The sequence below is a fragment of the Pinus tabuliformis genome, chromosome J (assembly GCF_031772625.1).
Source record: "Pinus tabuliformis cultivar Carrire ecotype Pingquan chromosome J, CPIR1, whole genome shotgun sequence".
In the NCBI taxonomy this organism is placed as follows: Eukaryota; Viridiplantae; Streptophyta; class Pinopsida; order Pinales; family Pinaceae; genus Pinus; species Pinus tabuliformis.
In genome coordinates this window covers 1,037,062,453-1,037,206,631 of record NC_142295.1, presented here as the reverse complement: position 1 = coordinate 1,037,206,631, position 144,179 = coordinate 1,037,062,453, and the positions used below count along the sequence as shown (strand labels likewise).

Sequence of the window (144,179 nt, the reverse complement as noted above, 5' to 3'; positions counted from 1 at the left end):
TTGAGGATATACTTAGAAGCAAAGGTCTCTACAAAATAGCCTCAAGCCAAGAAAAGAAACCGAAGGATGAAGATAAGGCTGCTAAATGGGAAAATAGGCAAGATCAAGCACGTGGATTGATAGGGATGTCTATTTATCCAGATCTAAGATTCCATATTGCAGAACTTGATACTCCTGATGAAGGAATGAAACAAATCAATAAAGTTTTTGGGATTAAAAATGAACTTAGAGCCCATCAACTTGAAAATGAGTTGCTTACATTGGACCCTAATAATTTTTCTTGCATTGAAGATTTCTTGTCCAAGTTCAAGACCCTTAGATATCTCTTGGAAGGTGTTAAGGTTAAGAAAGAATATAGTAACCTTATCTATTCCATTCTTACCAAGTTGGGACCAGCCTACTCTATGTTTGTTTCCACCTTCCATTCTACAAGAGAAGCCTTCATTTCTCAAGGAACAGACTACAAGTCCCCTTCCTTTGACTCTTTTTGTGATTCTTTAATAAGAGAACAGGAAAAACTCTTACACCTTGGTCTTTTTAATCTTGGAAACTCTTCCAAGAAAGCGTTAGCTGCCCAGCAGCAACCAAATTCAAAGAATCCTAAGAAGTCATATCCTAAAAAGAATGGTCCTAAACCAAACAAGGGTCCTAAGCAATCTCAGCCTCAAAATGAAAAATCATTTCAACAAAATGACAAGACAAATAAAAACAAATGGAAGAAGACTGATAGACATTGCAACTTTTGTAATCGAGATGGCCACTTAGAATCCAAATGCTTTAAGAAGATGGAAGCCTTGGAAGCAGCGATGAAGAAAAATAACATCCATTTGGAGCAATCTTCAACTTCAACTTCATCTTCAGGAATGGCGCTTTTTGCATGTGGTTGTCAAGCATCTCGGTTTGGCTATGCACTAAATGTATCTTCTTCTTCTCATTCTCATGAGTGGCTCATTGATTCTGGAGCTTCTTATCACATGGCCAAAAACAAAGCCATGTTTTCTTCTTTAAATGATTGTAACACCAAAAATATATATGTTGGTGATGATAGATCTCTTAGTGTTGTAGGGACTGGAACTGTTCATCTAGACAATGGTCAGTTTAATGATGTATTATGTGTTCCAACCTTATCCTGCAACCTTCTATCTGTATATCAGATAACTCATTCAAGTGAAGGTAAAATCGTTGAATTTTCACCTCATGATGTTGTAATCAAGGACCTAAGAGATCCTAAACAGATTTTAGCTACTGGAATTGCTGATGATTCTACAAGGTTGTATAAGTTTCACAACTTTGGGTCATCAAATATTCCCTCAGTATTTGTTGCTCATAACGATGAAGTGAGCAAACTTTGGCATGACCGATTTGGTCACTTAAACTATCTCTCCCTTCAGCGTCTATGTAAAGAAAATATGGTGACAGGTCTTCCTATGGTATCTTGCAGAGATGGTGTTTGTTTCGGATGTGTACTCGGAAAACATCATCGGGACAGTTTTGAAAAACGTGCCTCTTGGCACGTCTCAGCCCCTTTACAGCTTGTGCATAGTGATTTATGTGGTCAACTTCCAGTTGTTTCATTCTCTCGCTGCAAGTATTTCTTAACTTTCATTGATGATCTCTCCAGACGCACTTGGGTATACTTCTTAAAACTCAAGAGTGAAGTATTTAACACATTTTTGGCCTTCAAGGCCTTTGTTGAAAAACAATCTGGACATCAAATTCTTAAGCTAAGATCTGATAATGGCGGAGAATATGTTAAAAACACATTCATCAACTTTTGCACTGAGAATGGAATTCAAATGCAACATATTGTTCCATATACTCCACAACAAAATGGTGTAGCTGAAAGGAAGAATCGCACCTTAAAGGAAATGGCTAATTGTATGCTACAATCTAAAGGACTTAGTCTTAGTTTTTGGGCAAAAGCAATTAACTATGCAAATTACATAATAAATCGCACTCCTACTAAGGCTTTAAAGAATATCACTCCAGAAGAAGCATGGAGCTCAATCAAACCAGATGTAAGTCACTTTCGTGTTTTTGGAAGTGAAGCTTGGGCCCATATTCCAGATGAAAAGCATAAAGCTTTAGAACGTAAGAGTGAAAAATGTACTTTTGTTGGATATTCTGAAGATGTCAAAGGCTATAGACTTATTCCATTTAAGTCAAAAAATGTTATCATTAGAAGAGATGTAAAATTTGATGAAAATATATCGGCCTGCGAGCCTAGTCCGGCGGATGTGCCACCTCTCCCTATCTCTTCTACTTTTGAAAACATTTCTTCTTCAGATGATGAAAGTGAGGATGACAATCCTCCCCCACCATCTCAGGATCCTCCTTCAGCTCCTCACCTTCCAAAATGGGTTCGTGCTACTCGAGATGCAGTAGGTGATCTTGCCGGTGATCCTACAGATCAGCAACGCACACGTTCTCAATTTGACAGAGCCTCTTCTTTACTGGCTCAAGCTCCTGTAAATTATGATCCTGACACCTTTGCAGAAGCTTTAGGCCATCCAGATTTGGAAGTAGCTATGAATGAAGAATATCATTCATTATTGGCAAATGATACATGGGATCTTGTTCCTCTACCAAAGGGACGAAAACTTGTTAGATGCAAATGGGTTTACAGAACCAAGTATGGACCAGATGGGAAAGTTGATAAACATAAAGCTCGTCTTGTTGCTAAAGTTTTTTCATAGGTTGAAGGCATTGACTACACTAAAACCTTCTCCCCTGTTGCCAAAATGAACTCTAGCTGCCTTGTTCTTTCCCTTGCCGCCTCGTTCAAATGGGAATTCCATCAGATGGATGTTAAATCTGCCTTCTTGCATGGGGACTTGCATGAAGAAATCTATATGGAACAACCTATTAGCTTTATACAAACAGACTCCAGCCTTGTATGTCGGCTTAAGAAATCCCTTTATGGTCTCAAGCAAGCTCCTCGAGCTTGGTATGCCAAAATGGATAACTTTCTTTTAGAATCTGGCTTCTCTAGGTGTCATTCTGATAATACTGTCTACACCAAGAAAGTGGGCAAGTCTCTTATCATTCTTGTTCTTTATGTTTATGATCTTATCCTGACTGGTAGTGATCCCAACCTTATCAACCATGTGAATTCTAGCCTTAAAAGGAAGTTTGAAATGACATACTTAGGACACTTACATTATTTTCTCAGTCTTCAAGTCTTGCAATCCAAGGAAGGTATTTCCCTTTCTCAGTCCAAGTATGCCTGTGATATTCTACACCACTTTCACATGGAAGACTGTAAGCCAGCCCCTTCTCCCTTTCAGTCTAGAGTCAAACTTTCAGTCACTTGTACTTCTCCTGAAGTTGATGCTACATTATACCGTCAACTTGTAGGAAAACTTTTGTATCTAACCCATACTCATCCTGACCTTTCCTTTGTTGTTGGCCTTGTTGCTCGGTTTATGCAAAACCCACATGAAAGTAATTGGAAAGCAACTAAAAGAATACTTCGTTATGTTCGAGGTACAGTTCAGTTTGGGATTCATTACAGTGCCGAAGCATCTCCTCTATTGGTTGGTTTCACTGATTCCGATTGGGCTGGTGATCCTAATGATCGGAAGTCTACTGCAGGTTATGTGTTCACTCTTGGTTCAGGACCTATTACATGGGCTTGCAAGAAACAAGGTGCCATTTCTCTTTCTTCAGCAGAAGCAGAATATCGTGGTGCCGTAGAAGCTAGTAGGGAAGCCTTGTGGCTTCATCAGATCCTGTCAGAGTTTGGCTTTCAACAGCAGCATCCGACTACACTTTGGTGTGATAATCAAAGTGCCATTCAGCTATGCAAAGATCCAGTCCAACATCAGCGCAGCAAACACATTGAACTGCACATGCACTTCATCAGAAAGCTCATCCATGACCATTTTCTTGAAGTGCAATATTGTTCAACAGATGATCAAGTTGCAGACATCTTTACAAAGGCTCTCACAGAGGCGAAGTTCACTAAACTTCGATTTATGGTTGGAGTTCAGGAAGTTGTCACTAAGGGGGGATAGGCTCTAGTGCCTCCTTCCTTCTCCTATTGTGTCATATTTGTAAATCCTTCAATCCTATCCCAAGTTGTTCTTAAGGGGGGATGTTAGGATATTCCGACACATAGGAAATAGTTAAGTACAACTTGGTCTAGTATAGAGTTAGGTATAGAGTTAGGTAAAGTGTGTTTCTTTACCTTGTACATTTTGTAACTTACAATCCGACAATCACGATATGTAGTGATCTGACGGTTCATTCTCTCCTCGGTATTACCGACACTTGATCCGTGGCTTAACACCTGATTGGTCCATGATTTCTATTTAAAGCGCATGGAGGGTCATTTGTAGGGTAATCCGTCTATGAGAGAAGCTTATGTAAATTTTCATTCTTTTATTAATAAATTGTCTGAAGTGGCCGCGTTGGCTCAGGCCGTGGACTGTTTCCCTCTTTGAGGGTTTTAACCACGTCAAAAATACTGGTGTATTGATCTGCGATCTGGTTGTGAGCGGTGTCCTTTGGTGTTCTGTCTGAGGAACTTACCCTATAAATTCCTACAATACCATTTGCGGCCACTTAGGTAGATTCACTCACGTCCAGCCCAAAGATGATAGGGCTAACAAATTCATTAAGCATATTCAACACTTCGCTAGCAGGTCCATGATATATTGGACAAATCCAATGCTAAGTACAAACAATGCCATGATCAATATCGGGTGTTGCACAAGTTCCAGGTGGGCGACAAAGTTTGGCTAAATTTGCATAAGGAGCACCTCTCTAGACCCCACCACAAACTTCACCCACTCCAATATGGGCCATACACCATCACCAACGATGTAGGGAACAACGCCTTCAAGCTCAACATTCCACCTTTCCTTGGTCTACACCCAATGTTCAATGTAGACCGTCTTCAGCCATACTTTCTGCCATTGTTAGACACATCCAACATTGTAGAACAACTCACACCAACAGAGCTAAATCCAGACTGCATGGAACAGGCCACAACTCACACAGATCAAGAACACTCACCAGCAAAAGATCCAGGTTGTCAAAGCTGGCCAACTCATGCACCAAGGAAAGTGGCTCACAAGGGACCAAGTTCAGCAGAAGTTTCCCCATCTCGTGGAGGCACTCAATGCAATGGTGACCATTGATTACTAGGGGGGGACTTATCTAGGTGGATATTTTTGTCCACTCGCCTATTCCACTTGGACCCCCACCACTATCTCTTTCAGTTTTCTAGTTTCCTTAATTGTAGCACAGTTTACTATTTTTGGAAGTTTTTCAGGTCCTGAACTTCTGGAACCGTTTTGAGGCCCTAAATGACATTTTTTGGGAAAACCATTAAAAAATGATTCATTCATTAATATTTTCATTTTAGTTTTGTATTTTTCATATAGATCTTTATAACAAGGTATTGTGCACGTCAAACGGAGAATGTATGCCAAATTTACGACCCTAGAAAGTTGATGTACCAATTTACCCACACGGGGCCCATAGTTTTGGCGCTTCATCTCCTAGGGTTAGGTTTTTGGATGTTTATGTTTTTCCATTTTTTTTAAATAATAAATAGGCCTTCGAGCCTCATTGTAAGATAGTTCAGAGGCATCTAGCCGCCACATATCTCCTCAGAGGTAAGCTACCATTGTCCGAGCTAGTTTTATTTCCTTTATGTTTGTAAGCATATTTCAGTATTTGATATTACTGCATCTCTGTATTTATGGTTATATATCTAATTTGTTGTGTTCCTGTTTGATTTCGGATCAATTTGGGAGGGTAATTTCAAATTAAATTGAAATTAGAAATATTTTTTTTTCTTTTAATATTTGCTTGTCCAATTAATATTTGTTACATCTTTAATAATATTTTCTATTGGGGAAATAGGGATTGTTATTTGGGGCTTATGGGTTCTATGGGAAATTCATCTCATAACTGCCCAATTTTCAACAACCTGTTTTGTTTGTTTATCAATACAAAGCAATGAAGATATCCTTCCAAAAAATTGATCACTATCTCAGTTTTCCCATCAGATTGAGAATGATAAGATGAGCTATGAGTTAATTGAGTACCAAGGAAATAAGATAATTATGTCCAAAAAGTTATGGTGAAAATGGGATTTTTGTCACTTAAAATAATCTTTGGGTTTCCATGTATCTTTTAAGTTGTTTCCACAAATGCAGTAGCGATGGTATTGGCTTTAAAAGGATGAGATGGTGCAAAAAAATGTGCATACTTGATAATTCCACCAACTACCACCGTGATGACACTCTTTCCTTTAGACTTGGATAAAATTGTGACAAAATCCATTGCGACCTCCTCCCAACGCTGACTTGGAATAGCTTATGGTTGTAAAAGACGTGGGGTCTTAATTGTCTCATATTTATTTTCTGACAAACCAAACATTTTGCCACAAACTTTTGAATATCATATTTAAGGCCATCCCAAAAAAAATTCGTTCTTGACCATATGGTAAGTTTTTAAAAAATCATGAGTTCCCTCCTATAGGAGAGGTGAACCTAATGTTTGAGTTGGGAGTTCTTACATATGTATAAGTGATATTTGTACCATAGTGAATCATTTTTCCAGATAAATGTATCATATGCACTATGATCCTGCTGCAAATTTTGAATGGGTGTCCACACCTCTTCATCATTATTCCATTAATCCATAGCTTCAGTTACGGATAATATAAATGTAGGTTTTAGCCCCGTACAGAAACTACTTGCATACGAATTCTAAAACACAGAAAATAAACAATGCGAGAGCATAACACATAAAACACATATACACAGATATTTCCCCTAGATCCCAAAACCGGGACTTCCAGCTTGATTTTTCATTTATTTTCCTTTCAATGTTATAATACATATTTATACATGCCGAAGCATCCAATACCATGGACCGAAAACCATCGCGTCCAAAAACATGTGTGAAAATCATGCACAAAACCATAGGTGGGTCCGCCCAGCCTAACTTAGGTTCCAAAACCAAAATTGGGTACACCTAAAACCCCCTGTGACCCCCCCTCCACCACACAATCAGCGCAACGAAGGGGGGCTTTGCCCCCCCCCCCTCTAACTCCCCCATTAACTACGTGATCTAGTCGTGGAAAGAATATAACACAACCCAACATTCTCCCACTTGTTGTTTTCTTTCCACAGGGGGCCACAAAAGAGCTTAGTCATTTTTCCAGCCCTGAAATGCCCATTGTCTCTCTACACCAAGAGAACTTCTCAGAGCTCACAGATTTTTTCAATGCATCTGCAGTATTCTTCAAAGTGTCCACCTTTACTAGCAACACCTTTTTGTCTTCTATCATATCCCTCACAAAGTGATACTGAACATCAATGTACTTCGTCTTTGAATGATATGTGGGGTTCTTTTCCAAGAAAATTGCACTTTGGTTGTCACAGTCTATCCTTATAGCTCCCTGTACTAACCCCATACTTGAACAAAATCTCTGCAACCAAACTGCTTCGTTGCTTGCATGAGTGGTTGCCATGTATTCTACCTCTGTAGTTGATAGTGCCACTACAGATTGTTTCTTACTCATCCAACTGACTGCACCTCCAAATAGGTTAAACACATACCCACTTTTAGATCTTCTCTGATCTAGATCTCCAGCCCAGTCTACATCAACAAAACCATGAATATCCAACATTCTGTCCAATCCTGATCTTCCTTGGTAGCACAAACCATAATCACTAGTGCCATGCAAATACCTAAAAACCCTCTTCACTGTTGTCCAGTGCTCCTTCCCTGGTTTTGACATAAACTTGCTCAATACTCCCACTGTATGTGCAATGTCTGGTCTAGTACAGACCATTTCATACATCAGGCTACCGAATGCACTTGCATATGGAACACAGGACATGTCCTCTTCCTCTTCTTGTGTCTTGGGATAGTGTTCAGCAGATAACCTCACACCTACAGGAATAGAAACCTTCACCGGTTTACTATCTTGCATATTAAACCTCTGCAGTATTGTCTCGACATACTTCCTCTGGTTTAACCAGAGCTTCCTCTTTGCCCGATCTCTTTTAATTTCCATGCCCAAAATATAGTTTGCAGCACCAAGATCTTTCATGTCGAATTTGGAGGACAATTGGGTCTTGGATAATTTCTTTGTCATTTCCAACCAGCAACATATCATCCATATACAAGACCAGATAAATAACATGGTGATCAATTAATTTAAAATACACACAGTGATCTGCTTTGCTTCTGGTGAAGCCAAGTCCCCGTATAAATGTATCAAATTTCTAATACCACATCCTCGGTGACTGTTTTAACCCATACAGAGACTTCTTTAACTTGCATACCAGTTCTTTCTTACCCTTCACCGCAAAACCTTCAGGTTGCTTCATGTATATTTTCTCTTCCAAATCCCTGTGAAGAAAAGCTACCTTCACATCCATCTATTCTACCTCAAAATCAAAATTAGCAGCAACAGATAAAAGTAATCTAATAGAAGTTACCTTGGCAACAAGAGAAAAAATATCACCAAGATCAATTCCCAGCACCTGGGAATAACCTTTTGCTACCAACCGAGCTTTGTATTTCTCCACCTTTCCTTCTGCATTTGTCTTCTTCTTGAACACCCATTTGCTGCCAATGGGTTTCCTTCCAACCGACAACTCCACCAGATCCCAAGCCTCATTTTTGTGTAAAGATGCCATCTCATCAACCATGGCCTCTTTCCAGAGTTTGCTATCCTCTGAATCTACTGCTTCCTTCACAGTTCTGGGATCATCGTCAGTAATAGATAAAGAAAAATTTGAATAGAAATCGGATGGACTATACCTTTCTAGTTTCCTTCTTTCTCGAATTGATCTTCTCACACCCGGAGTTTGTGGCTCTTCATCTTCTAATTCCTCCTCTACTTTAGAGTCTGATTCTTCCTCCTTAAGCTCAAACTCTATCTTCTCAGGTTCCTTTGGTTGGACTTCATGTTTAATAACATCTTTTACCTCTCTGAACACCACATCTCGGCTATACACAACCTTCCGTATGACTGGGTTCCAAAGCTTATAACCCTTTAAACCATCCTTATACCCAATAAAGATGCACTTTTCAGATTTACTATCCAACTTGGTTCATTTCTCCTTTGGAACATGTACATATGCATCACATCCAAATACCCTCAAATGTGAAAGAGAGGGTTTCTTACCAGTCCATACCTCTTGTGGAGGCTTATCCCCCAACGCTGATGAACGTGACCCGTTGACCAAGTAACATGCAGTATCCACCGCCTCTGCCCAGAATTCTTGTCCTAACCCGGCACCACTGAGCATGCTTCTTGCCCTTTCCATCAACGTCTTATTCATTCTTTCTGCAACTCCATTTTGATGAGGTGTATATGGAGTAGTATTCTATCATGCTATACCACACTTCTTACAGAATTCTTCAAATTCCTTGCTGCAAAACTCTCCACCATTATCTGTCCTCGGCACCTTTACTTCTTCTCTGTATGATTTTCCACGAGAGCCTTAAATTCTTTAAACCTGTCAAAGGCTTCAGATTTCTTCTTAAGGAAATATATCCATGTATTCCTTGAGAAGTCATCTATAAATGATACATATTACACAGACTTACCCAATGATGGAACCTTCATAGGTCCAAGCACATCACTGTGCACAAGTTCTAATATCTGTTTCGCCCTCTTACTACCAGAGGGGAAACTCACCCGATTTCTCTTCCCATATACACAATTTTCACATAAATCAAAATCCAGAGAGATATTACTCATACCTTCTACCATACCTTTACCATGAAGTATTCGAAGGCCCTTCTCTCCAATATGTACAAGCCTTTGATGCCACAACATGGTCTTCTCTCCAGAGACCACTAGATTTTTTGCTCCACTTTCAGGAACCACAGAACTGTTGCACCCATCAATAACAATGCTACCTTGCAGCATGTACAGAGTTCCAATTCGAACCCCCCGCATCAATACCAGTGCTTCCCGAACCATTTTGCAGGTATCCTTCTTGAACATTGTTTTTACACCTGCATCATCCAGCTTGCTTACAGAAATCAGATTTCTAGCCAATGTAGGAATATGCAGAACACCCGGAAGTGTTCTAACCCTTCCACCTTGCAACTTCAACATTACTTTTCTGTGACCAATGATTCTAGCCTTCCTATCATCCCCTAAGAAGACATCACCACCATCGTATTTCTCATACTCGCAGAACCACTCTCTATGGGGAGTGAAGTGAAAGGATGCACCTGAGTCAACCAACCATGCCTCATGATCTACATGTGTACTTGAAGAATCCAAGTACACATCCCCACCTTCATCTGAGGTGGTTTTCGCCTCTGCAGAAGGAGCATCATCGGATCCCTTTCCTTTATCAGGAGCTTTAGATTTATAGTCCCTTTTGTAGTGCTCTTCCTTTCCGCATTTCCAACACACCACCTTTACAGGTTTTCCTGGAGATTTAGATCTCCCTATAGATTTAGATCTCCCACTCGATGACTTATTTTTATTTCTGTTCTGGGACCGTCCTTGTACAGACAAGGCATCACCATTCTGGCTCTCCATATTTTTCCATCTCATCTCCTCCGTCAGCAAGGATGAGACTATTTCATCAAACTGCAAGGCGGTTGCATTGCTACCTATTGCAATAACCAGAATATCCCACGAATCTGGTAGACAACACAACAAACTAATGCACTTATCTTCATCTGAAATTTTAATATCAACAGATGCTAACTGACTTACCACAGTATTAAATGCGTTCAAATTCTCTGTCACCGAGTCTCCATCTTTCATCCTCAGGTTATATAGATTTTTCTGCAGGAACAGTTTATTCACCAGAGACTTAGATTGGTATAAAGTCCCTAACTTGTCCCACAAAGCCTTCGTCATAGCTTCCCCTGATACATTCAACAATATTGAATCTAAGACACACAATCGTATTGTGCTCTTTGCCTTCCGATCCAACTTCTTCCATTCTTCATTAGACACTCCCGTTGGTTTAGTACCCGGATCTACCGCGATCCACTGATCTTTATCCACCAACAGATCCTCCATCTTGAGTTTCCACAACTCAAAACTCTGACCATTAAATTTCTCGATCTCTATCTTTCCACTGCTCGCCATCTTCTTTCACCACCAGAATCGATCTCGCAGATCTCCCACTGAACAAGGTCTACCACAAGCCCGAGCGAAACCCCTCAACAACTAAGGCGTCCCCTTGAAGCCAAAACTGCTCTGATACCAAATGTAGGTTTTAACCCGTACATAAATTACTTTCATACGAATTCTAAAACACAGAAAATAAACAATGCGAGAGTATAACACATAAAACACATATACACAGAGATTTCCCTTGGATCCCAAAACCGGGACTACCAGCTTGATTTTTCATTTATTTTCCTTTCAATGTTATAATACATATTTATACATGCTGAAGCATCCAATACCATGGACTGAAAACCATCACGTCCAATACCATGGACCGAAAACCATCGCGTCCAAAAACATGTGCGAAAATCATGCACAAAACCATAGGTGGGTCAGCCCAACCTAACATAGGGTCCAAAACCAACTACACAATTGGCGCAACAAAGGGGGGATCCGCCCCCCCCCCTCTAACCCCCCGGTTAACTACGTGGGCTAGTCATGGAAAGAATATAACGCAACCCAACAATAAATGACATTGAGAAATGCTTCCACATACTCATCCCTTCTTGAGAGTGCATCTACAACAACATTTTTCTTGCCTTTTTTTTAAATTATTTCAAATTCATAACCCAACATCTTTGTGACCCATTTTTTTTTCTCTTATAAAGATAATCTATATTCCAAGAAGTATTTAAGACTATCATGATTTGTTTTTACCTTGAAGTGTCTTTCCATTAGGTAAGGGTGTCATTGCTTCGAGGCATGTAGTATTACCAACATTTCCCTCTCATAAATAGGTTTGTGTAAATACTTTCACTTGATTGGATGACTTTCAAAAGTAATGGTCTTCCTTCTCGCATTAAAACAACACCAGCGCCACTTCCTGAGGCATCACATTCCACAATAAAGTTTTTTGTAAAGTATGGTGTAGCTAAGATTGGATCTTGGAACATTGCCTCTTTAATATGTTCAAAGGCATTAGTTTCTTGCACAGTCCAAAAAATGCATCTTTCTTCAGTAATGTTGTTAGTGGTGCTACTATTTTCCCATCATTATTAACAAACTTGCAATAATACCCTATCAACTGGAGAAATCCTCGAAGATGCCTTAAGGTTGTGGGGATTTTCCATTCCTTTATAGATTTAATTTTTTTAGAGACTACTTGAACACCCTCATGATATAAAATATGAACCAAATATTCACTTTCAATACCCAAAAGAAACATTTAGAGGGATTTTCATACAACAATTTCTCCTCCAATAGTTTGAGCACCCGATAAACATGTTGAACATGATCTTTCCAGGACTTGTTGTAGATTAGTATATAATCAAAAAATACTAACACAAATTTTTCTAAGGAAGGGTTTGAAAGTGAAATTCATCAAACCTTGAAATGTGGAAGATGCATTATTAATGCCAAAAGGCATGACCAAAAAATCATAATGACCTTCACAAGTTCTGAATGTTGTTTTCAGAATGTCTTTTGTCTTCATTCTAATTTTATGGTATCCTAAACAAATATATAGCTTGGTTCATAACCAAAAATCCATAATGACCTTCATGAGTTCTAAATATTGTTTTCATAATGTCTTTTGTCTTCATTCTAATTTGATGGTATCCTAAACAAAGATCTAGATTGGTGAAGTAAATTGCTCCATGTAGTTCACCCAACAATTCATCAATGACAGGAATATGAGAGTTATCTTTAATAGTGATTTTATTTAGCTCTCTATAATCCAAACACATATGCCATGATCCATCCTTCTTGTGCACCAATACTACTGGAGAAGAGAAAGAACTTTGGCTAGGTTGAATTATACCCGCCTCTAGCATTTCTGCAACCATATGTTCAATTTCACTCTTTTGGGCATAGGGATATCTATAAGGTCTAATGTTTGGAGGAACACTTCCGTAATCAAGTGAATAGCATGATCATGATTGCAAATAGGTGGGATACCTTTGGGAGTCTCAAATACCTTGGAATGATTGTCAAGGACTCTTTGGAGATATGGAGAAATGGATGACTTAGATGTTTGAACATCTAGTGAGCATAATTGTGCAATTACCCCTCATTTTTCCTTCTTCAAAAGATTTTCATGATATTAGAGCTAATTATCTTCATATATTTCCCTGCGATACCCCTTAATTTAATTTCCTTTCCTTCCAAGAAAAAATTTAAGAAAAGTTCTTGAAAATTAAAAGTTATCATCCCTAAATATTGTAACCATTGGACTCCTAAGACAACATCAGCACCACCAACAGGAATGGAAATCATTGGACTATTAAATCCATATTCCCCCATGGTTATATTGATTTTATGGCACTTCCATGAACAATTTATAGTTCCTCCATTTGCAATTATCATCACTTGAAACTTTGTTGTTGGATATAGAAAGCAATTCAAATCCTAGGTTATCTTACAATGAATAAAATTATGGGTACTACCTGGATCAATCAACATTATTACCTTTTTTTTCTTAATATATCCTTCTATCTTGAGAGTTTGAGGAGTGATAATTCCCACCAATGCATTACAGGATATGCTTGGATTCATTTCTTATTTTCAACCCCTGGGGTTGGTTCTTGGTGTATATCTTCTTCTTTTGATGTTTATTGTTCATAAACTAATTTATTCATAGCACACTTATGAACTTAAGTGTATTTTCTATCACAATTGTAACAAATCCATTTTTCTATGTTTTCCTCCAGTTGTTGTGGTGTCAACCTTATAGGTTATGTGAGTCTAGGAGTGATAACACTTCCATATTTATAGTTGTAATTGGTATACCTCCTTGTTGTTGTTGGAAACCTTTGTGAACTACTGAGATGGGGGGTGGGTGAATCACTAGTGTGATATATATATGATTTTTACCAATTTTAACTTCAATTACTGAATCACACATATGTTAGTAGCAACTCATTAAACATGTGCATCATATTAGCATAATTGAAAACCATAAGCAACAATATAAACAATAAGAAATGCACACAATCACATCAATCACACATGAGACACAATATTTCTGGTGGAAACCCTTCCAGGATAAGAAAAAAAAACCCTTCTTGTTGTTATTGCTTTGCTCTGAGTTTCTATTATGTCAAGCAATTTTTCTTTTACATAGCTTGTTGACTCCCATCAACATGGAGACTCGAAATCATATACAAAATTCCAACACTAATCGACTAGGATAATCAATACTACTTATCATCTCGGAACACTATGTTCTCTACAGATCTACTGACTACCATTCGCTGAAGGCCACCATAATCAACAATCCTCGCCCAACTCCAATTAGAATATCCAACTACCATTGGATGAGAAATTGTTCCTTTCACTGAAGCTTCGACATCACTACTCCTTTTTCATGAAGTCACTGGTCCTCTACCACTATGCAGACCTCCTTTCATCTATTTTCAAACTGGATCCAAGACACTCTATTCAAAAATAATTCATCTCTGCATACATGCACTCAGCAACAAGACCTCATCATCAAATAATAATGAAAACTCCACACAACATATACTCTCAAAATAGCAAAATTGTGGCCACAATAAATATAAATACAATCAGATCCTCACAACAATATAATGTTGCATAATACAAATAACATCATAAAAAAAAAAAAAAACACCCTTTGTTATTTTTGTTGCTTTGCTCTGAGTTTCTATTATGTCAAGCAATTTTTCTTTTACATAGCTTGCTGACTCCCATCAACATGGAGACTCGACATCATATACAAAATTCCAACACTAATCAGCTAGGAGAATTGATACTACTTATCACCTTAAAAGACTATGTTCTCTATGGATCCACTGACTACCATCCACTGAAGGCCACCATAATCAACAATCCTCGCCCAACTCCAATTAGAATATCCAACCACCATTGAATGAGAAATTGTTCCTTTTGCTGAAGCTTCGACATCACTACTCCTTTCTCATGAAGTCCCTTCTCCTCTACCACTATGCGAACCTCCTTTCATCTATTTTCAAACTGGATCCAAGGCATTCTATTCAACAAGAATTCATCTATGCATACATGCGCTCAGCAACAAGACCTCATCATAAAATAATAATAAAAACTCCACACAACATATGATCTCAAAATCGAAAAATTGTGGCCACAATAAATCTAAATACAATCATATCCTCACAACAATATAATGTTGCATAATACAAATAACATCATAATACACTATGGCTATGTGTCAAATGAATAAACAACTCCTGCATAAAAAAAGTCTGAGAGTCACCAACATAAACACAACCCAGCAGCATACAAAACTCTCCAAATCAATTTATACTCCAACAACTTCAACTCTGATCTATTCTACAACGTGCTTCAGAAAATATGCGTACACAACCCTCACACAACTTGCACACAATCCTCCAATCTCTCACTCACTCCAAACTCCAACAGAATCAACCATACTATCATTGAGCTTCCTCCAATATATAGATGAAATGAGATGTTAAACTCAATAATTACAAAGAACTACTAATATCCACAATATCTGTTCATATGCTTTATTTGATCTATATTTAGCTCATTGGCTTGATCAATCCACTAACTCCACTTGCCTTTTGATATTTTCAATGTTAATCACTTTCTGTAAATTCCCTTACCTTTGCATAAAAAATTATAAACAAAACAAACCGTAAAAACTATTAATTAACCTAAGCAGCGCAAGGAATACAGGGAAAATCGCTCCCATATTCTATACGATGCTCCTGTGAGGGAAACTTGTGTAGGTATGTTGTTCCTATGAAAGAAAATAGCATATACCTAGAAAACTTCAAGTTTTCCACACTTCTTAACTCCAATCTTCCTTAAATTGATCCTCTTCTTCTCTAAGAACCTCTAGAAGCCTCCAGACCTCTGACATAGATTTTGAAACATCTTCAAGTGGATTAAACATATCTCCCAAGCATCATTTTATAGATTGACCTAGAAGGCCAACAAACAAGGTTGGAAAGTGTGCCAACAAGTCCTCCACTCTCCGTCATCATCACCATTAGCTGCAACATGTCTAAACAGACCTGCAACACCTTTGAAGCACCATCATCAAGCCAACACATCTCTCCAACAAGTCATCTTCATAAGCATGGACATGAAGAACTAATGAAGACTTAATTGAAAACTCAACTAGTGTTCCATCAACCATCACCTATAGATCTGATCATCATCCACCAATTCCATCATCTGATACCAACATCAAGTGTGTCATCATCAATAGAATCAACATCAAATCCAAACATATACGGACACACCAAGTTCTCCATCAATCTACCTCATCATGAGGTTGACGTAAATTCATGACCTCATAAGGTTGACATCAATGCCAACACACAATGATCCCAATGCCAACAACTAGCTGCAACCATACTACAATGAATGGCATCTACACATAAGCTATACCACAAGTGGTTTACATCAATGCAAACATGAGCTAGATGTCATCATGAACTCATGCCAACATCAGCTAGATGGATCCATTACACACCATCACGCCAACAGTCTCCCCATGGATGCCAACAGTGGCCATAATTTTTCTTTCAACTTTTCTTTCTACCCTAAATGCATTCTCCAATGACTTAGGTTCCCAAAGGCAAACCTCATGTTAGATTTTATCTTTTAATGTTCCTATGAAGACATAAGTCATATGCTCCTCTAGATTATCATTTACATTGATATTCAATATTTGAAAGTCCTCAATATACTCCCTAACTAAACTCTTTTGTTTCAGAATTATCAATTGGCTAAAGAAGGTATTGCTCTTTATATCCTCATAATGTGACATCAACTTCTCCATAAAAATTTTCCAAGTGACAAATGATTTACGAGAAAAAATCCATCAATACCACATGTCAAACTGATTGGGTTCTAAATATAAATATGTAATCCATACCTTTTATGTGTGTTGCGCATCGTGTAGATCATAGAACTGCTCCATCTGTAGTATCCATGTTACTAGAACCTTTCCATCAAACTTCGTTATATCGATATTTGGAATATGGTTGGTCTTCAACCCAAAGTTAGAGTCTCTAGAATCATAATTCGCATTACTTTTGTTCTCATCATGAGTTTAATGGAATACCTTGTCACCATTAGGAAGCCTTTCCTATAACAACTTTGTCAAACCTTCCGTCAAGCCTTCCATGTTTGATTTTAAACCTTCCATGTCCCCTTTTATGTATACTTTTAAACCTTCCATGTCCCCTTTTATGCCATTCATTATCGCTTTCAGTTCATATTTGGTTGCTCTTTGTTGAACTTGGTCTCGTAATTTTGATATCTCGTGTTGCATTTCTTCTTCTTCGTGTGTCATAGTAGAGCTTTCTGGGGGATTAATGGGTGTAGAAAATATTTTTTTGGGAGAAATTTTAGAACTAATTAATGATATACATGCTTCATTGTTCCCTTTATATCACTTCAAACTAATTTCTCAAACAAAATTATGCAAATTTAAAAATACACACCTTTTAAGAGTATGATTTTGAGCTTGTCAATCTGGTTTTCCTTGAAATTGTTGGATCTCTATGATTTCATCCTCCCAAGCTATGACATTTTGTCTTTAGGTATCTATATGTGTCTTCTTTCCAATGCCATAAGTCAGACCAAGATTGGATTGTTCAAGATAAGGTTATGCCAAATATCCCACAATTGCTTGATTATGGACTGGTTTAGTAGAGCAAACTTGTATGGGATGCCATGTGCCATTGTTTCAACCTTTAGCCCTAAAACTATTACCAGAAAAAAAACTAGATTCTATGCAATTTCAGTCACCTTTTATGAAATTCAAATCTGATGCTTGAAGAGAGAGTTATGATGATTTTCCCCAGGACACTTGTTTGAGACTTAATTCTAGAGCATACAGAAACCCTAACTTCCTTAAACCATATATATGGAAATATAGAAAACCAAGGTCTGAAATTGTAACTAGATATTCATCAATATTTTTCCTCTATATGTTTGCAATTTCACTATATGAAGCTTCACAAAAAAATTATAGCTAAAATTCCACAATAACTCATTTGAAGTATCAAAACCCTAGTATCAAGAGCTTTGGTACAAAATGTTAAGTATCCAGATAAAAAAATAGCATAGAAACATAAAAAAGATAGTTCAACGGCTATATATTAGGCCACTTCGAGGGGGGAACCTCCATTTACATCACATAAATGAAAAATTATTGAATGATTTAAATGAAAAGTCCTCCTTGGTATATATAAGAGTCAAAAGGGTCAAAATATAAGTAGGGCCTACATAACAATAATGTAAGGACTCAACAATAAAAATAGTGGGCTTCTATGGGGCACAACAATAACAATATGGGAGCTACACTACTATTATAGAGACCTAACAACTAGGGTATTTCGGGCCTTTTTCAATTCAAATGACATCGACTTTGATCTCCCTCATGGTTACCATTAATACCCAAAATTATTTTCCATTAAACAACTAGAATGGCATCAACAGAGGGGGTCACCCCTCCTGATGCAATGTAGTGATGGGAGACTCTACTTTAAATGGTAGTCATGGACCTTCTTATACCCTGCTTCATCAGATTTTGATGGCAAGAAAAGAAATCACCAAGAGAACGACCAAATCTTAGGGTAAACTTGGCAAAGTCGAGCTAGAAACTGCTACCTCTCAAAGGAAACCCAGAACCCACACTATGAATTCCACATAGAGAAGGTTCCAGACATCATTGAGTACATGAAATACCACACTCTTATGTGTAAATTCGTGGGAGCATATCCAACTGAGAAATATTTGACATGTTGGATCTGAAACAAATGGAAACCAAAGGGTCATGTTGAGCTCCAATTTGGAGCCAAGGGTTTATTCATTATCTTCTTTGCCAATTTGGAGGATACAACATGGGTCTTTGAAAATAGCCTCTACTTCTTTAATAATGCTATGATTTTTATCAAATTCTAGACATTGAGTTGTAACCCTGATAATGATAATTTCCAAACAACACTAGTGTGGGTTTGATTATACTCACTCCCCATCGAGTACTAGAAAGAATACATCCTGGAATACCTCGGAAACATGATTGGCTCCTTCATAAAAATTTCAGAGGTAACAAAAACCAGAAGGTGCAATGATTATGCCCATATATGTGTACATGAATATAACTCAGTTGCTTCCAAAATCTATCGAAATTTCCTTCCAGGATGAAGAAGTCATTCAACCACTCGATTATGGGCATGTGTCATTTAGATGTCAGAGGTGTCACGAGTATGGGAACCTTTTCAAAGAATCCCCCCTAAAACAACCAATAATGCAACCTCCACAAGATCCAACCATTGAATGGGAGGGTTTTCAATGACCTCTTTCCAAAATAAAGACTCAGAGAGCTCCACTGGCAGCAAACTGAGTAAACCCTCAATCTAAAAATCACTACAGTGCCATAAAAACCCTATATCCAATGGGTGATGATCTAGAAAATGTCTTAGAATCCATGGATTCCCATCTAACCACTCAATTGGACACCTCTGTAAGAAAAAGGAAATACCTAAAAATAAAAAAGAAACCCCCTAGAGGAAAATGTTGAAATGAAGGATCACCAACAAAACACAGAGCTAAGAAAATCAAAGGAGAAATATTCTCCAACAATAGACAACCCAGAGGAGATAGATAATAATGAAATAATCCTTTCAAGGATCCTGAAAGAATGGAAAACTAGGGATCTCACTACAGTTCGTGAGGCACAATTAAATCTCTTTCAACACTCATATAATAAACTCAAAGATACCATTAAATCTCCAAGATCTAGTCAACAAGATCGACCCAACAAACAATATTCTCATTCCTCTAAAGAACCATTGTCGAATTTCAAGGAAGAAAAATGGCGAGGCTAGAAAACCAAGAAAGAGTTGATCTAATGAGTAGGCAAATTCATGGTCAATTCACGTAAATTCCGTATGAACTCAAAGGTCTTCCCTACATCCTATTGCTTCCCCCAATGAAGATTTGTCTTGGAACATACAAGGCCTTAATTGAAAAGGAAAATAAAGTCTCCTCAAAGATTGAATTAAAAAAGAGTGACCCAATAGAATTATCCTGCAAGAAACAAAATTATTTTATGAAAGGTTGGATGAAATAGCTTCAAAATGTTGGAGATATCCAACAATGGAAGCAGTGTAGATCCATTTCCCTTGAAACCATAGGTTTCGCAGGGGGTTTAGTGGTTCTATGGAACCCAAAAGAAATGGAGTTCTCGGACCAGTTTGATTCTAATCACATTTAGGACAGTTGCTTTAGACCTCTGAGATCGAAAGAATCCAGACGCTTATTTTTTGTTTATGGGCCCAACCCCCCAGTGAAGAAAACCCAATTTATAAATTCTTTCTCACAACTCAGCAAGTTCTTTTAGGGAGAAAAGTGCATTTTTGGAGTTGATTTTAACAAGATCAAATCACTTTAAGAAAATAAAGGAGGTATGCACTAGCTGGAAACAAACTATAATCACTCCCAAAACACCATTAACTCCATGCACATGGTGGACATCCAAACCATCAACGATACCTTCATTCGGGTTCGGATCACTAGCCCATTAGTTTGGAACTGGATCTCAAACCAGGTCCCAACAACAAACCCTTTCTCTTTGAAGGTTTATGGTTGCATGAACCTTCCTTTGTTAAAAGAGCTAAATACTTATGGTAGAACCTTAATCTCCCATGCTCTTTTCCAATTCTCCCATTTCAACAAAAGCTCAAATTCCTTAAAACTCAAATAAAAAAGTGGAATAAGGAAGAATTTGGAGATATCCTTCAAGTTAAAAATCTGTTGGAAACGAAAATGGAAAGATTACAGCAATACATCATCCTATAAGGATGCACATAAGCATTGGCACAATAAGAGGGAACCATCCTGATTCAACTCAAAGAAATGAGAAAACTATAAGAGTTTCTCTGGAAATAAAAATCCAAAATTAATTGGCTAAAGGAGGGGAAGAAAAACACACCAGCTTTTTTCACAAATCAATGCTCCAACATCACTACCATAACAAAATCTTCTCCCTATTGGACCAAGATGGTATAATTTTCCTCAGCGGGCCATTATCCTGGGAAGGGAGCCCTTATAAGTTCTAAATTCATTTGAATGAAGAACTTAATTGAATGGTAGAAATATTGTGTGCATGTGACTATGAGATTAGTGTTTGATTTTTCTATCATTAGTATAACTGTTAAAATCCTAGTCATGTTTTTATTCAATAGATCTACATAATGATTTTTTTTACAACAAGAAATATGCTAGGTAATAAATTTCCAAAACTGCTAGAGTTAGAAATTAACATTTTACACTTAAATTGGATCTGATCATAGTGTATTAGTTGGATAAAGATTTAGTTGTCCAAGAAAAGTTGTATGGCTTCAGGAAGCCCCTTTTATAGGTCAAACTCGACACATATCCTAGCACATGTGAACATGTCCTCACAGGGTTCAAATTGATCAATATATTTTCCTAGGGAATTTATGATATTTCTTAGGTTGTCTTCATTCCAACAATGGAGGGGAAGATGGGGTATCTTTACAAAACTAGAACCACTAATGGGATATTGTTTTTAGGGTTTAAATATATGTTCCAATGATCCAGATACAACCCCTCGGGCTCCCAATAAATAAGCATTCACTCCTAAAGATTAAATCCCTGTCCTCTTTTTCTTCGAAGAGGAAGGTGTAAAAATCTTTACCGCAAAAGGATAGGGAAATCTTACCCAAGCTACCAATGTGTGGGGAGAGGTACAAATTCTTATGAAATTATAATTAATCCTCATCCATCTAACCTCAATTCCATGGATCGAGATTGCAGCACATGCACTAGACACTTGTGAATCTCTTCCAACCTTTTAATAAAACGATATTGTTGTGTCTTTTTGGATTTGGCGATTGATGAAACTGGTGTTGCAAATGCAACAATGTCAGGGAATGGGGGGGGGGGAGGCAAGCCTCGTACTGGAAACTGAGCCATTTAATGAGCTAGGGTTTAGGTAGCAACTACAACGCAACATAGCAGTGGGCCTAGTAAATTATTTCTAAGGAAAATGGGTGACTTTATATTTGATTAAGAATTAATAAATCAATTTTATTTAGAGTTATTAGTTAATTATTTATTAGTTTAATTGATGTGAGAAGATTTATGATTTTAATGGTAAAGTGGCATCTTCATGCAAATTTTTTGAGATTACTCAAACAACAATAATGAGAAAACTATTCAATTTTATTTACATTGTCCACTTTTTGTTTCTTTATTTCTTGCATATTATGAATTCTAAGAAAATTCAAGATGGTTTTGAGCTTGCATCCATGCCCCAAAAGATAAACAATTTTTTCACTAACAATACTACATAGCTTTGATTAAATTATCCATTAAAATAAGTCCAAGACACCTAATATATATGTCTTGAAAATGCTTTTACCACATAAATACTTTTCTCTCGATTTTTGTATAAAAACACTCTTAATATTTTACCACCAATTCATATCGTAGATTAAGTTCATACCCTACATTAAGTTGATATGCTATATGATTTTATGTACTCCTTTGAATAAAGTTCATTTTTTCTTAATTTAAGGATATCCCACAAGTTCAAGTCTTATCTCTAATGAAGGTTTATTTGTACCACATTAAATTTTAATTTCACATTTTTTAAAAACCACAAAGGCACGGACATTTTTTTTTATGTATTACACCAAATATACTCTTTCAATCCCATTGACCTACTTGGGTGATCATTTCTTGGTCATGAATAAAATTACCTTATGTTGTCTCCAAAATATTAGATTTATGAGAAAAAGATATCCTTCCATAATTAATATCATTTATTAATTAAATAACATGGCGTTATTGAAAGTTTTGTAGGTTTTATTAAACTTAGAAGATTGGATTCTAGGTTTGACCAACATAAATGTATCCAATGATTTAGAGAAGTGAGAAAATTGTTGGTGACAAATGCTTGTTGAGCTCCCAAATGTCCCTTGCATGGTTTGTGGGGATTTAGTAATTGTTGAAAGCTTGCAAGATAAAGGAGGAGTGCCTCTTGTCAAAGTCTAGTGTGAAGAAGGAAGATTCTATTGCTCTTAAGGATGACATGAAGTTGCATGACCCAAATAAATTTCAATGACATGACTCCTTTGAGCTATGGTTACCTGGAACAATATCCACAAGATAAATGAAATAATCCACAAATATTGGATAAAGACATGCTCTCCAAAGTGGGATGCCTTTTATTTTGATTTCTCTTGTGGAATGTTTATGCAGGTTAATGGAACATCCACACTTTTTTACCACTAGTTGATTTGGTTTATCATTTCATGGGGTGAATAGAAGATGTGCATGTAGAAGACCACACATATTATGAATGTCTCTCATTTAAAAATTTGGGATGTCTTTCTTATATAGGGACAATATGTAATTTCTGGTTGAGGCCTCATGGGGAGGATGGATGGATTTTTTTTGAGATGAAGCCAAATTAAGGGATGGTGGTCACCAAATTGTAGCCATATAATTCAATCAAAACTAAGTTATTAATAAGAATCTAAAAAATTACCTTAAGCATTAAAATCCAATCCCTTTGACAAGGAAAAGTAGGTTCATGCTAACAAGTTGTGTCACCTTTGTGTGTGATGAAATTTGTTGACCTATGTAGATTAGCTTCATTGTCTTAAGACATTAGATGCACCCATAAATGTTTTTTTCAAATCCCTAGCCATCAAAGAAGCAAGGGAGTACTTGTCATCCCTCAAATTTACAATAGCTCATATCATCGATAAGGAATCAATTGAGAATGAGTTTTTTTCCCACTACTCCACGGTTTTATAATCCAAATCACTTAAAAGGAGAGAAAGGTGGGTATGCATAATTGACTTGATGTGATTCTATTTACAAATAGCATAAAGCAACATGATCAAGCTTTATCCTTGGATGAGGAGATAATTTCCATAAACAATCTTGGACGATAAATCACATGGCCTTGATGGTTTCCCATGAAATTTCGCTAAGGCCACATGGGAATTTGTTGGCTCATACCTTTTGCGAGTCTACAAGGAGACCTTTGAGAAGACAATAACTTACTATTGACATCAATCAAGGTTCATCAAATTCATTCCCAAGGGAAGTGATTAGAGATTATAAGCAATTTAAGGTCAAGCACATTGCTTAATAATTCTTACAAGGATCTAGCCTAAGCTCTAGCTCGATTTTCAAATCATATTTTTCCAAAGGTTGTAAAAGAGGAGCATATGGGATTCATTCAAAGAAATTAGGTCATATAGGTGATGATTGGTGTTATGTGCTTCATTTCACTAGTCCGCGAACATCACCTAATGAAATAAGTGCCAAGTGGACTATACAAGTTCATGATAAATTGATCATTTTGGTTAATTTTGACTGGACATGGATCATGCATAATGACTTACACTATGTATATAATCCCAAAAATTATATTTATAAAAGATTCAAGAAAGCTCTATATGAATAGTTCAAAATACATAATACTTGCTAAGGTTTTGTAAATTGTCTAGCCAACTAAGTGGACTTAACTATGGGAAAAATACATGATTAAGCATGCTTGAGCTAGAGTAGCCTTGGGATGGTTGACTTTCCTAGGAAGTTCTAACCACCAAGTGCAAGTTCCAGAGGTGATGATTGTTTCTCTATAATTCTTTTTTCTATTTTTAATCTAACTTATTCACCCATGTGAGCATCGCTTGATGCGATGAGTGCTAAGTGGACTATTAAATTTATGAGAAATTGATATTTTTTATTAATTATCATAGGAAATGGGCCATGCATTAATGATTTATACTATGCAAATATCCCCAAAAATGGTATTTGAATTTTATTGTTGTCTAGGAGGGCATGGAGTGGGCTTCAACATTGGGCCTAAATGCTTTAGTCCTCAAGATTGATTTTGAAAAGTCTTATATTGTATTAAGAAACCCTTTATTCTAAAATTGCCAAAGGAATTAGGATTCAACTCCTTTTCGTCAATGAAAATGTAACTTTGATTATAGAAGCCTATACCTATCTTATTGTCAATAGGTGTATGTTTGAGGAGGTGGACCTATTTTTTTTCCACTCAACAAGGTTGTTCACTTGCAACAACATTATATGTGGTTCTAGAAGTGTTAGGCTATCTGTTGTGCTATAAAATGGATTTGGGTTTGATTAAGGAACAACCTTTAACTAAGATTGATATTGTTCTATTGGTGAATGAAATTTTTTTTGATTATTCCTTTTAAACCATTCTAGACCAACCCTACTAGGAAAATATGATGGAGTGTCTTGATACTTTCTACCCCGCCTTTTTATCTAGCATTGAATGACATAAAACCTTGTATTATAGGTAAAGTCAATGTCCATTCCTATATTAGCTAGAATCATATAACTAGGTCTACATTCAATGGTGACAATATTTAAATTCTTGGGCATCCCCTTTGCATATTAAGCTAGCTAAATAATTATGGGAAGGTTTAATACAAAATATGGAGAAGAATATTGACAAGTGGATAATAAGGCCCCTATCTAGAGGAATCAAGTTTTAGCTCTACACTAAGACCTTGATAACAATTTATGTCTACTCTTCTTCATGTTGGGTTCCTTTGAATATGGTGTACTATTGCTTAGAGAAAGTGCTCAAACTTTATTTGTGTTAATAATGAAAATGGTAAAGGTCCAAGGATTATACGCATTTAATTGTGACTATGTTGCACTACATAAGAGTTGTGTGTCCTAGGTACAATCAAAATAAGAATTAAGGCTCAAGATTCGTGTGCCAAATGGGTTGTGAGGATCATCCATTGCAAGACTCTGGAAAGTGATTCTCAATCATGGAACATATCAAGTCATCCCACATGGTAAGAAGGAAGCTTGGCAAGGCATTTCTTTCTCAATATTGGATGTTTACCCCTATTGAGGTTGAGGTTGGCATGTTCGTTTTGTAGAGTATCAAGAAATCATGGGATACCATTAAGCCATTCTTACCCTAATGGGACCTCTCCCTTAAAATTATCTTGTCTTTCAATGATCATTATTTGTGGTGGTCCACTTTTTCACTACATAAGGGAAAGTACTTTGTTGAAAAAATATAGTTTTCACCTCTAAAACTACTTAGTAAATAAATTTTATTTGAAAAGGACTTGATTGATTCTCAGACAAGAGAATGACTACCATTGTTGGATATTAAAATCAAGTTAAACTCAACGATTATTAACAAATGTGTCTTGGGAAGAGGGCAGAAAATAATTGCATGGGACCTTAGGCTTAAATTGAAAATTAAAGGCACACAACCCATTAAACAAAATAGAACTAGGGTGTGCTACAAACTTCACTAAATAGAATACATCCCTTGGTTACATCAGTGATGATATCATTTTAGTCAAATATGCATTTACATTAGTAGAGTGAACAAGGAGAAAAGAATGGCTACCAAAGTTGATATGGAAAATTCCTTTGACAAAGTGAGACATTCTTTCCTACTCAGTGTTATGCATAAGTTTGGCTTCATTTTGAATTCATAAAATGGGTAGAAACTTTTGTTTGTTCACCCTAAATGACACCACTTCTAAATAGAAAACCAATCTCCTTTCATATTAGTAGAGAGCTAAGGCTAGGTTGTCACCTTTCCCCTTTACATATTGATGGTTAAACTGAGTATAAAATTTGAAAATGAAAGATCACTTGGCAACATTCCTAGTGTCACAATTGTTAAGGGGATCAATAGTATCAACCATGCCTAGTTTTTTAATGATACAATTATAACCAAGAGAACCTTCTTTATTATTGTAAATAGGTTCAAATTGGTTTTGGATGCCTTCATTTATGCTTCTAGTGGCATGGTAAATATCATAAGACTCAAATTCTATGGTGGAATGTAAGCCTACAGTTGCTCCAACGTGTTTCTTGTATAATGTGTTTCCCCGTCGAGGAGCAATGGAATTATTTCAAATATCTAGGCATGCCATTAATGTTGGAAATAATACTGAGAGGGGGGGGTGAATCAGTATTATTAATTTCTTTTCAATAAACCATCCAAATTTATGATTTAAAGTATTCTTCTGATATTGATAATTAACTTGTATATCAGAACCATATAATAATGAATCAAGAACAGTAAAAACAGATAGTCACACAAAGGAACACCAGATATAAGGTGGAAACCCAATGTGGGTGAAAACCACCTGCTGCAATATGTCTCTATCTTCTTTCAAATAGAATTTCTTTTACAATGAGTTTGTACTGGTGCAGTCTTTTACCAGTACGCAGGCTGCAACCTGCAGAGAGCTACAACCCTCTCTCGTTTTCCAGTCTCTCCTGGAAGGGAGCTACAACCCCCTACTTCGTTCAAGGACCATGTTTCATTAATTTTCAGACTGGATCCAAGAAGATCCAATGGTCATCAAGTATAAACAATTCTTCAGAGTTACCCCAGCATCAGATCAATACATATTTTCTTTATACAGCAGAACACCCAAGCGCCAACCCAAGCACTAGATCAAATATAAATAAATATTTGATCTGGCCACCCAATAAAATAGAGGATCTACATATAACAGAGCACCCGGAGGCTAGACACCAAACAAACCCAATATGCGCACCCAGAATCTGAACTGCAATACATCCGAAGCAATGTGATTTCTCTCGAAGAAATGTCTGAACTTTAAGCCTGCGATCTCTGTTATGCGCGCATTCTCCTTAATTCAGGTTCAGTAATTGCTCATTTAATGGTCACAATAATGCCGATCAATTTAATCAATTCTCCCTTGAGATATTTCATTCATGATCGATGCTTTGCCGCAGGATCCCCTTTTCTTTATATATATTCACGCTTTTGATAATACCAAGAATCGAAACCAGAGGATCCGAAAACCTAGGGCGCAACTGTTTTGACCGATCTCTTAAGAAAGGAGCTTAAGCAGGAAAACGATGAAAATGGTCCAAACCACAAAAGGCGGACTTTTAACTTAATGCATCCAAACTAATAATATATCGGGTCCAATCCTTATTGCTATCGACGCCTGCCCATCTCATGGTTTATTCCTGACGTCCGATTCGATGGATCGGATGCGACATGCCCCATTAACCAGCCTTTATTTATATATCGGGTCTGCTCCTCATCGCTAACAATACATGCCCGACGTCCGATCCGATGGATCGGATGCGATATGCCCCATTAACCAGACTTTATTTATATATCGGGTTCGCTCCTTTCATTGCTATCGGCGATTTGAAGTGGGAGGCTATTATAAGATGGGCGAACACCGCGGATGCGATTTAATATGAAATGCTTTTAATTCCTTCATCGGGTCCGACCCCTCTTATCGCAATCGGAGGATTGGGGTGGGCGACCCTTTATGTATTCCGATATACTGCGGACGCGATATTTTTATAAACCATGTTTTGATGCCTTCATCGGGTCCGCTCCCAATCGGAGGTTTCACCAAAGTCACATAGCCGGACCCCCGATGCGCATATACGCCGAACTGCGGATGCGATATTATTATAAGCCATGTTTGATGCCACCATCGGGTCCGCTCACAATCGGAGGTTTCAACGAAGTCCAACGCGCATATATGCAGAACTGCGGATGCGATATTATTATAAGCCAGAGTTAATGCCACCATCGGGTCCATTGCGATATGCTTCCGGGTCACACAGCCGAAACACCATTGCACCGATATGCCGAAACATATATATATATATATATATATATATATATATATATATATATATATATATATATATATATATAATTGATATGCGATATGCCGAAACTTCGATGCCGCAATTATATTATTCATGTAACCGCCGAAAGGGGATATAATGCATATATATGGGTTTTACGCACCCAACCAACTCCCGATAATATAAATGCATGCATATGTGGCCTGATCACTCCCGATAATGATTTAGCATGCATATATATGAGAAAGAGCCTCTATTGCTCTGATAAGCTCCCAATGGCTCAATGGCTCCGATAAACATATGTAAATGGCCCCTCTTCTCTCCTCTTGGCTCTTCTTGTCCCCATCAAGATGTATATAAGAGAAATGTCCGTCTGTGAGAGGGTTGCCATCAAGTTCAACACATGTCCATAATGCCATAATGCCAACAATTAACATTAAGCAATCCTTCATTTCATTCATGGAAAAGAATTCTTGAAAAAACTGAAGGAAAAACTTCATCATTCGGGTACACAGTGGTTAAACCTTGCAAGTCAAATTGTTCTCATAAAATCAATCCTCTCTACCCTACCAAGCTACAAGTGCTTTGCATTGCTTGCTCAATTAGGAGTTACAAGCTATGTCATTAAAATGGAAGGGTGTGGATTGGGAAATAAAAAATATCATGTTGTCAATCAGAATGTGATCACGGCACCAATAGATAGAGGTGGACTAGGTTTCAAAGATCTATCCCTGCTCAATCTAGCTTTGGTAGGAAACTAGTTTGGTGCCTAATTACTAGTAAATCAAAATGGTGGAAGTTGGAACTATATATATACACACACACAATATACATAAGAAAAATAAAGTGTTGAATAGGAAATTGATATCCAAAGAGGATCAACCATTTGGAGGCTACTAAAAGTTGCAAATCCTTTGATACACTCTAATCTAAACAAGATCCCATGCAATATCAAAGAAATACGATTATGTAAAAATGGTATAATGGGACTACCAACATTGGAGATTTTTCCAAACCTTATCCCCCTTAACACATGTATGGAAGATAGAGGCATCATGATGCAGGAGCATCCCACTTCCAAGTCAAAATTCAATTTGACTAGAATAGGGGTTTTTTCATTAATACCAAGGGAGTTGGTTCCTTAATGGTGAGGAGTTGTTTAATTTAATGTATTTTCCTAAGTTTCTAGAATAATTGTACATAGAGTGAGGATTGATGCAATCATATCTACTCTTTAGGAGAGGTCTCGAGATTATTTGGGAGAGTTAGAGAAATTTAAGAGTTAGTTAGATCCCTTGAGAATGTGGTGGATCTAAGAAAGCTAGAGATAGGATTTTGTTGAAGATATTGTGGACCTGAACCTAAATTAGTTCAAAATCATATTTTGTACAAATGTAACCCATTCATGTAAATAGTGGCCATATATATAAGGGTGTGATAGAGAGGCTTGAGAGGAAATGAAGGCCAATTAGGGCCACAAGGTCGAGAAGGGATCCATTGTAGTAATTAGGTCAGAGAGGGCCTATTGTAAATAATTTTTGTTCATTTAATGAATAAAAGAAAGGAAACACTCTATTTGAGTGTCCTAAGTGGATTTGTATGCATTTCTTATTGTTAATGAAAAAGGGTTATGTTATTTGTTTGTTTCTCGGTAAGTGATCACAGTCCCGTTAAGACCAAGCTCAAGAGGGGTTCATATATATATAATCGTTGCAATATTAGAGTAGCGCAGTGAAAGAGAAGCATGAGGAAGGCCACAACATTCAAAAATAAATAAAAAAGGCCACATTGAAATACATAGAGGAAAGTGAAACTGAAATAAAGCTAAGATTGGAGAGTCATAGAGGTTGCAAAAATTCGTTAGAGAGGCATATCTAAAAGATGCAGTGGCAGAGTTGAAGTCAAAGCTAGAATAGAAGAAGGTGACAGACACAAAGGAGTTATGTTGGGAGGAAGGATAATATCAACATAGAGGTTGTAGAATTTACCAGAGGAAAGGTACAATGGAAGCATGAAGAGGATCCAGATCATGCCTTGACTTGTATAAATTCTCGTAACTAGAGGGAGACCAATTGAGTTTGCGTAAGTGAGAGGTTTGCAGGAGAAATAGAAGAGTGTCGAGCACATATACATAGTTGAAGCCAAAGTATATATGCGGAGTTGAGCATAGAGGAGCACAACACCTGGGTATTTTTAAAAGTCCCAATGAAAGTCCATCACTTGATAGCATCTAGAGATAGAACTTGAATTTTTCCAGAGAAAAAGTAATTACTTGACAGCACTGATTTGGAGGCTTTATCCCAAAAGGACATGAGGAGTGCTTAACGGGAATAAGTGGAGTGACTGGGACCTATATGATGTGCAAGCCCAACCAATCAAAAGGAGGCCAGTATTGTGTGCAGTAAGTGAGACTGCGATAGTAGTATTGACTCTGCCCAAAATGCAATGTGAATGCACTTCTATAAAGAAGCGGGATCAACAATTAACAGGAGCAGGGGTTTCCAACTAACTAAAAATCTCGGAATCTGTTTCCAGGAGGATTCAACTGTGTGCATGGTTGGATGGGTCAGGATAATTCATCCCAGAAGATAAAAGAATTGTGTATTAACAAAAAGGCACTAGGTTGATGTTTGAAGGCTAGCCAATACAGAGAGAGTCAAGCTGATGTGTACAAGGCGACAAGAACAAAGGAATAGGACCAGGTTTTGTGGCGTGGTCGTGTTGTGTGAAGCAGAAGGAAGTTAATGGTGTCGGGAGCTTAGATAAAGTATGGGTTTCACTAATGTTTATGCATGTAGCAGAGACATGACAACAAGGTAAGCCCCTATTCCCTTCCGCTTATTGATAACGTCGATGTTGTGGTGGTTCTAGCTTCGAAAATAAGGGAAAGGACAACAAGGTAAGCCCCTATTCCCTTCCGCTTATTGATAACGTCGATGTTGTGGTGGTTCTAGCTTCGAAAATAAGGGAAAGGTTTGAGCCTATGTTGAGAAGATTTTTTAGATATGAGATGAAATCTGGACCTCAGTGCATGATATGGGAAAGGGGTTTGTATGTGTAATCCTTTCATCTCCTCCCACTGTTTATTTAAATCCTCCCACTATGATTTGTTTATAAAAATGGATTTATATCCCATAAGATAGTCTGTGAATTGGGTTGAATGAAGTGCATTTTGGGAAACAATTTGGGCATTGTGGGTTTTGAAATCGGGTTTTTAAGAAAGCTTGAAATGGGCTTGCATCATTTGGTATCAAATCTAGAAATCTATTTATCTTGACAACTCTTAGTGGAAAATATAGGAAGCTTTGAAGAAAACAAGTATGCAAAAACACAGGTATGAGTGTGATTTTAATTTTTGAAGTCAAGGATAGTTGATGACAGAAATAACATTGATGTTCTTTAAGATAAGAGTAAATTTAGTTTTTTCTCATAAGATGTTTGGAAGGACAATTTTTTTTTTTTGCATAAAGTTGATTTTATGGGAATATTGCAGACAAATATTGAAGGGAAGCTTTTGAAAGAGATTAGAATATATTGTGTTGTTATTTAAGAGGAAAGTATATGAACATGGTTACAACAAGAATTTGAAGAAGAAGATTCTAGAGGAGGAATTTGCATAACAACAGAAGTAAAGTGGCAGACATAAAGGAGGAAATCAACAGTCATCACAATAAGTGAAAGCAAGCAAAGATTTTAGAAAGAGAATTGTGACAGAACCCAACAACATAATGAAATTGTTGAAGCAAGTACAATAAGAAGAAGAGAGAAGTGAGCAGAGGAAATTGCAATAGCCTAACATCTTGAAAGCTGAGAAGCAAATGTGCTCTGGAGAGGAAAGAAAGAGGTTCTATTGTAGAGAAACAGAGGAGGACAACTTCCAACAAGCAGAAGTTGGGTAGAAGTTTCCAAATGGTAATTTCACGATGAGTGTGGGTAGAATTTCCTGGAGGGAGAGAGAAAGAGGATACCAAGAAGGAGAACTTGGTACTGTAGTAAGTAGCATACTTGTTACAAGAGGAATAAGGCTTTTTGCAACTCACAGGTGAAGAAAGAAAGTTCACAACAAGAAGAAGCAGAAAGGAAAAATGACTAATAATGGTCATATCATGGATTCAGGAAAGAGTCACAGTCAAAGAGGAGGGAGTACCAAGATATCGAACATCAAAAGGATGAGTGATGAAGAATTCGAGAGAGAGATGGTTGAGTTGAAATTAGAGCTTAATTTTTTGAAACAAATGTTACAAGAAAACCAGAGATATGGTTGGATGATGAGGAAAAATAAAGTGAGATAGCCTTTATTACAAAAAGAGTTGAGGCAAAGAATGTATGTTAAAGTGAGAGAATAACTCTGAGTAGCTAAGTATAATTTGGTTGTTTATGAAAAAGGCTTATACATTGTTGAAGAAGAAGCCAAAGATGTGGAGAAAAGGTTTATTAACAGTTTGATGGACTATTGGATTAGTTCACACCAGCATGAGGATGTGCTAGCAAAGGCATCAAATGATGCTAAGGGGCCTTACGCTTTTGAGACTAATGATTTGTGAATGCAGGTAATAAACAACATTCAAATGACATGTTTTTACAGGTTCATGAAGAAATGAAGTTGCTAGAGGAGAAGGTTGAAATCAAGAAATTTCTGCATAAGTATGTGTTTGCAGATGTCAAATATGGACAATTTATGGAAGCTTCCGTGGACAATGATGGTGGTATAGAAATTATTCAGGAAGCTAAAGCTATGGGAGATGGAGTAAGGAAGAATAGGCCTATGATAAAGAGGGAAAAATTGAAAACTAGCATGGAAAATGTTGGTGATTTTGCAGCAGAACTTAGATTTCTAGAAGATTGGTTGACAATCCCAAACCTATTAATGAAGAAAGTGAAAACATGACAAGTTCTAATAGTTTGAATGAGTATAAAATGAAGGTGCAACAGTGACTAATGAGGAATATTTGCAGCAAAGGTTAGCAAGAAAGAAGTAGAGAATTGCAAAATATGTATCAGCCAGAGGATCAATTGGACATAGAGATTGAAGAAATGAGGAAGTTGAGGATAGAAGTTTCTCGGAAGAGGCATATTGTGAAAAGGAGGAAGGTTAATAACATATTATATCTGACTAAACGAGTTTACATCAGCAAGGAAAGAGGAGAAATGCAGCATAAAGTCTAGAAACCTGGAAGAATAAAGGAACCAACAACAGAGAAGCAACATGAAAGGGTAATAGATCAACTACAAAGTAAATCTTTTTACCCATGAGGACTTTATCAGCATATGAAAGCACATGGTCGGGAGACCGTGATTTTTTTTCACCTTGGGAGTCTGATGCAGGAGCATACCAGTTCTAATTCAAAATTCATTTTGACTAGAATAGGGTATTTTCATTTACCAAGGGAGTTGGTTCCCTAATGGTGAGGAATTGTTTAATTTAATGTATTTTCCTAAGTTTTTAGAATAATTGTACATAGAGTGAGGATTTATGTAATCATATCTACTCTTTAGGAGATATATCGAGAGTATTTGGGAGAGTTAGAGAGATTTAAGGGTTAGTTAGATCCCTTGAGAATTTAGTGGATCTAGGAAAGATAGAGATAGGATTTTGTTGAGGAGATTGTGGATCTGAACCTAAATTAGTTCAAAATCCCATTTTGTATAAATGTAACCAATTTCATGTAAATAGTGACCAAATAGAGAAAGGTGTGATAGAGATCCTTGAGAGGAATTGAAGGCCAATTAGGACCACAAGGCCAAGAAGGGCTCCATTATAGTAATCAGGTCAGAGAGGGCCTATTTTAAATATGTTTTGTTCATTTAATTAATAGAATAAAGGAAAAAATTTGTTCGAGTGTCATGAGTGGATTTGCATGCATTTCTTATTGTTAAGGAAAAAGAGTTTTGTTATCTGTTAGTTTCTTGTCCAATGACAGCAGTCCCGTTAAAACCAAGCTCAAGAGGGGTTTCAATATATGTGTGTGTGTGTGTGTGTGTGTGTGTGTGTGTGTGTGTGTGTTGAAGTATCGAAGCAGTGTAGCGAAAGAGAAGTGTGAGGAAGGACACGACATTCAACAGAGAAAAAAGGGCACATTGAAATACACAGAGGAAAGCAAGATGAAATAAAGCTAATATTAGAGAGTCGCAGAGGTTTCAAACAGCAGTTAGAGTGGCATATCTAAAATATGTAGTGGCAGAGTTGAAGTGAAAGCTGGAATAGAAGAAGGTGACAAACACAAAGGATTTCTATTGGGAGGAAGGATGAGATCAACATAGAGGCTGCAGAATTTACTAGAGGAAAGGAACTGTGGAACCATGAAGAGGATCCATATCATGCCCAGACTTGTATAAATTCTCATAACCATAGGCAGAGCAATTGAGTTTGCGTAAGTGAGAGGTTTGCAGGAGCGATAGAAGAGTGTCGAGCACATATACATAGTTGAAGCCAAAGTACAAAGGTGGAGTTGAGCACAGAGGAGCACAACACTTAGGTTATTTTTAAAGTTCTAATGGAAGTTCATCACTTGATAACATCAAGAGACGGAACTTGAATTATGTCAAAGAAAAAGTAGTCGCTTGACAGTGCCAAGCTAGAGGTTTTATCCCAAAAGGACAAGAGGAGCACTTAACGGGAATAAGCGGGTTGAATGGGACCATGATGATGTGAGATCCAAACCAATCAAAAGGAGGTCGGGATTGCGTAGAGTAAGTGGGACCGTGAGAGTAGTAATGACTATGTCCAGAAGGCAATGTGGGTGCGCTTTTAGAAAGAAGCGAGATTGATAATTAATAGGAGTCAAGGTCGACAACTAACGGAAAATCCTGGAATCTGTTTCCCAGAGGATTCAACTGCGTGCATGGTTGGATGGGTCGAGATGACTTAAGTGTTGGATGACATGTCCCAGTGAATGAAATAATTTTGTATTAACAGAAAGGCACTAGGATGATGTGTGAAGGCTAGCCAAAACAGAGGGAGTTGAGATGATGTGTACAAGCCAACAAGAATAAAGGAATGGGACCAAGTCTTGTGGTATGGCCGTGTTGTGTGACGCAGAAGTAAGTTAAAAGCGTTGAGAGCTTAGATAAAGTATAGGGCATGCGTTAATGTTTATACCAGTAGCAGAGACATGACAATAAGGTGAGTCTTTGTTCCCATCCACTTATTGATAACATCGACATTGTCATGAAATCAGCTCACAAAAAGATAGAAAAGATAGATCAACGCATTAGAATTCAGCCTCTTCGAGGGGGCAACCTCCTTTACATTACACAAATGAATTATTCTTTGATGATTCAAATGACAAAACCTCCTTTCTATATATAGGAGTCTAAGGAGTCACAATATAACCCAGCCGACCTAACAATAATAATATAAAGGCACAAAAATAACAATAGAGGGATTATATGGGGCACAGTAATAAAAATATGGGGACAATAGGGGCACAACAATATTAATAAGAGATACAACTACAATAGTAATGGGGTAATCACTAGTATTATAGGGACCTAACATGCCCCTATCCTTCAAAAAAGTGTTGTCCTCAACGCTTGAGTAGTTCTAGATGCTTTTGTATAAAATTCTCATCCTCCCATGTGGAATCTTCAGCGGATAAGTTCTTCCACTTGATGAGATACTCCGAAATTGATCGATTTCGTAGTTGTCGAGTTCTTGTTTCTGTGACTGCTTCCGGTTCCAATATAATTTTTCCTTCCTCGTCAAGTTCTGGCAATATTGTTTGAACTGGGAGCTTGTCGCCTATAACCTTCTTTAAACATGAAACATGGAAAACTGGGTGCACTCGAGAAGCTGCAGGAAGCTCCAATTTGTATGCCATAGTACCAATCTTTTGCAACACCTTGTACATACCATAATACTTTGGTGATAATTTATTATCCTTCTTAGCTTGCTTGAGGGACATTTGTTTATATGGTTGTAGTCGTAGGAATACCCAATCACCTACATCAAAACTTCTTTCGCTGCGATGTTGATCTGCCTGTTGTTTCATTCTATTCTGCACCAACACGAGGTTATCCTTTAAGAGTTGGAGGACTTGTTGTTGATGCTCGATGTGATGTTCCACTGCTTGAACCTTAGAATTTTCTCTTAAATATGATGTGATGGATGGTGGCTGATATCCATAAAGTGCCATAAATGGGGTCATTTTTGTTGCTATATGGAAGGAAGTGTTATACCACCATTCAGCCAGAGGCAACCATTTGACCCATTGTGTCTGTTTATCAAATACAAAGCAACGAAGATATCCTTCCAAACATTTGTTTACTATCTCAGTTTTCCCATCAGATTGAGGATGATAAGATGAGCTATGAGCTAACTGAGTACCAAGACAAGAAAATAATTCTGTCCAAAAATTTCCAGTGAAAATGGGATCTCTGTCACTTACAATAATCTTTGGGTTTCCATGTAGCTTTTGAATTGTTTCCATAAATGCAGTAGAAATTGTACTGGCTTTAAATGGATGTGATAATGCACAAAAGTGTGCATACTTGGTAAGTCTGTCAACTACCACCATGATGACACTCTTTCCCTCAGACTTGGGTAAACCTATGATAAAATCCATTGAAACCTCCTCCCAACGTTGGCTTGGAATGGATAAAGGTTGTAATAGACCCAGGGTCTTAATTGTTTCAACTTTATTTTGTTGGCAAACCAAACATTCCGCCACAAATTTTTGAATATCCGATTTAAGGCCATCCCAAAAAAATTCCTTCTTAACCCTGTGGTAAGTTTTTAAAAATCCTGAGTGCCCTCCTAAGGGAGAAGTGTGCAATTCCATAAGAATCTTTTGTTTGAGTTGGGAATTCTTACAGAGGTATAAGCGATCTTTGTACCATAACGAATCATTTTTCTAGCTAAATGTATCAGATGTACTGGAATCTTGTTGTAACTTTCGAATAAGTGCCCACACTTCTTCATCATTCTTCCATTCCTCCCTTGCTTCATTTATCCAATTTGGTTGGATAATAGAAATGGCGCACAACAATGCTTCCACATCCTCATCCTTTCTTGAGAGTGCATCTGCCACCACATTTTGCTTCCCTTTTTTGTAGATGATTTCAAAGTCATAACCCAACATCTTTGTGACCCAATTTTGTTGCTCTTCAGAGGATAATCTTTGTTCTAAAAAGTATTTAAGGCTATCATGATCCGTTTTTACCTTGAAGTGTCTTCCCATTAAGTAGGGTCACCATTTCTTAAGTGCATGTAGTATTGCCAACATTTCCTTCTCATAAATAGCTTTGTGTAAAAACTTTCCCTTGATTGGATGACTTTCAAAAGCAATTGGTCTTTCATCTTGCATTAAAACAACACCAATTCCATTTCCTGAAGCATCACATTCCACAATAAAGGTTTTTGTGAATTTCGATGTAGCTAAGACCGGTGCTTGGCACATTGCCTCTTTAAGATGTTCGAAGGCCTTTGTTTCTTCTGGAGTCCATGAAAATGCATCTTTCTTCAATAATGTTGTTAGAGGTGCTGCTATTCTCCCATAATTCTTAACAAACTTGTGATAATACCCTATCAACCAGAGAAATCCTCGCAAATGCTTTATGGATGTGGGGATTTTCCATTCCTTAATGGCTTTAATTTTGCTATGGTATACCTTAACTCCTTCATGAGATACAATATGACCTAGATATTCCACCTCTTGTACTCCAAATAAACATTTGGATCTTTTTGCATATAATTGTTTCTTCTCCAACAGTTGTAGCACCCTGTCAACATGTTCAACATGATCCTTCCAAGACTTGCTGTAGATTAGTATATCATCAAAAAATACTGACACAAATTTTCTAAGGAAGGGTTTGAAAATGGAATTCATCAAACCTTGAAATGTAGAAGGTGCATTGGTAAGGCCAAAAGGCATGACCAAAAATTCATAATGACCCTCATGAGTTCTAAATGTTGTTTTCGAAATGTCTTCAGTCTTCATTTTGATTTGATGATATCCTGAATGAAGATCCAACTTGGTGAAGTAAATTGATCCATGCAATTCATCCAATAATTCATGAATGACAGGAAAGGGAAACTTATCTTTAATAGTGAGCTTGTTGAGCTCCCTATAATCCGAACACATGTGCCATGATCCATCCTTCTTGTGCCCCAATACTACTGGAGGAGAGAAAGAACTTTGACTAGGTTGAATTATACCCGCCTCTAGCAGTTCTGCAACCATACGTTCAATTTCACTCTTTTGGGCATAGGGATATCTGTACGGCCTGATGTTTGGAGGAACACTTCTTGGAATCAGGTGAATAGCATGATCATGATCACGAATGTAGGAATTTACAGGGTAAGTTCCTCAGAAAGAACACCAAAAGGACACCGCTCACAACCAGATCACAGATCAATACACCAGTATTTTTGACGTGGTTAAAACCCTCAAAGAGGGAAACAGTCCACGACCTACGCCAACGTGGCTAGTACAGGCAATTTATTAATTAAAGAATGAAAATTTACATAAGCTTCTCTCATGCACGGATTACCCGAACAATGACCCTCCATGCGCTTTAAATAGAACTCATGGACCAATCGGGTGTCAAGCCACGGATCAAGTGTCGGTAATACCGAGGAGAGAGTGAACCGTCGGATCACTACATATCATGACCGTCAGATTGTAAGTTATAAAATGTACAATGGTAAAGAAACACACTTTACCTAACTCTATACTAGACCAAGTTGAACTTAACTATTTCCTATGTGTCGGAATATCCTAACATCCCCCCTTAAGAACAACTTGGGATAGAATTGAAGGATTTACAAATATGACAAAATAGGAGAAGGAAGGAGGCACTAGAGCCTATCCCCACTTAGTGACAACTTCCTGAACTCCAAGCATATATCGAAGTTTAGTGAACTTCGCCTCTGTGAGAGCCTTTGTGAAGATGTCTGCAACCTGATCATCTGTTGAACAATATTGCACTTCAAGAACATGGTCATGAATGAGCTTTCTGATGAAGTGCATGTGTAGTTCAATGTGTTTGCTGCACTGATGCTGGACTGGATCTTTGCATAGCTGAATGGCACTTTGATTATCACACCAAAGTGTGGTTGGATGTTGCTGCTCAAAGCCAAACTCTGATAGGATCTGACGAAGCCACAAGGCTTCCTTACTAGCTTCCACGGCACCACGATACTCTGCTTCTGCTGACGAAAGAGAAATGGCAGCCTGTTTCTTACAAGCCCATGTAATAGGTCCTGAACCAAGAGTGAAGACATAACCGGCAGTAGACTTCCGATCATCAGGGTCACCAGCCCAATCAGAATCAATGAAACAGACTAATAGAGGAGCTGCTTTGGCACTGTAATGAATCCCAAACTGGACTGTACCTCGAACATAACGAAGTATTCTTTTAGCTGCTTTCCAATGACTTTCACGGGGGTTTTGCGTAAAACGAGCAACAAGGCCAACAGCAAAGGAAAGGTCAGGACGAGTATGGGTTAAATACAAGAGTTTTCCTACAAGTTGACAGTATAAGGTACCATCAACTTCAGGAGAAGTACAAGAGACTGAAAGTTTGACTCCAGACTGAAAGGGAGAAGGGGCTGGCTTACAGTCTTCCATGTGAAAATGACGAAGAATATCACAAGCATACTTGGACTGGGAAAGGGAAATACCCTCCTTGGATTGCAAGACTTGAAGACCGAGAAAATAGTGTAAGTGTCCTAAGTCTGTCATTTCAAATTTCTTTTTAAGGTTGGACTTCACATGGTTTATAAGGTTGGGATCACTACCAGTAAGAATAAGATCATCAACATAAAGAACAAGGATGATAAGAGAGTTGCCCACTTTCTTGGTGTAGACAGTATTGTCAGAATAACACCTAGAAAAGCCAGATTCTAAAAGAAAGCTATCCATTTTGGCATACCAAGCCCGAGGAGCTTGCTTGAGACCATAAAGAGATTTCTTAAGTCGACATACAAGGCTGGAGTCTGTTTGGATGAAGCCAATGGGTTGTTCCATATAGATTTCTTCATGCAAGTCCCCATGCAAGAAGGCAGATTTAACATCCATCTGATGGACTTCCCATTTTAAAGAGGCAGCAAGGGAAAGAAAAAGGCGGATAGAGTTCATTTTGGCAACAGGGGAGAAGGTTTCAGTGTAGTCAATGCCTTCAACCTGTGAAAAGCCCTTAGCAACAAGACGAGCTTTATGTTTATCAACTTTCCCATCTGGTCCATACTTGGTTCTGTAAACCCATTTACATCTAACAAGTTTGCGTCCCTTTGGTAGAGGAACAAGATCCCATGTATCATTTGCGACAATGAATGATATTCTTCATTCATAGCTGCTTCCCAATGTGGATGGCCTGAAGCTTCTGCAAAAGTGTCAGGATCATGATTTACTGGAGCTTGAGCCAGTAAAGAAGAGGCTCTTTCAAACTGAGAACGTGTACGTCGCTGATCTGTAGGATCACCGGCAAGATCACCTGCTGCATCCCGAGTAGCACGAACCCATCTTGGAAGTTGAGGATCCTGAGAAGGTGGGGGAGGATTTTCATCCTCACTTTCATCATCTGAAGAAGAAATGTTTTCAAAAGTAGAAGAGATAGGAAGAGGTGGCACATCCGCCGGACTAGGCTCGCAGGCCGATTTATTTTCATCAAATTTTACATCTCTTCTAATGATAACATTTTTGGACTTAAATGGAATAAGTCTATAACCTTTTACATCTTCAGAATATCCAACAAAAGTACATTTCTCACTCTTAGGTTCTAAAGCTTTATGCTTTTCATCTGGAATATGGGCCCATGCTTCACTTCCAAAAACACGAAAGTGACTTACATCTGGTTTAATGGAACTCCAAGCTTCTTCTGGAGTGATATTCTTTAGAACCTTAGTAGGAGTGCGATTGATTATATAATTTGCACAATTAATTGCTTCGGCCCAAAAACTAAGACTGAGTCCTTTAGATTGCAGCATACAATTAGCCATTTCCTTTAAGGTGCGATTTTTCCTTTCAGCTACACCATTTTGTTGTGGAGTGTATGGAACAGTATGTTGCATTTGAATTCCATTTTCGGTGCAAAAGTTGATGAATGTGTTTTTAACATATTCTCCACCATTATCAGTTCTTAGCTTAAGAATTTGATGTCCAGATTGTTTTTCAACAAAGGCTTTGAAGGCCAAAAAAGTGTTAAATACTTCGCTCTTGAGTTTTAAGAAGTATACCCAAGTGCGTCTGGAGAAATCATCAATGAAAGTTAAGAAATACTTGCAGCCAGAGAATGAAGCAACAGGAAGTGGACCACATAAATCACTGTGCACAAGCTGTAAAGGGGCTGAGGCGTGCCAAGAGGCACGTTTTTCAAAACTGTCCCGATGATGTTTTCCGAGTACACATCCGGAACAAACACCATCTCTGCAAGATACCATAGGAAGACCTGTCACCATATTTTCTTTACATAGATGCTGAAGGGAGCGATAGTTTAAGTGACCAAATCGCTCATGCCAAAGTTTGCTCACTTCATCATTATGAGCAACAAATACTGAGGGAAGATTTGATGACCCAAAGTTGTGAAACTTATACAACCTTGTGGAATCATCAGCAATACCAGTAGCTAGAATCTGTTTAGGATCTCTTAGATCCTTGATTACAACATCATGAGGTGAAAATTCAACAATTTTACCTTCACCTGAATGAGTTATCTGATATACAGATAGAAGGTTGCAGGATAAGGTTGGAACACATAATACATCATTAAACTGACCATTGTCTAGATGAACAGTTCCAGTCCCTACAACATTAAGAGATCTATCATCACCAACATATATATTTTTGGTGTTACAATCATTTAAAGAAGAAAACATGGCTTGGTTTTTGGCCATGTGATAAGAGGCTCCAGAATCAATGAGCTACTCATGAGAATGAGAAGAAGAAGATACATTTAATGCATAACCAGACTGAGATGATTGACAGCGACATGCAGAAAGTGCCATTCCTGAAGATGAAGTTGAAGTTGAAGTTGAAGAATGCTCCACATGGATGTTATGTTTCTTCATTGCGGCTTCCAAGGCTTCCATCTTCTTAAAGCATTTAGATTCTAAGTGGCCATCTCGATTACAAAAGTTACAATGTCTATCAGTCTTCTTCCATTTGTTTTTATTGGTCTTATCATTTTGCTGAAATGATCTTTCATTTTGAGGCTGAGTTTGCTTAGGACCCTTGTTTGGTTTAGGACCATTCTTTTTAGGATATGACTTCTTAGGATTCTTTGAATTTGGTTGCTGTTGGGCGGCTAACGCTTTCTTGGAAGAGTTTCCAAGATTAAGAAGACCAAGGTGTAAGATTTTTTCTTGTTCTTTTATTAAAGAATCACAAAAAGAGTCAAAGGAAGGGGCCTTGTAGTCTTTTCCTTGACAAATGAAAGCTTCCCTTGTAGAATGGAAGGTGGAAACAAATACAGAGTAGGCTGGTCCCAACTTAGTAAGGATGGAATAAATAAGGTTACTATCTTCTTTCTTAACCTTAACACCTTCCAAGAGATATCTAAGGGTCTTGAATTTGGACAAGAAATCTTCAATGCAAGAAAAATTATTAGGATCCAATGTAAGCAACTCATTTTCAAGTTGATGGGCTCTAATTTCATTTTTAATCCCAAAAACTTTAGTGATTTGTTCCAATGCTTCATGAGGAGTTTCAAGTTCTGCAATATGGAATCTAAGATCAGGAGAAATAGACATCCCTATCAAACCACGTGCTTGATCTTGTCTATTTTCCCATTTTGCAGCCTTGTCTTCATCTTTTGGTTTCTTCTCTTGGCCTGTGGCTATTCTGTAGAGACCTTTACTTCTAAGTAAATCTTCCATGTAGGATATCCATTGGAAGTAGTTAGTGCTGTCAAGAATGACTTGGCATGGACTTTCCATTTTTTTTTAAAACTGAAGTTGAAGATGCTGAAAGTAAGTGTTCCAATGGATAGATCTCGAAAAATTAGGCTGTTTAAAAAAAAACGGCTCTGAAAAAAGCTTCCGGATGAAGAAGTTATGGCTTTTTGAAAAAAAATTGTTGAAGTTGTCGGCAAAGTGCGCGAATGTGCGGGAATGAAATAATCCGCCCCCACAAAATGGAGACTTGAACCCAAGACCTCTACTCTCTTAAAATAGCTTTAAACCAATTGATCTATACAAAAAATTTGAGAGAGAGAGAGAGGGGGGGGGGGGCCTTAGTTTGCGTGCTTGCCTTGAGAAAGCTCTTTTTCCCTACAAAACACAAAACACAAAACCCAACACGGACATGCAAAGAAAACGAACCTTATGGCTCGAAGTTAGCTTTAGCCAAAAAATTAGATATTTTCAAAAATGAACCTTGCGGCTCAAAGTTAGCTTTAGCTGAAAAACTAAATATTTTTCTCAATGTTTCTGATTTTCCGAGATCACACTAAGGTGCAGGGAAAAGAGCATACGCATGAGAAAAATCCTTCCTTTCTGTTTCTGATTTGCCCAGATCGCACAGAGTCGCAGGGCAAAGAGCATACGCAGAAATGAAAAGTATAGATCCGGTTAAAAAAAAAGCTAAATAAACCGAAACCGAAATAAGCAGAGAGAAAATAACAGTAAACTGCAAATAAAGACTGTATACCTCCAGATCTTAAAAATGACGCAGCTAGGGCTACCGGAAACCTTTTCGCGTGAAACGAAAGGGGTTCCTCACTGGAACAGATGCTCCGAACACAACAGAGCAGTCCTCTCGGCCCGAAAGCAGTCAGAAACAGCAGATCTAGGAAACAGCAGTCGGATGCAGTTCTACCGGCTTCAGATTTGGATCACCAACGGACGCGGCCCTCAAATAGCTCTGATACCATGTAGGAATTTACAGGGTAAGTTCCTCAGAAAGAACACCAAAAGGACACCGCTCACAACCAGATCACAGATCAATACACCAGTATTTTTGACGTGGTTAAAACCCTCAAAGAGGGAAACAGTCCACGGCCTGCACCAATGTGGCTACTACAGGTAATTTATTAATTAAAGAATGAAAATTTACATAAGCTTCTCTCATGCACGGATTACCCGAACAATGACCCTCCATGCGCTTTAAATAGAACTCATGGACCAATCGGGTGTCAAGCCACGGATCAAGTGTCGGTAATACCGAGGAGAGAGTGAACCGTCGGATCACTACATATCGTGACCGTCGGATTGTAAGTTACAAAATGTACAACGGTAAAGAAACACACTTTACCTAACTCTATACTAGACCAAGTTGAACTTAACTATTTCCTATGTGTCGGAATATCCTAACAACAAATATGTGGGAGACCTTTGGGAGTCTCAAATACCTTGGAATCAGTGTCCAAGACTTTTTGGAGATATGGAGAAATAGATGATTTCGATGTGGAAACATCTAGCGAACATAATTGTGCCATTACACCTCTTTGTTCCTTTTTTAGAAGCTTTGTCATACCGTTAGAGCTGATTATCTTTCTCAGTTTCCCTGCAATACCCCTTACTTCAACTTCATTTCCTTCCGCAGAAAATTTCATAAAAAGTTCTTGAAAATTAAAAGCTATTGTACCCAAGGATTGTAGCCATTGGACTCCTAGTACAACATCAACACCTCCCATTGGAATGGAAAGCATTGGGCTAGTCAATACATATTCTCCCATGGATAGCTTGATATTATGGCACTTTCTAGAGCAATTTATCTTTCCTCCATTTGCAATCATCACTTGACACTCCGGTGTTGGATATAGGAAGCAATTCAATTCTTTTGCTATCTTACAATGAACAAAATTGTGGGTGCTTCCTGAATCAATCAACACTATTACCTTTTTCTTCTTGATTTGTCCTTCTATCTTGATGGTTTGAGGAGTGGTAATTCCAACCAATGCATTACAAGATATGGTCGGATTCATTTCTTCTTTATCTAGGCTTTATTCCTGGAGTATATCCTCTTCTTTTGACTTTTCTTGCTCCTTTCCTTCTTCCTCTTCACAATCTATGTAGAATAATTTTTTCTCAGCACACTTATGACCTTTAGTATATTTGTTATCACAATTGTAACAAAGCCCTTTTGCTCTTTTTTCTTCCAATTGTTGTGGTGTCAACCTTATAAGTTGTGGAAGGCTGGGGGCAATAACACTTCCATCTTTATAGTTGTGAGTGGTATGCTTCCTAGTTGCCATAATTTTGCTTTCCATTTTTCTTGCTAACCTGAATGTCTTCTCTGATGAATCAGGTTCCCAAAGGTGAACATCATGTTGGATATTATCCTTTAAAGTCTCTATGAACACATCAATCCTATGCTCCTCTGGAATATTTTTTTACCCTTATGTTCAATTTTTGGAACTCCTCAATGTGCTCCATTATTGAACCCTTTTGTTTGAGACTTATCAATTGGCTAAAAAAAGTGTTGATTTTTGTATCATCATAATGTGCTGTCAATTCTTCCGTAAAAATTGCCCAAGTGATAATTTGTTTACGAGAGCAAAGCCATTGATACCATACAAATTGTTTTGGTTCCAAATATAAAGTTGCAATGCGTACCTTTTGTGTGTTTTGCACATTATTGAGATCGAAAAATTGCTCCATCTGTAATATCCATGTTCCAGGATCCTTGCCATCAAACTTCCTAATATCGATTTTTGGAATGTGGTAGGTCTTCGATCCAACATTAGAGTCTATGAAATCATGATTAACATTTCTTTTGTTCTCATCATGAGTTTCCTTTACTACCCTTTCACCATTAGTAAGTATTTCTTGTAGAAAAATTGTCAAATTTGTCTTCAAATCTGCCATGCATGTCTTCAAATCTATCTTCAAATCGTCCATATTAGCTTCCACGTCATTCATCTTATCTTCTACATATATCCATCTTAGATTCTGTTATTTTTTGTGCGAGTGACATTTGTTGCACTTGGTCTCGTAATTTTGATATATCATGTTGCATTTCTTCCTCTTCTTCATAAGTCATGCTAGAGCTTTCAGGTTGCTTACTAGGTGTTTGCATTTTCTTTCCTTGGGGCATCAGTTACCGATAATAATGCTCTACTATGCCCTTTGAATTCCTTCAAAATAATTTTTCAAACCAAGCTTAAGAAAAAATTTAAAAAAATCTACACACCTTTTTTCACTTTGTAGGAGCTCGATATTGCCTCTGATGTATCTCTGTAATTTCGGATCATCCAGTTCTGAAATTGCGACCTGTAGTAGCCCTCTGTGTCCTCTTTCCAATGCCACCAGTCTGATCGAATTTAGATTCTCCAAGACAGATTTATGCACAATCTCCCAAGATGACCTGATTATAGAACTTTTTAGAAGAGCAAACTTGTAGGAAGTGCCACGTGTCACTGTTTCGACCTTAGGATCTGAAAAATATACACAGGAAACTACAGTTCGTCCTCTTTCTGTAACTTCTTACGAAATTTCAATCTGATGCTCAAAACAAAAGTTATGACTATTTTCCCCAGGTCACCTGTTTGGAATGTAATTCAGGAGTCTGCAAAAATGCCAACTTCCTCATATCATATCTCCGCAAATATAGTGCGAAAAGCTCTGAAATTTGGACCTGCGATTCAAAACGATTTCGGCCCAAATGGGTTTTTTTTAGCATCTCAAACATCGCAAAAAATATATATATATATATATATATATATATATATATATACCGCAAATGCATATATATAGTTATACCGCAAATGCCACGATGACCTGTTTGGAGCAGCGAAACCCTAGAATTCAAAGCTCTGATACCAATTGTTATGAAACCAGCTCACAAAAATATAGAAAAGATAGATCAACGCCTTAGAATTCAGCCTTTTCGAGGGAGAAACCTCCTTTACATTACACAAATGAATAATTCTTTGATGATTCAAATGACAAAATCTCATTTCTATATATAGGAGTCTAAGGAGTCACAACCAGCCGACCTAACAATAATAATAATATAAAGGCACAAAAATAACAATAGAGGGATTCTATGGGGCACATTAATAACAATATGGGGACAATAAGGGCACAACAATATTAATAAGGGATACAACTACAATAGTAATGAAGTAATCACTAGTATTATAGGGACCTAACAGACGTTGTGGTGGTTCTGGCTTGGAAAATAAGGGAAAGGTCTAAGCCTGTGTTGAGAAGAATTCTTGGATCTAAGATGATCTTCGAACCTCAATGCATGATTTGGGAACGGGGTTTGTATGTGTAACATTTTCGGCTCCTCCCACTGTGATTTGTTTATAAAAATGGATTTATATCCCGTAAGACAGTCTATTAATTGGGTTGAATGAAGTGCCTTTTGGGAAAAGATTTGGGCACTATGGATTTTGAAATCAGATTATTAAGAAGCCCTGAATTGGGCCTGCATCACATCAATACGTTATTTAACTTCTCAGCTTGGAATGAGACCTTGAGCAATTGGCTTGGGTGGAATTCCGCTGCCATCCCTCCCCTTTTGTGTCCTCTACTTCCTTCACTCACTGCGCATCTAAAGATGTGCACCCCTCAACTTCAGGGATTTTGATCGATGAGGTTGGGAGTCCTCTATTTTATAGTCAAGGAAGGATTTTTCACCAAGTATTCTATTTACCCTTTCCATAATGAATAACATTTTGGACCAAAGTGTGGTTTCCAAATGGGCTTGCAAAAATCGACATTTTTTGCTAGTTGGTAGTGCTTGGAAAAATCTTAATATATCACAAACTCATCAAAAGAGGGGTTCACAACCCAAACTGGTGTGCAATGTGCAAATCAATAGCTAAAACAGGTAAACAATTTTTCTTAGAATCCTCCTTTGCAGGAAGATATGAAATATTACTTTTGCAGGTTTAACACATACTTTATTTCCGTACATGTCGTACTAGATTGTATAGCGGTCCCCTTAAAGGGAAAAACCTATTTAGGTAGTTGTGCACAACATTACTAAATTCATAATAAGGAAATCTAGTTAGATAGAAACAGGATGATTTTAAATCAGGTCAAAGAAACACCAAGCATTGATAAGAAAGCTAGAAGTATATTAATGGAAGTGATGTGCTCTAAAATTTTGGCTATGAAAAGCACACAACTTTTGGAGAGCACAAAAAATGAATGGGAAAAGCAATCGAGGCAATGGCAATGGTAACAAAAGCTAAGAAAACCAAAAACCGCCTTCACTGGAAAATCAAGCTTGGGGGAGAAAAACTTGAAGCATGGGAAAAAAACCAAACCATACATCATTTCCTTTAATGGAGATTTGAAAGCTAACACAAGGGTGGCTTGAGCAAGAAGGGCACTCCTCGACCTTGAAGGAAATCAAGAAATAACTTATGCATGGGACCTTGAAGTCACCGCCACTAACAAAAGCAAATGCATATGCACTATTGCAGGGACTCTCCATTGTTATAAATCTAGGTATCGAGTTGGTGGTACTTGGAGATTCAAGGCTTCATCGTCAAATCCTTAGCATCACATAATCAAGTGAAAGAGTACATGATTGCCTCAATTCTCACCCGCATCACAAAGATCACTAAAAACCTAATAAAAACTCTTATCATCATATATTAAGGGTAAAATATATAGTAGCAAATGGCATAGCAAATAAGGATCCAAGCTACCTCTTGAAACTATAAAAAGAGGGGGGATTTTAGCCTAGCCATTATTCACTAAAATTTCTTCTTCGTCAACATTGTGATCTTAATGTGTTTAGACCCTGAGGATGGTTTGCCTCCCTTTGGACCATCTACAAGTTCTACAACCTCAAGATCATCTTCAAATAAAGCAATAGACAAGAAGTGATCCAGACAACTGAGAAAAGGCACAAATCCTAAATGATTTATTTTTTGCTCATGTTTTTTAAGTGATCTACATTTTGAATATATTCTATTAAATATACACTTTCTGATGATACCAATTATGTAGAAGCTAAAAGATTAGGAGACCAATTATTAGACATATAATGTTTCTTATAGGATTTTTTACAATAACACTACAATTTTGTCTATTTATAATATATTCACTAGTTCTGAATTAAATAAATTAAAAAATATATATATATATATTTAACAAAAAAAATATATATATAAATATTGAAGCTTCCTAGTAATGGTTGCAGAACACTATCGAATAGGGGAAATAAAGAGATCACATGAATCTAAAATCGAAGCTTGATAGGGAGCAATGCCTAGAAATTCGAAAATTCACAAATCTGACATACTAGTGGTTATCATGGATTCCTCCAAGTAGATGGATGGATGTCCATAATAAAAATGGAAAGCAATAGGTTTGAAGACATTGCTACTAAATGGTAGTTAACCACATTCAAGGCATGTTACAATACATGAAGAATATAATTTTGTTTCTTATTAAATAAAATTATCTTCGAATAATGCAATAGACAAGAAGTGAGCCAGAGAACAAGAAAAGGCACAAATCCCAAATGACTTATTTTTTTCTCATGTTTTTTAAGTGATCTACATTTTGAATATATTCTATTAAATATACACTTTCTAATGATACCAATTATGTAGAAGCTAAAAGATCAGGGGACCACTTATTAGACATAATGTTGCTTATAGGATTTTTTACAATAACACTACAATTTTCTCTATTTATAATATATTCTCTAGTTCCGACTTAAATAAATTAAAATATATATATTTAACAAACAAACAAAAATGAGCCTTCCTAGTAATGGTTGCAGAACACTATCAAATAGGGGAAATAAAGAGATCACATGAATCTAGAATCAAAGCTTGATAAGGAGCAATCCCTGGAAATTCGAAAATTCACAAATCTGACATACGAGTGGTTATCATGGATTCCTCCAAGTAGATGGATGGATGTCCATACTAAAAAGGGAAAGCAATAGGTTTGAAGACATTGCTACTAGATGGTAGTTAACCACATTCAAGGCATGTTACAACACATGAGGAATATAATTTCGTTTCTTATTAAATAAAATTATGAGTATTGTTCCATGGAGTTACCTAAAAAAACAAATAAAACAAAACAAACAAGTTTTGTCATAAAAATACAAAACTTACTCTAAGGAAATAGAATAAATCTAATAAAGTGATCGTCACTGAAACTCCCAACACTACTAAGGAGTACTCATTGATTGAAAATTTAGAAATTCATACATTTGACTTGTAAGTGGTTATCCTGTGACTCCAATGAAATCAAAAAAATAAAAAATAAAAACCTAGTTTGCAAATTTTGCTACTTTATATTGACCACATTACAGTTATAATAATGAGATCTTAATAGCCCCAAGGGTTAGCTCAATCAGTCAAGTCGGGGCCTCGCCAGATGGGAGGTCACAGGGTCAATTCCTGAAAGCTCTTAGAGTCAGGCTAAGTAAATATGGCCGAGGGGTGTTGATCCCCTTTGGGTGGGGTCCACCCTAGATATTATTCAAGTGGACGTAGCAACGACCCAGTGACCTTGGGTATCCGTGAAAAAAAATATATATGAGATCTTAATGAAGGGCACAAAGTATATCACAAAGCATTTAAAGAAAGTAATTTGCTTTTGATTAAAAAAAGGAAATCAATAATTAACAAAAGACAAATAACAAATCAAATAAATCTTTTTTAATAAAAAAAACGCAATCATTACCCTAGACAAAGAGAAGTGGTCTTTAATTGAAAATTCATAAATTTATAAATCTGATTTGAGTGGTTACTCCAAGGAAATGTATCACAATTAAAAAGAAAAAAGTGAAAAACAAAAAACTTCAACTGACTTTGCAATCTAATGGTATTAAACACATTGTAAAATATGATATTGGAATCTTGAAAGACACACTACATGCTACAAAACATATAATGGATGCAATTTTGTTTTTGATTGAATAAAATTATGATTTTCATTTTCTTGACATTTAAAAATCCTTTAAAAAACACGAAATCATCATGAAAAAGTAGTTGCCATTATTTTCAAATAAAATAAAATCCACAAACTCATCATGAAAAAGTAGTTGTCATTATTTTCAAATAAACTAAAATCCACACCTTTTGATGGCTCAAACTTGATTGTAACTATGAAAAATAATTTAGCAATTCTAAATTTCATTAAACTATAAAGTCATTCATGAAACACTTATTTCAAAGTTATTCATTAATGTAATGAAATTTTGTGCATTCTTTATATGTGAAAATAAGATAATTTGACAGGTAAATCAAGTATTGATGTGAATTACATTATAATATACAGGCTGAGTAGACATCGTATCGAAATTATATAAATGGCTCAGGTAGACATCAGGCTCATATTGGAATTATATAAATGGCTCAAGCTTAGTCTTAGCGATGACAAATAATTTATAAAATCATGTTATTAAATTAGAAAATGATCTATTAAACATTGATTCTGAAGTAATTTACTCAATGTAATAAAATTCAGTATATGTAAAATAAGATAATTTAGTGGATGTATTAAGTAATGATGTGACTTATATTCTAATATGCATGCTATATTAAGTAGGCATCAAAATTATATTTTTTATTACAAGTAAAAATCTGAGAGATTGTATTTTATTATGCCAATAGGCACGTCTATTTTGGAAAAGGGCTTTTAGAATCTTAATTTAATTATCAATAATTATTAGGTGGATGGTAGGGATTTAACCTTCTTAATAAAATATTTTTAATATACACAAATCAAAGCTGAAATTTATTTCCAAAATAGTTGAATTTTTTGCTCTTTTAATTAAATTCAGTAATTGAAAGTCACATAAAATGATTTATGGTTTTTAATCATGTGGTATTGATAAGTCATGTTATTGTAACAAAGCATATTTAAAATCCCCATAATAAAATTAAGGAGAATTTCTATATTAATGAATCTTGTTCCACACTTTTTTGAAATATATACATTAAACTTTTTTTGAAATATATACATTAAACTTATATATGAATACTATGAATACTTTTATCAATAATAATAATAATTATTATTATTATTATTATTTTAAATAAAATTATAATTTAATTATTTCTCATGAATTTTTTTAATTTTTGCAATTTAAGTAAATGTTTTTATCATTATTAGAGATGCCAATAAATAATAATAAAAAGAAGAATACGCCTCTCAAATTGCATTAAAAGAGATTCCCAAAATCCAACGTGACACACTTGTCCTGCGAACATTTTTCTCCGGAAACTTGGTGCTAGTCCGAAGTGACTGATGAAAAAAAAGATACCTCCATAGGCTAGACCAAGTATTGGTCCAAAGTTACCATGAAAAATCTGATACCTGCAAGTCACATCTCGGACAAAGATAGCCTTATTGTAAAGCAGATCTTGTATTGGGTTCCGTACCTCCAATCAAATAAATAATGAGGTGTATAAGCTGATAAAACATTAGCATAAATCTGCTCTTCACACAAAAACTGAATAACCTCAAAACAATAGAGATACTAAAAATACACAAAAAAGACAGTCTTAAATATAGGTGGAGGCCTAAACAATAAGATTCAAGAATCCTATAAACAAAACTTTAAGAAGGTAGAACGAACAACAATGCAAAGTCATTGCTCAGATATTTGGGATTTTCCCAAACGAATTAATGTACTCGGCAATGTTTGACAAATGTTTCTTGGAAATGTTTAACAATACTAAACGTTTTCTTTATTCTCGTACCAATTTAAGAACAACACTGGGAAATCATGCAAGAAATGGTCCTCGTTCATACATGGCTGTGTTTTTGTCACTTTACAATCAACAAATGCGAATGCAGGGTCTTCCTTTCAGACTTTCAGAAATAATCTATGCAATTTGTGTCCCCAGTTTTACATCACTGGCTAGGAACAGACATTAGTTTCACTGAAATGATCAATTCATAAAACACAAGACCAAAGGATAAATCGTCACTCTTGTGAAGTATCGATCTACTTCAGCGCTCAATTTGGCTAAGCTTTGGCTTCAACCAAAGTGAAACATATTCTACCGCAAAGGAATAGGATGCCAATTTGAATTTAAAGCTGAACAATATAGATGGTAAAAGGAAATAACTACAGACGAATCCACATGATTGATAAGGTCAATCAATTCCACCATTGTTAAAGAAGGGTTCCAAGCCTTAAAAACATTAGAAAACCTGGTCAATTCTACAAGAACTCGTAAAGATCATACAACACTAAAGATCATACAAGAAAAATTGTACGAAATCTGGCGTACTTAACTGAATGAAAAAGGGGCACAGAAGTAAAGTTTGAAATCTTGAAATGCCTCGTAATGGTATAACAAATACTACAGAACGTAAAGGTCAAAAATCAAGAATTCCCATAAATGAATTTAAAAGTTTCTACAGAATCAAGTGCAATGCAATTCTCCATTATCTTCCTTGCCTTTGAAAACCCATATGATGCTTAGATAAAAGCTTCAGAAAGACGAATCTGTTTTTGCTTCAACATCTACAGATTCGTTGTTTGTGTTTTATATGGAAAAATGTTTGCCATCGGAATATATGCTGAAATGACAAAGTAACTACCCCTTTTGCATTTTCCGAGCAAATTAATGTAGAAGATGTCACATGTATTTATCAGGCAGTGTATTCAATAAGCTAGTATTCTGCAACAGTGAGATTTTCATGTTTGATTGCTTCAAATTTTATTAAAAACAAAAACAAAATCAGACACTCCTTTACCAACTAATTATGCTTGTCCATTACGAGAATAGCTCACTGAATTAGAATAATGATGCTACTGCCAAAAAAATAGATTAATAGTTGGGCTGCACTGACATGTAACATATACTCAAGCTTCCCTATAACCTTTGACAAAAAATGGTTGCGATTTTGATTCTGGAGAATGTATCCAAGCCTTTCAATTCTACAAATTACTGCAAACTGCAGATGCTCATCTACTCGCACTGCTAGAAATACACCTAAGCAGTGACAGCTTTTGCTACAACAGGCTCCTTCAATCCTTCTACACAAATGATTTTCAGTCTGGTAAGCTCCTGCATCATATACAATTCAGTCTGTTAAATTTCCAAATGAAAATGATAAATGTCTAAAAATGATCCTCCACCATAGTAGGCGTAAAAACTTGAAAACACATGAAACTCGTCATAAACCATTTGAATTGTGTATAACAAAATAATTCATTCAATTGATGCAAAACCTGGCGATGGTAGTTAGTCCGGCGATAATTCTTTCTGCGCTTCTTTTTAAAAATAATTGTTTCGGCACCCAATGCCTGAAAGCATATCCAACGAAACCAATTTAAAATGTTGGATAATATAACCAATCAAATCACCTCTGGACATGAACATGAACATTGAAGGCATTGACCAAGGGAAAAACACAAATCAAATCTCCTTTGAACTAGCACATATGCAATACAAGCAATGACCAGTCATTTCCAATCCTTACTTGCTCTTCAACCTCTGCATGGACAACAGCATCAGGCACTATCGGTCTACCAATAACAGTTGTAGATTTTGTTCCAAGCATCAAAACCTTGTGTAGGAATATCTGCCAATCAACAACATAAATGAGGGGAAAAAAAATCATACAGCTAATTTAACAACTACAAAAATAATGAAGATATAATATCATCTAAATAATGCAAATGAAGCAGAGTAGAAAATCCTCACCATAAGCTAGTACAGAAAATGCTAACTACATAAAAACGGCATTGGAGCAGCAAATAAATCCCACACAGCAACACCGCTAATATATGTCTGAAATGATATACTTGAAGAATATTTTTCTCTATTACCTGTTACATAAAACATTTCCCATTTGCCCAGAGGTCGAGTAACAAAAAAATCCTTTGAAACATACTGATTAAGCCTCCCATTCTTTATGAGATCTGAACTTCGTTGATTCTAGGAAAGTGTATCTCTAACTCCAAGAAAATACTGTTTTTCCTCACTTGGATTAACATTTTGTAACATTTCATAATAATTAACGATACTTGAACTTATCCATGGGAAGACACCAAAGTCCTAACCTATCCTACCTACATGGATGATAATATATCTGACCACAAAGGTATCATTCTCTTACACATCACTCCTTGAAAAGTACTTGAAAAGTACTTCACTCTTTCCAAGAGATAATAATGGGTAAATGTGAATTCATTGCAGCCTAATTCCACAAGACATGATTAGGATTTTCATCTTACAACAGGGATCAACCACCCTATGCCTTGACGATTGGCATGCTCAGCTGTAATTAGCGAAAGTAATATTGCTAAAAACTTGTGTGAATTTTCCCTGCAACTTACAAGTATATTAGAGAGGCACAATACATTCATGAGTCAACAACCTTGTATCAATAGCACCATATATTTGGGGACATATCCAATTTCCATTAGGTTTAGTGCACAAATCTAGTCACTCATTTTTATCTCTGTTACACCAGAACAACTCCCGAGAGGCAGGAAAACCATTCCGATGGTTCCCAGGAGTTTTGGAACTGTATGGGAACGTTACTTTTTCAGCAGGAGCTGCAATGGGAGCTGGGGAAAGTTCCGAGAGCTTTGAAGACTGATTTTTTTGGAGTTCCGGCATTCCCCAGGGTTGGGGAATACAAAGCCGGTGAAGAAATATGCTGAACTGCCCACAAAACATGAGCCTGTGTTGAAACCTTTGCAGGATGAAAGGCCAAAGACATCCTTAACACCGATATCCTTAATTGAGAAACTGGCGCAATCTCTTGATGGGTTAAGGAAGCGTGTGGCACCTTGACGTAAGGGCAATATCTGGAATGTCATGCTGATGAGTATTTCTTTTGTTGTTTATGTATATATATCACAGAAGATTGCGTGTGCATATTGTATGTGGCAGCCAATGCTTAAACATTAGAGTTGTTTTTTCTCTTAAGAATAACTAAAGAAACATGTCAGAAGACTGATAATGAACTTGACATTTTATAAATATAAAAGAGAGAGACTTGGGGAGAGAGACACCCAGAGAATATATTTATATATAAGAGAGATTATATATTTATTATTTATATATTTAAATTGATTTTAATATTTGAATATTTGATTCAATATTAATTTTGATCATTATATAAATTATATAATTAAAAACTATTTTTTATTTTTTTAATATATAATATTACCGCTCCGATTAGCCGTTTCCTGTAAAATCTGCAGAAACCTCTAGCTGTTCTGGATACCCGTACCCAAGTTCCCAACATTCCCACATTCCATAAACTCATGCAACATAGATTTTTATCTATTAATCGGATGATTAATTTTTCACGAATTACCAGGGCCCTTTAGGTTTAGTGCACAAAGCTAGTCACTCAATTGGGCTCTATCAAATTCTTGGATCCCAAAACATAAAAGAGTGTATTCATTATAAAATTGAGAAGGCAAGCAGTAGAATAAAGCCTTGGAGCCTTTGAGTTTGACAGTATAGTTGAATAATCCTTGGCAATTCAGTAACTACAATGCTTCAAGCACTCGTGTTTCACCATCAGGTTTGCATTCTACTATGTTGCAATATTACTTGTCGAAGAATTTTACAGGACTTTCAAGTGTTTCACTTTTGCTTTCCAGAAGGATAATCCAGTATATTTTTCATGCAAGTTGAATGCAGCATAAACATCAAACTAATGGCACAGCATCTTGCATGGATTTATTGAATTTATCTTAGTCTTGATTGCAAGCATTCTCATCAAACTGTATTCAAAGCAATACAGATGTATGAACTGAATATCAACCATACCAATTTGGTATGAACGCAATTTCTTTTTTACATTTGACTTGAAGTAAACTATAAGAACCGTACATTCTCTACACAGATAGGCATAAGTAGAGGAATAAATGAAAAAGCTAGTTTGAAAAAAAATCATTGAAGGGTAAAGGAACTCAAGTACTCCCATTCCTAGGGATGAGTGACACAAACATTCACCTATATCCACCTGCCTATTGGTTGAATGAAGGAAAAGCATTAAAAATATGGGCACCAGGTTAGGCTCTGATATTCTTCTACTTTGAACAGAAAATGGTTCTCCTAGCCGCTGAAAACTTGTGAAAACTGCCTTTATCTTGGTAAAAATCCACCATTTACAGTCGTTTCTTCTCAATCTTCATTCACCTTTTAAATCTAACGTTGAAGAAAATTCCATCACTGTTTACGAAATATATTTTATTGGTTGCATGCCAAAGAAGCCTTTGTGTGTTGTTTTGTATGTTTGTTTTGCATATCTACAGGGAAAGCAGTGCATGCAAGTCCAGGGACACCTCCATGAGGTTGGAAAGCACCAACCTGAATGGAGAAACGAATTTGCATGAGACGCTATGGGGCAGATTCTTCTATGTTACACTGAAATTCCCACCGCAGGTCCATCAAATTACTCACTTTTATGGAGAGTGGATTTCTGTGCTAACAACGTTGAAAGGCTCTACCTTGCCTTGTGTTTATACTTTAGTACAGAATTTACTTTTAAGAATTATCCTAGTCTAAATCATGCATGAGAAACAATTTTAGACTCAACTGTTAAATATAAGACTCATTTTTTTTACTAAAGTGAACTACAAAACAAAATTACCTTTCCAAAAACAGAAATACTTTTCAAAAATATCTCGAACTACTTCTCACATGTTCACACTAAACATGTGCGGAAGTTCCTGCCCAAGCTATAATTCTCAACAAGAAATACACAAAACATTCCCCGTAGAAATCCTTTACCAGAAAAGCCAACAACAAAGATATATTTACTATCACCTTAGACAATCTGGTGGCTGTCGACACATGCTAAGTGGGGAACTTTACAATGAAGTATGCCAAGCCTTTAAATAGGCTTCCTAACAAGTGGATACCATGGGCCTATAAATCACCAGTGGTAAAAAATCACTACCCACTCTTGACCAAGTCATCCATGCTAAGTGGGGAACTTTACAATGGAGTATGCCAAGCCTTTAAATAGGCTTCCTAACAAGTGGTTCCCATGGGCATAAACCACCAATGGTAAAAAATCACTACCCACCCTTGACAAAGTCATCCATGTCAAGATTAACCTAACATCCTATTGATGTTTGTTGCTCGAGCAGGTACTTTTGCACAGGCCTAAGTGTATAGGCATGCAAGAAGTCGCCCAAGATCTCCTTAGACACTTGCACTAGTGTGAGCAAGTTGCTTTTGTAACTTAGTCTAAGTATTGATTTAGGAAAGCACATAGTTATTATGTTGGCTAATTGAGCTAAAGTAAACTTAGGAAAACAAATATAATTATTTTAGTGATTATGATTTAATCTCAACCCTTGATCTCAAGTGAGACAAGATTGTTGGAAATAGTAAATACACAGTGACACTGAGGGGGGGGGAGGTGAACCATTATCACCTAAGTCACAAGACATGTCCCTCAAGGTCTCGTGTCCCATATTTCATGTGTCGGACACAAAACGTGCCCTAAAACGTGTCGAAAACGTTTTTCTTCGATTCCTCCAATCAAGACACGTGTTTTGGATGCGGCAAAAACGTGCCCTAACATTTTTTGTTCTTAGACACGTGTCCCATGAAAAGTGACATTTAAAACCTGCAACATGGTTTATTTTTGGGTTTTTTTTGTCATTGTTCGCCACCAAAGTCGAGTTTGCTCGCTGTCAAAATCAAATTTGCTGGGCAGTGTGAGGAATTCCATCAGATTCGAGCACAATGCTCACAACTTCACATTGACCTGGACCTGGAGATGTAGGAGACAAGTGTTCGCGTGCTTTGCTGAGAGTTGGAGAACTTAAATTTCTTGTAAGTTGTGTTATAGCCTACAAAACTTAACTTAATTATACACCAGTGACCACGTATAGATCATGTGTTGAAATAAAAAGCCCAGCTCCCCGTCATGTGCTCATTGCTCACTACACCTTCGAGGTCTAAAGGGAGGGAAAGCTTGATTAACGCTCAGGTCAACAATGAAGTTTGAACACATAAATTTATAGTTCATAAACTACGTTATGTGAAGTTTGAACACATAAATTTATAGTTCATAAACCACCTTATGTGAAGTTTGAACACATATAAATTTAAAGTTCATAAACTACCTTATGTGAAGTTTGAACATGATCAAACTTGTAGTTAATAACAAAAGTTATAACATGGAACATTGAACTGTGAACATCATTGATGTAGTAAATTAATAAACTAACTAGTAAATTACTAAATAGTAAATAGTGTATACCAAATACTAAATAGATATCATCATGATTCATATCTATATGGATTAAGCACTATATTTCAGTATTTTTTTAATATATATATATATATATATATATATATAATGTGTCCCTCATGTCCTGTTTCCGGGGTCGTTGTGTCTCGTGTTGAATACTCGTATTTAAGTGTCCTTCGTGTCTCGTGTCTTCTGTGTCTCGTGTCCTCATGTCATGTGACTTAGATTATCACATAGGTTTAAATTCTTTTCACTTTATTAATCTTAAAACTAAAATCGCATCACATAATCAATCATCAACACAATGCATGAACACAGAGATTAAGGTGGAAATCCAAACTTGAAGAAAAAATACTTGAATGATTTTCTAACAGTCTTCAATTTATTACAACCATTCGTGAAAACACCAATCTTCTATAAGCACCAACTTACAAAATTGTAGGCTCCAGCCTGATAAGAAGATGAGGACACCTATCCTTAGAAAGCACCAACTTACAGCTATTCACTATTCAAGAGTCAATATTTAGTCTTAGTCTCTGTTCAGAAGAAGGTCTACCCTCCTGGCAGCTTGTACCAAACACTTCTCTAGAGCTAGCACTAAGCCTCTATCTAGGACTCGAAACTCCAACAAAACTTATCTTTAAACAAAACTCGACCTCGGTCATAAACAGAACTTGGCCTCAACCTCCTCAACAGAAACAAGGTCAACTGTAACTCGGCCTACGGCTAGCCCTCAAAAACAGACTGAAAAACCTTCCCCAAAAAAATATGCCAAAGACCTTCCTATAGCTCAGGTAGGGCATCAAATATGTCACAAAAAAAACTTCTCCAACTCAGTTTCACTTCACTTCTTAATGGTTCATGAGGTATGAACCTTAGACCTGCTCCTTTTGTTGCCCTAAAACATAAACAAAATGATGATTGAGCGATGGCTAAACTCTCCTCCTCTACGCCTATTTATAGTGCTTTGGATGCTAAGTTAGGGCTGACTCGAGCAACGCGAGATATTTAAATATATATAAATGAATACAATCAAAAAATCATTTCTCCTCAACTGTGAGGAGCTAGAAACCGTGCCAACCATCGTCGAAAAGGTATTGAAATATGTTATTTGACTATGTAACTTTCTCTTTCATTTGGATAGCCTTTGACATCAATAACAACCATTTTCAACAATCTTCCCCTTTGTTATTGATGGCAATACTTTGATATTTGCTTCATCTAACAGTTGCTCCCCTTGTTTGCATTCTCTCCATACTTCTTGTCAGTTGCACCCCCTATGTGCATTCTTTCTATAGTTCTTGTGAGTTACTCCCCTGTCTGCATTCTCTCCATACTTCTTGTGAGCTACTCCCCCTATCTACATTCTCTCCCCCTTTGACATCAATAGCAAAGGCTGCCTCCCTGAGTTTGTGCTTTTTTTACTGGGATAAAGAAGAGATCACTCCTAACTCACGCCTAAGATATTCAAAGGTTTCTCTATGCAGAGGCTTGGTGAAGATGTCAACAATCTATTCTTTGGTGCCAATATATTCCATCTTGACATTCTACTCGACGACTTGTTCTCTGAGGAAATGATACTTGATTGGAATGTGCTTTGTTTTTGAGTGCATGACAAGATTTCTTGAGATATTAACTACACTAGTGTTGTCACAAAAAATGACAATTGGTTGTCATATTCCACTTTGATGTCCTGCAAAGTTTGTTTCATCCAGAGAACTTGGGTACAACAATCTATTGTTGTTATGTATTCAGCTTCAATTGTAGAAAGAGAAATTGATGATTGCTTTCTACTTGACCAAGACACAAGACAATCTCCTAGGAAAAATGTACTTTCGTTTGTGTTTTTGTTGTCATCAATGCTACCTACCCAATAAACATTTGAGTACATTGCCAATATGAAATTTGTACTCTTAGGATACCAAAGACCAAAATCGAGTGTGCCCTTTAAGTATCGAAATATCCTCTTTACTGCTTGCATATGTGATTCCTTTGGTGCTAATTGAAATCTTGCAACCATTCCTACTACTTGCATAATATCTAGTCTTGAAGTTGGCCAAGTATAGTAAACTCCCAATCATAAATTTGTAAAGAGTTGAATTGACTTTAAGAGATTCATCATCCTTACTTAACTTGCATCTGGTAATCATAGGGGTACTAACTGGTGCACATTCTTCCATTCCAAACCACTTGAGCATCTCCTTGAGGTATTTGGTTTGGGAAATGAATATTCCTTCGTCGGTTTGAGAAACTTGTAGTCCAAGGAAGAAGGATAATTCTCCAATCATTGACATTTCAAATTCCTTTGACATTTCTTGAGCAAATTCATGACTCATATCATCGTTATTGCTTCCAAAAAATGAGATCATCCACATATACAAGTGTAATTAATAAGTTGTCCTTTTCCATCTTAATGTAGAGATTGTTGTCAACAACCCCTCTTTTGAAACCTTTTGTTGAATATAGTGGTCCAGCCTAGCATACCAAGCTCTTGGAGCTTGTTTTAACCCATAAAAAGCTTTCTTCAATTTGCACACAATCTTTATTTTCGAACAAGTCAAAGCCTTTTGGTTGTTCGATGTATACTTCTTTTAAATCTCCATTTAAAAAGGTTGATTTAACATTAGTTTGATAAGCCTTTAGAACAAAAATGCAAAAACATTCTTATCGCTTCTAAATTGGCAACTGGAGCAAAGATTTCTTCAAAATCAATTCCTTCAATTTATGCATAGTCCTTACATACAAGTCATGCCTTATTTCTAATCATTTGTTCATCTTCATTCATTTTGTTTTTGAATTCCCACTTAGTTTGTGTAATGTTCCCAGGAAATTAATTGTCGATGTCGATGGGCAAGTTTTGGGGCAACTGGGCAAAAAAACCCAAAACTAGGGTTTTGAGTAAGGTTTACTCAATCATTTAGGGGGGTGAAAATCCGCTAGAAAATCTATAAATAGAGGATTAAATTCATTTTGAGAGCATCATTGTGGATCATTTTATCTTTGCTTTTCTTGAGTCTCGGGCTCTGAGGGTTTTAAGACCTCTTTTCTTTTGTCAATTTCAGTGGTGAAAGATTCCACCCTAGTTGACACCTCTTCTATTTCTCTCTCGTTTGGCACAACAGGGATATCTTGAAGGAGGAGCGAAAATTTTGGTAGTTTTCTTGTCTCTGAATAGAAGGATTCTAGCTGGGCGGCGAAACCATTCCTGCCTATATTTTAATTTTTGGGCTATCTAGATAAGGCGGCAAATATTTTTAGAAGGGCAACGGGGCTGATTTTTGGTCTAAAGTAATGAATTCAGCGAAGGGTAAATCTCTGTGGAATGACAAGTTATTCTGCGAAGGGTAAATCTCTATGGAACGACAAGTTTGTGATATAGTTTGAGCAGCAGGATCTGGTGATGGTTGATCTTTTGTTTGACAGCAAGACTCTGTAGCAAATACTTTTGTTTGAAGACGCCCATCTAAGTCAACGAACGTAAGTAATTGATCTTGAATGCACAAATCTGGAACGCACACCTGTAAACGAGTCAAAATTGAGATCCAGTGATCAAGTGGCTTGTCAGACCAAACAAATCTGATGCATATTTGCACACAAGGAAGCATGATTGCGAACAAAGTCTGTTGAGGCCAACGAGGAATTGACGTCAGCCATCTATGGCGGAATTGTTTAGGACACGTTTTTGAAGGTGTTCAAACAGCTGCACCATCTTGAATTTAACCTCGACGCCATCATGGCATCAGTCCCACTGAAGCCACAGTATCTAGTCCTGCTTGTCAACACAGGCTCGTGTTCGAGTAGAACACCGTCACAGTCTCCTGATCACATAACCAGAGCTTAAGCAAGGGATTGTTGTAAGAAATAGTGGACATGCATTAGCTAGCCTATATTCAGTTCAAATATTCTGTTGAATTTTGTCTCTGTTCTATTATTGCTGATCATAGCCGTATCTATGAGCTGAATATTACATTCTCTAGGTCAAACATTGCATGAACTTCTTTGACCAAACTATTAGGTTTGACTCAGTATTGATGAATGGTTGACTATTTTTCTCGGCCAATATTTATGGTACTGTTGGATATTGTCCATGATATTTACCTTAAAATTGGGTTTGTTGTGTAACTGTCGAAAAGAAAAAAAATATTGATACTGTGAATGTTACGTCATAAGATCATCATATAATTTGGAAAGAAATAAATGGCAGTGTTGAATTTAATTATTAGTTGAAAGAAAAAGTGCATTGCCACTGCAAACCCTAAGGCAGAAATCACCTTAGTGCATCACAGTGGTATCAAAGCAGAAGTCCTGCCAGCCTGGATGGTATGTGAAAATGATACTACCGCAAGCAAATTTTGGGAAAAGTATACAGAGTTTTGGGAACAACAAGCAGAGTCTTGGAAGAGGCTAGAAGAGGAGCAAGCAGAAAAGATCCAAAGATTAGAAGAATTCAACAAAAATGCCATAGCTGAAGCAAAGGCAAAGGCATGGTCATGGCTATATAAGAAGCAGACAAGTGGCCATAAGGACCAGGATGTCATAATATGATTGACAAAGGTTCCTGTAGCCCATACAAGGATTTTGATATTTGCAATAAAATGGTTCAGATGTCTCTACCCACATAAGATGTCAACTCTTTCAAAGATTGTGAAAGTTTGTTTGAAGCTTCAACAAAGGATAATTACTTCGAAACAAATCCTGAGCTTGGAAGGAAATTTGTAAAGCATACCAAGCTAGTGATCCAAGTGTCAGAAAAACCAGTAAAAGCAGCAGAACTAGAACAACAAAATGCAGAAGCCTTGGATGCAATCCTGGTTGAAAAGATCCATGTGCCAGAAAGAGAGCAGATAACTCCCATAGGAGGAACATGTACAAAGATGCATGAACCAAAGTCAGGATTGTCCAAGAAACAGTACATGGAAACTAATGTACATCCAGTAGATGGTATTGACACTGAATATGATCAAGAGAACAGAGATATAAATATATATTCAACTGAGAATAAGATACCCGAAACGAAGAGAAAATTTGATATTCTCAATAACAACAGCTTGGATAGAATACAAAAGTCCAACTTTACTTCTACAGCATCTGGTAGAGACCTCAGTACTATTTCCCTGAAGTATGTAACTGAGATTGAACAACAGATTCCTGCAGTAAGGGACACCTCCGATGTTGTTGAGACAGTAAAAATAGTGAGGAAGGGCTAGATAAGATTTTTGTCAAGCATATATCAACGCTTGGGAAGAAAGAAAATGGCAGCATCAGCATTAGACAGGGATTGTTGTAAGGGACACCTCCGATGATTGCTTCCTACTTGACCAAGACACAAGCCAATCTCCTAGGAAAAATGTACTTTCGTTTGTGTTTTTGTTGTCATCAATGCTACCTACCCAATAAACATTTGAGTACATTGCCAATATGAAATTTGTACTCTTGGGATACCAAAGACCAAAATCGAATGTGCCCTTTAAGTATCGAAATATCCTCTTTACTGCTTGCATATGTGATTTCTTTGGTCCTAATTGAAATCTTGTAACAATTCCTACTACTTGCATAATATCTAGTCGTGAAGTTGGCCAAGTATAGTAAACTCCCAACCATAAATTTGTAAAGAGTTGAATTGACTTTAAGAAATTCATCGTCCTAACTTAACTTTCATCTGCTAATCATAGGGGTACTAACTGGTACAGATTCTTCCATTCCAAACCACTTGACCATCTCCTTGAGGTATTTGGTTTGGGAAATGAACACTCCTTCGTCGGTTTGAGAAACTTGTAGTCCAAGGAAGAAGGATAGTTCTCCAATCATTGACATTTCAAAAGCAAATTCATGACTCATATCATCGTTATTGCTTCCAAAAAAAGAGATCATCCACATATACAAGTGTAATTAATAAGTTGTCCTTTTCCATCTTAATGTAGAGTTTGTTGTAAACAACCAATCTTTTGAAATCTTTTGTTGAATATAGTGGTCCAGCCTAGCATACCAAGCTCTTGGAGCTTGTTTTAACCCATAAAAAGCTTTATTCAATTTGCACACAATCTTTATTTTCGAACAAGTCAAAGCCTTTTGGTTGTTCGATGTATACTTCTTTTAAATCTCCATTTAAAAAGGTCGATTTAACATTAGTTTGATAAGCCTTTAGAACAAAAATGCAAAAACATTCTTATCGCTTCTAAATTGGCAACTGGAGCAAAGATTTCTTCAAAATCAATTCCTTCAATTTATGCATAGTCCTTACATACAAGTCATGCCTTATTTCTAATCATTTGTTCATCTTCATTCATTTTGTTTTTGAATTCCCACTTAGTTTGTGTAATGTTCCCAGGAAATTAATTGTCGATGTCGATGGGCAAGTTTTGGGGCAACTGGGCAAAAAAACCCAAAACTAGGGTTTTGAGTAAGGTTTACTCAATCATTTAGGGGGGTGAAAATCCGCTAGAAAATCTATAAATAGAGGATTAAATTCATTTTGAGAGCATCATTGTGGATCATTTTATCTTTGCTTTTCTTGAGTCTCGGGCTCTGAGGGTTTTAAGACCTCTTTTCTTTTGTCAATTTCAGTGGTGAAAGATTCCACCCTAGTTGACACCTCTTCTATTTCTCTCTCGTTTGGCACAACAGGGATATCTTGAAGGAGGAGCGAAAATTTTGGTAGTTTTTTTGTCTCTGAATAGAAGGATTCTAGCTGGGCAGCGAAACCATTCCTGCCTATATTTTAATTTTTGGGCTATCTAGATAAGGCGGCAAATATTTTTAGAAGGGCAACGGGGCTGATTTTTGGTCTAAAGTAATGAATTCAGCGAAGGGTAAATCTCTGTGGAATGACAAGTTATTCTGCGAAGGGTAAATCTCTATGGAACGACAAGTTTGTGATATAGTTTGAGCAGCAGGATCTGGTGATGGTTGATCTTTTGTTTGACAGCGAGACTCTGTAGCAAATACTTTTGTTTGAAGACGCCCATCTAAGTCAACGAACATAAGTAATTGATCTTGAATGCACAAATCTGGAACGCACACCTGTAAACGAGTCAAAATTGAGATCCAGTTATCAAGTGGCTTGTCAGACCAAACAAATCTGATGCATATTTGCACACAAGGAAGCATGATTGCGAACAAAGTCTGTTGAGGCCAACGAGGAATTGACGTCAGCCATCTATGGCGGAATTGTTTAGGACACGTTTTTGAAGGTGTTCAAACAGCCGCACCATCTTGAATTTAACCTCGACGCCATCATGGCATCAGTCCCACTGAAGCCACAGTATCTAGTCCTGCTTGTCAACACAGGCTCGTGTTCGAGTAGAACACCGTCACAGTCTCCTGATCACATAACCAGAGCTTAAGCAAGGGATTGTTGTAAGAAATAGTGGACATGCATTAGCTAGCCTATATTCAGTTCAAATATTCTGTTGAATTTTGTCTCTGTTCTATTATTGCTGATCATAGCCGTATCTATGAGCTGAATATTACATTCTCTAGGTCAAACATTGCATGAACTTCTTTGACCAAACTATTAGGTTTGACTCAGTATTGATGAATGGTTGACTATTTTTCTCGGCCAATATTTATGGTACTGTTGGATATTGTCCATGATATTTACCTTAAAATTGGGTTTGTTGTGTAACTGTCGAAAAGAAAAAAAATATTGATACTGTGAATGTTACGTCATAAGATCATCATATAATTTGGAAAGAAATAAATGGCAGTGTTGAATTTAATTATTAGTTGAAAGAAAAAGTGCATTGCCACTGCAAACCCTAAGGCAGAAATCACCTTAGTGCATCACAGTGGTATCAAAGCAGAAGTCCTGCCAGCCTGGATGGTATGTGAAAATGATACTACCGCAAGCAAATTTTGGGAAAAGAATACAGAGTTTTGGGAACAACAAGCAGAGTCTTGGAAGAGGCTAGAAGAGGAGCAAGCAGAAAAGATCCAAAGATTAGAAGAATTCAACAAAAATGCCATAGCTGAAGCAAAGGCAAAGGCATGGTCATGGCTATATAAGAAGCAGACAAGTGGCCATAAGGACCAGGGATGTCATAATATGATTGACAAAGGTTCCTGTAGCCCATACAAGGATTTTGATATTTGCAATAAAATGGTTCAGATGTCTCTACCCACATGAGATGTCAACTCTTTCAAAGATTGTGAAAGTTTGTTTGAAGCTTCAACAAAGGATAATTACTTTGAAACAAATCCTGAGCTTGGAAGGAAATTTGTAAAGCATACCAAGCTAGTGATCCAAGTGTCAGAAAAACCAGTAAAAGCAGCAGAACTAGAACAACAAAATGCAGAAGCCTTGGATGCAATCCTGGTTGAAAAGATCCATGTGCCAGAAAGAGAGCAGATAACTCCCATAGGAGGAACATGTACAAAGATGCATGAACCAAAGTCAGGATTGTCCAAGAAACAGTACATGGAAACTAATGTACATCCAGTAGATGGTATTGACACTGAATATGATCAAGAGAACAGAGATATAAATATATATTCAACTGAGAATAAGATACCCGAAACGAAGAGAAAATTTGATATTCTCAATAACAACAGCTTGGATAGAATACAAAAGTCCAACTTTACTTCTACAGCATCTGGTAGAGACCTCAGTACTATTTCCCTGAAGTATGTAACTGAGATTGAACAACAGATTCCTGCAGTAAGGGACACCTCCGATGTTGTTGAGACAGTAAAAATAGTGAGGAAGGGCTAGATAAGATTTTTGTCAAGCATATATCAACGCTTGGGAAGAAAGAAAATGGCAGCATCAGCATTAGACAGGGAACATCAACTGCATGACACAGTTGAAGAGAATTCGGATAGGGTATTGGTCAATCATATATCAAAGTTGGAGAAGGAGAAACTGGCAGCATTAGCATCAGAAAAGGAATCATTGCAGGGAGTGCAAAGAAGTCTGAAACACCATGACGTTACCGGGAGAGTTTAGAAAATGTCCTGGTGAAACACATCTCTAAACTGGAAAAGGCAAAATTAGAAACAAAGCAAGAAGAATCTGAGAGGGAACAAAAAGGCCAGCGTAAGTGCCATGGGAAGAATGACGATAGCTTAGATAAGATTTCAATGAAGCATGTCTCTAAATTAGAGAAGGTGTAAAATATAACAGCAGCACAAGAGGCATTTCAAAGGATTCAACGAAATCAACACCAAAGTGATGAGGGTAGTATTGAGAGTTTAGATAAGATTTTGACCAATCATCTCTCTCAGCTTGGAGAGGAGAAACAGAGGGCATCATCAAAGGGTTCTGAAATTCTGCAGTAGGAGACAACAACAAGTAAAACCCTATAAAAAGGATCTATTTTTGCAGGTTTCTGACTTTTTATCATCAGAGTTTTGACTTGGATCAGGTGATCCTGCTGTCAGTACAAATGGAAGGGTGGTCCTTCACAAAGAAGATAGTTTTATCCATGATGATTTGAAGCTTCTCAGAACTGTGGAATATGACAGAAGAATCATACCGGTAGCAACTATAATTGAGCAAGTTGAGAGGGAAGGAGTAGATCCTGATGACCTAACAAGTGATTTTCTGAGTGATGCAATAATGGTGATTTCATTTGCAATGTCCATTCATTCCCAAAGTACTGATAATGCTCATTTTGAAATTCTAAATGCAAAATACAGTGCTATTATCCTGGAGGTAGAGAATGCCATTCTACACATGGGTACTATGATTGATCCTTTGAGCTCCTCTGGTCAAAAGCTTGCTCCACTTCTTCAGAGAGAGTTTAAACCTAGCCTGCACATTGTTATGAACACCATGAGCTCTCTTGCCAACCTTCCACTGAAGAACTTCTACAGGTTTTATCCATACCATTATGCTCCCTTTGCCTCTGATCTTGTGGGTCTCAGTCAGTTAAAGATTACATTTATTCTTCAGACTCGTTCAAACCATTCAATCAGTTAATGGGAGTTCTTCCAGCTGCAAGTGCAAATGCACTTCCTAAGCATTACAGGCCATTAATGACTCATCCAAATTCACCTATCATTGACTTATATCCCACTGATTTTGAAATTGATATGAATAGCAAGCGTTATGCCTGGCAGGATGTTGCTAAATTACCATTCATTGATGAATCTCGTCTTCTTGCAGAAATTAGCAAGGTTGAAGGCACATTAACGGAAGAAGAAAAATTGACAAGTAGTGAAAGGTTTGACTTGCATTTTGTGTTTGCAAGTCTCCGCTTAGCATCAGATATACTTTCTCTTTATAAGCGGTATGCACATCTTACAGTAAATGAGAGAGCTAAAGTCAAAGAAAATATCAGTCTTGATTCCAGTGGAGGATTAAATGGTTACTTCTGTCTCTGTGATGGGGATGCTTGCCTACCTATTTTCACTTCACCTATTAAGGAGATGGAAAACATAGTAAACAATCAAGTTCTGTCTATAAATAGCAAGCGCCTTGGCTAGGCATAAACACATTCCAAAGCCCTCGGATGGGGTCATCATGCCAAAGAAGACTGTATGTGCACAAGTTGTAAGGACACAAGCTCTATGGCTTGAAGATACTGGTCAAAGGCACCAGAATCAAGATAGGCCACCCGTTCGCAGAGCTATCTCAGGTCCTCAGCTTGGAGCAGCAGCTCATCGTCTTGTTGTCAATAGTCTGCAGTTAAAAAGCAGTAGTTTGGGACGAGCTAACCATATAGTGCAACAACCAGTGCAGGGGATGTCTTCTTCTTTCCTAAGTAGTAAAAATCAGAATATGAGCCCAAAACCAAGGCCAGCTGGCCCTCAAGATTATGAAAAAGGTTTTCGTTTGTCTGGGGGGCAGGTTTCTAATGATGGAATGCATAAATCACAACAAAATGCAAAGTCTGCCGCTTTAGTGGACAATGATGTTAATACCCAGTCAACTCCAAATCGGAAAGCCAAAAATAAAAGGGGACATAGAAAGGAAAACAGAGGGAAGCAGCAGCGAACTTGCCATTGCTTGAGGACAAGCAATGTCACGAAGGTAGGACTGTAATGTTTCCAGGAAATTAACTGCCGATGGGACTTATTAGCCTATCCATTCCCATAGGCTATAGTCCTCCATAAAGGAGAAAAAACCCAAAATACTCATTGTTGGGCAAGTTTTGGGGCAGCTGGGCGAAAAAACCCAAAACTGGGGTTTTGAGTAAAGTTTACTCAATCATTTAAGAAGATGAAACCCCTCTAGAAAGAGGATTAAATTCGTTTTGAGAGCATCATTGTGGATCATTTTATCTTTGTTTTTCTTGAGTCTGAGGCTCTAAGGGTTTTAAGACCCCTTGTTAATTTTAGTTAGCAATGGTATGTTCTATTCTTAGCACAATTTACTTCAATGTTCCTTAGCAGCCCAATAACAATTTCCAATTTCGAATAGCAATCACAATAATCACACTGACAGTAAAAGAAGATAGAACATGAAACAAAATGCAAAAGACAAGCCAAGAAAAACAGGACACCAGATTTGGTGGATGCCAGGGAAAAACCCCAATGTGGGGAAAACCCTTTGATCAATTCTTCTTATAATTATATCAAAATGTTCAACAGAGAGAGAGTACACTAGTTAAAATTGACTTGCCAAATTCAGGTCAAAACAGCCCTGTCAAAATCTGTGATTTTCTGCAACAGTCAACAGCCCTAACCAGAAAGTCAACGTTGGTCAAAGCAGCAATAGAATGACTTCAAAACAGCTTGGTCTTCCCCAGTCAATCTTGGCATGCAATTTGGTATGTGGTCAAAGTGCTTAGAAAACCTCGGTTTCTGTGCCAAAAGTTGCAGCCTATTGAGACAAAAAAATATCCCCAAATGATCGAAGTCAAATGATGCCCAAAAGATGTTGGTCAACATTGGTCAAACTACAGTCAACTCTGTAATTTCGGCCCTGTAATTCAGCTTCTGAAATCTGTCGTTCTTGATCCACACGTGTGAGAGAGAAGAATACCCAATGTAGTACGAACCAATGAGAGGAGAGAGATTGTGTGAGTGATGAAGATACCAAATGAGGTGGAGGGACACTTGTATTTATACAAGTCGATGAGGGTGAAGAGTCATGTCTATTGGGCTTCATGAGCCTACATGATGATGTGGCCGACCTGAACAAATTGTACATGAGTGGGCATAAATTCAAAATCATACTTCTGCTTGTCCAAATGAGATGATCTTTATATCAATCTTGGTCCTCTCGAAAAGAGGAATCTAATGCAATCATCATCTCCATCAAAAGAGTTGTCCCAAGGTGGAATTTGGCCCTAGTTGCCAATTTTAACGCCCCTTTTCTCTTGTCAATTTCGGTGGTGAATGATTCCACCTTAGTTGACACCTCTTCTATTTCTTTCTCTGTTTGGCACAGGGATATCTTGAAGGAAGAGCGAAAAGTTTGGTAGTCTTTTTGTCTCTGAATAGAATGGTTTTGCCTGCGCAGCGAAATCATCCTTGCCTCTAATTTATTTTTTGGGCTATCTAGATAAGGCGACAAATATTTTTGGAAGGGCAACGATGCGGCCTTTTGTTCTGAAGTAACGAATTCTGCAAAGGGTAAATCTCTGTGGAATGACGAGTTATTCTGTGAAGGGTAAATCTTTATGGAATGACGAGTTTGTGATATAGTTTGAGCAGCAAGATCTGGCAGTGTTCCACGGGGACTCGGCCCCCCTAGGGGTCTAGTTTCCTAGCTCCCCCGCACTCCAGGGACTTGGGGACGAGAAGGGGTCATTTCCCCACGCTCCCAAAAAATAGGGTACGCAAGGGGACGTGCCAGGGGGTCGTTTCCTTGTGCTGAGGGGTCGTTTCCGAAAAGGGGGTCGTGGGGGGTCGAGGGGGGTCATGGGGGGTCAAGGGGCCCGATTTTTTTAAATAAACTTTTGTTTATAATTAAAATTTAACATTAGTTTTAATACTTTAGGGTTTCAATTCATTTTTTTATAAATTTAATTCATTATTCGCCCTGGCCCCTCACTCCATTCGCAAGACGTTCCTAGTTCCTCTGCAGCAGAGAGGAATTGGTCCACATATAGCTTCATCCACTCTATCAAGAGGAACAAGCTTACCTCTAAAAGAGCGGAGAAGTTAGTCGCTGTGCACAATGCCCTACGTCTTGAGCATAGGAAGACACCTAAGTATTTGAAGGGACAAGCAACACGATGGGATGTTGATCTAGAGGATGATGCATATGGAGAGACTTGATGAGAGACAGATAGGGTTGGTTGGTGTGCCATTTAGCATGTTTGAGAATGCTAGTGATTCAGATTCAGATGGTGATATGGTTGATCCTGATTTATTCATGCAGCAACTGGATGCAGAGACTAGCGGGGCATTACCTTGAGGCTTGAGCAAAATTATGCTCGTTTATCTTTTGATATGTTGATGTTCTTATGTTATTCTGACTATAAAATTTTGACTCTTGATGTATCAGACTTGACTTTAGTCTTCTATAATTCTATAAACTTTTGACTCTTGATGTATGATGTATCAGACTTCACTTTTATAATTTTATGTCAATATTCATTGTTCAGTGTTCAATGTTCATAGTAGGAAGTCGAACATCAATATGGTTTAAACTTTAATCATAATGTATGATGTATGATTATAAATTAGAATTTTAAATTTATATGATATTAGATAATGATATTCATATCAATGATCATGCTTTGCAGCTTTTCAATCCAAACCCAATTGTCATAATGGACTCAATTTATAAATTATATTTTATATTTATAAGTTTTCACGACCCTGACATCCCCCCACGTTTCCTAAAAATTGGTGGGGAGCTTTTGCATAGGCCGCTCCCGCGTATCCTCGCTCCCTCACCCCCTCGTCCCGAAACCTTGGTGGAACATTGATATCTGGTGATGGTTGATCTTTGTTTGGTAGCGAAACTCTGTAGCAAATACTTTTGTTTAAAAACACCCATCTAAGTCAACGAGCATAAGGAATTGATCTTGAATGCACAAATCTGGAACGCACACGTGTAAGCCAAGTCAAAATTGAGAACCAGTGATCAAGTGGCTTGTCAAACCAAACAAATCCGATGCATATTTGCACACAAGGAAGCACGATTACAAACAAAGTCTATTGAGGCCAGCGAAGAATTGACATCAGCGATTGATGGCAAACTTGTTTAAGGCACGTTTCTGAAGGTGAGACCTCTTTTCCAAGGTGTTTAAACTACTGCACCATCTTGAGTTTAACCCTAAAGTCATCAAGGCACCAGTCCCACTGAAACCATGGTATCTAGTCCTATTTGTCGACACAGGCTCGTGTTCGAGTAGAGCACCGTCACAGTCCCCTGATCACGTAACTAGAGCTTAAGCAAGGGATTATCGTAAGAAATAGTGGACATGCATTAGCTAGCCTATATACAGTTCAAATATTCTGTCGAATTTTGTCCCTGTTCTATTATTGTTGATCATAGTCGTATCTATGAGCTGAATATTACATTCTCTGGGTCAAACATTGCATGAACTTCTTTGACCGAACTATTGGATTTGACTCAGTATTGATGAATGGTTGACTATTTTTCTCTGCCAATATTTATGGTATTGCTGGATGTTGTCCATGATATTTACCTTAAAATTGGTTTGTTGTATAATTGTTGAAAAAAAAAAAATTATACTATGAATGTTACATCATAAGGTTATCACATCATTTGGAAAGAAATAAATGGTAGTGTTTAATTTAATTACTAATTGAAATAAAAAGTGCATTTCCACTAGGAACCCTAAGGCAAAATCACCTTAGTATATCACAGTTCGAATCATGCTTTTATCTTTCGATCGTGGTACCAGTTACCAGGTTCTATTTTTCTCCATTTCATTCAATTCTTCTTCTTAGCATTCACCCAAAGCTGGTCCTTATTGGCTTGTGCAATATCCTTTGGCTCTACTTTGGATAGCAAGGCAAAATTGACTTTTCCTGGTGTATTGATCATTCTTCTCCAAGTTTGTATACTTGCATCAACATCTCCAATAATTTGGTTCTCTAGGTGATGTTTTTGCACAAATTTAAAAGTTGTCTTGGATGGAGATTGTTCTTCTTTTTCTTGTTCTTCCTTTGTAGTAATCTCTTCTTGGTCCATGTAGATGGTATCTTCTGAATTCTCATTTGTTTATTATTCTTTCTCTACCCATGCTTCATCTATTCTCACATCAATACATTCCACAACTTTGCATAGCCTTTTATTGTAGCATTTGTAAGCTTTACTTATTGTTGAGTATCCAAGGAAGACTCCCTCATCTACTCTATAATCAAATTTGCCCAATTTATCATCATTTACTTCACGTAGCACTTGCTTCCAAAAATTCTGAAATATTAAACTGAATTTGGCCTACTTTTCCATAGCTCATATGGTGTCTTGTCATTGTTAACTCAAAGTGATGCTTTGTTCATGATGTAAATGGTTGCACCAACCGCTTCTTTCCAAAACTTATCTGGTAATTTGGCTTCTAGCAACGATGTTCTTGTTGTTTCTTGAACCAATATGTTCTTTCTTTTTATGACTCCATTCCGTTGTGGAGTTCTTACAACTGAAAGTTGTCCCTTGATTCTATATTTCTCACATATTTCATTAAACTCATTTGCTAAGTCACTTGACATGAGTACATGGGCCATGAAGGACACATGGATTCGAGTGTCGAACACAGACATGTTGACCCCCCGGAACAGGACACGTTATATATTATTTTATATCTATATATATATATATTAAAGATTAGATATTTCTAATACAAATTTTCATTCATGATACAAATTCATTGATTCAAACATAGATCTTCATCTAGATGTAAGTTTTACAAAGTAACATTATGCATACAAATACAATTGTGACATAAATGATAAATCATAATACATATTCAATTCATCAATGATCCAATAGGAGAAAGACAAGATATTGTAGTTTTCTCAAAATCAAAAATGTGTTACATAGGTAGTACAATGCCAATGGAAAATAGAAATAGAAAATACAAAACAACTACAAGTATACAAGCCTCAAGGCAGTAGGTAGCTCATGAGTCATCAATCCTCATCATCAAAATCAGCATCATTGTACTCATCATCATGGTCACCACTGCTCTCCTCTGCTACATCCTCCTCCTCTGTATCCAAAGTCATCTTTGCATCCACTGGTGTGGAGGATGACCCCTCTACAGTATCACCATCATCAAATGTGACAGGCTCTAGCACTGGCTCATTGAGATCCAAGTTGGCCAATGCCAACTCAACATTGTTGTCCAGACCCATATCATCATGAAAGACATCCCACATCTTTGTCTTTCCCTTCAACCACTCATCCCTCTACCTGTAAATAAGACAAAAGTTGGTGTGCACATACACCATTGTCTTTGCACTGAACTACTCAAGCCTGCTCTTCTTGACACTATACAAATTCCCATATGTGCTCCAAGTTCTCTCACAACAAGAGGATGAAGTCACCTAAGAGAGGAGCCTCATGGCTAAATGTTGTAAAGGAGGCATTGTTGCCCCATGAGTTGCCCACCAAGAATAGGGCTACTTAGCCCCCCTGTCTCTAATCACATCATATCCTGCAAATCGACTAGTGCCAGTGGAAAACTCTGCAAAGGCATCCTCCACCTCATCAAGGGATGCTCTATCCTGAAAAATCCACCTAAATGCATCTTTCCTCCCCTATGATATTTCACCATCCATGTGAGGGAATCTGCGGGGAGGTCCACCCATTCAGCCACTCATGGTTGTAGTATTTTGGGTTCAAAGAGTGAGCCAAACAATGTAAAGGAGTGCAATTCTTGTCCCATTTCCTGACAAGAATATCCTTTATGGTGGTGAAGAAGGCCTCTGATGATGTCTTATACTCAGGGCACTCACTCTGTAAAATAATGCTCCTCACAGACTCAATCATGGAATCCCATCCCTCATATACCTCTCCTAGGATGGGTTGGTCTGTTTCTGCAAATCGAAACAAAGAAATGATAGAGTCCATGATCTTAATAAGTAGATCTACCCTCTCCCACCATGCATCATCTAACATTGTGTCCTTCACTCTTTTTGAGGTTGCTTGATCTGTCTTTCTCCAAAAAGACCAAAACTCTAAAACAACCATGGCCCCAAGAGCAGTCTTGATCTCCCTCAACCTCTTCAACATGATGAATGAAGAGGCAAACCATGTATCCACAATCTTCAACAATGATAGATTGGTGTACTCCTTGTAGATAGTAAGGGCATTTGTATGATAATGTAAAAAGTTGTGGATATGCCATGCATCCTCAATAATGCTTCCAATCCAAAGCACATCAGAAGCAATAGATTTAAGTGCTAAGTTCAATGAATGGACAATGCAAGGTGTCCAAAACACTTGTGGATATTTAGCTTCCACAATCATGCCAACAGCCTTGCAAACATGTGCATTATCTGTAATGATTTGCACACAAGAAACAACACCTACATCTTCAATAAATTTAATAAACAATTCACCCATATAGTGTGCATCCTTGTATTGTCCAAGTGCATCCACTGATTTCAAAAAAATTGGACCATTCAAGGAAGACACCATGAAGTTGATGAGTGGGTGTCGTGCGGAATCTGTCCATCCATCAAAAACAATGCTAACCCAGATGTTGGCCATGCTGAATTAATAGGCTCAAGCATTTTGCCCACCTCCTTTTTTGCCTTCGTCAAGAATGTGGTGCTAAGCTTCTCTGTCCCAGGAGGTACATACCCTAATGGAGCCCCTTGAGTTAGAGCTCAGCACATCTCGATAAATTGAGGTGAGTGTGCAACATTAAAGGATATGAAGTTCTAATAGAAAAAAAGGCAATGGTGAGATCAAGCTCTTCCCATTTCTCTTTCTGAAAAATTTTGTCCATTAGACCAAGTACAATTGCCTTTCTTTTTGCAGTTTGTTCCCCACCAAAACTCTCAAATGGGAATTTGCTGCTACTTTTCCTCAAGAATGGAAGGGGGTCATCATTTTTGTTTTTTTAGATTTTGCAACCACATTTGCCATACCAACATTGGCCTCTTTTTCCATTTCTTTCCTCTTTGCTAAAGACACCTTTGTACAAGATGCAATTCCCCAGCTTGTTAAAGCCAACAAATGAGCTTTCACACGGAAATATGTGCTCGTGAAATGATTGTTGAAATAGTTGTATTTCCAAGCAACATTGCCTCCTCCTTTCATCTTGTTGTCTGGCCCTTGCTCTCTTTTGACATATTTCCACAAGGGATATTTGTTATCTTGAGGTTGTTGTCTTCCCTCAACATTTGAATTTGTCACTGCAGCCCTACTTGCAATAGAGGGAACACTTGGAGACCCTGATGAAATTGGAACTGAAGAGGCATCTCCAATGGGGACATTCTTCCCCTTCCTTTGCCCCTTCCCTGTTGCCCTTGATTGAGCCATGAATGTTGTAAAAAAATAAACAAAAAAGGCACAAATTTATAAAAGAAATGCACATGCACACTATTGTAATAAAAATACAAAAAAATAGAGAGAAAACACACTTACATGTTGCTTGAATCTCCTTGAAAATGCTCCCACACCCTTTGCCCTTTGCTCTCACACACCCATGGCAAACCCACAACCAAGAGAAACGGTAAATGTGCAAATAGAATGGCCGAATTAGCCTTTTAACGTCGCATAGAAGTCCCAAAATTGGGACACGACCGTGTCCGATCAAGACACGATCGTGTCTGATTCGCCCAATTCGAGACACGAGAGGGCAAGGGAACGAATCCAACTTCTTAGGTCATTTGAGGTAAATTCACCTCCTTTGTCTAATCTTATAAATTTGATTCTTAGATCACTTTCATTTTCAACTAAAGCCTTGAATGAGTTGAAAGTATCTAGTGCCTCTTAATTTGTTTTAAGAAATGCAATCGATATCATTCTAGTATAATCATCAATAAACAACATAAATTACCTTTCACCTTGCAGGGTTGGTGTTATTGTTGGTCCGAATAGATCTATATGAACAAGCTCTAGTGGTCTTCATGTTGAGCACTCCTTTGACTTGAAGCTCACTCTTGGTCGTTTCCCATATGTTGGAAAGATTCACAAATGATGCTTGTTGGTTTTGAGATTTTGGGCAAATCTCTCATTGCTTGTGTTCCACTGATTTTTACCAAGTTGTCAAAGTTAAGTGTCCTAACCTTTTATGCCATAACAACTCTCATTTGTTTGTCCAATGTAGCATTTTTCTCCTTGAATTTCATCAAGAATATATACATTGCCTAGAGTCCTTATTGCTTTTCCCACTAATCTTCCTGAATCAGTCTTCCTTATTTCACATTCTTTTGTACGAAAAGTGAGATCATAGCATATTTGGCTGACACAAAAGATTTTGTTTGAGTCCCTCAACGTATAAAACGTTTTGTGCTTTAGCCCTACCATTGTCAAGGCTTACAGTACCTCTATCGGCAATTCTTGCAAATCCATTGTCTCCAAAAGTCACATTTCCTCCTTTTTCTTCCTTTAGAATAATAAATTTATTTTATTCTCTGGTCATGTGTCTAGAGTATCCACTATCAACGTACCACTGACTTTCATTATCTCGAGCATACCTAACTATTATTTTTTTGTTGGTGGTTCTTGTTTTTTCCTCCAAAACCCTTCTCTTGATTTTTTGTAGGGCATTCAATTGCCATATGCCCAAAAGTGTTGCATCTATAACACTCTATATTGTACTTCGATAATGGAGCAGATGAATTACGATTTCTACTATTGAAACCATCAGTGTCTCTCATTTTGTTGTCTACGAGCTTATTTCTAGAGGTTTGATGAGAACCACTTTCATAATAATTTTTCACATAAGCTTTACAATTTCTCACTTGATGTCCAAAATTTTGGCATGAATAATAGTGACCAAGAAAAATGATTCGATACCTTGGTTGCATATAATTGTCTTAATGGAATACTTCTTTTGAAGTTGATCTACTTTGGAGAAGATTCAATTCTTTGATGGTCCTTGTTGTTGAATTATGTAACTAGGTTCGATCATCATAATATCTTATGTACTCTTGATTTTACATACTTAATGTAAAAAAAAAAAAAATATTATTATTGTTATTTTATAGCATCGCTTTCATGCTCAAGGTTAAATTGTTGTAGGTCAAAGCACCCATTGTGTGCTTCTAGGCTTTGTCATAGAGTCAAGAAGTCGGAAGAGTCATTGTCATATGTGAAAGACCCCATTAGGCATCTTGTAACAAGTCAAACGAATTTATTTTGAGTCAAAATGAGTCAAAGTATCCCTCCAAGACCAAGTCAGTCTGCAGAAAAGAAGTCGGCCTCATAATGGGCAATTTGTCCTCCTTAGAAGCCTATATATAAGATGCCATCGACCTCGATTGTGACACCATCTTATCATTCGATAAAGGAATGAAGATGAGAAGAAAGAAAGGCGAGAAAAGATCCAGAAGAAAGAAAGACGACCGAAAATCTCAATTTTACTCTCTCTACCTCTCATATGTGCGAAAAGAAGCTAGGGTTTTTGTAGCTACAAGGTCAAATATTTTTTATCTCTCAAGAAGGACCGAGATCTGAATTAAGGAAGATTATTTTATGGTCTACTAACCTAAAAGGAAGAAGCAAAAATTAGCCTCTATATCTCACACATGTGAAGTTGCAGCAATTTCTGAAGGATCGAAGTTGCAACAGTCGCTAGAGGACCGAAATTTGTTACTAGAAGTTGGTTTGACTTGGTTTGACTCTGAGAAGGGAAGTCATCAAGAAGGAAGGTTGACTTGGTCTTGGAGGGGTCTCTGTCTTGGGTCTAAGGGTCTTGGAATTCGTCATTTGAAGATTCTATAAGCAGAGAATAATTTCTTGTGGGTTTTCCTCTCTTACAGAGGCTTTGGCCCTGGCTAGCAGCGTACATATTGTGTCCATTTGTTCTATTGATCTTCATGTTTTCGTAGTTGTTTGATGATAAGAACACCATAATAATCAAGATAAGAAGAAGCAAATTATAAGTACATCAAGTTAAAGTAAAAGAACATCACAAGCAGTTATCAAGTTTAGAGAAATCACACCTAATCTAGTTGCCCTAGATTTCTCAACATGGTATCAGAGCTAAGGTGACAAGGAAAGGCAACTTGAAGATCACTCAATTGAAAAAGGATACATAAGGGCTGAATATAAGAGGAAGAGCATCAAGAATATCTAGTCATCACATCACAAAGACCCTATCATCTTAAAGGAAGAACTCTTGAAATAAAAAAAGACCTCAAGGACCCTACCTCCATCTCAAAGAAAGGACTTTACACATTTGAAGCATCTTGGGAAGCCTCCCACATTCCACATCATCATCCAAAGGAAGCAAGAAGAAGCACTTCATCATCATCAAAGGAATCAAAGTGATCTCCCTCATATTGAAGAAAAGAGTAGACCTCAAGCATTTTTTGAAAGAAGAACATCTCTCCTCATCTTGAAGAAGAAGCATTGTCATTTTGAAGAAGGAAGATCATCCCTCCCTCATTCTAAATCTCACACTCTAGTGGAAGACATCATCTTCAAGGAGGCATCTTCATTTGTCAAGTAAGTACTTTATATTCATGTCTCAATCTACAAATCAAATGACTACTTTCTACAAGGAGAACAATAAACTTGTTGGGACATCAAACTACCTTGCATGGAAGAAAATAATAGATTTGATTCTCATAGAAAATGAAGTTTTTTATTATGTCAAGGGCTCCATCACAAAGCCTCCTCAAGAACAATCTCAAGCATTATCAAAATATATGAAAGGAGAAATAAGGGCTCAAAGAATCCTCATTGAATCTATCAAGGATTCTCTCATTCCCTTTGTAGCAAAATTGAAGACATCAAAAGAGATCTATGACAAATTGGTAGAGCTATACTCTATAAGTACAGTTGGGGAAATAATATCCTTAAGAACTGAATTATACAAAATGAAAGTATCAAAGGAAGAAGGGGTAGCTTCATATCTCATGAAGATATCTCAAATTAAAGATCAACTACAAGAGCTAGGAGAAACAATGTCAGATCCATAAATGACCACTTGTGTACTCAATGCACTACCGAATGAATGGGGCAACTTTGTATCAAGCATCTATGCAAAGAAGGAAGCTACACCATTCAGTGATCTATGGGCATTATGTAAGATTGAAGAAACCAGATTAAAAGCAAAGAATGATGTTGAATCTAATGAGCAGTCTCAAGCATTTGCAGCTATGTCAAGGAAGAAAGGAAAGTTTGGGAAGTTTGAGCCATGAAAGAGATTTCAAAAGAAAGTTGACATGTCTAAAATTCAATGTTATGAATGTAATGAATATGGGCACTACAAGAGGAATTGTCCTAAACTCAAGAAGGGCAACAAGAAAAGGAAAGAAAGAAGTGAAGCCCATGTGACTGAAGAAGTAGAAGAACCAGAAGAGAAGAAAACAAAGAAGGAAGAAGTGAAAGACCTCTACTATTAAAGGTCTCTCATACATTTAGTTCATTTTCAGTTTATAGAAGATAGCAAGTCATGGCATAAACCATTGTAATTATGATAGGATGCATTGTAACAGTATTGACATGGCATCATATTAAAAGCACAAAAGAATGGCAAAAGTAGTAGTTTGTACGGTTGAATTCATCTAGCAAGATTGGAAGATAAGAGCTCATTACACCTCATCATCATTAGAATATTTGCATAAAAAGGATCATCAATATCCTCCATTAGAATCTTTGTTGGAAAGGTTCATCTCTACTTAAAGAAGCAAGTGTTACATAGATAGTCTACATTCCACCTATTGTGGGATCCACAATTTGGAAGGATGAAGGTATGATGATAGAAACATGTAGCATGATAATTGAAGTTGAAGTATTTTTCCATATTCAAGCAAGGGAAAGGAAGTTGCTAAAGGAAGTCTAGATGACCACATGAAGGAAGAGGTATGCATATATTTGGTAATTTTTAATAGATAGATAAAGTCATGCCATCACTTAGTTGCAGAGAGAATTAGAATGCTAGACTCCCTTATAATTGATGCATGGAGGCATAGATATAATATGCCTTGAAATCTTCTACATTATGACATAGAATCAACATCATATGACCTCATGAAGAATATGAGGTGGTGGGAAACAATTGTTCCTATGCAAAAGGAGCTATGTATAGAGATCTCGAGGAAGCAGTATGTGAAGAAGTTGAAAGGAGAGTTCGTGAAGATGTGTCTACAACTACTTAGATAAGATGATTAATCAACATCTGATAACAATTAGAAGGATTAGCTATGACATCTCCATGAAGAAGCTATGAAGACTCTGATAAGTATAGTAGGAGAACCTTGGTAATAAATGTCTTGGAGATGGATTTGTATAGTATACAAAAAGATGTTGATGTTGCAGAAGCAGATGTTATGACAAAGGGCCATCATGAAGAGGTAATTCTATTTTTGAAAAATAAGCATTTGGTTGGATTGAAACAGAGTTACCGACAGAAAGTTGTAGAAATTCACCTACAACTAGTACACATAAAATTGGATGGATGATTTTGAAAGGAACATGACTTGGAAAAGGTAGCAGTATGAAGAATAGCCAGATGATGATAAAGAAGGTCACTTTTCGATGAAAAGAAGGATGACATGACTAGCATTAATTGGTTCAACACTATGTTTCGTTGAAGGAAAGTGATGAGAAAGATGGTCAAAGCCCTATGAAGAAGTTATGAAAGAAGATGGCTCCATGATGAAGAAGTTGAAGTTTATTCATGACATGATGATGCAAAAAGAGGAGCCCTACAAGCAGTTGATAGTACCATGATCTCCACGAAAGAATATATAGTTGTTGTTGGAAACAAGTCCCTAGTTAAGAGGGAGCTTGGATATATTCCTTTCATGTAAAGGAATGAGTAGATCCTCCCTAGTTGAGAGGGGGAGATAGACACATCATTATTGTCTTCTCATCATGAAGAAAGAATGAAGGATTGGGTAAGCATTTGACATTGATACCTCTTGAGGATAGAAGCAGTCTCGGGAACCGATACTCTTTGAAGATGAGGTAGGGCATCCAATAGGCAAGAAGAGATTCCTTGAGGATGTGTAAATCCAAGAGGGAAATGGTCCTAAAAGGACATACCATGTAAACATCTGGATGGGGTATATGTCTTGATAGACAATGATGAAGGTGTCTATAAATCATTGCCTCCCCAGCATTATGCTCTAATCTAGTAGAGAGATAGAGTTGTTAGTCAAGGCCTTGCTATATGACAATGTTGGTTGATATGATGAGATGCGTTGATATAAGCTGAAAAGATAGCTTATGAGATGGCTTACCAATTCGACTCTTCTTATGAAAATTCTTCAGTATGAGAATATCCATGTACGATTAATGTATTATGAATACCTCCCTAGTTAAGAGGGATTGTTGAATTATGTAGCTAGGTTCTGTCTTCATAATATCTTATGTACACTTGATTTTATGTATTTGATATAAAAAGAAAAAGAAAAATTATTGTTGTTATTTTATAGCATGGGTTTCATGCTCAAGGTTAATTTGTTCTAGGTCAAAGCACCCATTATGTGCTTCTAGGTTTTGTCATAAAGTCAAGAAGTCAAAAGAGTCATTGTCATATGGGAAGGACCCCATTGGGCATCTTGTAACAAGTCAAAGGAATTTATTTTGAGTCAAAATCAAAGTATCCCTCAAAGACCAAGTCGGCCTGCAGAAAAGAAGTCGGCCTCATAAAGGGCAATTCGTCCTCCTTAAAAGCCTATATATAAGAAGTCATCGACCTCATTTGTGACACCATCTTATCATTCGATAAAGGAAGAAAGACAAGAAGAAAGAAAGGCAAGAAAAGATCCAGAAGAAAGAAAGACGACCGAAAATCTAATTCTTACTCTCTCTACCTCTCACATGTGCGAAAAAAAGCTAGGGTTTTTGCAGCAACAAGGTCAATTTTTTCTCTCTCAAGAAGGACCGATATCTTAATTAAGGAAGTTTATTTTATGGTCCACTAGCCTAAGAGGAAGAAGCAAGATAAGCGAAGCAATGAAGAAGCAAAAATTAGCCTCTATCCCACACGTGCAAAATTGCAACGGTTTCTGAAGGATCGAAGTTGCAACAACTATTGGAGGGTCAAAGTAGTAGTAGTTGCTGGAGGGCCGAAATTTGTTACTAGACGCTGGTTTGACTTGGTTTGACTTTGAGAACAGAAGCTCATCAAGAAGGAAGTTTGACTTGGTCTTGGAGGGGTCTCTGTCTTGGGCCTAAGGGTCTTGGAATTCATCATTTGAAGATTTTATAAGAAGAGAAGAATTTCTTATGGGTTTTCCTCTCTAGGAGAGGTTTTGGCCCTAGCTAGCAGCCTACATCTTGTGTCCATTTGTTCTATTGATCTTCATGTTTTGGTAGTTGTTTGATGATAAGAACACCATAATAATCAAGATAAGAAGAAGAAAATTATAAGTACATCAAGTTAAAGTAAAAGAACATCACAAGCAGTTATCAAGTTTAGAGAAATCACACCTAATCTAGTTGCCCTAGATTTCTCAACACTTGTCCCTTGTCATATTGCTTCCTACATTGTGAACGGACTCTTTGGGAGCATCAACACAGCGTCTTGGTGTAGTAGTGTTTCCAAACTCTTCCTGACTTTTGTCCTTGCTTCTATTGAGATTGGAGCTTTCACGCTTTTCACCAACTTTCTTTTCTGGTGACTTAGGGCTTGCATCTTCTTTACATGAAGTCTCACCCATATAACCAAGACCGGTCTTGTCATATGGTGATCTTTGACTGCAAAGAATAGTGTCCAGGATTTGAGAGCTTTCCATATTTTTGTTGAGCTTATCTAGCTCTTTCATTAATGAGACAATTTCTGCTTCAAGCTTCTCACAATTCTCTTCCTTCTCTTTTAGTTGAATGTTCAATATTTCCTCCACTCTTTTTGCTTCCTCTTTTTCAATTTTGAGGAAAACGATTTCCTTGGATAGACTTTTGTTCTTCTTCCTAAGGTTATCAATCTCTTACAATGCATTAGTGAGTTCTTCAAGATCCACTTTACATTCAACACCTTCTTCTGCTTTTTCTTTTTACTCATTTAATTTGCTTATGTTAAGTTCTTCATTTATGGCTAGAAATACAATCTCTCTTCTAACGTCATCGGAATCATATTCATCTTCTTCAAGAAAATCAATCCTCATTGGAGTAGAGATTTTTCGTTTTCGAATATTTTCCTTTGTAGACCCTTTTTCTGGGTTCTTCCTCATCACCATGTAGAAAATTTGTGTCATGTAGCCCCACCAGGATTTAAGTTGTTTTGCACATCAAGTTTAATGCTTGAACCCCATTATTCATTGTTGAGATTTAAACTTGAATATAAATGCAATTAAAACACTAGAAGCTACCACTACTTTTTCACAAATCCGCTGATAAATTTCACAAGCATGAACAAAATTTAGTCACTTGTATTTGATCAACCAGACCCTAGATAAATCACGAAGGGAAAACCAATAGGAAGAGGATTTTTATTTGCTTTTTCTCAGAGAAATTTACAACATTAATTTCACAATCAGGTTACTTATCTCCCTCCTAGAAATTCAAGCCAACTCCTTGAAAATTGTGTTGTCTATAAATTTGTGCCACAATCTAGCACCTCTACCCTTGAAATTCATGCCACTCTCCAAACTTCAAACCCTCAAATTTCATGCTACCATTCAACACTTCTAGCCCTCAAATTTCGCACCAACAATCTGACTTTTTTCCCTCGAAATTTGTGCCTCATACCAACAATTTCCTCCTCGAAATTCATGTTATCAGTCCAACAATAAATGTGCCTAGACTCCCTCAAAATCAGCATTGTAATTGCCTCAAAAAACGCACTAGAGATACCTATGTCTTCTTGATTTTCGGGTTGTTGATGATTTCCTTGAATTTCGAACTATTGTAATAATAATAATAATATCCATTTTTAAGGCCACACCCAAGCCAGACACCAAATTGGTGTATGAGACCCCTTTGTTTGTGGGACAAGGGACCCACCTCCGCGCAGCGATTTGACTGCTAAGTCTACGAAGGCATAAATACTCTACCCCCCTCTGGTTTTGAACCTATGACCTCTTAGGAGGAAACACATGCTCTTAACCATTAGGCCCACTCAAGGAGAGGAAACACATGCTCTTAACCATTAGGCCCACTCAAGGAGAGGAAACACATGCTCTTAACCATTAGGCCCACTCAAGGAGAGGAAACGCATGTACCTCATGTACCTTATCAATTCGTGTGCCACACTTCCAACCTAGAATTTCGGGTTGTTGTACAATCTCTCCTTGCTGCAAATGCTTGCTATCTCACCCTTCTCCTTCAACTTCTCCTCTCCTCCTCTCCTCTTCTCCAAATACACACATGAAGAATAAAAAACGAGCCTCTATTTGCCTTTTTCCCCCTTTCTATTCTCCATAAGGATGAGAAGACATATCCCCAAGATCAAAGGGTTGAGAACTTGAGATTAGATCTCAGGTTCTCTTGATCAAGGGTGAAGATCTTATCTCACATTAACCCCCCCTCATGTCTCCCCCTTCATTAATGACCCCCTCTAGTCACTTCAATAACTTGTTGTACCATGTACTTTTTGTCTCATAAAGTCACTTTCATATTGTAAAGTACAATGTACTTTTAGACCTCATAAAGTGACTAAAAAGTCACGTGACCTTAATGATCTCATAGAGTCACACTAAAAAGGTGGGTTCACTTGTTTTCCTAGGTTTTGGAAAAAAAGCACTAAGAAACACCTCCTTGGTACCTTTCTCAACACACCACTATCCTCCCTATAAAGAAACTTAGCAGCAGAATGTCTTATCCTACCACAATTAAAACAGATGAGAGGTAACTTAGCTTTGAATCTAGATGCTTTCTTTAGTTTTTTGACTAGTTGAGCCATTTCTGTATCAGATTCATCACTGCAACAATCACCAACCTTGCATTTTCTTGACTTCTTTGATACTTAAATGTTGCTTCCATATGTGATGAGTTTCTCGTCCTCATTTCATAAGCAGTGAGAATTCTTTGAAGCTCGTCCATTTTTAGATTCTCCAAGTCCTTTAATTCTTCTATGACAGAGACTTTGGCATCAAAATGCAAAGGAAGAGACCTCAAAATTTGTTGAACAATTGTTTCTTCAACTATTTCACCAAGTCCTTTGAGAGAATTAACCACTTCATCCACTCGAAGAAAACAAGCAGCAACAACTTCTTCATCATTCATTTTCAGGCTTTCAAATTGTCTTCTATAGGTCTAAAGCATTACCTTCTTTACCTTGTCATCTCCATCATAGTTGCTTAGAAGCTCCCCCATCTCTCTAGTTGATTCACACTGCATAACCTTAACAAATTATAAATCAGTCAAGCCATTTAAAATGGAATACATAGCTTTTGCATTGGAGACATGAGCCTTTTCTCATCTTGATTAGTTGAAGGAGAAGATGGAACCTTATATCCATCTATAATAAACTGTCAAACTTCAACACCAAGAGACATCAAGAGGGTTTTCATTCTTATCTTGCAAAAGGCATAATTTGTTCCATCAAGCAAAGGAAGTTTGATTGAACCTTCTCGACTAGCCATGGCCCCTATAAGATCTTCGAGTTGTCAGACTGTTCTTGAAGAAGCATGCTCTGATACCAATTGTTGGAAATACATAGCGACATTGAGAGGGGGGGTTGAATCAACATCACATAGATTTAAATTATTTTCACTTTATTAATCTTAAAACCGAAATCTCATCACATAATCAATAATCAACACAATGCATGAACGCAGAGATTAAAATGGAAGCCCAAACTTCAAGAAAAAACACTTGAATGCTTTTCTAGCAATCTTCAATTTATTACAACCACTAATGAGGACACCAACACTCTATAAGCACCAACCTACAAAATTGCAAGCTCCAGCTTGTTAAGAAGATGTGGAACCAAGCCTCAATAAGTTCCAACATACAGTTGTTCAAAGTTCAATAGTCAATATTTAGGCTTAGTATCCGTTCAAAAGAAGGTATGCCCTCCTGGCAACTTGTACCCAACACTACTCTAGAGCTAGCACTCAGCCTCTATCCAAGACTTGGCATCCAACCAAGACTTGGCCTCCAATTAGAACCCAGTCTAGAACTTGACCTCTAACCAAGACTCGGCCTCCAATAGAGCTCGGCGTCCAATAGAACTTGGGTCCTTCAATAGAACTTGACCTCAGCCTCCAATAGAACTTAGCCTCGGCCTCCAACAAAACTCATACTCCTCAATAGAAATAGGTCAAGTGTAACTCGCCCTGCGGCTAGCTTTCAAAAACAGACTAAAAAACCTCCCCCAAAAAGTGTGCCAAAGACCTTGGATAGGGCAACGAATATGTCACAAAAAAAGACTTCTCTAACTTGGCTTCACTTCACTTCTTAATGATTCATGAGGTATGAACCTCGTAACTATTCCTTTTGTTGCCCAAAACAAAGTCGAAATGATGCTTGAGCAATGGCTAAAACTCTCCTCATCAATAGCTATTTATAGTACTTTGGATGCTAGATTAGGGCCAACTTTAGCAAAGGCAAGATATTTAAATATTTATAAATGAATACATTCAAAAATCATTTCTCCTCAACCGTGAGGAGTTAGAAGGCATGCCACCTACTGTCGAAAAGGTTTCGAAACATGATATTAGACTATGTCACTTTCTCTTTCATTGCCTTTGACATCAATAACAACCATTTTCAACAAAGATATAATCTCGATCGTCAATCACTTTGAAAATTAGGGTTATGGAGCTCTAACCAGGACTTGGCCTCCAACAGAACTTGGGTCCTTCAATAGAACTTGACCTCAACCTCCAATAGAACTCAGCCTTGGCCTCCAACAAAACTCATCCTCCTCAATAGAAATAGGTCAAGTGCAACTCACCCTGCAGCTAGACCTCAAAAACAGACTGAAAAACTTTCCCCAAAAAGCATGCGAAAGACCTTCCTACAACTTGGGTAGGGCAACAAATACGTCACAAAAAAAGACTTCTCCAAGTCGGCTTCACTTCACTTCTTAATGATTCATGAGGTATGAACCTCAGAACTACTCCTTTTGTTGCCCAAAACAAAACCGAAATGATGCTTGAGTGATGGCAAAAACCCTCCTCATCAACGCCTATTTATAGTACTTTGGACGCTAAATTAGGGCCAACTTGAGCAAAGGCAAGATATTTAAATATATATAAATGAATACATTCAAAAATCATTTCTCCTCAAACATGAGGAGTTAGAAGGCATGCCACCTATTGTCGAAAAGGTCTCGAAACATGATATTTGACTATGTAACTTTCTCTTTCATTTGGACAGCCTTTCACATCAATAACAACCATTTTGAACAAAGATCTAATCTCGTTCGTCAGTCACTTTGAAAATTAGGGTTATGGAGCTCAATGTAAAGTTATAAAAACAAGGCTAAGGAGAGGAAGTACACATATCATACAGCAGCACAAGACATTGAAAGAGGCATCTCAGTGAGGAGTGTGATACTCTAGTGTGTTCGGTCCAAGGAAGAGCAAAAGGGGAGCTTGGTGATCTAGATCAGCCAAGGGGATCAAGGACCAATCTAGAGTCTAACCCGTTGTATCAGATCCAAAGCATTGTAATTTCCTCAATTGGGACATTATCTCAGGATGAGAACCGAAGTAAGTTTTTAAGTTAATAAAAAGTTGTTGATTGGGCAGAACCTGTTTGTGTCATGGTGATTGAGATTGGTTATTTTTGCTTCCGCTAATTAAGTTAATAATCTAGCTATGCTTTCATTCAGTAGATCTATAATTTTCTAGGTTAATGAATTGTCGAGTGCTAGGTTAGCAGGAAAATTTACAGTTAGTGATTTAGACCAAATGCCTTTAGTTTTGGGAGCTTATTATGGAGATCATCCTCTAAACAAGCTTATGTAAGAAACAACACATTGAACAAGAACAGATCCACATCCTTAGCTTGTTATTTTTAACCAAAAGATGATTTCAATGAAATTCCTATAACAACCCTTCTATAAAATATGGACATTATTGTTTGTTTGTAGCAAGTCTTAGAAGACTTGAAACAAAAAGTATATGAGTGAGTTGTAAGCATTTTCTCAACATGATCTAACAGAAAATACTTCAAGTTGAATTGTAAAGAGAGGCTCAACGACAAATAACTCATGAAAATTAGGTCTTCACCAAAAGCTTGTGTAAACACCAAATCTTCCAGCCTGAATCAAGAGATAGATTAAATTACTATTGCACAGAGTGTATATATGAAACAACCAAATTCCTACAAGGTACATTTTCAATAAAAATATCAGAACTAGCAACATGCTTACAACTAGAAAGTTTGAGTCAAGACAAAACTCACCTTCCAACATTCTTGAAATACAATTAACAAACAACATTGACAAGAATTTACATTTTCCATACGCAAGGGCCATGCAAATACAATCAAAGCACTTGTATATACACTTGCAACTTATCCATTAATACAAGTTATTACAGTTTACACAGCAACTATATACAAGGTTTAAACAATCACACTCCTTTCAGTGTATTTTGTCTATTTGTTTTTAAAAATATGCTCAAAGATTATCTCGAACATGTAATGCATTCATTGCATAAACAATAATAGTTTTGAAGTTCAAAACCAATTTTGGATGAAGGCATAGGCTCTAATACTTTTATGGAATTAGCATAATTACTAATCAATGTAAGGAACAACAACATAGGACCATTTTTTTCTTGTTCTCAATGTCTCAAACTAATGCATTTTGGAATCTGGATCATAAATGCAACAAATATTGAAAGAGTGATGGCAATTTCATCATCTTTATATTACATATGGGATTATAGGGAAAATCAGCATTTTGATCACATGTTAAACCTCAGGCATGCCCAAACTAGATGGAAACACATTAAAAAGTAATATAAAAAAGTAAAGCATTCAACAGCTTTAAAAGCTTGATAGAATTTCAAATGCTTAAGGAAATCAACATGGAGATAAAGTGCAATAAAACAAGGGCCTGCAACATCAAAGTACCCACATGCAAAGATAGTTGTGAAGCATATGTTCATATTTTTAAGATGATTCTCTAGCACTATGTGCATAACAAGGAATGTAGATTAAAATCCAAAATAGTTGCTGTGATGATTCTATCATGGACAATGTTTTTGAAAACTTGTCTTTGAACTCTCCAACTAGTAACTACCAGTGTTGTTAAAAGCGCGATTTTGAAAAAAGCGCGATTTTTTACCCTTGCCGATTAAAACCCGCATTTTATAGGTAAAAAGCGGCGGTTTTTTTTATACCGCTTTTTTCGAAAAAAGCGCGTTTTTTTCGAAAAAAAGCGCGATTTTATGGGAAAAAAGCGGTATAGGCGGCGGCAGCGGGTTTATAACTATGATTTTCGATTTTTATTTTGTCATTTCTGACTGTGGGCGCGCGGAGGAGGAGGAGAAGCGTTGAGGACAGGAGCTGAAGGGTTTGGGAGCGAATCCAAGTGCTTGTAGGAGAATTTCAAGAGGAGATCACCAATTTGTCCATAAAAACGGTATGTAGATTAATTTTTTTTTGTTTTCCTTGTTTAAAAACTTTGTTTTTCATTGTTTTTGGTTGGGAAACTTCATATGGGCACCATTTTCCTTTTGTTTTCATTGTTTTTAAAGAATTTTTTGTAATTTTTCATTGATTTGGGATGGGTAACTTGGTATGACTATGGGAACCAATTTTTTATTTTTTTTTCATTTTTTTTAAACATTGTTTATGTTTTTTCATTGTTTTTTGGCATTTGCCATTTGGTTGGGTAACTTGGGTTTGGAACTTTGGATTTTGGAAATTTGTATCTTGTAATTTTGTAAATGCTAAATTGTAATTTGTAATCCTAAATTCCTATTTCCTAATCCTTATTTTTCCATAGGTTTGCAAATTCAAAAATCAAAAACAAACATGCCAAGGAAATTGGATCCTTTCTGGGAATATGGTGAACCTAAAACTCCGAATGATAGACAAAGCTTGTATTGCAAGTTGTGTGGAAAGGAGATACGCGGGGGGGTGTACAGGTTGAAGTATCACCTTGCACAAATCCCTGGACATGATGTGGGGCCCTGTATAAATACAAATCCTGAACTTATCCAAAGAGCCATGAGAGCATTGGGAGAATTAGAGCACGCTAGAGAGGCCAAAGAAGAACTCAAAAGGCAACTAAAAAGGTCAGCTGAAGGAAGTGGGCTAAGTGGCACTGGTTCTACTGCAGCGTCAGTCAATCCGGTAGCTGCATCATCATTTTTTGTTCCTCGAACCACACCTGGTTCACAACCAACTATCGGTTCAATGCTAAAAAGAACTGAAAAAGAACAAGCTGATAGGTTGATGGCAAAATTTCTCCTCTGGAGTGATATTCCTTTCAGCATTGTAAGGAATAATCCATTTTTCCAACCTGTTGTTGATGTTATTGCCAGTATTGGCCCCGGGGTACAAAATCCCTTCTTATCATGATTTCAGAGGCCGGATTCTTCAAGATGAAAAGCGTGACTGCACCCAAAGATTGGAGGATTTTAGGGCATCATGGGCACAAACAGGATGCACTGTTATGTCAGATGGTTGGACTGACCAAAAGGGGAGAACCCTTATAAACTTCTTGGTTAGTTGTCCCAAGGGGACTATGTTTATCAAATCTATTGATGCAACTCATCAAATCAAAGATGCAAGAACTTTATGTGATTTGCTGAATGTGTTTATTTTGGAGGTCGGTGCAGAAAATGTTGTCCAAGTCATAACAGACAATGCTGCAAATTATGTTGCTGCTGGTAGAATGCTTATGGACAGGCATCCTACTTTATTTTGGACACCTTGTGCTGCCCATTGTATTGATTTGATGTTAGAGGACATAGGGAAAATTCCCTTTGTCAAAGATATTGTTGACTCATCAAAAAGCATCACAAAATTTATTTACAATCATACATCTGTGCTTAGCTTGATGAGAAAATGCACCAACAACAAAGAGTTGGTGCACCCCACCATTACACGGTTTGCGACGAGTTTCATATCTCTTCAATCCCTCTTGAATTCTATGTGGGATTTGAAGAGAATGTTTCTTTCAGAGGAGTGGCGTGCTTCGTCAATGAGCCGCAAACCAGAAGGAGAGGCCGTGTGCAGACTAGTTTCATACCAGGAAGACTTCTGGGCGGGAGTGCAGGAGGTGTGCGCCGTTACTGAACCTTTGGTAAAGGTTCTTCGGTTGGTTGATGGTGAGAAGCCCGCAATGGGCTATTTGTATGAAGCCATGGACAGGGCCAAAGAAGCCATTCGGTCCTACTATGATGATAAGGGAGATGATGGGTTTCAGAAACAACTCCTTCTATGGGAAGTGATTGATGAGCGATGGAACAACACACTCCATCGTCCCATTCATGCTGCTGGGCTTTTCCTGAACCCTGCATTTTCTTATGCATGTGGGTTTGATTTTGATGCTGAGATCATGGATGGATTCTTATCCTGTGTCCAGAAGATGGTGCGATCTCCAGAACAACGTATGGAGATCTCTAAACAAATTGAGACATATAAGATGGCAGGTGGCACATTTGGCTTTGAGATGGCTATCATTGATAGGACGATTAAAATGCCAGGTATTTTTTAGTTTGTACTTTGTAACTTTGTTTCAAATTTCATTCTCTTCAAATTCCATTTTTTTCTTATGTTTATTTAAAATTTTATTTGTAATTTTGTCGTAGACGCATGGTGGAAGATGTATGGTGGCAGAGTACCCCTTTTGCAAAAGCTTGTCGTACGCATCCTCAGCCAAACATGCAGCTCCTCAGGATGTGAGCGCAATTGGACTGTATTTGAAAAAATACACAACAAGAAGCACAATAGGTTAACACTTAAACATTTAAAATATTGCAAATTTCCAAATAAATTTTTGAATTCATTAAACAATATTTTTTTATAATATTAATTATTAATTATTATTTCATGAACTTTGTACAGGTTGGAGTCCCATAGACTTAATGACATGGTCTATGTCTACTACAATCTTCGATTGTGGGTGAGGCAACTAGAGAGGACACCTGATATGGATGCCATCTCATTGGATGGGATTGACACCACTGCTGAATGGAGGGTTGAGACCGAGAGGCCTCTCATGGATCCCACTGATGATTAGTTAGTGCAGGATGAGGGGGAGGAGGAGGGGGAGGAGGAGGAGGAGGAGGAGCAGGTGCAGGAGCAGGTGGAGGAGGAGCAGGAGGAGTAGGAGGAGGAGGTGACACCGCCTACCCGGGCTACCACTACCACCAGTAGAGGACGTGGTCTCCGTCTACCTCCTGTAGCTGCTACTTCTACTTCTTCAGCTTCTAGAGCACGTCAGACTCCACTGCCATTTCCACCAGCACAAGCACCAGCATCTACATCTAGAGGGAAAGGGAAAGCAGTGACATTTTCTTGCAAGAGGGGCAGAGGAAATCAATAAGATTAGACTTTCATTTTATTGTATATGACATTATGACATGATGAGATACATTATCATATTTTTTGTTGATATTTTGAGGCTGAGTTGGGACTCAAGTCCTCAGGAGTCAGGACTTACTATTCAGGACATGATTCAATGTTATGTGTGATTTTAGCGCTAGAAATGATATTAAACATCTTATATATTAGTTTTTTAATCATATTTATGTGTCAATGTATTTATTTTATGTTGTAGATGGTTTAGATATTAAAAAAATTGAAAAAAAAATGAATATTTTTGTGCCAAATGCTTTTTTCCCGCTTTTTTCCGCTTTTTTCCCGATTTTTCCGATTTTTTCCGCTTTGTTCCCCACGCCGATTTAATCCCGCTCGCGCTTTTAACAACATTGGTAACTACGTCTCATGAAGACCTCATGTATCTCCCCATTCCTCACCATAAACTATGACAAAATTTTAAGCACATTATAGATCATACTCAAAGTTGAAATAAAATTTAAAGAGTAACCCATGAGGAAGCCTTGCTTTAAAATTATGCTAGTGTCTACTCTTTTGTAATAACAAGCCTAATCCAAGACTCAAGCATAATTTATCCTTGCACATTATTATATAATTATAGTGATTGCTAATGAAGCCTAATTATAGAAATCTCAAAGAATTTTGGAAATTTTCCCATTTTGCAATGGTGTCACCTATGTTGCAGCAAATTTGGGGATGTGGAACACAAAACAAAGGGACAATGGAATAGGTGTCCATTTCGGTCAAAAGGCATAAAATTTGAAGAGTAACCCATAATGAGGACTTGCTTTCACAAAAGTCCTGAACCTGATGGGTGGGAGATTGAGTTCTTTGAAGGGATTGAGCTCAGACTTGTTGGCTGTTTTTTATGAATCTAAAAGGGAAGGTAGCGTTTTGGTGGCCTTCAACACAACTTTCATTGCCCTTATCCCCAAAGTGAATAATCCTTCGACATTTGAGGACTTTCGTGCAATTTCACTTTGCAATTGTATCTATAAGGTTATCTCCAAAGTTACTGCCAATAGATTAAAGCCTATTTGTCAAACTCTATTTCAAATGAACAATTTGGCTTCCTTGATGAGAGACAGATCCATGAAGCCATTGGAGTGGTACAAGAGGGGCTCCGTAGAATAAAAACTCTCAGATTAAAAGGAGTCGTCATCGAACTTGACCTTTTTAAGGCCTACAATTGTGTAAGTTTGATATACATCAGACTTGTCCTAACTCAATTGGATTTCGGGATTGATTTTGTAAATTGGGTGATGGGTTGCATTCAATCGGTCTCTTTTGTTGGTCTAATCAACGGGTTTGCCTCTCTTTTTTTTCCATGCCCAAAGAGGGTTGAGACGAGGATGCCCCCTATCTCCTTTACTGTTTTTGTTGGCCGTGGAGGGTCTAAGTCATCTAGTGGCAAATGCTAAGCATAGAGGCAAATTTCAAGGAGCTCTAGCAATTACTCATTTACTTTTTATTGATGATATTCTAATTTTTTGTAATGGTGCTTGTAGTGATGTGGCTAAGATATCTTAAATTATTGATCTGTTTGGAAAAGATACATGCATGGTGGTTAATGATAGAAAATTGTTAAAATGTGCAACTAGGGCCAAATTCAACTTTGGACAACTCATTTGAAGACAATGATTATTGAATTAAATTCCTCTTTCTGAGAGGACCAAAATCGACCTAAGTATCACTGAATTTGGACAAAGGAGAAATATGTTTTTGAAGTGAAGCCCACACATGTGCAATTTGTCAAGGTCGGCTTGGGGTCAAGTTGGACAAATTGACCCTCCTCCATCTCATATAAATAGAAGAGACTTCCAACCTCATTTGGTACATTCACAACACATCATTCTTCTCTCTCCTCATCTGATTAAGTTGTACAAATCACAGGCAGTTTTGTTTCATCTAACACATGCGAGTTTTTAGAGGACAGCTTGATTGGGCGTTCACTTTTTGTTTCAGCCTGATTTGACTAGTGTTGACCAAGCCTTGCTTGACCTCATTTGATTGCAAATTTTGTGGGAGAATATTTGTTTGAGCAGGCCGCATATTCTGGCACAGGTACCCATATTTTCTAGGAAGGTTGACATGTGTTGACCGCAGGCTTGTTTGACCGTATGGTTGATTTTTGTTTGACCAAGACTGACCGCTCCAAAGTTGATTGTTTTTGCTATTGTTTGACTATCAAGAGAGGCTGAGTTCCTCTCTCCTTTGACTGAGTTGTTTTGGAAGAGTTTGACCAGACTTTGACTGTTGTTGACTTTCTAGTTAGGGCAGAATTTCACTGTTGTTGACTGAGGGCAGAATTGCAGATTTGACTAGGTTGTTTTGGACAGTGGTATTGGATCATCAAATTGGCAAGTCAATTTTGACTTTGACTTTGTATTATTGTACTCTCTCTCTGCTGAACATTTGATATTTATAATAAGAAGAATTGATCAAGGGTTTTCCCCATCTTGGGGTTTTTCCCTGGCTTGAGCCAAATTCTTGTGTTCTCTTGTCTTGGCTTTTCTTCTGCAATTTATTGTTTATGTTCTATCTACATTTAAGGTCAATGTGAATTAACGATTTATGTGATTGCTATTGGAAATTAAGTGGACATTATCATTGGGCTAATGAAGGACATTGAAGTAATTGTTGCCAGCATAGAACATACCATTGTTATCTAAAATTAACATGAAATCAGAGCTCAGGTGAGGACAAGCCCCAACAAGAGAGAAAAGCAATCACTAAGATATACGTTGGACAAAATTTATTGGACAAGTCTCCATGGCCTTTACATCTTACTTCAAGACTGAGGACAAGCTCAATGACAAATTTGGCTATCATGCATGGAAGATGACTTTGGACCTGACTTTGGAAGAGCATGAAGTATTGGACTATGTGCAAGGAAAAGTGGTGGAGCCTCCTTCAAATGCATTTGTTGCTACGAAAAAGAAGTACATAAAAGGTAAGGTCAAAGTGAACAAAATTATAATTGAATCCGTTCAAAAGCATTTGGTTGCCTATATTTCCGATTTGGGAACTTCTAAGGAAACGTATGATAAGTTGGTTGGGATAATCAAAGTGAACAATGCAAGTCAAGTTCTCTTTCTTAAAAACAAGTTAAAGGATATCAAGATGGATAAAGGGGAGTCTATCCAATCCTACTTCATGAGAATAACTCAAATCAAGAATGACCTGCTATCTATTGGAGAAGTTATTGTTGACAGGGAACTCACTCATTGCTCTTGGAGGTCTTTCAAGACCATGGGATATATTTACCACCACCATTCTCAACAATGACAGGATACCTGGTTTTGATGAGTTATTGGCTAGATGCACTCAAGAGGAAACAAGGATGATGGAGAGAGATAAATCCAACAATGGAAATGAACCTACTGCTTTCTCTGCACATGCTAAGAGGAAGAATGATGTTGGTCCAAGGAGACAGGGTCAAGGATCTAAGAAGGGATTCAAAGGAAGAGGCAAAGGAAGATGCTACAATTGCAACAGGTTCAGCCACTATGCTAGAGAGTGTCCTCACAAGAAAAATCCTCCAAGGGATGACAATAAAAACAACAATTTCAAAAGCAATGGCAATCAAAGGAACAACATGGATAACAACAAAGGAAAGAGGAATGCTCCCGCTGCTCGAGAAGGAAATAGTCAACCTCCCAAGAGGACAAGAAATGCCAAGTATGATGAAAGTAATGTTGTAGAAAAACAAGATGAGTTCTATCTTATTTCTGCTCTATCTACTGCCTCTCCTCCGGATACTTTGGATCATTGGTTAATTGATAGTGGAGCCTCAAGGCACTTCACTGGATACAAGGAGGCCCTCTCAAATTTAGTTGAGAAGAAAACTAATCTAAAGATCATACTTGGAGATAATGCCACCTACCCCGTGAAAGGGATAGGAACTATCACTCTTCACTTGAATTATGGTCAAACCATACATCTACAGGAAGTGTTGTATGTGTCTGATTTGAAGAAGAACCTGGTGTCTATTTCTACGATGGAAGACAAAGGCTTCAAGGTAGCATTCATTGATGGAAAGGTACGTATTTGGCATAGAAACCCTAAAGATGCTTTTACTCTTGGATTTAGGGTTGATGGTCTCTATCAAGTTGGTGGAAGTCCTTTGGGAGCTTTGGCAAGTGATACTTCTCTTCAATGTGAGCTATGGCACCGAAGATTTGCCCACTTACATTACAAAGCCTTACCTGGGGTAAGGAAGATGGTCACAGGGATGCCCGAGTTTAACATGAACCATGAAGGAGTTTGTCAGGGATGTGCAACTGGGAAACATACAAAGGGACCATTCCCTTCTAGTGAAAGCAAGACAACTAATATTCTTCAATTGATCCATTCTGACCTATCTGGTATCTTGCCCGTAACTTCATTAGGAGGATACTCATATTATGCATTTTTTGTGGATGACTTCTCACGCAAAAATGGATTTATTTTTTGAAGAAGGATGAAGTGTTCAAGTGGTTTCGTCCTTTCAAGGCATTGGTAGAGAACCAAATAGGGAAGAAGATCAAGACGTTGAGGACTGACAATAGAATCGAATATGAATCCAATGAATTCAATGACTTTTGCAGAGTGGTTGACATTAAGAATGAGACAATTGTTCCATACACTCCAGAGCAAAATGGTGTTACTGAAAGAAAGAATCGAACAATCATGGAAGCCACCTATGCCATGATCTATGATCAAGGTCTACCGAAATTCTTGTGGGGAGAAGCTGCCAACACTACTATATATGTTCAAAATAGAAGCCCTCATCAAGCTTTGGATTTCAAGACACCCGAAGAAGTTTTCATTTGTAAGAAACCTAATGTTTCTCATTTTATAATCTTTGGTTGTCTTGCGTATTTTCATGTGCCTAAAGAAAAAAGAAATAAGTTGGAAGCTTCTGGGAAGAAAGGTATATTCGTTGGATACAATGAAAATTCAAAGGCATATAGAATTTATGTGCCTAGTCAAAGAGATGTGGAAGTAGGCAGAGATGTTACCTTTGATGAAGACATTGCCCTCAAGAAAGTCAAAGATCTCCCCATCTCAAGGAAGGACGATGATGATGCTACCGAAAAACAAGAACCTTCAATGAATGAGCGTATGCCTAATGTTGACGGCCCAGACCCCGATGGTTCCTCTTGGTCCACCTCCTGGTGATCCCTCTACCTCAAGGAAAAGACCACTATGGCTCAAGGGTACACTTCAAGGTGTTGAAAAGCATACCGCTCCAAGAGGGAAATTTCGCGAAAGTAAGAAGTCGAACAGGTATCAAGGGTACTTGGTTGTCATGAGTACTATTATTCAAGTTGAACCTTGCACGTCCAAAGAAGCCGTAAAGCACCAAGAATGGAAAGATGTGATGAATGAGAAATACAAATCAATCATGAAAAATGATGTCTGGGAAGTGGTGCCTAGACCTAAGGACAAGTCTGTGGTCACTTCTAAATGGATCTACAAGATAAAACATGGAGCTGACGGAAGTGTTGAAAAGTATAAGGCAAGGTTCGTAGCTCGTGGCTTCTCTCAAAAGGAAGTGGACTATGACGAAATATTTGCACTAGTTGCTCGATATACCACTATCTGATCTATAATTGCTCTCGCTGCAAATCATGGGTGGAGCCTACATCAGATAGACATCAAGACTGCCTTCTTACATGGCTCACTTAAGGAGGAAGTCTATTTGGAACAACCGCAGGGGTTTGAAGTACAAGATCAAAGGTCTCATGTATGCAGGTTGAAGAAAGCCCTTTATGGGTTAAAGCAAGCCCTTGGGGCTTGGCATGAGAGGATTGATAGCTATCTTATGAAGTTGGGATCTACAAGGAGCTATTTTGATCCAAACCTATACTTCAAGGTTGAAAAGGGCATGCCACTTATTTTGGTCCTTTATGTTGGTGATCTATTTCTGACTGGTGTAGACCCTCTCATTTATCAATGCAAGAGGGAGTTGACTTCTGAATTTGAGATGAAAGACCTACGACTGATGCATTATTTCCTAGGCTTGGAGGTCTCGCAAAAGCGAGGCGAGATTTTCCTTTCTCAAGTAAAATACATTGTGAAGTTGTTAGATAGATGTGGGATGGTGGAATGTTGTGTCTACTCCGACGAAACTCAACTTCAAGAAGCTGTGTGGAAGTGTTGTTGGTCCCGAATTGACAAATCCTTCTGAATACAGACAACTTGTGGGGTCCCTGACGTTCTTGGTAAACTCCCAACCAGACATTTGCTTTGTTCTAAATAGTTTGAGTCAATTTATGGTTGAGCCTCATCACATACATTGGGTTGTTGCTAAGAATCTCTTAAGATATCTCTGTGGCACTATCAACTATGGACTGAGATACACTACCGGGAATTTGAGGCTACATGGATATTCTGATGCTGACTGGGTTGGCAGTGTGGTGGATAGAAAGAGTACGTCAAGATGTTGCTTCTCTTTGGGATCTGCTTCAATTTCTTGGATTAGTAGGAAGCAAGAATCGGTTGCTCTAAGCACCGAGAAGGCCGAATATATTGCAGCTAGTAAGGCCTGTTGTGAAGCTATTGGTTGAGGAAGCTCTTCAGTGAGCTATTTGAGCATGTGTTTGATACCACTGTTATCTATTGCGACAACCAAAATGGGATTTGCCTTTATCCCGTGTTCCACGACCACTCCAATCATATTGATATCAACTACCACTTTATTCGAGATATGGTACAACGAAGAGCAATAAGGCTCCAACACATCAGGACTGACAAACAGGTTGCCAACATCCTCACGAAGCCCCTAGGGAAGGTCAAGTTCTTAGCCTTCCAAGAGAGACTTGGAGTCGTGGAAGGACCCTCCCATGAGGGTCCCACTTGAGTTGGACATTGAGCTCTGGGAGCTCCTAGGGGCCTAGGGTACTTCTTAGAGCTATGTGTGACCACAAGGTGAGTGGTTCGCCTTCCCCTATAAGTACATTGCGTACGAGATGAGAGGTTCACCTTCCCCTATAAGTACATTGCGTACAGGATGAGAGGTTCACCTTGCCCTGTGATACCTCGTGATGATATATGTAAGCATAGGGTGAGTAGTTCACCTTCCCTTATGGCTGGTGATATATGTAAGCATAGAGTGAGTGGTTCACCTTCCCCTATGGCTGATGATATATTCATAATATGAGTGGTTCACCTTCTCCTCAGGATGCCCAAGCATACATCCTACCCTTGCAGTTTGGGACTCTTGGGAAGTACCTCTCATTTGGCCAATGAGTTGGGAAAAGAGGATAGGGACCATAGCACTATAGATGGACGCATTGTGTACTGTCGTACTCCCTATGTCTAAGATGTATGATGTTCAACAACTTGATCGCTCAGGATCAAGTTTGAATGGGGTTCTACCCCTAGTTATGTTGTTAAGTTATGGTATGTTCTATGCTTATAACAGTTTACTTCTTCTTCTTATTATATTCCACCGATTAGCAATCACATGTACATAAAGTAAAGTGCAGATAGAACATTAAACGATTGACAGAAAACAAGCCAAGACAAGAGACACAAGATGTGGCGGCTAGCCAGGGACAAACCCCACAATGTGTGGGGAAACCCTTTGATCAAATCTTCTTTTATCTTCAATAATTCAGCAGAGAGAAATAGTACAATAAATCTGATTCATATCAGCAGTAGCAAACCCTAGATCAGTAGCATCAGCATTAGCGGCTTCATTATCAAACTAGGGCAAACCATATCTCACAAACCGACAGTCAGATTGACTTCATTCCACCACCAAAAGTTTCGGCTTCCAGAGGAGGTTCAGATGAACCTACAGCGTAGTTCAGATGAGGAGATCTTCTAGGCCACGCAAGTCAATCTTTGCTTCTGCAGTTGCAGCTTCAGTTTCAGCAGTTTCCGGCTTCAAACTAGGGCAGTCGATATCTTGCAAACCGTTCGTCAGATTGACTTCATTCCACCACTAAAAGTTGCGGCTTTCAAAGGAGGTTCAGATGAACCTACAGCGCAGTTCCAAAGAGGAGATCTTCTAGGCCACACAAGTCAATCTTTACTTCTGCAGTTGCAGCTTCAAATTCAACAGCTTCCGGCTTCACATGTGTGAGAGAGAGAGACCCATTTTAGCGCAGTAGAGAAGAGATTCATATCTGCGCAGTAGAGAGAGAGAGATGTGATGAGATGAGTGAGTCTAAATGAGGAAAAGCCCTCTTATATTTATACACAACGTTGGTGGGTGAATAGATGCGACTGTTGGGCTTCTGAGCCTACATGAGTTGTAGGTCGGCTTGATAATAATTCCATAATCAAAATAAATTCATATCTCCATGAATACTTATCGAAATTGGATGATCTTTATATCAATCCTACACCTCTCGACGAGAGGAATCTAATAAAAATATTATCAGCCATGAATAAGATGACCCACATGAAGTTTTGCCCTGGTTGCCAATTTTAACACTCCCTCTCAACCATGGAGAACTTCATCTGCAATCTGTCTATCGGTCGTTACTATTCATCCATCAAATGCACTGCCCTGTACAACCTAACCCTTGCCCTGCTCTGCTCTATTCTGCCTGTTCTGCTTTGTCTTGTTCTGCCTGCACTGATCTGTACTGTTTTGCTCTGTTCTGCTCTGCTCTTGCAATGTTCTCTTCTGCTCTACTTTTGTCCGAATTATAAAGAAGAAGAAATGATCGAGGATGTATCATACTGACTCAAAGTCAGTCTCAGAGTATGTACCACTGGTCCCAGACCAGTCTCAACCAACCCAAAGTCAGCGTCATAGTGAGTACAACTCCAATGGTCCCAGACCAATATCATCCTCCACTGACTCAAAGTCAGTCTCAGAGTATGTACCATTGATCCCAGACCAGTCTCAACCGACCCGAAGTCAGCGTCATAGTATGGTACAACTCCTACCACTGGTCCCAGACCAGTATCATTGATCCCAGATCAATGGAGGTCATCCTAGCGTAGGGAGTACGGTAGATACAACGATGCGTCCATCGGTACTACTATGGTCCCTAACTTCATTTCCCTGCTCATTGATCAGATGAGAGGTACTTCCCATGAGTCCCAGACTGCATGGGTAGGATGCCTCGACAGGAGAACTAATCAATCCTGTCCTCACAGGAGAACACATCAATCCTGCTACAATTGCCATGGAGAACACATCAATCCAGGCCTCACAGGAGAACACATCAATCCTGCTACAATTGCCATGGAGAACACATCAATCCAGGCTGCCATGGAGAACACATCAATCCAGGCTGCCATGGAGAACACATCAATCCAGGCCTCACAGGAGAACTAATCATCCTGCTACACAGGAGAGCGAATCATCCTGTTCCACAAGAGAGCGAATCATCTTGTCCCACAAGAGAGCGAATCATCTTGTCCCACAAGAGAGCGAATCATCTTGTTCCAGTGTGCACCACCAGGGGAGGGTGAGTCACCCTGTGGTCATATGTTGCTCCAGTAGGAACCGCAAGCCCTCAGAGCTCCCAGAGCTCAATGTATGCAACATGCAGGACCCTTGTACAAGGGTTTCTTGCCGACTCCAAGTCGTTTGGGAAAATCACAGATTAGATCTTTCCTCGGGGCTTTGACAAGGTGTATCAACCTATACATCATCTTAATGTGATGGAGCTTCCTTGCTCATCGACTTACCATATCCCAGATGATGTCTATCTGCTGGAACAATTGACGAATACAGGATTCCTCAATAATCGAATCCCACCTCTGGTTGTTACAGAGAATCACAGTGGTATCCAATGTAAATCCAAACAGCTCACTGAAGAGCTTTTGCAACCAGACTGCCTCACACGAGAGGTTATGCTAGCAACAATATATCCTGCTTCAGCGGTGCTCAAAGCCACCGACTTCTGCTTCCTGCTCATCCAGGATATCGAAGCAAATTCCAAGGTGAAACAATACCCAGAAGTGCTCTTACGGTCCACCACACTGCCTGTCCAATCAACATCAGTATATCCAAGTAGTCTCACATCTCCGGCAGTGTATCTTAATCCATGAGAGATTGTGTCCTGAAGACATCTCAGAAGATTCTTGGCATCAATCCAGTGAGGCTCAACCAAATATGAGCTCACAATGCTAACTGCAAAACATATGTTCGGACGGAGGTTCACCAAGAACATCAATGCGAATGAGTTTTTGAAACTCAGAGGCATTTCCCAAGTCTGGTCCGACATCACTACCATATAACTTCTAAAAGTTAAGATCCTTGAGGTAGTCACATGCTTGCAGTCCATCATACCGAATCTTTCCAATATATTTACCACATATTTTCCTTGAGATAGGAAAATTTCCCTTGGCTTCTACCACACTTCAAGTCCTTGGTCCTTCATTTCAAATTCAGAAGCCATCTCCTTCTTACATTTGTGAATGAGAGGGTTTGCACCTGTTAGAAAGAGATCATCCACATACAACACCAGTATGAGAGGCTTGTCATCTTCAACCTTAAAGTAAAGGTTAGGATCATCTTCACTCCTAGTGAATCCCATCTTCATCAAGTAGCTATCGATCCTCTCATACCATGCTCGGGGTGGTTGCTTTAGCCCATAGAGAGCCTTCTTCAACCTGCATACATGAGATTTTCAATCATAAATCTCAAATCCTTCAGGTTGCTCCACATAGACCTCTTCTTTGATAGAACCATGCAAGAACGGGATTAGAGATTTATGATTATTTCAGGAGAGTGGGAGAAGGCCCCCATGTCCTCTAGGACATCCCATTTCAAAGGGGGCTTCCGTATACGGTCCCCCAATCTTCCGCAATGGGAAATGGCAGTCGATTCATTCCCCAAGGCTGCGAATGAGTTCTCCTACAAAAATGGTTGTCACTGTGTGACTTAATTGAAATCTCAATTGTGATGAGTAATGCCAATAGGGGTAAGAATTATAGTATTTAGATTAACCTATCTTTCTATTTGCAGCCACGGTTACAAGCTAGAGGTAAGACCATGGTGTAAGGAAGGCAAATATCACTTCAGCAAAAAGGTCTTAGTCCATAATGAACTTTGACTGATAGATGCAAGACAGTTTCTAGCCACATCCTTGGATAAAGGTAAACACAAGGAGTTGTATCTATTGATTCCTCCTTCCTAAGGCTCCTATAGTCAATCAAATAGATTTTATGTTTGTTTTCTCTCAACTCATCATGTTGTAGACGTGCAGCTTATGGCTGAATTTGGCATTTTAATTGTTATGAGGTCTAAAGATAGCCTGCTTCATTGTTCAGTATAGGTATCCTATAGGGGTCATTATAAATGTTTGTCATCGATAATTTCTGTTGGTTAACAGATTTCATGTTAATATAAAGTTTAGGTCAATCAGTTGTACTTTTCTGTTGGTTACTGGAGTTTGATGTAAAGTCTGTTAGTCCAACATGTAAGGAGTCAAGACAAATAAGCTAAAGTGGGATCATTAGCTATAAATATGATCTTACGCATTAGAGTGAGGTATTTTGGGGAATTTGTTATTGCAGGTGAGCTATTCTTTGCCAAGTAAAGCATCCATAATGCCCTTGAATTTGGGAAAGAGTTGGTGCCCACACCTTCTCAGGAAAGTTCTCTTATTTGTGTTGTAGCTTTTGGAATATTCCAGTGCTGTTGCTACTTCTGGACTTTTGGTATTATGTTAGAACTCTAGAATCTGCTTACAGAATTAATGCTGAATATTGCTGGAAAATATGTATACATTTGGGTCCAATTTGATCTGCTCTATATTAACTTTTGGTGGGCGCAACCCAGCCCAAAAAAAGAAAGCAGCACATAAACCAGATAAAACTTATTTTCCATTAATAGGCAGTAAGTACAAGCCATTGACACACTTTGAAGAGTAACAATCGCGTCACTTTCAGTGATCTAAGCATCAGGATTTTTCAAATTAATAATTTTTTTAAGTAGCAGCAAACACTATATTTTGAGGATTTAACGGTAAGAACATTCGAGGAAAAAAAGCAATTGTACCTTATACCTTCTGCTTAACGTCAGCATACTTCAGCTTCTCAACGTAGATCCGATCCCCACCAGAGACTTTGAATTGATGGGAGCCAACCTGACCGAAAAACAAACATATCAGCCATTGCACGATCCTAAGTCTTGTTTTCCTAGTAACAAATGAATAGCCCTAAGACTTCTTTTGAAGAAACCCCTGCATAACAAGAGTTTTTTTAAGAAACCCTCGGATAACCGTAAGCTTCACTTTTTTAAACGACATATTTTACTTTCAAAACTTATGGAAGTGAATAACAGACCTGAACAACAGCAAAAATGGGGTCTTGTCGCATGAGTTTGCCATCCGAGCGCTTTGCTGAGCCGATGACCCTGTAACCGATCTCATCGGCTTCCTTGACCTCTTCCGGAGTAAGTGGTCGCCTGTAAACCCTCCTGGTTGCATCAGATTCATTTATTTCTGCTCTTAAGACGTCTTTTCCAGCATCCTGCTTAATATCCAAAACCTTCTTGTCGTACTCCTGCTGAGGCTTTGAAGCTGAGTGGTCCTCCTGATCGGGTTTTGATTCCGTTGTCTTCACCGTACTGAAAAATCGAGAGCGAGAGATATTCGCAGCTGCGCTAGATAAACTATGTGGTTTCAGGGAGTCAGCCGTGCATTTCTCAGCACAAGAAGTGCTACATCGATGTGGGAAAGTTTCCGAGTGTATTATTCGAGTGCCAAAAATCGAACCTGGGACGGAGTTAAAGGTTTGTCGGAGATAATTGCAGGGGACGACAGCAGGGCGCGGATTTGAATAGCTGAGCCGTGCCATTGTACGAAATATAGTTCTCGCTGCCATTGTGGGAACCCCCGATTCTCTGTGTTTTCAAAAAACTAAGACTACAACGCCAAACCATTAGCAAGATGGCAGGGTTTAATGGGTTTTCCAGGGTTTTAGCGACATATTTTCACAATGTAAATGTATCATCAGTACGACATAAAAATAGAAGTATTTCCTATGTTATTTTAACAATTTTCAACTTGTATTTGCTAGGAGTGGGATCAATTTTTTAAGAGGTAAAAAGGAGGTTTTATAAAATGGATTTTTGTTAGAGATAAAAACAAATTATTTTTTAAATGTTTATTTTTATTTTTTATTATTTTATTATTTTTCATTTTTTATTTTGTTTTAGTTAATCTAGTTATTATTTATTTTATATTTTATATTTTTAAGACCATTTTGTTATAGGCTATTTTATCATATCCAATTAGTGAGATCAATCAACATTATATTCCCTCTTGTCACCATTTTGCACAAAGCTTTAAGCATGTACATTTCATTTCCCATAATTTAGCGTTAAATTGTTTCATCTGAGCCAGTTTGAGGACCAACGCTCCTTGTAAGCCTACTTAGATTCACCAGCACGTTGCTCCACTATGGCCGGCGTTGGTCACCAACAGGTTGCTCCCCTTTGCACTTACATTGGTTCTAGAACTCTGGGAGAATGATCGAGATTCCTGAAGCTTCCCCTTCTAGGAGTTTCTAGAAGTTGTTACAACTACTTACCTTGGATAAAACATTCGAATCATATCCTTCCCTACATTGGAGTTTTCACCTCTTATCCTTTGATCCTATCCCTCCATCAAAGGTGGATCTCTTACCCTAGATTGGTAATTGGATAAGAACCCTCAACTTACCCTACTTCTCTATATATTCTAAGCCTTCTATGTGGTTGGGGGTTGGCTTTTGGAGAGGGATCCTGCCCTTATGTTGTTGTAGTGAGTGGTCATCATCTCATGCATTTAAGGTGATTGGAGGTGCATATTGTGACAAGGAAAGGACAAGTCAACAACTTGGAGGAGCTCTTCTACAAGATCAACTATTACTTATGGTTGTAAACTCCTATTTATATTAATGCAAATAATTCATTGTTTTCCCATATGTGATGTTGTTATTTCACTTATTTCAATACCATGTTGATCTATTGAATGAAGTACTTAGATGATATTGCATAGATCTTGTAGTTTCTTGGCTTGTGTTATCTAACTGTGCAGGTTTTAATTTTGGCATTCGAAGCTAGAATTGGAGCTTCCAAGTTGAAGAAGGAGCAAAGTGTGCGAAGGATTCCAGGTAGGTCTCACTACGTCATCTATTTACTTTAAGGAAAAGCATTGTGTTCTTTGTCTCTTTGTTGTTCTAAATTAGCCACTAGCCTAGAGGAGATACTTTTGTCTGCATTCGTAAATCCCGTATAACAAATTGGTGACCATACTGGGGAACGGAGTATTCCCTTGGTGGTTTCCTTGTCCATTGTGTTCTATTACCTCCTTGACAGACCTTTGTTGTATCATCCAACCAAGAACAGACCTAGGAAGTGATTTCATTGAGCCTTTTTTGCAAATTTTATGTTGGAATTCTCTTTCCCAGGCCCAATGCACCCCCTGTGCCTTTGACAGAGCATTGCACCTCACCCTAGCCCACTTTGCACCAGCGTTGCAACACACTGGTGCCTCTTCTGCACCAGCGTTGGCCCCTGTTTTTGCATGAATTTTGCCTTGGTTCTTGAGCCTATCTTTGGTCAGCCTACTTCCAGTTGAACTTCCCTGAGTCTTCAGTGTCTTGTGGTCTCTCTAAAGCCTCTGTTTGGTTTGCATTTGTGTTGTTTCCTTTGGTAAGAATTGGTTTTGATTTTTCTTTGTTCTTATCATTTGGTCACTTGCAAACTGATTTTGTTTGATTGTTGATCGCTTGGATGAATTGTTGTTCTAGTCCTCATTCTGAAAAGTGTAATTGAATCAATAATTGAACATTTGCATCTTAGTTTTCTTCATTTCAAAAATTAAGTGTGGTGAAAAGAAAAAATTTGCATCGACATTTAGGGTTTTTCATGTGCATTAGCATAGAAACAGTTACATAAAAAAGGAAATTGCATCTTGCATCTCGTTTGCTGCATATTGTGTGATGCATCTTGATTGTTCCTTCCCTTCCTTAGCTATATTTTCATTCAAAGAGAAAGGATTTCTATTTTCTCATGTTAGATTTGCATTTTAGGATATTTAGGTGACATTCGTGGTGAGCCCCAAAACTAAAACATAATCAAAGATAAACAGTAAAATTTATTGAATCGACCTAAGGAGCATTTGTAACATTAACGCAAACATTTAGAGGTTTAGGCTAGAGACATGTTCCGGCATCGTTAAACATAGGAGTTGTCATTGTTTGACAGCGTTGCATCCTAGGGTTGAAATCGCGTTCCATGTATGTGAGTGTATATGATCGTACTCCATGTACCTTCGGGTATATTGGTGGCACTTCACACACATAAAGTATATGGGAACGTTCTCATTGAACGATTACGCATTAGACAACACTGCTACAGACTGCACTCCCACGTACCGTCTCATATATTTTGGGAGTCCCCAATAGGTTGTTATCCATCCATAGGTAACCGAGTTTGTCGCCTGGTATACCATGATACATCGAACACAACATTCGGGGAGATTGGTTGACGTACGTTAAGTCCTTCGCCAAGGTGTATATTGCAGTTCATGATTGCTTGGTAATTCTTTATGCCTAGATTACCCTCTTTTTTATTTATTTCTTTTTTTGTTAATAAAATTTATTGCCCAACGTGGAATAACAAAATCCCCCTCCCTGTCGTTCCCGTAGAATGCAAAAGAAGCCTCCAATTCCTCCAAAGGCTACTCCTAATCGTCGCCCTAGACATAGAAAAACGCAAACTATCGAATCGAGAACATCGGGAAGTACTTATGGCCCTCCTCTTGAAATTGATCAGCCATAATCATCTATCCCTTTGAGTTTTGAACCCGAGATTACATCTATTCCTATTGGTGACACTTACACAATTGAAAGAGAAGTCCCTGAAACTTTGTTACCTGAGGTCATTGAATATGACCTTCTTGAGTCAGAAAATTTGTTTCTTGAGGTTATTGAACCTGAGGAGCCTCAGCCATCTTCACCTGATTCTTTGGGACCTTCCTCCTCTCTTCCTTTGTCTCAGGCAGAACTAATATATCTTGGGCCTGACGGTGAACCTCTTCCATATGGACTTTTGAGTATTGAAGAGATCCCTCAAGAAGAACCTCGTCCTTCTACTCTTGTTCATTGGGAAGGACTTTTTTTTATCAAACCAATCCTCTTTCGTCTCCTCAACCTCAGACACAATCTCCTTTACCTGATTCTTTGGGCCTACCCACGGATCTCTCACAACAATCTTCATTGGGATTATTAACCATGACTGGAACTGATTCAAACTCCTAGCATGTGTCCACCACTATGGTTGAGACATCAAGCGTCGCATCCTCATCTATGTTTGTAACATCACCAGAAGCTCATTTATATGGTGGCCCGTCTGTCCCACCTAGCTATCAGTCATTATCTGGTACCTTTTCTGGTGTGGCTTCTAGTCCTTAGACCTCTCCCATGTCATCCAATTTGGGAATAATGTCTGGTACTTCTCTTATGAATGCCACACAATCTTCTCCTCTTCCTCCATCTACACCTACAAATAGAGTAGCAGGTTGACCCTTATATTAGTGGGCAAAGCTACCCTCAACAAACTCAACCCTCCTTACATTGGGTACCCTCCATCTGGATCGCAATTGCCTCCATCATCCCCTCCTCCCATTGTAGGGGGGCAACCTGTTGTTAGTATACCTCAATATGGTGATCCCCCTGGTTACAGTCCTCCTTATCCTAGAATGGCTTCCATTGTTTGGAAACCTACTTTACCCATTCAACCTGGTTCATATTGGGATCGATTATTGAATCCTCAAATTGTATCGTCGTCATCACAAATTCCTACCTATCCATCAACACCTCAACAAGCTCAAATACATGTGAGCCGACCTTTACAACCTATTCCAACGGTGTCTTGTTCCCCTCAAATCCCGATTAGTCAACATGTACAAGGTCCCTCGCCTTCTCAATCGCTAGCGCAAGGTACTCCTCAAGCTTTGGTGGGTCAAATTATTCAAAATTTGGCGCAATCTCGGTCAAACCCATACTAGGGGACAATGCAAACCCATATCAGGCATCAATATGGATCACATCAAGTGCCTTTACAAGGCCATCAAATCCAAACCTAACCATTCCAGTAGCTTTATCGCCATCATGGGCCTGGGCAACAAACTTACTTGTATGTTGGTCATTAGAACCCTCCATATTTTGGTAACCAGGTTCCTTATATCAAAATCCTTCTTATCCAGGAATGCAAGTGTTTGTTGCCCAAGCTATCCCTTCATATCTAGGTTATCCACTGAACCAGGAAGATCCTTAAAATGCTCATAATTTCACAATCTCAGATGCTCGTAAAACCACCGCCAAGTTGAACAGCTCGACACGTTGATTTCGGTGGTATATTCAGTTTCGAAAATGGCCTCTGCATGAGGGAGAAAACGTGTTCTGAAGTTTTCCTCCAACAGGAAAAAAATGGGCCTTTGCAGGCCAAGTGAAAATTTCTCAGAAGGACACGTGGCAGTCAATGCATGTGGCAGGCAAAGTCAACAGGTCAGAGGTCGAATTGGCAAGGTCGAGGTCGAACCCACGACCTCCAAACCCACATTGCAAAATCTTACCAATGGTCCACGCATCTGTTTTATTAAACAACGGGCGCATTATTATATTTGAATAGTTGTTATATTATATAATGGGTGAAGGGTTGGCGGAGCTCACCACATCTGGCGGCCCGCCAAACCCACATATCAGTTAGGCACCACTCCAAACATGTTATCAACGCTCCAAATATCACACGAGACCAACCATTTGATATATGTCACCGTCGGTTCATTATATGCTAAGGTTATAACCATATGCCATCGCTGGATGAATGTTCCAATCACATGCCACAAGGTTTATCACCGCAGGTTGTTGCATTACTATATTAAAAACCTTGTTATAACTGTTGATTAATATGGCACGGGGTTTTAATTTGTTCTAACCATATGTTATATATGGTCGATCGTCGAACTACGTAAAAACCATATATGATATATATAATATGACTAGTGTGCCCGAACTCTAAAGTTAGAGTTTCGATATAACATTATGATATGTTTTTCCATTCAAATCCCGGGAGGTCCGCGGGTTTGACCCCAGGACCTACCCATGAATCTATAAAAGGTATTACCAATGCGTCAGTGCTTAAGGAGTTATAAAGAGCATGTCAAGAATTCGAATTATTTGTGCATGTAATTGCCTTTTTGGGCATATCTTGGCCAATATTGGGCCTTTTCAAAATATGTAAATTGTGTTGGGAAGCTAAGGCCAAGAGCTATCAGTTGATAGTAGACATTGATGCCTACGTGCACAGTCCAGAATGGCGAAGTTGATGTAAAAATACTTTTTGAGCATTCCTAATACAACAGACGCCCACTTGGAAGCGGACCCGGAGATGTTGTCCAGGAGGGACGAACTCTGTCATCAAAGTTTAATGTGTTTGCTTATTTTCTCTGTTTTTTTATGCTTAAGTTCAAATTTCAAGTTTTTTCTTAAGGCACTTTAAAATCAAGTTTTCTCTCATTAATTCACTAAAAAGGAAACCTTAGTTAATGTTAGTGAAACTGCACAAATAGTCAATCTTGTGTTTTCAGATCATATTTTGGTATCAGAGTGAGGTTGATCATGTATAAGCAGGATATTTTCCAATGTGAATGTTGACTAGATCTAGGTTGTGACGTGGAGAAGGGAAACTTGAAGAGATAAATCCAGAGATTGGAAAGAGGAAAGTCTCACAAACGATGACAAGTTCAAATGAAGGAGAAGCTCCTGAGACAAAGAGCGAGGAGCAATTTCAACAAATGTTCCTTAATATGCAAAGGATGAATGCAAAAATTTATGAAGACAAGAATACTAGAGATGCAGCTTCGTCTTCTAAAGACACGAAAGTGAAAAATGGAAAGGAAAAAGTTGATGGTAATGAACCTCCTTCTCCTCCATCTCCGTCTTCTTCTTCTTCCTTATTCTCTCATCATTCCAGTTCAGATTCAGACTCACAAAAGAAGCAAAAAAAATCTCTTTTATTGAAGCTTGATGTTAAGTTTGAATTGCCAATATATGATGGTGAAATTAATTGTGAAAAGTTAGATAACTGGATAAAGCAAATGGAGGTGTATTATAGAATTCAGAATATTGTTGATGAATCTGCAAAAATTCTGTTAGCTACACTTAGAATGGGGGGAGCAACTTTGATTTGGTGGGAAAGTAAAACTCAATCAGATTTGAAGCATAAAGGTAAATTTGTCTCTTCATTGTCTAAGTTTGTTAAAGCTCTTAGAAATAAATTCTATCCTTTAGGATATATGCAACAGGCTATAATGGATTGGCAACATATAAGGCAAGGTAAAGGACAAAGTGTGCAAGAGTTTACACAGGAATTCAGGAAAAAGGCATTAGCACTTAATGTTCCATTAAACACATGGGATACTTTGTTAAAGTATATTGGAAGTTTGCATTCTTATTTGCGACATACATTGCTTATGTTTAATCCAAATGACTTTGATGAAGTGTGTGTACAAGCCATTCATATTGAATCAGGTGGCAAACCTTTTTAGTAAAACTTCTGAAAGAAACCATTCAAGCATTCAAAGAGCAAAGGTTCTGAAGAAGGCAAAGGGAAGGGCATGTTGAAAGGGAAGAAATCGGCAACAACTAAGAAAGAAGGAGAAAGGCCTACTTGTACTCATTGTCAGAGGGTTGGACATGATGACTCCAAGTGTTGGAAGCTTCATCCAGAACTTAAGCCAAAGAAGTTCCTTAAGAAGAAGGGTGAGATGAAAGCTAATGTTGCAGTCCAACAAGATTTGGGATCTGACTCCGGTGATGAAAAGAAGATAACCGCTATGGGTCTGACAAGTAATCCTTTTGAATCTAGCTCTAGTTCTACTTGTTCTACATCTTCTTCAAAATCTAATGATGTGATTGAAGAAAAGAAAAGAGTTGAATTGTTTCATATCAGGATTATCTCCAAGCACACTAAGATAGATACATTATTCGATAGTGGATCACAAGCAAATCTAATATATGAGGAACTAGTAAGGAAATTGGGATTGGAAACTAAAAATCATCCAAAACCATACCATTTAGGATGGTTGAAAGAAAACACTCTGATGCAAGTCACAAAATAGTGTTGTTTAAGGTTTGCAATTACAACTAATTTTGTTGATAAAGTTGAGCTAAATGTGATTCCTTTTGATAAATGTGGAGTTGTGTTGGGTAGTCCTTATCTTTATGATCGAGATGCCATATTTCATAGAAAGGATAATAAGTATCATCTCTCTAAAGATGGAATTGAATACATTGTTAGGGCACACCAAATTAAGACAAGCTTGCATTTAATCAATGTTAGTAAAATGAAAAGGCTCATAAATTCAAGTAAAAGTATGTTCTCGTGTTTGTTAAAAAACAACCTAAAGATAAGTATGATGCTTTTCAAGGATGTGATTCTCAGTTTAAGGACAAATTGGTTGAAATAGTAGATTATTATAAGGAATTGTTTAAAGAACCAAAAAGTCTACCTCCAAAACGAGAAATACAACATCAGATTCAATTACAATCCGATGCCTCTCTCTCGAATATTTCCATGTATCGAATGTCGGTCATAGAAAATGAAGAAATTAAGAAACAAATTCAGGAATTGGTTGATAAAGGATTCATTCGACCTAGTTCTTCTCCATGTGGATCACCGATCATATTAGTCCCTAAGAAAGACAGAACTTGGAGAATGTGTGTTGATTTTAGAGCCTTAAATAAAATCACCATTAAGAACAAGTATTCTCTTCCTATAATCGATGATTTTCTTGATTAGTTAAAGAATGTTGTTTACTTTACAAAACTGGATTTAAGAAGTGGTTATCATCAGATTCGTATTGCAAAGAATGATAATTGGAAAACTGCATTTAAGACTAAACAGGGGCTTTATGAATGGTTGGTTATGTTGTTTGGTTTATGCAATGCTCCAACAACTTTTATGAGAGTGATGAATTATGTGTTTCATCCTTTTATTGATAAGTTTTTCATAGTCTATCTGGATGATATTCTTATTTTCAAATCAAGTTTGGAAGACACATGTAAAGCATATTAAACAGGTTTTTGATGTGTTACAAAGAGAGAAACTGTATCTGAAACTTTCTCAGTGTGAAGTTGGGAAAACTTCCTTAGTATATTTTGGTTACATAGTTGGAGGAGGTCATCTAAAAATAGATCTAGCTAAAATTGATGTAATCATTAAGTGCCCAAGACCTCAAAATGTGACAAAAGTTAGAAGTTTCTTGGGTGTAGTTCAGTATTGGAGGAAGTTTATTTCTCATTCCTCTTTTATTGCATCACCACTTGATACTTTAATAAGTTCTAAAGTCTCCTTCCAGTGGGGAGGAAAACAAAAAAAAACATTTGATACTGTAAAGCAGAAAATTATTACAGATCCAATCTTAGCTTTACTAGACCTTCAATAGCCATTTGAGATAGAAATTGATGCTAGTGGGTATGCAATGGGTGCAGTGCTATTGAAAAAAGGAAAGCCTATTTGTTTTCATTCAAAGACTTTTACTAAAGCAGTTGCTAACTATCCAGCTTATGATAAAGAATTACATGCATTAGTGGAAAGTGTTAAAAAATGGAAACATTATTTAATGGGCAAAGAAACAGTGATTTATACAGATCATCAACCACTTTAGTACCTTCAATCTCAAACTAAGTTGCAGCAGTCTCGACATTATAGATGGATGGAGCTTTTGCAACAATTCCACTTAGTAATCAAATTCAAGAAAGGTGCCACTAATAAAGTAGCCGATATGTTATCAAGACCTTCGTTGAATGCTTCGGTTATTCTTCAAAATAGTTCTTTAGCACATGAAAGTTATATTGAACAATATGATGAAGATACTGATTTCAAAGATGTTTATGAATCACTAACTCATGATGCTCTGGTGGAAGAAGTGAATTATCATGTTCATCATAGGTTAATGTTGTTGATTTTGGGTAGAATCAGATGTGCTCTAGCCATGAAAATTGGTGGAGAGGCTAAAGCGGATGAGATCTCCAAGACCCAGAAATGGTTTGGGGAAATTCTACCCGGTGAGAGAGATATTAAAATAATTAATATTTTTAATGGGTTTCTAAGTCCAAACTTATGAAAATAAAAATATTAATGGGTATTAATATAAAAGTGGGTTAGAAGGTTCTAAATGACATGGATCAAGCCAAATATAATATTAACCGTTGATTAGAGATGTAATCTCGGCCATTGAAGACTCAATAGAAAAAGTATAAGAGGAGGCTTGAGGGTCAATTGGAGATACACCAGATTGATCAGTCAGTTAGATTTTCTAGAGCGGGGTTTGCTAAAAGAAATTGAATCAGTGATCAGAGTTGTAGCAAGGGGCAGCGAGTGCATAGCAGAGAGGCAGAGATAGTGTCAAAAGACCAGCGCAGAGGCGGACGCAAAGTTAACAGAAGTCACTCATAGGCGAGCAGTGACTGGGCAAAGGGCCAGAAAGGTTGCACAAAGCATTAGAGGGCTGACGCAGAGGGCAGGAGGGCTGACGCAGAGCCTTAGAGAGGCGTTGAAGAGAGTTTTGTGGAGCAAACTTTCAGAATATTTGCTTCCAAAGAGCGGTATTATTGCCAGATATATTTCTCTGTCGGGTGAGCTAGTTTGGCACCGAGTTGTACTCAAGAAAATCTGCTTAATAATAAAACCCTTAGAACTGCTGCACCGGTTTTCCCAATTTGGGTTTTTTCGGGGACGATTGTCCAAAAATAACGGTATCCCTTATGTCTTTGTCTAATTATTTCAGTTGATAATCTGTAGACGGTTGAGATTGCATTGTGTTTATTTCGGTGTTTATATGGTTAAATAACTTGTTCAATAATTAAACAAGTAGGAGAAATAAACTAGATAGTGCAGGAAAATTTCTAACGGGTTAGACTTAGAAATTTCAACAATTGTACCATCTTAGCAATTTGTGCATACCACATGGAGAAAGAGTGCATGTGATCAGGGAAGCACATGCTTCTCATGTATCATGGCATTTTGGTGTAGGTAAGACAGTGGCACAATTACAAAGGCATTGCTATTGGCCTCGAATGAATGAAACAATTGCTAAGTACATCAAAGGTTGTGTCATGTGTTCAACAAGTAAACCAAACAACAGAAAGTTAGGTTTGTATATGCCTCTTTCAGTTCCTTTTCGGCCATGGGACAGTATATCTATGGATTTTGTAGGAGGACTTCTTATGTATAGAAAAGGGCATGATTATTTGTATGTTGTGGTTGATAGATTTAGCAAAATGTGTATTCTTGTTCCATGTAAAAAGAAAGTAATTGTTGAACAGACTGCACATATGTTCTTTCAAAATGTATGGGTTCATTTTGGGTTGCCTACTTCTATCATTTCAGATCAGGACTCTCATTTCATGGGAGAGTTTTGGTCCACTTTATGGGGACTCATGGACACTAAGTTGAAAAAGAGCACAACTTTTCATCCACAAACTGATGGGCAAACAAAGGTGGTGAACATAACAGTGGTACATCTTCTTAGAGGTTATTGTAGCAAACATCCTAAGTTGTGGGATGAATCCTTACATTATGTCCAGCATGCTTACAACAGGCCTTGCATTCTTCTACAGGTAGATCTCCTTTTGAGACATGTTTTGGGTACCTGCCAAAATCACCAATGGACTTCATGTTTGGTGAAGAAGTTAAGGAGGATGGACATGGAGATGTCGACAAAGCAATCAAGTTCATTCAAAGAATCCAAAAGATTCATGAAGCAATGTAGGATCAATTGGAGAAAAGTCAGGGCAAGTACAAAATGTGCCATGGCAAGCATCAGGTGGATCATCATTTCCAAGTTGGTGATCAAGTATGGCTATACATCAACAAAGAAAGGATGAAAGGAAAAGGTAAAAAGTTGAAACCTACTAGGTATGGTCCTTTTAGAATTGTTGAAAAGATTGAGCAAAATGCATTCCAGTTGAATTTTCCTCCATACATGCACATATATTCAGTTGTAAATGTTGAAAATTTGATGTTATATGAACCTCCAATGATCATGGATCCAGAGGAAAATACTCAAATTCCAACTGTAGATAATTTTGCACCTAAATGCATGACTGAGTTACAGGAAGATACCATCTTAGATAGAAAGGTCTGCATTTCCAGGCAAGGAGATGTTGAGTATCTTCAAGTGAAGCTCAAAGGCATGAATCCAAGCAAAGCAAGGTGGATGTAGATCAGAAGGGTGAGGGAGTTGTACCCTCACCTCATGTCTGCTTAAAACCAAACTTTTGGTGGTCCAAAAGCTTCCAGTGGAGAAGAATGATCCAGGAGGATCCTCAAAATGCTCATAATTTTACAGTCTCATATGCTCAGAAAACCAGCATCAAGTCAAAGAGCTCGTTGCACTGATTTCGGTGGTATATTCAATTTTGAAAATGGCCTCCATATGAGGGAAAAACGTGTTCTGAAGTTTTCCTCCAATAGGCGAAAAGTGGGCCTTTGCAGTCCAAGTGGTAGTTTCTCAGAAGGACTGTTAGGGTCCCACCCTAACCCCCTTATTTATGTAGTAGGATCGAGTCATAGTTATAGTTAAGTAAAGAGTCAATAAAGCCCATATTAATAATTGTAAGTGGTTACCCTGCATTTAATGACGGGACCACAGTTAGTTGCAAATGGGCCATGGTATTAGATAGATGGTATTAATAAGAACCATGGTATTGCTCCATGGTATTGCATGTATGAGTCATATATAAAGGATAGAGACTCCCTGCGAGGAGCATCGTGTCCTATTTTGTAATCGAGCTCTGCTCTATTGGAGGTTGCCCCCTCGAAGAGGCAAGTGGACATTACTTTCTGAATAATAAGATACCTGCTGTTATTTCTCACTGTTCTATGTTCTGGGTATATTTCTACGCATATTTGGTATTCTTGTATCGTCTTGCAGGTTAAGAGCATAACAAGTGGTATCAGAGCTCTTTCCAGGGCCGGTGGGATCTTCGTTCCTTAGCAAATTTTTTTTTGGCTAGAGACGTGTTCCGGCGTCTTTAAACCATGGGATCTGTCGTTGAGCGCATAAACCTGCGGATTTGGGGAGGCATGCACGTAGGAAATACAAGAGTTGGTCACGCTTGTTGGACTTCCTTGTAACCCCTGTGGGTACCTCTTCGAGTAGCGCATTAGACAGAACCGCGCACGGACTGTCTTCCAAGTACCCTCTGGGTATATCGGAAGCCCCCTAGCTCCTTTGAAACCTCGCCATAGATAAACTGTCGGCCATCTTGCTGCTACAGTACATCGAGAACAACACTCGGAGAGATTACTCGCCCGTATGATAGGGTAGTCGGGTTGTACGGCTAAGGGTACGGTTGATCCTCCTTAGTTAGAGCCCTGAAACATTGGGCTGAGTACTACTGTCAGACCCTTATGTATATTGCGATCTGTAGCACTTGACACTCCTCGAGACCATAGTTCCCTTTTCTATCTCGGGATCACGCATAATCTCTGCCAGATCAGATCTCGCAAGTGGGGTTTGCAGCAGCAGCAGACATCAGTCCCATAGTTCCGAGTTAACAGAACATCCATTCCAATCTATTAGATCCATCAGATCTGCAGCAGCAATCTGTTTCGCCGCTCAGAGCTATTCGACCAGCCATTCAGATCTCTCAGATCCACCAGATCTAAGTAGTGTGTGGGGTTCCTATACTGGGGTGTGATTTTCACAGGACTTTTGGCAGCATTGACATTTTGAGGATTCGACTACTGCATTATTCCTAAGAATTAGGACGACGAGCTAAGCAAGGTGGTACCATTCAATTGTTAGTGCCACAAAAAAAATTTGGGCAATCCCAAATTTCTAATACATCGGATCGGTTCAATTGTTAGTGCCAAAAAAAAAAAAAAATCGAGCGGTCCCAAATTTCAAATACATCAGATCGGTGCATGGTAGAAACTAGAGCTCAAGCTATGGCCAATGAGAAGATCGACAAACTTGAACAATCCTTGAAAGACCTCCAAGATCAGCTGACGTCACTAACTAACGCACTCTCTAAGGGCAAGGCAGAAGCCCGAGAGGAGGCGTATATTGGCAATGAACACAGTGAGGGTGAGTCTAGCCACTCTCTTCACCTATGGGGCACCCACCAACAGTCCCTCCCGTGACCTACCAAGTTGGATATGCATAAATTTGATGGTTCTCACCCGACAGCATGGGTAGCACAAATGGAGCAGTATTTCAATCTGAATTACATCTTAGATAATGAGACTCAGATTATGGTGGGGAGCATGTACTTGGACAATGAAAGATGGCAATGGTGGTAATGGCATCAACGTTGCAATGGAAGTTTTTATACTTGGGACGCCTTCAAAAAAGCTCTTATAGAGCGCTTTGACCATGACTCTGCTTTTTTGGGTCGTCTCACTAAGCTCTGACAGACTGGCACAGTGGATGAATATATTACAGTCTTTGAAGCCTTAGCTTTCCGCACTAGGGGTCTCCAAGATGCGTTCTACATGGAATGTTTTATCAGTGGTCTTAAAGAGGCCATACAAGCCCACATCCGATTGCACCACCCTCCCACATGGTCGGAGGCTTGCAAGGTAGCTCGTAACGTGGAACGTGCGTTAGCAGCCTAGTCCACTCGCCCAAATTTCACCGCCAAGGGTCGCCCCCCACAAGCTCACAACACGACTCAAACACTTAAGGTTCAAAAGGTGTCACCTGCAGAAATGGCAGAAAGAAGAAAGCAAGGATTATGTAACTACTGTGATGAAAAATACTCCCGAGGTCATAAATGCAAGGAGCCCAAATTCTTTCAAATTGATGCCACTGATTACACCTCATCGGAGGAAGCCCCACCACTTGAGGAACCTGAGGAGGCAGAAGAGGACAACCAGAAGGACAATGCCCCTTACAAACCAGTTATTTCGCTGCATGCTTTGGCAGGGATTTCTTCACCTCAAACTCTCAAAATCAGAGGTTTTATTAAGCATCGCCCAACAGTAGTCTTGATTGATAGTGGAAGTACACATAATTTTATCCATCAAAGAGTTGCGGAAGTAGTGCATTGTTTTGTACGAGTAGTTTCTAACTTCCAAGTCCAAATTGCGGATGGGGGAACAATGAAATGTGAATGCCGCTGTGAAAATGTCAAACTTCAAATGGGGGATTATCAGTTAAAGACCCACATGTTTTCCATACACATGGGAGGGTGCGACATTGTCCTCGGTGTTGAATGGCTTCACACACTTGGGCCAATCACAATGGATTTCCAGGAGTTATATATGAGCTTTAAGCATAACAACTCCACACATACCCCTCCGCGGACTTCAGGCAGGAGTTCCCTCTATCATTAGCTCACATAGGATGGAAAAATTGTTAAAAAAGGGCCATCATGGAGTTATAGCTCAATTTAATGCCATCCAGGCCGTCGAACCCAATTCTCTGCCGATTCATCCTGAGATGCAACAGATTTTAAATAACCATCTTCCAGTCTTTGATAAGCCTCATGAGCTTCCACCCTCGAGAGGGGAACATGATCATAGCATCACCTTGGTCCCAGGGGCCCAACCACCAAATGTGCGCCCATACAGATATCCGTTCACCCAAAAGAATGAAATAGAAAAAATAATCAAGGAACTTTTGGAAGCAGGTGTCATTCGTCCCAGCATTAGTCCTTATTCATCACTGGTGGTCATGGTGCTCAAGAAAGATGGGGAATGGCGTATGTGTCCAGACTTCAGGGCCCTCAATAAGTTGACAGTCAAAGATAAATTTCCCATCCCGGTTGTTGATGATTTGCTGGATGAACTCAATGGGGCTCAATTCTTCACTAAGCTGGATCTTCGCTTAGGCTACCACCAAATTCGCATGAAGGAAGTCGACATTCCAAAGACTGCTTTCAGAACTCATGAAGGCCATTATGAGTTCCTGGTCATGCCATTCAGTCTTTGTAATGCCCCATCTACTTTTCAGAGCCTTATGAACCACCTTCTCAAACAATATCTCAGGAAATTTGCCCTTGTTTTCTTCGATGACATCCTCATCTATAGTCGCACTTCGGCTGCACATCTTCACCATGTAGATCTGCTCTTGCAACTACTCCGCAAGCATAAATTATTCGTTAAGATGTCCAAGTGTTCTTTTGGCATGGAAGAAGTTGAGTATTTGGGCCACATTGTTGGGCGTGAAGGTGTCAAGGTGGACCCCAAAAAGATCCAGGCAATGCAGGATTGGCCCCAACCTAAGACCTTGAAGAGCCTGAGAGGATTTTTGGGTCTCACAGGCTACTATCGCAAATTTTTCCACAGTTATGGTCTCATTGTGAAGCCCCTCACTCAACTCCTCAAGAAAAATTCATTCTTTTGGAATGATGAAGCACAACAGGCATTTACAGCTCTCAAAAATGCCATGTGTTCCACTTCAGTCTTAGCACTACCCGACTTCACCAAATCTTTTGTCACTAAATGTGATGCTTCGGGTACGGGTATTGGGGCAGTCTTAATGCAGGAAGGTTGACCCTTGGCCTTCACAAGCCAACAACTAAGCAGGAAGAATCTGGGACAATCTACATATGAGAAGGAAATGATGGCCATCTTACATGCAGTAGATACCTGGCGACCTTACTTATTGGGGAGACGTTTCCAAATCCGCACAAACCATCACAGTCTTAAATATTTTTTGGAGCAACGCCTATCCTCCCCACAACAAAATAAATGGCTCGCCAAAATGCTGGGATATGATTATGAGATCATTTACAAGAAAGGGCACGAAAATATTGTAGCAGATGCATTATCTCGCCAATTTGAGGAGGAAAGTACCCTGCTCACAATTTCCCTTCCCATTCCAGAATGGATTGAAGAGGCTCGCAGGGAATGGTTTTCACATCCCTGGCTCTCCCAACTCATTACTCAATTGCAGGCGGATCCAAATTCCACCAAGGGCTACTCGTGGCAGGATGAGATTCTTCGCTACAAGGACAGAGTCATAATATCACCAACATCCACCCTCAAAAGCCGCATTTTGGCGGAATTGCACTCATCCCCCACTACAGGACATTCAGGCTTTCAGAAGACGTATGCTCACACTAGAAGATCATTTTTTTGGACAGGCATGAAAAAGGAAATCCTTACTTTTGTAGCGGAATGCGATGTCTGTCAGCACCACAAAGGGGAGACAGTCAAAGCACCAGGCACATTACAACCATTGCCCATCCCGGCATCAATATGGACAGAGGTTTCTATGGATTTCATTACAAGTCTTCCAAAGTCAGGAAACAAGTCAGTCATCATGGTGGTTGTGGACTGACTTTCTAAGTATGCTCATTTTTGCGCCCTACCCCGCCCTTTTACACCGACTTTGGTCGCTCAATCTTTCCTGGATCAGATCTTCAAATTGCATGGCATGCCCACTTCTATTGTGTCTGATTGTGACCTGATCTTCACCAGTAATTTTTGGTAGGAACTCTTCAGGCTACAAGGTACCCAACTAAAACTCAGTACTTCCTATCATCCACAAAAGGATGGTCAAACTGAAGCAGTTAACAAAATGTCTGGAAACCTACCTTAGGTGTTTCACTTCAGAAAAGCAACATCTTTGGGTACATTGGTTACCTCTAGCTGAATGGTGGTATAACACCAACTATCATGCCACCACCAAAGTGACTCCCTATGGAGCAGTTTATGGTCAACTCCCTTCTTCCCCTACTTCTTATATCAAGGGGTGCTCAAAGGTACAAGCAGTGGATCAACTCCTACAAAACCGCACAACCATGCTCGCCCATCTTAGAGAGAATCTTCATCAAGCTCAAAACCGCATGAAGCAACAGGTAGATCAGCATCGCTCAGAGTGCAAATTTCAAGAAGGGGATCAGGTATTTTTGAGGCTGCAACCATATAAGAAAACATCACTCAAAGGCAAGGTTGTCAGAAACTATCTCCAAAATTCTACGGACCGTATCAAGTACTTCAGCGCATTGGAGAAGTGGCCTACAAGCTAGCTTTGCCACCCACTGCAAAAATCCATCCAGTTTTCCATGTCTCATGCCTCAAGAAAGTGATTGGGAACAATTGCAGAATTCAAACCAGTCTACCTGAATTGGATGAAGAAGGGTCAATCTAGCTCCAACCTGAACAGGTCCTAGACACACGAGAATAGCACCTGCGTGGCCGCATGATCAAGGAAGTCCTCGTCAAGTGGAAAGACACCTCTCCGGAAGATGCAACCTAGGAACCAGCCACTATTCTTTAGCAGTTTCCGCAGCTTCAGCCTTGAGGACAAGGCTATTCTTAAGGGGGAGGGCATGTTAGGGTCCCACCCTAACCCCCTTATTTATGTAGTAGGATCAAGTCATAGTTATAGTTAAGTAAAGAGTCAATAAAGCCCATATTAATAATTGTAAGTGGTTAACCGGCATTTAATGACGGGACCACAATTAATTGCAAATGGGCCATGGTATTAGGTAGATGGTATTAATAAGAACCATGGTATTGCTCCATGGTATTGCATGTATGAGTCATATATAAAGGATAGAGACTCCCTGCGAGGAGCATCATGTCTTATTTTGTAATCGAGCTCTGCTCTATTGGAGGTTGCCCCCTCGAAGAGGCAAGTGAACATTACTTTCTAAATAATAAGATACCTGTTGTTATTTCTCACTGTTCTATGTTTTGGGTATATTTCTACGCATATTTGGTATTCTTGTATCGTCTTGCAGGTTAAGAGCATAACAAGGGCACGTGGCAGTCAATGCATGTGGCAGGAAAAGTCAACAGGTAAGAGGTCAAATTGGCAGGGTCGGGGTTGAACCCATGACCTTTGAACCCACATTGCAAAATCATACCAATGGTCCACGCATCTATTTTATTAAACAATTGGTGCATTATTATATTTGAATAGTTGTTATATTGTATAATGGGGGGAAGGGTTGGCGGAGCCCGCCACATTCGGCGGCCCGCCAAACCCATGGATCATTTAAGCACCACTCCAAACATGTTATCAATGCTCGAAATATCGTGGGAAAAAAACCATTTGATATATGTCACCGCTGGTTCATTATATGCTAAGTTTATAACCATATGCCACCACCGGATGAATGTTCCAATCACATGCCACAAAGTTTATCACCGCGGGTTGTTGTATTACTATATTAAAAACCTTGTTATAATTGTTGATTAATATGGCACGAGGTTTTAATTTGTTCTAACCATATGTTATATATGGTCGACCACCGAACTATGTAAAACCATATATGATATATTTAATATGATCGGTCCACCTGAACTCTAAAGTTAGAGTTTCGATATAACGTTATGTTACGTTTTGCCATTCAAATCTTGGGAGGTCCATTGGTTTGACCCCAGGACTTGCCCGCAAACCTATAAAAGGTATTACCAATGCGTCAGTGCTTAAGGAGTTAAAAGGAGCCTGTTAAGAATTCGAGTTATCTATGCCTGTAATTGCCTTTTTAGGCATATCTTGGCCAATATTGGGCCTTTTCGAAATCTATAACTTATGTTGGGAAGCTGAGGATGAGAGCTATCAGTTGGCAGTAGCCATTTATGCCTATGTGCACAGTCCAAAATGGCGAAGTTGATGTAAAGAGACTTTTTGAGCATTCCTAATACAACAGACGCTCACTTAGAAGCGAACCCGAATACGTAGTCTAGGAAGGACGAACTCCATCGTCAAATTTTTATGTTTTTGCTTATTTTCTTTGTTGTTTTATGATTAAGTTCAAATTTCAAGTTTTTGATTAAGGCGCTTTAAAATCAAGTTTTCTCTCATTAATTCACTAAAAAGGCAACCTTATTTAATGTTAGGAAATTGCACAAATGGTCAATCCTATGTTTTCAGATCATCCACCTCCAGACTTTAATCGACAGTTGTCTTTTATGGCTACTCTTGAGTTTCCAGATTTAACTCGACTTATGAATGACCCCATTTCTCATTTGCCATGGTGGCCAATTATTCCCACTAAGTTGCCTTTTGATATCCCAAAATTCAATGGGAATCTTGGAGAAGACCCGTCAACGTATGTTATGACGTATCATCTATCGTGTTCATCCAATTCACTTAATGATGATTCCATTCAACTTTGTCTTTTCCAACGAATGCTTACAGGTACCATAACTAAATGTTATATTCAGTTACCTAGAGCGTCATTTCACGACTTCAGCACTTTAGCGACTACCTTCCTCACACATCTCCAGTTACTTATCAAATACGAAATTGGAACGAGACTAACTTCAAACAATCAAACTCTACTCACATTTCAAATCACATTTATGAGTGGAGACGTCATCGTCGATTGGTCAAGGCTTATGTTCTTGATCAGTTTTTAGCGGAATGGTTTGTCAAATGTCTATTAGCTCCCATAATAGAAGATGTGGCCAAAGGTGGAGCCATGACCGAAGAGAGAGTTATTGCTCGTGCTCAGTATTTAGATCTAGTTTACACCCAATCAGGCATGCTCTATGATAAGATACCAAATTCTTTAAGACCCTTGAATACTAATCCTCCTGCACTTGGTAAAGAATCTCATGTTACCGATGGCGTTATAGGTTCTGCTAGTTCATAGTCAGTAAGTAAACCATCTAGTATTTCTCTTTCTGCTTTTGCACAAAACCCTCCATCTCATCCTCCTGCAACTTTTGCTTATGAGATAAATGTCGTCTCATATTATAAAGGCAAGTCTCAACTACAACCTGGAAGAAAGAACAAAGGTAAAGGTTAGAAAAATAAAGATTCTTCACTGCAGGATAAACAAACAAACTCTTCTTCCGATGAGAAACGAAAGACTTGATACGCATGCTTTATTTGTAATGAGGATCACTTTACATGTGATTATATGTACCATGCTGAAGTGAATCAGTTTCTTAAATCATCCACTTCTCCCGCTGTGTTGACCGACACGTTTCCCAATCAGGAGACTCATATGGTTACCCGGGATGCCTCTTCCTCTAACAAAGTTTTGATTCTTTCCTCCTCAAAACTGAAATATAATGTCATGGTGGCCACTCAGAATAAGGACTATGGTAATGTGAATCCACCGAATGGTCAGGCTATTGATAAACCTGCCATTTCGACACCACCTTCATATGATGTTGTCCACCTCTGATTCTTATGAAATTGAATGCGAAGCCTCCGAAGGGTGTTATCCATAAGTTTGCTTTCAACCCTCATTTGAGAGCCACTCAAAATTACAATGTAGTTGAAGACATGGCTTAGTCTCCTTTGACTATGTCGACTCTTGAGGTGCTTCAAAACTACCCCACCAAGAATAAAGATTTGTTATCAACTATAGGATGTGTGGATCCGTCGGATTCCAATCTAGTGGTTTTCTCTCATGAAAACTATACCCCTCAACTTCTGGCTCAGTTAGCTTTTATGACTCAGGTCGTTGTCTATGGTAAGAACATTCATCGTTCTATTATGGACGAGGGAGCTTCAACCTGCATCATGTCCTTGTCTTGTTGGAATGTGACTGGTTCACCCAACCTGAGTCAATTGACCACCAGATTAAAAGCTTTTTATGGAAGGACATACAAACCTTTTGGGATTATGAATTCACTCCAAGTGGAACTAGGGGGAAAAGTTGTCTCCATTGAAGTGGAAGTTATTGACATACCTTTGGATTATAATATTCTATTGGGACGTACATGGGTTTATGTTATGGCTGTCGTCGTTTCAACTTACTTTCAAATGATTACCTTTCCTCATAAAGGCGGGATCATGGACATAGATCAACTCACCTTTTTCACTTTCAATTCCAATGTTACTGGAAGTGTCCCTCTTATAGGGGAAGCCCTACATTCCTATCAACATGTTGGAGTTGGTTTATTAAAGGATTCATCACTTATGGGAACCTTTTCGCTCCCTTCCCCTCTCCTTCCCAAATCCTCCCCTTCAGTTGCTTATATCAACATGATATCATCCTCTACGATCCTGGACGATCCATGGATTATACCTGATGAAATTGACATCAAAAGTTTTGGTGACCGAATGTCGCTTATCCTGGTTGAGCAAGACTATGAAGCCATCTACTCAGCTTGTGTGACCCATACTTTTTCTTCGATCAATTGGGTAGATCAATCACTGGGTTATAGAACACGCTCTGATCCTTTCTCGCGTACATTCTCTAAGGACGGAAGCATCATGGAGATCATGATGTCAGATGATGCATCGTGGAACAAACATCATCAACGTTCCTCCTTCTCAAATACCATTGAAGATAATCTTAGTGGTGTGTACCTACCTAATTTTGTCGAACCCTTTACAAATTGCATTTCCATTAATGAGATCAACTTTGAAAAGAACCTTTTGAATATCAAAGAAACCATTCCTCTTGATATTTCGATTAAACCAGGAATAATAAAAAAATTATACATCAGAGTGTCTTGTCCTTCATTTAAAATCTATATTTATTGAGCCCTTTTTCATGAGTTCATAGATGTCTTTGCTTGGACATATGGAGAAATGTCAGGTATCGACCCAAACATAGTAGTGCACGAAATCAAGACGTATCTTGATGCCAAACCCATCCGGCAGTGCCTATGTCCGGTCCATCCCAAAAAGGCTATTTGAATAAAAGCCGGAATTGAAAATATTCTTCGGGCTGGTTCCATATACTCCATTCCTTTAACTGATTGGGTATTGAACATTGTCCTAGTCATGAAGAAACAGGGCACGATCTGAGTATGCATCGATTATCGGGACGTAAATCGAGCTTGTCCATAGGACAACTACCTGACCCTGTTTATTGACCAAATTGTTGATGACTGCATTGGCTGCAAAATTTATTCATTTATGGATGGATTCTCATGCTATAATCAAATCAACATTCTCCTGGCGGACCAACCTAAAATTGCATTTATTTGTCCCTGGGGTACTTTTGCTTATAAAAAGCTCCCTTTCGGTTTAAAGAACACAGGTGCCATGTTTCAACGTGCAATGAATTACGCTTTCCACGACATCAAGCATATTGTGCATCCCTATCTGGATAATCTCCTGGCTCACTCCAAGCATCGAGTTAATCATCCCATGCATTTACAGGCCATTTATCATCGTTGTAGACATAATAACATTCAACTTAACCCATAGAAATGTATGTTATATGCTGGTTTTGGTCGACTCCTTGGTTTTTTCATTTCGAAACAAGGAATTTGTATTGATCCTTTAAAAGTCAGGCAATCATTGACTTGCCTGCACCTTCCTCCCTCGTTCAGATACAAAGACTCCATGGGAAAGCCAACTTCCTGAGGAGGTTCGTCCCTAACTATGTTGAACTGACCAGAGGATTGACTCGCTTACTAAAAAAATGGATTCCCTTCCATTGGGATGACGCTACACAGAAAGTGTTTGATGCATTGAAAGATGTATTGGTTCAGGCATCTCTCTTATATCCCCTTGACTATCAATGTGAGTATTTCCTATACCTAGTTGTCTCCATCTCTACTATAGCTATGGTGTTGGTCTAGGAAGATGATATGGGGACTGAACATCCCATTTATTATTTGTCTCGGAACCTTAATGATACCGAGATCTGGGATACTCATGTGGAAAAGTTAGCTTTGGCTGTTGTTCAAGCCATCTAGAGATTTAGCCTTTACATCTTGGTTTGCAAAACTACAGTCGTTTCATATTGCAACCCTATGACATACATATTGTCACGCCAATTGCTAGGGGGAAAATACTTTGTGGATCGTTATTCTCTAAGAGTTAGACCTGGAATTCATCAAATCCAAGTCGAAGAAATCCTTAATTTTTGTCGAGCTAATATGCGATCTCCCTTCCCTTGATGCTAAAGCTACATCTAAGGATTCCATCCCAGACGAGGCATTATTTCTGATCTCATCATCTGACCCATAGTATAGAGATTTTATGATCTACCTCTAGGCCCAGACTTTCCAACCTAATACCTCTCGCTCAGAGCAGCGATGTATCTGATACCAATCCCGAAATTACATGATTATCGACGACACCCTTTACCGTCATGGTATCGATACAATTTTACGTAGGTGCCTCACTCTTGAGGAGGCTGAGAAAGTCTTGAATGAATGCCAGTCGGGGCATGTGGTAGACACTTATTTAGTTATGCTACCACACAAAAGATCTTATGCATCGGTTACTTTTGGCCCACCATTTTCCGTGACTGTAAACTCACAGTCGAGAAATGTCATGCATGCTAGATCTATGATCGAAAATTCCATGCTCTATCTGCTCCATTGCATCCCATTGTCATCATTGGTCCCTTTACAAAATGGGATATCGAATTTATGACATGTAACCCTCATTCGGTTGGGGTGCATGGCTATATTATTGTCGATGTTGACTACTTTACCAAGTGGGTCGAAGCGATGCCTACATTCAATAACACCGACAATACAACTGCTTACTTTTTCATCAACCACTTGATTACTAGGTTTGGTGTTCCGCAAGCAATAGTAACAGATTGCAGGAAGCACTTTCTGAATCATATGATGACTGAATTAGTGTCCAAATTGGGAATTCCATATGAAAATTCCACTCCCTATTATCCTCAAGCTAACGAACAAGTTGAGGCGATTAAGTTCTTAAGACTATGCTTCAATGTATGATAGGGGTCCACAAATCAGAATGGCACTTGCTTCTCTTTGCTACCTTGTGGGCATACCGAACCTCAGTTAGGACTGCTACTGGATTCACACCCTTCCAATTGGTGTATGGTCTAGAAGTGATCCTCCCCATCGAATGCGAAATTCTATCGTTGAAACTAGCTATCGAACTTCTTCCGGCGACTTTCGCAGAGGAGAAGCATATTTTACCCCTAACTCATTTGGATGAAACCCAGTGCGATGCTGCATTAGCCAATGAAGCACGTAAAAGATGCATCAAAGCATGATATGACAAAAGTGTCAATCTTAAAGTCTTCTCAGAAGGAGATCAAGTTCTCTTATATGACCCGAAGGTCGATAAGTTAGGTCTAGGAAATTTCCAGCCTATCTGGATGGCTCCATACATTGTCAAGCATGTCCTTGCAAAAGGGGCTTATGAGTTAGTAGACCTTGATGGAGTTCCACTAGCGCAACCTAGAAATGGGTTGTACCTCAAAAAATACTATGCTTGATCCCATGCATAATACATTGTGTACATATTGTCTATAGGTGTGTTGAGTGTGTTTTCAGTGTGTTTTTTAGAGTTTCCCATGGTTTTTGTTGATCCTTATTAATTTTGGATTGCAGTTGTTAACCTCTCTCGAACCGTATATTGGTTATATCGATGGTGCTAGCCGTAGTACTCAGAACCTATCCTCCATAGAGTGGGCTATCTTTGCTCCAAATGGTGAGCTAGTGAGTTGGAAGGGATTTGCATTGGTTGCTCGACTAACAATATCATTGAATATAACACAATGGTTGAGGTACTATTTGATGCTATTTCACATGGTATTTGCCATATAGTCATCAGGCTTGACTCATAACTCGTAGTGCTACAACTAGCTAATATCTATTCAGTGAGAAATCCCGCCATCCTTTGCATGGTTGTGAGAGTGCATCTTCTAGAAAGACACTTCGATTTCATACGATATGAACATATTTCTAGAAATATGAGCACATTAGCAAATGCTCTAGCTAATTTTTTTTAGATCGACATTTGCAACGAATTTAAATAACTTTCAATTCACTTCACATCATATTGAAAGCAGAATAGGAACTAGGAAATATATATATATATATATATATATCTATATCTTAAGTTTGGTTTTGCAAAATGTGTGCCCCGAAACACATATGGCTACATCATCCATATAAAAACTACATGCAAAACATCTAAGTAGACAAATCAGTGGTGCTCATGATAAAACGACACTGCACGAGCTATCTTGTGCAGTGATCGACTAATATGATTAGGCACTTCGATTGTCTGTCATTGAAGTTGCAATGGAAGATGATCGACCATGGTCTCATCAATCTCGTGTGTCAATCCTTCCATGTGGCGCTCCACCTCTGATAGGATCTTAGCTACCTCAAGATCCCGTAGCGCATCTCGTCCTACTGCAACGACCTATACTAGTCTCATTGCCTCCTCATGTGGTTGTCTCTTTGTGCGACAGACATATGTAGCACCTACTCGTCGAACAAGACCAACATCTACATGAAAACATCAAATAGTTTAGTCTCGGGAGAATACAAAATAAAATCATAAAACTTTCAAAAACTTAATGGTCGAATTATCTTACCTGAAACATCCCATTGCTCACCCTCAGGCAACTCGAGCTTGGGATCATCACAGAAATTGATCTCTGCGCAAGGATAATCGTCGATAATGTTGAACTATTTGTGTATCCATCCAAAGAAGGTTGGGGAAAAGTTTATCGTTGATGGGCCTGCATGTCGACTCATGTGGTCTATCCACCTCCTCATCCGTGGGGTCCTTGGATCAATGGGCTCAAGTACAATCTATTGAGGCTGCAGTAATGGAACCCACTCTAGAGCAAAAGAGACTAAGATTGTGCCATAGCCGAAGTTCTTCAACTTCCCATCCTTTTCTTTAGTAAGTTTGTCCTTAAAATTAACCAAGACACCCTCACTCTAGTTGAATATTGTCGACTCTAGACATTCTAACCCATACTGCATGTATGATTTGCTTGCTACATGTAGTGTTGAGCTGCCTGCCAATCTTGCAATAATATATATATATATATATATATATATGAAGTTTGTTTTTACAAAATGTGTGCCCCGAGACACATATGGCTAAATCAGCCATATAAAAAATACATGCAAAACATCTAAGTGGACAAATCAATGGTTCTCATGATAAAACGACATTGCACGAGCTATCTTGTGCAGTAATCGACCAATACGACTAGGCACTTTGATTATGTGTCACTGAAGTCGCAATGGAAGTTTATCGACCACAGTCTCATCAATCCCGTGTGTCAGTCCTTCCATGTGGCGCTCCACCTTTGATAGGATCTCAGCTACCTCAAGATCCCATAGCGCATCCCATCCTACCGCAATGACCTGTACTGGTCTCACTGCCTCCTCATGTGGTTGTCTCTTTGTGAGATAGAGATATGTAGCACCTATTGGTCGAACAGGACCAACATTTGCATGAAAACATCAAATAGTTTAGTCTCGAGAGCATAAAAAAAAAAAAAAAAAAAAAAAAAAAAAAAAATCCTTCAAATTGACCAAGACACCCTCACTCTAGTTGAACATTGTCGACTCTAGACATTCTCTCCCATACTGCATGTATGATTTGCTTGCTACATTTAGTGTTGAGTTGCCTGCCAATCTTGCAATCATATATATATATATATATATATATATATATATATATATAATATATATATATATATATATATATATATATATATATATATATATATATATATATATATATATATATATATATAATATATATATATATATATATATATATATATATATATATATATATATATATATATATATATATATATATATATATATATATATATATATATATATATATATATATATATATATATATATATATACATATACATATGAAGTTTGGTTTTACAAAATGTGTGCCCCGAGACACATATGGCTACATCGCCCATATAAAAACTACATGCAAAACATCTAAGTAGACAAATCAATGGTTCTCATGATAAAATGACATTGCGCGAGCTATCTTGCATAGTAATCGACCAATACGACTAGGCACTTTGATTGTGTGCCACTGAAGTCGCAATGGAAGTTGATCGACCATAGTCTCATCAATCTCGTGTGTCAGTCCTTCCATGTGGCGCTCCACCTCTGATAGGATCTCAGCTACCTCAAGATCCCGTAGCGCATCCCATCCTACCGCAATGACCTGTACTGGTCTCACTGCCTCCTCATGTGGTTGTCTCTCTGTGTGACAGAGATATGTAGCACCTATTGGTCGAACAGGACCAACATCTGCATGAAAACATCAAATAGTTTAGTCTCGAGAACATAAAAAAAAAAAAAAATCGTAAAACTTTCAAAAATTAATGGTCGAAGTATCTTACCTGAAGCATCCCATTGCTCACCCTCAGGCAACTCGAGCTCAGGATCATCACAAAAATCCATCCCTGCGTAAGGATAATCATCAATAATGATGAACTGTTTGTGTAGCCATCCAAAGAAGGCTGGTGAAAAGTTGATCATTGATGGGCCTGCATGTCGGCTCATGTGGTCTATCCACCTCCTCATCTGTGGGGTCCTTAGATCGATGGGATCAAGTACAATCTGTTGAGGCTGCAGTAATGGTACCCGCTCTAGAGAAAAAGAGACTAATATCGTGCCATAGTCGAAGTTCTTCAACTTCCCTCCTTTGCTTTAGTAAGTTGTTCCTTCAAATTGACCAAGACACCCTCACTCTAGTTGAATATTGTCGACTCTAGACATTCTATCCCATACTGCATGTATGATTTGCTTGCTACATGTAGCGTTGAGTTGCCTACCAATCTTGCAATAATGAACAAGATCGTTCTCAGAGATAATTGGGTTACATCCTTTATGCGGATCTTTCCATCCCTAGTAGGAAGGGCTCGAGGTTTGCAATAGGTAGCGATATAGTCTTTCACCGTCTCACCACCACTTCTTCCACCTAGAAGAGAGATGGGGGCACCTCGCTTTGACAATCATGTCAGAAAGTAAATATCCTCTACTTGTATCTCAAGTAGATTCTCCCCAAACCTGAACGCCTGTGCCTGAATATCCCATGAACAGACAAGGTACTTCAACAAATCCATCTGTTGCCTCATACCAGGAAGCTAGAAGAATTTTAATAACCCAAAAAAATTTAGCTTCTGGATGGTAGCAAGGTTGTTTGCCACATTCAAGTCTTGTTCCTCATGTTCTCTTTCTATCCAAATGAATGCCATTTTGTGCTAAAGGGTACCTAAAACATCAACAAGGGATCCATTAGGCTCTTTCCCATGCAAAAAACCTGACAAAATTTGAGGTAAAATTGAAATAAAACTTGGAGAAATGCGCCCAACACACCCTAGCAATGTCTACCAGAGCATTGCACCTCTACCTGCAGTGTTTCTTTGCCTAAGTGCAACACGATTTTCGACACAGGGGGCGTGCATTGGTCCCAGGGAATTTTTGATGAACCCAAGGGCCTCAAAACCTTAAAATTTTTGCATGAAAACACAAAAATGGATTGTAGAAAGATAGAAAAAGGTTTTAGTTCATATCTGGAAGAGACAAAACTCGAAATGGTTCCCTAGATTGGCTGCAATCAACTGTAGAAGATCGAGCACAAAAGGGCTCCAAATACTCAGTGTTGAAGGTAAAAAGTGAAATGGAAAAAATGACAAGTCATTTTGAATATTTATGGTCACTTTCTCATTATTTTATTCATTTTTAGTATTTTGACCTAGATATGCTTCATTTTTACTATGAAACAGGTATGTTTAATCCTTCTTGTGGTGTTTTGAGCAGGTCGACAACTGTTAGTAGGTTTTCATTATGTTTGAATAGGTTACTTTGACCATAGAATACACTTTTATCTCTTTTTTTTGGGCTCTTTAAACCTACAAAAAAGGACCCCCCCAAAGTCCTCTTTCAACTCTTTTCAGACTCCCAAAATATGAAAATATTGTCGAGCACTTGTCTTTTCGAACTCATAAAAGTAAATGAAAAGACGTCTACTTAGTATAAGTTTAACCCTTTTCCGGACTGAGATATACTAGCTATGAAAAAGGAATACCTTAGTCGAACATGGCTAAGAGTTTCTCTTGGGTATTGTTTTCTACCTTTTTGGACCTAAGGGACTACCTAAGAAAATAGACATATGGAGTTTTCTTTTTCGCCTCTTTCTCAAACTCTTTAAACATGAAAAATATGTCGAGTTTTACTTTCACTGAACTCATTAAAACATCAAATAGTGATGGACTTGTCGAACATCACAAGGTCGAACCACTCTTTCTCAAGGTTCATTAAATATACTCTGAGGGATTCATCTGAAGGATGAACTTACAGATCAAGCGTATATTATCATCCTCAAGCTTGTTAAAAAAATAAAGAGGCACTGGCCAATATGGTTGGGAAAATTGGGAAAACAAGGGATTCCATTTTGCTAATGGCAGCGAGTCACTCTTGAACAACACTCTTCCACTCCATCTTTGTGGCGGTTGGGTTGGGTAATCTACTTGTCTTTTGGCTATCATACCGTTTTCAAAGCCTCCGTTTCAGTTTTGGGTCAATGCTTCCAACTCCATTCAGTGTTGTTGGTGTGTTCAAGTGGAGTCATTCAGTTGATCTCTGATACAATACTCTTAAGCCTTCATTTCATGTCTATCTTTCCTGATCCAGTTCCATATTAGCATCATTTTGGTCATTCTGTCTCAATCATGATACCTGTTTCGTGTCATTAATGGGGGATACATCAAGGCCCTCTTGCGACGGGTCGCTTCCTGTCAACATCAGCATATCATCCATGAAGTTGACTTAGAAACACCCCTTGGCAAATTGGTGCTTGCATACATCAATGACAAGTTTCCTCGCTCTCGGCAACATGTTTACATCAATGGCCTTCAACCGAAAGATTATGGGTGATGTTCAAAATCAACTCATTTATTCACACCATACAGATTGTACTTGAGTACCTTGAGAGCCATTAACATCATTGGTGGTTTCTCTCGCATTTGTTAACGACTTACATCATTAGCCAATAATCAAATGGTGTCTACCATGTTTGACTCCAACTCATTGATTCACATGGTTAGACTGGTACATTGGTTGGTTGCGTGAACGAGATAGAAGACCCTAGATCTAGTTTCATCCATCCGGGTTGCGATTTCAGGTGTTATACAAAGATCACAATGTATGATGGCCATGATCATATAGATAGTCATCCAGTCATGGGTCCACCAGCTGCATCTGTGGACGCGTCTTTTGATCATTATACATGTTAAGTTAGCTTATGAGTTGAGTATGGGTATGCCTCTCTCAGCAAACAAATATGTCATGTTGTAAATCTATTGTAACAAATGAAGCTTGTTGGTTGTCCTTGATCCCTACTTGTCATAAGGTAAAGTACTTCAGTCATCATCTCTGACTTTGCGCTTTAGGGGGCATTCTGTTATAGGCCATTTTGTCACATACGATCAATGATCCTCCTAATGGGACCAATCAACATCATATTCCCCCTTGTCACCATCTTGCACAAAACCCTAAGCATGTACCTTTCATTTCCTAAAATTTCAGCCCTAAACTACTTCATCTGAGCTAGTTTAAGGACCAACACTCCCTGTAAGCCTACTAGGGTACGTTCACCAGCAGGTTGCTCCACTATGGTCTGTGTTGGTCACCAGTAGGTTGCTCCCATTTGCACCTGCGTTGGTTCTAGAAATCCGGGAGAATGATCGGGATTTCGGAAGCTTCCCCTTCTATGAGTTTCCAGAAGTTGTTACAACTACTTAACTTGGATAAAACATACGGATCCGATCCTTTCTACATTGGAGTTTTCACCACTTATTCTTTGATCCTATCTTTCCATCAAAGGTGGATCTCTTTAATAGATTGGTAATTGGATAAGAACTCCCAACTTACCATACTTCTCTATATATTCCCAACCTTCTATGTGGTTGGGGGTTGGCTTTTGGAGAGTGATTCTGCCCTTATGTTATTGTAGTGAGTGGTCATCATCTCATGCATTTAGGGTGATTGGAGGTGCATATTGTGACAAGGAAAGGAAAAGTCAACAACTTGGAGGATCTCTTCTACAAGATCAACTGCTACTTATGGTTGTAATATCCTTCCATTTATATTAATGCAAAGAATTCATTGTTTTCCTATATGTGATGTTGTTATTTCACTTATTTCAATACCATGTTGATCTATTGAATGAAGTACTTAGATGATACTGCATAGATCTCGTAGTTTCTTGGCTTGTGTTATATGACTGTGCAGGTTCTAATTTTGGCATTCAGAGTTGGAATTGGAGCTTCCAAGCTAAAGAAGGAGCGAAGTGTGCAAAGGATTCCAGGTATGTGTCGCTCTGTCATCTACATATTTTAAGGAAAATCATTGTGTTCTTTGTCTCTCTATTGTTCTAGGTTAGCCACCGACCTAGGGGAGATACTTTTGTCCGCAATCATAAATCCTATATAACATGGATGATAGTGATATATTACACGACCTCAATTTGAGGATCATACTATCTATGTTGATGGGTTTTCGAGTGGGTTGGGTCACATTCTGGGTTTTGTCATTTAGTCGAAGGGGAGGGGGCGAAAATTGCATATTACAAAGGCCAAAGCCAAGGCATGTGAATAAATGGCCATGGGAAGAAGATCGTATATAGATGGGGGACTTAGAGCATTATTCCCCCTTTACGGGGTGCACAAATGAAGGTGTTATCTTTTAATTGTAGGGGTTTGGCTTGTACACCCAAAAAACTTGTTTTTCGACATATGTGTCAGGTCTAACATCCTCATATCATTTTTTTACAATAAACTCTTGGGTATGGGTGACTATTACCAATTATTTAGAATTCATTCTTCTTGCATGGAAATTTGTTTCTGTTGATATTCATGGTCTCTATAAGGGACTAGCTTTAGGGTGGGACTCAAGGAAGTTCTAGGTGAAAAGAAATTTGAGCTTTCACTCTAGTTTAGGTGTTTCGGGAGTTTCCATAAATATGGATTTCTCCTTCACCTTTATTTATACATATGGGACAATGAGAATCGGGTGGGGTTCTGGAATGGGTTATTTAGCTAATTCTTTTTTAATATGGACAATCTAATTATGGGTGGAGATTTGAACTTTTCTATGGGAGTGGCTGAATCCTGGGGAAAACATGGTAGAATTGACCCTTTGTCATATTTGTTCTCAAACTTGTTTGTCTCCAAGAACCTCTCTAATTTAGTTTTCAGTCATATTATACCTACTCGGAGGAACATGCAGTCAAGGGATGAGTACATAGCTAAAAGGTTGGACTAGTTTCTAGCTTCTAAGTCGTTGATCCATAGATTTCCCCTCCTTTGTCAATGGGTGGATTTTGGGGGTGTTTCTGATCATGCCCCAATTTTTTTCGAAATCAAGGGCATCTCACAAAATCCAACTAGTCCCTTCAAGATGAACTCTCATTGGATTTCTGTTCATATTTTTTCAGAGCTATCAAAAAATAATTAACGCCCATATGTGGAGGGCTTAGGTATTTTGACAACCTCAAATTTCATGTCTAACCTGAAATTAATTAAATCTTTGTCGAAGGATTGGGAAAAAAATATAAGGAAAGAGGAGGATGAGGTTATGGTGGACATTGAACATCATATTGAGACTTTCTCTTACACAAATGGTGAGGATTTCAATTCGCGGGCCTCAAGGGAACATTTTTTTGTTTGAATTCTTGGAGTGAGGAGATTCTGGGCTTTAGGGAGGATACATGGAGGCTCAAGAGTCATGTTATATAGCTTTATTGCAGTGATGAAAATACAAAATTCTTTCATTCATACACAAAGGGGAGGAAGATTGAAAATACAATTTGGAGTATGGAGGGGCTTGTGAGTAATATGGTCACATCATTTGATGGTCTGGTTTCGCTGGGTATGGAACATTTCAAATCAACTTTTTTAGAACTAGTAGGATCTACCAAAGCATAATCAATACAAGTGGCATAGTTCTTTCCAAGATTTGTGGAGGAGGAGGATAATATAGATTTGATGGAGGTTGTCATGGATGCAAAACTAAAGGTTGTACCCTCTAATTTCTGAAAGGATAAAAGTATAGGGTTTGATGGTTGGGCTATTGATTTTTTTATTTCTTTTTATTACATTATGGGCACAAACCTTCTCAAGGTGATCAACGAAGCCATAAATGAAGGGAGGATTTATCCTGCATTCAACTCAAATTTTATCTCATTAATTTCAAAGGTAGAGAATCCCACTTCCTTCAAGGAGTTCCAACCAAGTGCTTTATGTAATTGTGCATACAAGGTCATTTCTAAGGTTATTGCATGGAGAATTTGGCTATTTTCTCAAGAGGCATTTCACAGGAACAATTTGGGTTCCTTTAGGGCATGCGAATTTATGAAGCTATAGGTGTAGCACAATAATGTCTACATAGTCTAAAAAATTTGAAGGTGAAAGGGGTAGTTATCAATATTGACCTATATAAGGCATACAACATGTTAAATTAACTCTTTTTACGTATCTTTCTAACTCATGTGGGGTTTGAGGTTTTGTTCATCAACTGGATTATGAGTTGTGTGATGGTTGTATCATTTGTTGTTCTTATCAATGGATTTGCATCCCCTTTCCTTTTTTCTTAGTGTGGCCTAAGAAAAGGTTTCCCATTATCTTTGCTCCTCTTTTTGTTAGCTGCAAAAGGCCTTAGTCGTATGTTAGCGGGGGCTAAAAGGAGGGGTGAATTTAAAGGTGTGGAAATTTACCAACTTCTCATGATTACTCACCTTCTCTTCATTGATGACATACTTATCTTTTATAATAGGGAGAGTCGAGATCTTACAAACTTCAAGAAAATATCCTATTATTTAGTAAGTTCATGGGTATGGTTATAAATGAGTGGAAGTCCACAATCTCCATCTTTAATCTAAATGTTTAGGAAATTCAAAATATTAGCCAAAAGTTCCCATTTGAGGTCTGAGATCTTGAGGATGGACTCAAATATTTGGGTTTCTACCTAAAGTCGAATTGTTACAAGAAGGATAACTAGAAGTGGTTGATCTCAAGGCACGAGGAAAGGTTGAAATGTTGGAGTTTTCATTGGATCTCAAGGGCTGGAAAGTTGGTCTTAGTCAAATATGTATTAGAATCCATCTTGTTTTATTGGATGTCATTGGCATGGATTCCCAAAGGTGTACTAGAATATGCAAGGAGGATTTGCTTCACGTTTTTATGGGCAGGCTCAGATTAACAATATGTTCTTCCTTAGTCAAGTGGTTTCACCTTGTTGTGCCTAATCTTCTTGGTTGTTGGGGACTTAAAAACATCTTCATGTTTTTAAAGGCATTGGTTGCAAAATGTGTGATCCAAATGGATCCTAAAATGCTCAAAATTTTATTGTCTTAACATTATTTTTTGATAGCACCCTTGCGTAGTGCTCATTTCTGTTGGCATTATGATTCAAGTGTTGTCCTTGATGGCAACTCACTCAGAGGTTGGTACAGGGGCTCAGAGGTTGGTACAGGTGATGGCAACTTAATCAGAGGACAGATCTTAGTACAGCATGCCAAGAAAGTTCATACACGCAGGTTCGTTAAGCCCAAGTCGCGTATACAAGCAGGTTCACTATATACCAAGTCGCGTATACGCAGGTTCTCTATATATCAAGTCGTGTGTACACGCTGGTTGGCTTCAGTAAAAGCGCGTGTATGTGGAAAACTTATCTTTGGTCCACGGCGGTTATTCCTTGGAAGTTGTGCCTATGGTTTTGGACCTTGATGTCTCGATGAACGTGTTGATCCCTAGTTTTGAAGCTGATGGTATTGGGTTACTATGGTTTTGGACCGTGGTATTGTAAAGGGCCTAAGGCTATATAAGGAGAAGATCATTAGGCAAGTGAAAGCAAGCATTGTGTGTCTGATGAAGTGAGAAGATCTGGTATTACTGTTTATCTGTTCGGGACGCTTGGCAAGGGTCGGATCTGACAGCGAAGGCATAAGTAATTATTTCTAGATCTGCACGCGGGTTGCCTTTGGAGAAAGCGCGTATACACGCGGTTTTGGTACAGTGAAGTAGCGTATGCATAATAAGATTTGATATTTCAGGTTGCTGTTGATTCTGGTGGTTGTTGCAGAGTTCTGGGCTCTGGTTTGGGTTCTGTGTTCTTGATGACAGGGTTTCAGTGATTCAGTATTGGGTTGTTTAATGAATTATGATGCAAGTATAAGTTGATGATTGTATTGTAGTAATGTTTGTTTGTACTCTTGGATCCAGTCTGAAAATTGATGAAACGTGGTCCCTAAAGGAAAGAAGGTTGTAGGGTCAGCACCTACGTACTAGTAAATGGATCGGCTAGTACAAGAGCTGAGGGGGTTGTAGCTCCCTTCCAAAAGTAGTTGGAAAACGAGAGAGGGTTGTAGCCCTCTGCAGGTTGTAGCCTGCGTGCTGGTAAAGGACTGCACCAGTACATTGTAAAAGAAGTTTCTTATTAAAGAAGAAAGAGACAAATTGCAGCAGGTGGTTTTCACCCACATTGGGTTTCCACCTTATATCATGGTGTTCATGTGTGTGGCTTTTGTGTGATGATCTGTTCTGTTATACTGCACCTGTTTACTGTTAATATGGTTAATAATGATCTGATGCATTTACTGAAGATAAGCTAACTGAATCATAAGATTTCTGGATATACGCTAGTTGCTTTAGACACAGTAGCGTGTACACGCGGGTTCACTTAACTGAAGTAGCGTATATGTTTCTGAGTATGAAATTGAAAAGTTTTATCTGATCTGATAATACTGATTCACCCCCCCCCCCCCTCTCAGTATTATTTCCAACAATTGGTATCAGAGCAGGTCCTTCAGAGGAAGCTTGTTCGCTTGAAGGAAAAGATCCATCAGAATGGCTAATCCAGAAAGAGAGGCACACATCAGGCCACCAGTCTTTGACGGGAACAATTTTACTCACTGGAAGATAAGAACCACTGCATATCTACAATCACTTGGAGCAGAAATTTGGGGAATCGTAGAAGGAGGATACAAATTCCCATCAGCAACTCCTACAGATCCAGCAGAGAAAAAGCAATATGAGCTCAATGCCAAAGCTGTTACTGTCCTATTGAGTAGTCTGACACAATCAGAATTTATGAAGATCATGCTTTTCAAATCAGCTAAGGAAATATGGGACAAAATCGTCACAAGCTATGAAGGAGATGATTAGGTAAAAAGAGCAAAGCTTCAAACTCTCAGAATCCGGTATGAAACTCTTAAGATGCATAGTAATGAAAGCATAGCTAATTATTTCCTGCGTATGGA

General features: G+C 38.2%; 1 protein-coding gene across 1 annotated transcript; it reads right to left on the bottom strand.

The window, feature by feature from the left end:
- Positions 1 to 54,318: 54,318 nt before the first annotated feature.
- LOC149230413 (large ribosomal subunit protein bL21m-like) lies at positions 54,319 to 108,236 on the bottom strand. Its single transcript, XM_089378961.1, has 5 exons — positions 107,542 to 108,236; positions 107,262 to 107,342; positions 55,128 to 55,229; positions 54,877 to 54,951; positions 54,319 to 54,712 (listed from the first exon to the last, which is right to left on the bottom strand). The coding sequence occupies exons 1-5, from the start codon at positions 108,079 to 108,081 to the stop codon at positions 54,638 to 54,640; spliced, it is 873 nt and encodes a 290-aa protein (XP_089235087.1). The 5' UTR covers positions 108,082 to 108,236; the 3' UTR covers positions 54,319 to 54,637.
- Between the last annotated feature and the right edge of the window lie 35,943 nt (positions 108,237 to 144,179).

Excerpts from the sequence above, each read along its gene's own strand:
- LOC149230413 (XM_089378961.1), bottom strand. The coding sequence starts at position 108,081 with ATGGCAGCGAGAACTATATTTCGTACAATGGCACGGCTCAGCTATTCA. Across the intron at positions 107,343-107,541 it reads CCATTTTTGCTGTTGTTCAG|GTTGGCTCCCATCAATTCAA; the intron begins GTCTGTTATTCA and ends TTTTTCGGTCAG. Across the intron at positions 54,713-54,876 it reads GGACTAACTACCATCGCCAG|GAGCTTACCAGACTGAAAAT; the intron begins GTTTTGCATCAA and ends TATATGATGCAG.